This window comes from Passer domesticus, chromosome 4 (genome assembly GCF_036417665.1).
Source record: "Passer domesticus isolate bPasDom1 chromosome 4, bPasDom1.hap1, whole genome shotgun sequence".
In the NCBI taxonomy this organism is placed as follows: domain Eukaryota; kingdom Metazoa; phylum Chordata; class Aves; order Passeriformes; family Passeridae; genus Passer; species Passer domesticus.
In genome coordinates, this window is record NC_087477.1 from 17,842,957 (window position 1) to 17,964,852 (window position 121,896).

The 121,896-nt window shown below is 40.8% G+C and overlaps 2 long non-coding RNA genes across 2 annotated transcripts; one reads left to right on the forward strand and one right to left on the reverse strand.

Annotated features, from left to right (window-relative positions):
• Positions 1–8,053: 8,053 nt before the first annotated feature.
• Positions 8,054–12,698, reverse strand: LOC135298645 (uncharacterized). Its single transcript, XR_010360681.1, has 3 exons — positions 10,202–12,698; positions 8,250–8,310; positions 8,054–8,165 (listed from the first exon to the last, which is right to left on the reverse strand). It is a non-coding gene; the product is annotated as an uncharacterized LOC135298645 (long non-coding RNA).
• Positions 12,699–44,238: 31,540 nt separating this feature from the next.
• Positions 44,239–121,657, forward strand: LOC135298644 (uncharacterized). Its single transcript, XR_010360680.1, has 2 exons — positions 44,239–44,361; positions 118,917–121,657. It is a non-coding gene; the product is annotated as an uncharacterized LOC135298644 (long non-coding RNA).
• Positions 121,658–121,896: the final 239 nt, after the last annotated feature.

A 121,896-nucleotide genomic window follows, 5' to 3' on the forward strand; every position in this document is an offset into this window, starting at 1 on the left:
GAGTTGGGTTTGTCCTTTGAGATCATCTGTGCAAAACAAGAAGCTGTGAAGGAAGGAACATGTCCTGTTGTTCACTGTAACAATAAACATGGAAAATGATTCAATGATCTGTGAAGCTCAGTGAAATTTATGAGAACACAGCAGCTGTCACACTAGATTAGATCAAAGATTATTGTGAGTAAGTATCCTGCCTCCAGCAGAGGTTGGTGAGAGTGGGATGGGGAAAGGGCCTCAGAAAATAGATGTATATTTAGAATTATCTTTCCCTGCTCTATCTTGTCAGCTTCTAACAAAGAGTTGTGTAGCAGCTTCTGAGGCTGACATGTGTTTGGTAGCTTCTCTTGGATGTATTTGTTGTTCATTCCTCTGATCTCCATTTGAACCTGTGTGCTGCTTTGCCTCGACCAGGCCCTGTGGGCACTGAGTTCCACACTGTAATTGTTTTATGAAAAAGCATTTCCTTTTGTTTCTAAATTGCTGCCAGTTTAAAACAGGCTTCCCGACTTCCTTTATTACATACAGTAAATAATTCCCTTTTTTACCACATCATTCCATTTCATTATTTTTCAGATGTTGATTCTGTCCCCTCTTAGCCAGCTGGCATGTTCTAATTTATTTAGTTTCTTCTTGTCCGGAATTTGTCCTTTATTTGTTATTTTCCATGGTGCCTTCTCCCTTAATCTTTCCTGGTTTTTCTGCGTGCTCTGTGAGATGGTGTGGAGGTGAATGCAGCACTGTAATCAAAGGGCCCTAATGAGTAACCTCCTGAGGGTGCTTGGATGAGCAAAACGCCTGTGGACTTGAGCCAAAGGTTGCACTGATTAGCCTGGGAGGACCGGTGCTGTCAGGCTCTGTCTGTGTGGTGTCAGAACAAGATAAAGGTGTACAAGTGCTCCTTGTTACCTGCCTCGAGTTCAGCATCTCTCCCTTCTGAAGTCACAGCTGTGATGCCAAGGCTTTGGGTGAGGCATACTTCAGGCTCCAGGACCTGAAACAGTGGGTGCCAAAAGAAGAAGATGAGACCGGCCATGGTGGGGTGATGAAGGTTTGTGTCACACTGGGGAATGAGGGCAGAAGTTCCTAAGGCATTCAACAAATGCTCCCCACCAAACCCCAGAATCCATAAATGGGTACTTTTTTGGAGTTTTTCACAACCCCTTTGGGTTATTTGCATACATGGATTTTTGCCCTTAAAAAGTGATTTTGTAATGGAAAGTGGGCATGACTTTGAGACTGCTCTCAGATCTTGGCCTCATGGGGCACTGCAAGCCCTGACAATTCAGTAACAGCCCTTTGCACAAGCCTTGCAGTGCAGCAAAAATTCAAATGGTTCCTTTTGTGGTGAGGTTACAAGTCAATAACTTGAGCTCGGATTGTGTCCATATCCGGTGAGGAGTGAGGATTACATCCCCCCCCCTCTTTCTCCTCGCAGTCCTGCCTAACAAATCCAGACCCATTCCCCGCAGGGAGCCCAGGCGAAAGGAAGGGAGTGTCGTCCCCTTGGGAGCTGTTACTGCATCCGCTCCCCCCCGGAAAGAGGAGGGAGGAATTCCGACAATTCCTTGCCAAGCTGTTCCAAGGGTAGAGCACTTACACCCCACCAGCTAATCAGGGCTGTTCCTTAAGGCTTTATTTTAGCATCTGGACTTCAGTAACTTTTTTTAAGCCTAGTTTTGTACTGAGGATTACTGTGAATTTAGATCTAAACCACTGCTTGAGTTGCACATCCAAAATAAGCATTGTTAACAAAAGCCAAGTGCCTTATGCATTTTATTCAGTGCTAAGAGCAGCTTGACTGCTAATATTTCATGTTCTGGAAGAAATGGAGCTGCAGTGTTTTGAGCTAATTCTGGGATTTTGAAGCACATCCTGCTTGGCAAACTGTAATGCCCATGGTTGTGCCAATGGTGTTTAGTTTGAGGCCAGTGAGATGCGGGTGCAGAGAGATACAGGAGAGAATCCTTATAAGAAGGCAAATGTGCCCTTTTCCATGTTTGTTTAATATTGCACTCTTAGTTTTTTGAAGTGCCTTTGTGTATAATGTCTGCCCATGTTACCTTTTAACATTTTTTTCCAGGTCTGCTACCGTTCAAATAAATCATATGGCTGAGGAAGAACTTGTCCTGCCTCCTCCTAAGGCATGTAGGCTTAATCCTTTTGCTGCCTAAATCACAGTCATGGTGTTAGGAAGGTTTAAACAAAACTCTGCTGTACTATATCCCAGCAGTTACTTGGGAGAAATATGTGGAGAAAAGGGGAGAAAGGTGAGAAAGGGAAAGAGAAGATCACTTACCTCTCTTCTCTCGCTGTGCAAGTCCAGCCTGAGTGTGTGCACAGAGGAGCTTGGAGTTTTTCCCTTCGCAGGAATCCATGAGCACAACTGGGGAGAAGCAAGCAGGACTGAACTAGCCCGGAAAGTGGATTGCTTTGTGTGCCACAGTCGTGTGTCTCTCCAGCTCCGGCCGGGCGTTCTGGCTTTGTGTGACAGATAGCTACATAAACAGACGGAAAGCTCAGTTTTCCTTGCATTTCTTTTGCCCTTTCTGCTCTAGGCTTCACAAGGAACACTATTTTTTTTGTATGTTGAACCAAAGGACTCCTAAGTGAAGGAGCAGATTATTTGTTCCGCAGCATGGATGTGGGTGAAAAATGCAGAGTCCTGGGTGTAGCCCGGTTCAGAGCTGTGCAGTGCATGGGCGTCGCGACAGCTTCCACTTGCATGGGTGCCTTTTTGGCAAATACAGGGCTAGAGAAAGAAATGGAACAACTCTCCCACTGTGTTGGAAGACAAGGTCCAGATAAGTAGTGTTAGTAGCCAGTTGGGAGGGCATTTAATGAGCAGGTGGAGAGCATCCTTTCCGGGTGCCGGATCTGAGTATTGCAACAGCACTGACCTAGGGCATACTGACTTTTACAGTAGAGTAATTAATAGGAATGGGATATGCAGATAAATGGAACCTAACTTAGTGATATCTGGCTGTAATCCCTTTGTCATCACCTCCTTTATTGTCTAACACACAAAGGTGTGGATGTCAAAACATAGGTGCAAAATTATTCTGAATCGCCTTTCTCATTTGTTTACCCTTCTAGGGAGAAAGTGGTGCTGATGGATGTAGAGTTCTGTAGAGCAGTAAAATCATAATTTGATTATGTGTATAATGTGATATATTGTTGTTGCTTGAAAGGTAGAAAAATGGCCATCAGGAATCAAAGCTTTTGATTGCAAATTACTATTCTCAAAGCTTTTAATTGTAAATTAGGATTCTAGGTGTAAGTTCTGTAGGGTGTTGATTAGATCTGCTGTCCCCTCAGCAGCCTGGGATATTGATTAGTTCACAATCCCCAGCTCTCTCTAATAATGGAATCAATCTATTAGCTGTATGGTTCTGCTAAAATTATTTGCAATAAAAGGAATGTTTAGAGTTGCATTTGCACGGTTATGGCTGTTAAGGGGGGATGAACAGATCAGATTGCAGTGTTGCTTACAGAGTCAGAAACATGGGGTAGTGTTGGCTTATAGCTTGTTCTTTTGGAGATTGTTGTAATGTGCATAGTGAAGCATTAGGGAAGCTAAAGAGATAATACAGTGATCTGGTGTCTAGGACACTGAGCTGTCTGGAGGGGGACACCAGCTCCTTGCTCTAGTGAACATTTGGAATATTAATTTCTCACCTCATCTTTCTTCTCTTGTCATGCTGTATGCACTTTTCTTCCCCTATCACCAGTCTTCAGGGATATGGAAACTGTAGGAAAACAGCTGTTGGCTATGCTGGGGATGTCTGCTTTCCCTACCTGCTGCCAAGAAGTCTTTTTGAAAGATTTCTTACCCTGTGATCACACCCAGCATGTTTTCTTGGAGCAAGGCTTGCAAGTGCAGTAGGCAGAAGAAAAGTTAGCCTGAAAATCCCACCAAAATAAATTTTAAAAAAGGAGCTGAGAAAAGCAGTGTCCTAGGAATCAAATTCTGAATTTATCTGCTGATGAAAATCTAGAGCCCTGCAGGATTAGGATTAGCTAGGTCAGGGTGTGAAAGCAGATGGTGCTACCAGTGAGAGATCCCCAAATCCATCCTTTGGAGTTAACTTTGTAGGTTAACTCCTAGAAAGATGCAATGTGCTAACCACACAGTTAAGGTCAGAGCATCCCTTTCCTATTTCCCTTGGCAGCCAGTTTGTTTAACTGTACGTCATGCCAGCAATGAAAAAACTGAAACAAATCAAAGCTGCTCTGCATTTCCCAGTCTGACTCTCTCACCTGCTGCATCGTGGAGTGTCACCGTGGGAAGCTCTCACTCTGCCACATGCTGTGGGATGTGATATGGCACAGCCTGACCTACCCAGGCTGTGTCAGCCACAGGAAGTCTGAAAATATGATTTCCTGAAAAACAAGTGAAAGGAGGGGAAGTGCGCAGTTTATGTTTTGAGGATGGCATTATTGGAAACTCCATGAGCTCTTTCTGTCAAAATACCTACAAAGTAACTATTTAGTCATATGAATAGTTGCCATTTATTTACAAGGCATCTGTGTGTGAATTAGGAAAAATCCTTTAACATCTATCAGACCTCACAGAGATGAGTAATTCTGTGGAAACAGTGTGCGTGTCAGACGTGACTGATCGCTTGTTACCCTGTATTCTGTCCTTTGTTTTTGACTAAGGCTCCAATGTATGTGCTAGCAGTGATTCAGTATGAACCAGGGGGTGTCTGGTAGAATCTGCTTGTCTCTTGCATTTCAACAGAAAATGCAAGATTTTCTTACAGACAATTTTCTTGACAGAATCAAATGGTGAGGCAGTTTCCCAGTTGGTGTCAGCTGGAAAGCATTGGTTTGCATCAGGCTAGGACCTGATCTCTCTACTTATAGGACAGCTGTCCTAAAAGTTCATTTCCCAAAATGTAAAAGCAGTTGTTGGTGAAACCACACTGTGCCATGCTGGGGTGGTTGTGATTGTTATCTTTCCTCAATCTTTTAACACTGTATGTAGAACAGAAACTCCTGGTTTCAGCACCTGTGGTCTAAGGTAGGAGTGGGATCTAGGAACTGGACTCAAACTTGGGGCCTCTCTCTTTAGGCTCCATATGTTAACTTTAATTACTTTTCTATGTGATTTCCTTGAAATGTTTCATGGTTTTCCCAGTACTTAAATACTGAATCTCTTATTTCCTGGACAAGTCCCTGAGCAACTTGATCTAACTGGACCTGCTCAGAGCTGGGAGTTGGATTAGATGGCCTCCCAGGAGTCCTTTCCAATATAAACTATTCTGTGAAAAGCAAAAGATGCTTTTGGGACTGATAGACGAGGTATAACAGAGCAAGCTGTGGAGCTGGGGAAGCCACAAGCACTCCATTTTACCCAAAGATATGAAGCTCTGTTATTTTCCTGTATTTGTCATTTCCATCTTGCAGTAAATTCAATTACCAGCGAGCAGGACTTTTTCACAAGGGGCTGGCTAGGAAATTATCTGCAGAGGACTGGAGATAGAATTTCTAGCTGGCAAGTTGTGTTAAGTTGGCCTTTCCTAACAGCAGTTCCAATTCAATGGATGTAACTTCTGTAGCTGAGTGCATTTAGTTTAATTGCAGGCAGAAAGCAAATCTTTGGCATGCAAATTGATGCACATCTGCAGAGAGCTTTAGCATGAACTGATGCAACTTTCCTGAGCAAAGAAACATCTGGAGATGCCAGCAATAAGAAATCAGAGTAGAGATGTATTTTTTAAGCAGACAGAAGGGACAGGGAAGATTAAATACATCGGATATCTTGTCCCGATGGAAGAGAGTGGGAGAGAGAGGGACCACAGCAGACCTTGCTTGCCCCACGGGTTTCTGCAGAGGTTTCAGTCCTTCCAGGCCACCAATACTCCTGCATGACTGAAGAGAAAGAAGGCAGAGAGTGCAGTCCTGTCTGCAGTGAGAGAATTTGATTTGTTCCTCCTCTGGCCAAGTAGCTGCAGCCTACAAGGCAGTTGTGGCTCAGCTTTGTCTACAGTTCTTCCCTGGATTTATGGGGTTGGGAATTGGTCAGCCAATTGTAGAACATATTTTTTTTGGGTCTTGCTTAAATCTCTTTGCTTGGAGCTCCCTGCTAACACAGGTGGCATATGTTGGACATGTCATTTTGATCCTTCAGTGTTGTGCATAGTTTATGCACAGGGATGATTTGAGTTTTTTGTGAAATCTGTGTTGCAGATACTTGAAATGGTGCATTTTAATAAAAATGAGTGCAAGGATTGTTGATATAATATAAGCACTCTTGTGTGCTCATGAGTTGCATAATTGTGCTAGAAGTGTGTCTGTGCCTAAAGGAATACAGATGATAACAGAAGGATAGATGTGCAAGGAGAGCTGTTTAATTCCTGAACTACCAGGCTTCTGAAGTAAATGTGTGGCATCTCTTTTGTTTCACAGTTCACTTGTGGTGTGAATATCATGACTGGTACCTTGCTGTTTGCCAAAATGTCCAAATCCTCCCTCGTTCTTTGGACAAAGACCTTGTGGAAGCTCAGCATTTAAACTTTTTACCTACAGAAAAGCTTCCTGTTCAGGCTTTGTCAACAGATGCATGAAGCGCAAGAATTACTGTTGACAGTGAACACTTTATTATGGGGCAAAAGATCCTCTTAAGAATGTAAGGTCAGCAGTCTGTGAGTGAAGAATTTCTTATGCACATCAACACACAAATGCTTGATACCTAATCCTTTAATATGATTTTTATGGATTGATTTCAACAGGAATCCAAGGACAAATCTTCAGTAGCTGAACAACCTTCTAGCAACAAGCTGGCTTTGTTGGAATTCATGCTCAAAAATGATCCTACTCTAGTGACTTTTTAATATTGTGATTGCCAGGGCCCAGTCCTGTAGCTTGTCTTCCAGTTTTGAGTGGTTCCTTACTGAAGCAAACTTCTATTGGCCTTTTTTGAGTATTTTGCTAAAGAAAGTATTCCTGTTTATAGGGGGATGTCTTAGGGCAGGCTGTAACAACATGTGGATGACTGTCACATGGGTTAGTCTGAACTGACAATGGGTTTGTCAGTCATGGAAAGGTACTCCTGGTTCAGAAGATAATTTCCATTTCATGTGTGCTTTCAGCCTGACTAGGTGACTTCCTTTGCATGGCAGATCGCAATTGGCTTGAGAGTAAACTCTTGGCCCTTCAGTAATTTCTCTGTGAGAGTCTGTCCTCAATGTGTCTGGAGCTCTGGCTTGTTATCCTGAGACTTGCTTAGCCCCTTCCTTCCAAAAATAACCTAATAGCTGTAAGTCTGTTCTCTAAGCTGTCACTGCTTTTCTGTTCTGTCTTAAAATATCTTTCTGCTGTATCTCATTTTTATGTGGAACACAGCCCTTCTCTGAACTGTCCTGCAGTTTGTAGTGAGCTCAGGAAGAAGAGGCATCTGAAAGCTACTAAAAACATCGTGTTTCAAACCCAGCAGTTGTCAGAAATAAAGATACCTTTTGGTTTAAGCGATGGCTAAACTTTTTCCAGCTGTTGCTCTTGTTAAAGAATTTAAATCTGGGAGGAAGTGAAGGCTTTTCACTGCACTACTCCTCCACCTGAGGTACTGCTTTAGTTCACTGCACTCGAGATATTCACTAATCTTTCTGAGCAGAGGAGCTGGACACGGGTTTGTTTAGTTTAGTGTGCTGGTTCTGCCTGATCCACCCTGTTTCCTGTGATCTGTGTATTCAAGGACAGTGAAACCCCTTAGACCACGCCTGATTACTTGACCCAGGAGGTCTTCCCAATTCCTGGACTAGGTGAGTGTGCCAGATGTACCCTGAATCTATATCAGGGTGAGATTCTGGCCTCAAAGTGGCTTCCACTTTACCCTTGTTTCTCCTTAGAGGCAATCCAGGTGAATAGACTGGATGTGAGCTTTAACACACTCTGACAGGTCCCAGATCTGGATGGTTTGAGGGCAAAGAGGGAATGTCAAGATTGGAAAGCATGCCAGGCTATCTCCAGCAGGGATCTGGGCAAGACCTTAGAAGACCTGCTGCCTGCAAAGTATCTGGAGAGATTTCATCTGCTTAATTTCTCATGTTTCTTGAGTGTTTCATTGCAAACCTTTTGGTCATTCAACATAATGTTACAAAGACTGTGACCTGGATTCTTCACGGTATCCATGGAAGATGTGGGCAATTCCTAGGAGAGGAGAGAGTCTTAAATTTATTTCAGTAGCTTAAAATCAGGCAGCTTTCTTTATAGGGGCATGTTTACCACTGTAAATCCTGAACATTATCTACCTTCTGCTAGTGCCTGGGGCTTTGCTGTCATTGCTGATACTGTGTTTCTGGCAGTGAAGACCTATGCCCAAAATTAATATGTATTCAGTTTGCTGATTGTTTCCCCAGAAAATGCTTGTGCTGAATTAACATCCCAGTCTGTTTGAAAATCTGAGTTTTATACAAAAATTACTCCAGGTTTTCTATTTTCTTCTGTAGGTGACAATATTTAATGCTATGGGGAAAATATAGAAAATAAGATTTTTTTTAACTTATATTTTAAAAAATGAGCGGATAATCAGAAATAAAAAATTAAGAAGCACAAGTAAGTATATGCAGTGCTATGAATTAAATGGATTAAAAGGTCCATTTACTGTGAGGGTGGTGAGGCACTGGCACAGGTTTCCCAGAGAAGCTGTGGCTGCCCCATCCTTGGCAGTGTCCAAGGCCAGGCTGGATGGGGTTTGGAGCAACCTGGGATAGTGAAGGTGCCCCTGCCCCTGGCAGAGGGGTTGGAACTAAATGATCTTTAAGACCACTTCCAACTCCAATTATTCTGATTTTATACTCAGCTTCCCTTACACTTATTTGGGACCTAGTAGGCCTGTGATAAAAGTATTTTTATTCTATAATCTGAGGGCAGAAAATAACACCAGTAAAGCTTTCAGGTTGCCTCCTTTTAGCAGCAGCTGCCTCAATCCGAGGCATTGAGTGCCTTTCCTGCAAGGAAAGGGTTATCTCTCCTCTCAAATGTGAGAGCACACCCTGCTCTAGCCTGCAGGCACACAGATAATAATAACATGGAAGGATGGCAGCCTGTGCTCTGGAACGGTTTATGAGGAGGAAGTCCGCAATTACATATTTCTGGGCAAACATTAACCAAGGCTGAAGCCTAGCTTCGAAGAAAAACAACAGGCTGGAACCTCCAGTAATATAGCTGTTATGTGGACTGGAAAGAGCAGTCATGCATTCATGGAGCATTAGAAGCTAAGTAAGAATAGCACGACAACAAAGCAAAAGGCTTGATAATATTAGCACATCCTGGTGTGCGCCTGCAGAAAGCATCTCTGCCCCTGCCCAGCCCTCCAGTGATATTGGAAAGACCAAGGAGGTTTTTTTTTAAGTACTCTCTAGCTCTCTTAAAACAGACCTAAGCCAAAGTAATGGGACTATTGTTTGCTGTGCTCACAGCCTAATCCATTTATATCGGTGGTTTCAGAGCTTGCCACCACACACTGAAGTTTCCCCCTTAAAAAACAAGTTACTTTGGGCATCTCTCAATCACTGCGGTTACCACGCTAGAAACAATTGCCATTCTGTGCTGTGGTTTTGTAAAGCAGCAGTCTTATTTAGAGCTTTGTGTGCTAAACTCGGATATGCCCATTCTATTATGGACTCTCTGTACCTAAAAATGGAATTGTTACACTAAAATTAAGGAGACAGCCAAATGATACATACTTCCTCTGCTTTGTTTTTTCTGACAGACCACAATTGCTGCAGAGAAGCTGTCCACTCATTACTGCAAGCTCTGGGGAAAAGGAGTGACAGAATTTAGACCTGTATGGGAGAGGAGCGTTAGTCTAAAGAGACACTTGCTGTGGCAAGCATAATATGTAGATTCCAAAGTTAAGCACTTTGGAAAAAGTCCAGAAGATGAAGATACATACATTACTGCTGCTGGGGAGAAGGAAGGGAATCTTAAATGTCTCCATAGAGAATATTTACTTGGCTTTTCTTCCTCTCCTTTTTTTAAAGGGCGAGACAGCTGTGGCTGAGAAGCCTTACACTTGGAATAGGCTATTTCGTTCAGGTTTAAAGTTAATTTATTCTGTTGTTAGCTGGGCTAAAATAAAAAATTAGGATTACACTCCTAACATCCTTCACTGCCAGGGCAGGGACTTACCTACCCACTCCTGTTAGTGACCTGAAATCACTAACATCCAAAGCCCTTAAGGAAGCTAAAATGAACTTACTGGTTCGCTGGGGACAGTTGTTCCTGCCCCAGTGCTGTCCTCACAATTAGCAGTGATTAACAGTCCTGCTGCAACCAATACTCCACGGCGAGACTGGAATGGAAAATGCAGCCTTGGGGACTATGTGAGGTCTCTCACAACAACAAATCTTCAAAAAGCAGCTGATCCCGCTTTGCCTGGTTCTGATAATGGAAAACTGTGTTCTTTGGTTTTGCCTCTTCCCTTCTATTCTGTATCCAATGCTGCTCGTTTTTTAATGCCAAAGCAGCTTTTAAAGGCACCCCCTCCGCTCCCAAGTGTTTTAGCAGGTTAATGTTCTGGAATATTTTAACAAAACACAAACTATGACATTCAGTCACAGAATGATTTCTGACATGTTTATGCTTGATTTTTGAAAACCCAGAATATTTCTAGATAAGTACCAGTAGATTATTTCAGGTACAACAGAAGAGATCTGGTTTTGGCATTTTGGAAAGGTCCCAGTTCGGAGGGATAGAAAGAACTGGCCTGTTCTGATGAGTATGGCTGGATTGTGTCATAATTAAGGAATAAAGAATTCTGACTCCTAAATAGGTATCCTTCAGTATATTTTAGTTTAACCTGAATAAAACCACATCTGTGTTTAAAAAAGGAAGATGATTAATGGGATAATGGGAGGGAACAGCATTTCACTTCTTGTAAAAGGAGTGCAAGCATAAACTTGACAAAAAACTGCTTTTTGAGTTTGTTTTGAGGATGGACAAATCACAGATAGCTTAAAGAGCTGCACAGGTCCTTGGTCTGTCTTTTCATAGTTCACTGCATCTTTCAAACTAAGGTTTCAGAGGCTGAACGTGGATTTGGGTTAATCTTTCAGTGATGCATCTATATAAGCTTTTATATATTGATATGGGAGTAAACTTGGTTCCTGCTTGTCCTCTAGTGATGTGTCCTCCTTTTGGGAAACTTAGCACATATCAGTGAACTAGCAAAGGATGAGAATCTAAGCAGAATATTCAAGTCAGATTTTTTTTTTGCCTGTTTAAGAAGTTACTCATTGCATTGTCATTCATAATCGTCTTCCCGTGTGACAGGATGGGCTCGTCAGATCCCAGGGAGATAAAGCGGAATTTGTCAGCTCCTAGGGGGCCAAAGTAAGCATCCTTCTGACTAACAGCAGTCTTTGAGCACTGTGTCAGGAGTTATGGGAATTTGGAGTTATGTGCTGCTGTTGAGTGGCACAGCAAAATATGGTTGTGTAAGTGTGGTTAGTGGTTAATGATTTCTTTTTTTGTCTTTCCTTCACTGCCTTCTGTGCTCCTTGCTCTGTACACAAGAGCAGGAAGGAGGCTTTGGATGGAGCAATGCAGCCTGTTCATCTTTTCCTAAGTGAGTCAATATTGTTGCTATTTCTAGAAAGTCATCTTTGGTCTTCTCTAAAGGACCATCAAGAGACGAGAGACATCGTTGACATGGCCGTGTGGAAGGTGGGAGTTCTCTGGCACACCAGGAGCTCTGCCTGCTGGCTCTTCTGATTGCAAGCATAGCATGTATTTTACATTCTCCCAGAGCCTCGCTTTGCCTCCCTGCTGCACTGCTTCAGAGCACGAGCCTCTGCAGCACTGGGTGTGAGAGAGAGAGTGTCTTGTGTAGGCAGCGCTGTGTTGACAAGTGCCTTGTACCATCTGCTTCCTTCCTCCACAAATCCATCAGCATCCATGCAGCAGCTTGTACTTGCTAAGAGCACTGCAAGGAGATGTGATTTGGATTTAATCATTAGCAAATGTCCCTTGACTGTTTCTCGGCTGCCCCATCTGAGTTTAATTCCAGGAGAAGGAAACTGATGTATTCCTGCTTTCAGGTGTAATTACTTCAAGACAGATTGACCGTTTAAGCACACACGACGCTGCTTAGCTTTAATTAGAGTAAATTGCCAGAATTTATATGACCGGTAGTTTTGGGGACTGTCAGATGCATGAAAGTATATTTTGCATATCATTTCCTGCTGAGGCTGAGACCAAGGTACTAGCTGAAAGGCTTGTAATTAGGACAAAAACACTTTGTAAATTTAACCCTATCTCCATTAGGAGCAGAGTGGAACTGGCTGGGGAAGGGGGTGGTGCTCCAGGGAGACAAAAACATTTGAAAGAGAACAAGAAGCAAGAAGTACCTGGAGACTGAGCAATAACAGAGACAAGTGTTATTGCCAAACTGGAGTCTTTGTGATTTGTAAGTGTGTAAGTAAGATTTATAAACCCCAAAGATAATTTTTTTCTGGAAGGCTGTTCTAGTATATTGTATAACCCCAGTGTTGATATAACTGAAGCTGAAAAAGAGGTTTGGCTAGGTGTTCTGTCACAACAGTTCTTAGTGCACCAATTCAGAGTGCCCTGGAATAACGTCAGCCTTTGCTGGATCCGTTCCTGACTTGACCCTCAGCTGCAACAGCAGTGCAAGCAATGAGGTTTCAGTACATAAAGAGGCCTCAAATCATTGACTGAGCAGCAAGGGAAGCACTGTTGAGCCCCTTCTGTACTGAGCCACTTGGAGGGAAGGGCCTCCCATTGCTCTAGAGCTCTTTCCTGGTTGGAGAAACTCTTTCCCAAACCAGGAGCAGGGAGCTGCCTTGTGCCAAGCACCTGTTGGTAGATCTTTTCAGTGTAGTTTGTATGCAGTTTGCAGTATGTCTCTGTCTGGCAGCTGGGGAACCTCCATTAAAAAAACTGTGGAAGGTGAAGGGTCTTCAGTTTTCCCAAAGAAGGAATAGCTGACCACAGGTTCAAATTCAATTAAATTATTGGCACAGGGTTTGCTAACTGATCTCTGCTTAATGATGGGAGCTCTTACTGATGGTATTCTGTAAGGATAGAGTTGGAAACAGCATGGGCTTTTCTTTCTGGAATAGCCCAAATTGTATTAGGTTCTGTTTTATTGCTTGGCACATAAAAAGTGGCTGTATCACCTTGCTGATTTGAAGTTTGGTGAAGAGGCTTAGTGGAAGTGGTCTCAAACATCTGTAATGAGGTCAGGATGGAATAGCAATCCATTTGCCTGAGGATGCTGCAAATGTGGTGGGTCCAACATACTTCACTATTCTACTTTTTATTATCTGCATAGTTTGTCCTGGGCCTGAGACCTGTGAAGAAAGTGGAGGGAAAGCTGTGGTCTTTCACACTTGGGTACTGATATTTAAGTTGCTAAAGAGTTCAGCTCAGTTCTGACAGAAGTTTTTATTTCTGTGTCAGCTGCACCTGCCTAGGCACATCTTTGCTTTAATTTGGTGCAAGTGCACCACTCTCCAAACATGATATATCTGGGTCCAATAGTCCCCAGAAAACTCTGTTTTCTCTAGTCAAAGCACTGGAGTCTGTAGAGGTGGTTATCTTGTGTTAGTTATGATAGAGGCCAGTCTGGCTGCTCCTTGTTTCTTGCTGCTTTTGTGGGGTTTTTGCTTCTGTGACTGACTTTAAATACAGTCAACAAGACCTGCATTTGCTGATGAGTTAAGAGCTTGCTGTCAGCACCCATTCTCCCAGCACAGTATCAGTACTTCAGATTTCAGTCACCCTAATCTCTCTGCTTTCAGAAATGGAGTCCTGCATCCCTGAAAATGAGACGCAGCGGAAATTCTGTTGTTCTTTCTTCCCAAGATCATGCATTAACAGCATTCTGGCAGGACTAAGGTAAGAAAGTTTGAGGAAAATCTCTGAGTTCCATGCTGTTCATAGTTTTCCTTCTGTTAATACAAACATTGTGATAGCAATTTCTGAAAAGAAGCAGTTTTTCTGAAGTCCACGTGTTCCAGCCTTAAGCGAAATGACAAAAATAAGGGCTCAAGATGAATAACAAGTATATAGTGCAGCAGAGGAATGGTGATGATCGTAGTGTGATGTGCATTTGTTTCTAAGCCCAGCACAGATATTTTTTCCTGTCACTTATTTTTAGCAGGATGCTGGGGATGCAAAACAAATATGAAATGTTTAGGGCAGCAGTTTATGCTGTGACTAATCTGTCCTCTGTGAAGCTAATAATCCCCCCTAAATTCTTCTACAGGGGAAGTCACAGATTTGTACTTTTCACTGCGTGGCACATCACAAACCAGAAACGTGGTTAATGGCTGCTAATAAGTCCCTGAATTCTCCTCTTCAGGGAGCCTTCCCTCGGGAGAGCCGTTATCGTTAATCTGGTTAAATCTGGATGTTTCCCCTTCTTTTCTTATATTGCTTGTTCTCCTTTGAGGTAGTTACAGTTCATTTATGTCTAGTGAAGGGACAAGTGGTGTTTGCCAGAGCCGGCTGCAGGGGCCGATGGGCGCCCGTTTGCATGGGCCTCGTTACAAAGGCAGACCACATCCTGGCCAGGACAAAGTGCTGTCTGATCCACAGCCGGCACACACCAGTGCCTGCCTGGAGCCCTGCCAGCCTGTGGGCAGCCTTTGTGAGGAGGCACTGTGTCAGTCTGCGTGGAAGTCGAAGGAAGGGATAAACCAACTAAATTAATCTTTCTTTCCATTCTCTGGCAGAGCTTCCACCAGTCAAAATATGCATGTGATTCACTACAGTATAAGTTTTTTCCTGTGCTTTTTGTTTGCTGTCATCTAGGAGAAAAGTGGTGTGTCATTCACTCAGCTGCTTTCTTGGGAGCAGAACACAGAGAAAATTAAAATACCCTATCTTGGGCATCTTCTTGCAAAGATATTCTTGCTTCATGTGTAAGAGGTATCTTTGCAACCAACTGATAAATGCAACATATTCATCATCTTCCATCTAACAAGTTTTAAACCCCCCATGCAGCTCAGGTTCCAGGATTTAAACTTGCAGCTCTTGCTGAAATGGGTGGGTAAGCAGCTATGTCTAGCTCATATAACAGAAAACCTGAGCTTTTGGGGAAGAGGGCAAAGGTGCTATTGTAAGACAAATACAAATCATTATTTTCTGCCAGTTAAGGACAGCAAAAGGAATCCACAAAGTGGGTTTGGTGACAGAGTTGGGGATATTACCCCATACTTCCTTGATTTTGGGTGTGTTAAAAAAAATCAGAGGAACAACTGTTTCTTTTCATTTAAACAGCACAATAAAATATGAACTCTGTGGAATGCTATGCAACTTAAGGTGATTTTTAAAATGAGTGCAGCTGAATAGGTTTGTGTTTTTTGAGCCTTGCATCGTATTTCTCAGTTGAGAAAATTATCATGTTGCCACAGGGTTTTAATAAACCTTTTTGCAGCTAAAATAAAATGTTGAGGTTTGATGGGAAAGCAGATTGAAGTGGAACATTGGTTACATCAGTAAATGTGCCTTATTCTCAGTTGGCAGTGGTGAGTGTGAGTCAGTTTGTTTCAGCCTCTAAAAATACCATATGTCTTTATAATTCCAAACAAGTCCTTAAGATGGACAGAAGGAGTGTGCTTTTTTTTTTTTTTTCTTAAATATGGCTGCTGAATATCTCTGAAAACACAGCAGCCCACATCCTGGTTGCCCACTGCTGTCCACCTCATCAAACAGAGTGACCTCACAAAGGTATGAAGCTTCAGTTTGCTGTGGGGATGCTGCTCCTCTGCCTCATGTTTGCAGGTGCTGGAGAACAAAGTCAGTCCTGGCATAAACAGGTGAGTTTTCCATTCTAGCTGATGGGAGTTGTCCCTATCTGTGCCAAGAATAAACTCTTTTAAAATGCACTTGTGGGTGAATTCCTCACAGATTTTGTTTATCCAATTTTGTGTAAACAAGTTGTCCTAAAAACTACAGTGTGAGCCCAGCTTTACCACATGATTCAGCACCAAACTATGTGAAATTAGCCCTTTTTCTTTGGATCTCATGGGTTTGACCTGAGAATAATTCTGAGGTTTTTAGTTTACTTGAATGTCAAAGTTGAGCAAAATTAACGATTTTGTTTAAACCAACAAAAGTGCTTGGAGAAAATACCTATTTCTTAGAATAATTGTTGAGATGCTCATTGGTTTCAGACCTTCCAATGTAGACAAATAGACTGAATGGGACACCTTTTCTCCACTGACTGTATTCCTGGTCAAACTCTGAAGGGAGGGAGGTTTGTGGTTTTTTTGGAACCAGCTATTCACTGTTGCGACTCAAATCCATTTGTCTTGCAATCTTGGACACCATTTGCTGTTATATATTCTGGTAGCCATCATGTATGTATTTGTCTGCTTCACTGATCTTCTCTGAAGCTGTGAAACCTCTTTTACAGTAAGAAGTCTTTTTTGAGTCCTAGAAGGAAAAAGCCCATCAAATCCCAAAACACACACCTTTTGGTCTAGAGCTGACTTCATTTCTTTCACACCTTTACAAAACACATTTTATATATTTTGTCCAAAATCTATTAATAACTTCAGCTTTATGTATTCCAGCCGTAGTATTTAAATTTTTGCCCTTAATTTTCTTTTCTGCTTTTATGACTGTAAGAGGATAACTGGAAATATTTGATACACCTGTTCAATTACACAGAGGGACAGTCAGAGGCATGACAGAGAGAGAATTCCCTATCCATCTGTAGAGAATTATGGAACTTTGCACCCACTTTTGTCAGTACAGCTATATTTGAGCACAAAACATTCAGACAAGAGCTGAACAAGGGCTATTTCTAGTGAGTAAGAACTGTAAAAATAAGAATTTAGAGTTCATTTACGATACTCCCCATGTTAAATACATTTCTTCCTAGAGTTGTTGAACTTCATTTTCTGTCCTGGATCATCCCAAATCATGCTGGCCATGTTTACTTTGAGATGTGTGGTATTGATAATCAGGTGCATAAAATTTGATTTTCCTCTCACAATGTAAACTTCCCGAACAGTCTCAGAGAAATTTGATAATGGCTTTACTTTTACCCTAACCACAAACCTTTTTGTGGGTGTTCTGTTCGGCTTAGATAGAGGGTGTGGGAACATCTGGAAGAAAAAGTGCCAATAATATTTCTGTGAATATGTTGCAGCTCAATTATGCCATTTCCAGTCCTTCAGAATGCTCAGGTAGCACCACTGTTTTTCTGGTGGTGTAGCACCAGTAAGACCAGGTGCCATGGAGAGGGTTGTGGTGCTCTGTGCCAGCTCTTTTCTATTCTCTAATTGCATGCTATTTGTCCCATGCAACCTGCAACATTATTATTGCCTTTTTTTCACTGTTCTACTGAAATTTCAGTACTTGGATATTGTCATGGGGTGTCAGATACTTATCAGATACTTGAGACCAGATAAGACTCATGAGGGGGTTACAGCACTGAAAATTATTCTCTTCCCCCCCAGTCCTGTAGTTTGGCCTTTTCAGGATGCTGTTGGCTTTTTTGGTTGTGGTAGGGTTGGTTTTGTTTTGTTTTAATTAGTCAGGAACATGGATACAGGAAGTACTAAAGCTTTACTGGAGTTGTATGTGAGGGAACAAGCTATTGTCACTGTTTGTGGGAGGAATCTGCTCAATAAGCCAATACACAGGTCCCTGTGTCAGCTGTTAGTGCCCTCGTTAAAGCCCGTTACTATAGGCCTGTCTTTCCTCCTGCTCTTGTCACTTGAAAAGCTCTAAAGCCATCACTCTTTATTTATCTGGGTTTAGAGAGAATGGGAAGAGCTGTTTCAAATCCCCAGGAAACGAGCTGAACAAAGGGTGTGATTTGCTAGGTCAGTCCAATGGCTTATCTCCTCTCCTGGCCACTCCCAGCCTTTGGCCTTTATCAGTGCTTCAGGCAGCAGTGGGATCACTTGCCCAGGTATCTTCCCAGCTGGGGGATGCAATGAGGGGGTGTGTGTTTCTTTGCCCAAAAACCCCTGTTGCTTTATACCTTGAGGCATGATTGTTTTTTTGTAGCATTGGCTTTGTTTATTTAGCAACAAATGTGGCTTGCACCCAAGGCTTTATTCCAAATGTTTGCCTTGATGTGCTGGATGCCTGACAGCAAACATGCAAAAGGAGCCCTGAAGATGTGACTTGGAAACAGAATTAACTTCCCTGCAGTAGTTGCCTGAAGGAAGTGACAGCTAACAGCACAGGATCTGCTTGGAGTACAGCTTATCCTTGGGAGCAGCAAGGAACATGGAACTTTTTTGTGATTTAGGTAGACCTAGTTCTCAGTGCTGGACACATAAGCTCTCATTTTGCCTTTAAAAAACAAATTTACATTATCTTCTCTGCATATTTCAGATTTGATTCATAGTGTGCCTTGTAACTGGCAGGCTCCTCAGCACTTCCAGTGATAGAAACTAATATTTGGTGGTGAGATGTGCTTGCAGGCATAAGGATTTCTATTTTTAGAGAGTGTGAATATCTGCATGTAGAAGGCTTGTCCATGGCTTTTGGAGGCATGGTAGGGGATAGTATTCCTGAAGTACATGCTCTAGGAATCCTTTACAGTGCTTGGGTTGGCTCAGACAGGATTCCAGAGACTCCACTCCTTCCAGGAGTCTCTGGAGAGTATAAATCAGAGACAGCAAAAGCATCCTTAGCAAGAATGAAGTGTGTGCACTGGTGCAGAGCAAGGGTGAGATCATGACCTTTCCCTCTCTGTCCTTTTGCAGTTTTTGCAGGCTGCAAAAGCATTCTCTGCCTGTGTTCCAGGCGAGAGACTGAAGATGCTAGGCAATTTTCCATGGTTTTATTCTCAGGAGATTCTTGTTAAGTGTCTGTGAAGTGGTTTTTTGTTGATATATTTTTTTTTTTAGCAATGTATTTGTTCTGGGACCTGGTTGGTGCATTTCTGGTTTACACTCAAAGTTGCTCAATGCAGAATGAATAAAATAGAGGCCTTCAAGAATCTGTCCTCCTGTGGGCTTCCCTTCAGAGATCTTCCAAGCTTTTTTTAAAAAGAGTCTTCAAGTTCCACCTTCTTCTTGTGTTAATTTTGAATCTGTTTAACAGGGATAGAGACTCTTTGTGATCAGAGGTTTCACCATGGAAAAAGCCTCCAGAGGGAAAGGTGCTTTGCTCAGCTGCTGCACACAGTAACAGACGATGATCCATTGAGCAGATGCTGAGCACAGATGGCAGAATTCCCTCCCGTCCAAGGGGTCTGCATGGTTGCTTTGCTTCACTTCAATGTCACTTAAAGGCTGTTTTCAGTGCTCAAGTAGGACTTAAGTACTGCAGTTCTTGCTGGCCCACCAGGGAGGAAGGGTTATGGATGAATATTTCAGTAGTGCCAAGAGACAGTAACTTTTGCTTTGATGGTTCTGGTGGGTTTATTTTTGTCTTATGAGATCTTTCTTGCTGTGATGAGAATTGATGGAACTTTGGCTTCAAAGTCATGGTAGCGTGTCTGAAGTGTTTCTATACTGCTTCATTTCTTTCCCTGTCTTCATTTAATGTGTCATCACAACAGGCTTTTAGTGAAGCACTAATTAAAGATTGCTATTTGATGACTTCAGTCACTGGTTTCTTCCTTGTGGATTTGGAGCTAAGGAATGAATTTCTCCATGTTATCCTCTGATGCATCTTGCAGAGGCACCTTTATAGTGCTTTAAATAGGAATGCTCCTGCAAACTCCTGCTTGCTTTAAGATACTTCAGAGGCTAAGTTCAGCCATCAGAAAACGCCCTTGAATGCTGAATTGTTTCCCAGCTTCTAATTGTCCCTACAAACCTGGTAGCACTGAGACGTCCAGCTTTATCCCACCTCACTGATTCCATCACGTAGCCTGCGTGGTGGAGTGGGGGGGGGCAGTTCTGGGGAAATCACGAGCTGTGTTAAGCAGGCAGCCTTGCAAAAGCTCTTGGTTTGTAGTTTCCTCCCTTCAGTAGCAGTAAAATGCTGCTGCCTCACATACCAGGGATACCTGTCTATCCACTTAGAGCAACCAGATAGTGTGCTTTATGGGTACAAAGGTCAACTGGACAGGTTCATGAAAGAGAAATTAATTGAGGGTGACTAAATAGATAAAAAGGAGTCTGGCACAGGAAGTCTCTGATCCTCAAATGGTTGGCTGCTGGGAGACTGCCAGGAGGTATCGTGTGTGCTCACCCAGTTCTTCTGCTCCTTCTGAGAGATCTGCTCTCTACCACTACTGGGGGACAGGCTGTTGGAATGGGTGATTTCTTCTGAGACACTCTTAGGTTTTCATACATAACCTGTTTCTCCACAAGGGAAAATATTATAGCATGGGTACCTGTTTTAAACAGCTGGGACCTTGTTACTGGAAGGATTGAGATGTAAATCTGAAGGACCTGATCCTGACATGCACTATATCTTGGTAGCTTGCTCTCTCTAAAACATAACAGTATTAAAAGCTTCACCTGCCTTTGGGCCTCCTGGTGTGGTGAAATGATGAAATTTACATAGGTAAACTGGGAAAATGGCTAATTTGAGAGTAAAAAATATTTGTCCTTAATTCTTACTGTGATTGCCAGGATCAGTACTAGCCTAACTAATCCAGGCCTAGCTCCTGGCTGGACAGATCCTGTAGGAAGCTGCTGGTGTCATCTTCCAAGAGTGCCACGGTTGTGTGTTGAACCCATAGGTGCAGCCTGAAGCCGGGGAGCTTGTGTAGGTTTCCACAGGCTCACCAAGGCACTGCAGTGGCCCCAGGGCCCTGGTTAAATGTTAACAGCCTGCTGCCAGCAGTGTGTCTGCAGGGCAGTGAGCAGGTACTAGTGGCTGCAAGTTCAGCGTGCTGTAATTGGCAGCACTAACCTGCCTTGGCATGCTCTCAGGTGTCTGTTTCACCTCGTTGCAGCTTGCTTCAGGACTGCTGCATGTTCCCTGTAGTTTTGTTGTCTGATGTATATTGGGGGTAATTTTGTAGGCTTAACTCTCTCCGTCTGTGAAGTCTCTTTTATTGTTTTAAAATATTCTGAGGAGGATATGTTGTTTGCTTTTGCCCTTAAAATTCAGTCTGTCTTACATGAGCCTTACATTTGGAGGCATTTATAGCTGGTTTAATTATTGCTGTGACTCGGAAGTGGAAATGCCCAGTGAGCTCATACTAACTTTTGAAATCCTGACACGTTAATGCACTACCTACTTAGGTGCATAATTAGCATAGTAACTAAGTAACTGGGCTGCGAGTAAACTGTGCCTGAGCTGGCACCGGGCCGGGGGCAGGAGCGGGCACTGCTAGCGGCTGCTCGATGGGCGGCGAGCGAGGCATTTCTGACAGAGACAGGGTTTTCTCTCCAAGGTAAAGCAGACTGCAACACGGCCAGCAAATGTGGCTGCTGGGCTGGCAGCTCCCAGGGAGGAGCAGGAGCTGTAGGACACCCGAGGGTTCACTCCATCTGCCTCCCTACCTACCAGCTGTGCGACGAGCACGGGGACACACAGGCAGTGTGCTGGTGTTGGGCTCTTCACTTCTTGGGACTCTGTGCCAGGTTCCCTCGCTGCTGCTGCTTCTGCACCATTCAGGGTTCCATGTTAGATCAGGGACTATCCCATTGGGCCATTGGATTTAATGGAGCTGAACTTCACTGTGACAGTTGTCCTTGTGGTGTGTTGCTACCTTGCTGTCGTGTCTTGTTATTGCTGACTTTAGGGCTGGGAGCCACACAGCATTGCACCAGCGCCCTGGTGAGGAGTTCCCAGTGGGAACTGGGCTGAATTTGTGTAGACAAGAGTGTCTGCACGAAACTGCCTTGAAGGTGGCAGAACAATTTGTTTCTCATCTGTTTCTACCTAAACTGGGCACTTCATAAAGGCCTCATGTATGTGTTTGAAAGGGATAGTGTGTCAGAATTAAATGATCTTGAGGGAAATTTATCCAGCTACAGTGCCTTACACACCCCTCAAATCCTGTTTAACCTCCTAAATAGTTGTGTAATGCCTTGGCCTTGTGTGAAGGGGAGAGTTTCACCCGGTGTGAACAGGTCTAAAGAACGTGTGTGATCCTGTGAAGTAGGTAACACATAGGGGTGACTTAATCCCCTGCTGAAATACAGCCACAGCAAACACCTTTTCCCTTCCAAGAGGAAATGAAGAGCAATATCCAAATATCCACTTGAAGACTGAAGACACGCTTTTAGCAAGGGATCTATAATGACAGAAATAGCTTTCCAGCCAGGATACCTGCTGCTGTAGAGTAGTGTCTCTGTTCCTGGGTTTCCTCCTCAGCAGGACATGTTACATTTCTCTGGCTTGCGTGAGGAGCCCGGGATCGCTTCAAGATGGTGGAGTCGCTCAGCAGAAGAGTTATGTGCCACTACATTTCCTGCTCAAATGTGGTGCCTCCTGTTACTGACTGACAAGGAGGAGGAAGGGAATTTTTCAGAAAGGCTGGAAATGAGCCTTAGACAGCTGCTTTCCAGATTGTAGAGAAAACAACTGATTTTTTTTTTTTTTTTAAATCTTCTCAAAAACATGCGTTTGCCCACTGACACCACACTGTGTAATGCCCTAATGTGCCAGAGGTTTCTGAGGGGCAAGTGAAGAATGCAACTTGGTGTGGGAGCTGCCTCAGCAGGAACTCTTGCAACAAGCAAGGGTTAAAAATTGCTCAGGGAAAGCTGAAGGCGACATGAATAAGCTCATGTGGTTATGCCACAAGGAAACTTCCAGCCCTTATGGTTGGACTGAAACAAAAAACATTTTTGTCACTTTTCTCTCTGGCTCCCTGTGGGACTGTGGGGCTGTGGAAGGGCTGAATAAGGCGAGAGAGATGATTTTGTTAAGTGTTCTAGCTCATTGGGTTGTGTCTTTAGTGTGGTGTTGTATCACCATGAGTTTTTTTGGGGGAGGGAGTTTGTTTTTTTGGTTACTTGCAAAGGCCCTGTCTTGAAAACAGCTGTCTGCTGGACAATGGAGTACTAAGTGTGGAGTCTTTTGAACCAAAAAGTGGAAGTCCTGAGATCTATGCTAGTGGACGGGAGAAATGTGGAAATGGTAGGAGGTCAGATCAGTCTCTGACACAGTCCTGAATCAAATGTATTATTTTTTATTTTAGTTTTTTTTTTCCTTTTTAATTTAAAAAGATTTAAAACTTTAATAGTTGCTGAAGTGAGTTTGCTGTTGTGGTTTTGAATTTTTTTCTTTTTTTTTTCTTTTTTCATAGGCAGTAGAAGAAGAAATGAAAAGCATTAACAGCCTTGCAAGGTCACTGGGACCTGAGCAGAATTATTAACTGGTTCTCTCTCTGTCAGGCACTCTGTATTCACTGTATCACAAGCTTGAAGCCAGACCTTATTTTACTAAGCAAAAAATGGTCCTTTTGTTGCTGTTTTTCCCCTAGTGTCATCTCTCATGGTTGCCAGGGAAACCAGTGTGTATCCTTTCAGCATAGGTTATTGGGCCTCAGGAAGGAAGTGCTCCAGTGCTGGCCTGCTATTTTTATAGAACCGTTACATAATACAATCTATTAAAGCTTCCTCTCGGTGTTTTATGGCACAAAGGGGAAATTAAGTTTGATGACTCCTAAATGTTTGATGGAGGATGTCAGGTGACTTCTGGATTGTTTTGTGCTCGCCGCATAGCAACAATATTTCTGTGTGCAATTCAAGAAGAACAAATATACATTAGTGCCCTGGGCAATATTTGCCTGCATGCAGATCACCAGAGGAAATTGAATTCTAAGCAGAGCAAGTACAAACAGTGTAAAAGTGCAGGGTGCTATCAGCTAGGGAGGGTGAGACAGCAGAGTAGTTCATGTTTTGACAGCATAAGGAAAAGAGGCTTAGAGGAAAATATTATTTTCTTTTCCATATTCTATAGTACTGCACAGAAATTGGGAGGTGCCACAGCCCATTGGCAATCACCATATACATCTGCAACATGTATATTGTAGTAGCTCTTTACTGACACTCATTTCCTAGGATTTAGTGCTGGGAGAGAACGGGGATTGAAGCTTTGTTATCACAAACCTTGATTATTTTCAAGTAAGAGGAAACTGTGTGGAGTCAGTGGTGTTGGCTTTACGTGAAACTTGAACAGCTCTCATGTATATTCCCCTCCTAGGTGTGTTTCACATGCACACTGATTGTTCAGAGATATGCATAAAAATGAACATTCCTGGATTTAATACCTGGCCAGGGAGAAATCTCTGCTCAGAGACTGAGGGCTCACAATTCCTTCAGGTCCTTCTTGTCAAGGTCAGGTCGACACTGTGCGTTGCCTGAGCCATAGCTCCAAGTGAAAAGGTTTAGTATGCAGATGAGTTGCTGTGAAACAACATTTTACTGCACAGCACTTGCTGCAGGGGAACTGTCCACGTGCTTGCACTTGGCCTGTACCAAATATGAGATAATTCAAGCCAGATTAGCCATCAGTGTCTGTTCTTTGTCTGTTGCACGTAGAAATGTATGATTTTCATAAGTTTTTTAGTTGCCAATATGACAACTGTGTTGTACCTCAGCCCGAATTTAACTTGGATCTGCAGTTTCTAATATGGATGACACTCAATCAGAGGTACCTTTGTGCTGAGTCCCCAGTGCTGTCCTTTGAAAGAAGGAAATAATGGGACTGTGAGTGGCAAGGTTGCAGGCTTTTTGGAAAGAACAGAAGAAAATCTTTCCAAAAACCCTGAAGTGTGGGGGGCTAAACTGCCTCCTGATCTTTACTGCTCATGAAAGAAAGATGTCATTTCCTCTTGAAACTGAAAGCTGCCAAGAGAATATAACTTAATTTCTGTGCAAGCAGAAATCCTACTAAAGCTGAGAATTACAATTCAAACACTTGCATTTACAAAGGCAGCTTCCATGATATTGTGCCCTGCACTAGAGGGAGATTCATCACTGTTTTCAGCTGTCCCTGCTTATTTTGAGGATGGCATTTCTCTTCCAAAACAGCAGGGAGCAAGGGAAGAATCTTCAGCTGCTTGCAGCCCTTTGCAAGTAACAGAAAACCTTCTGTGCCTGTAAAGTCTGTGCCACACCATTCAGGAAGGACATCTGAGATGATCCCTGCTGGGGGAATTGCTTGGTGTGACTAGGTGAAAACAAAAGGGAAAGTTACCAAAAATTCAGGTCTTGATGCTTTGCTCCTGAGAAATAACAGGAGTTTGATTAATAACAAAAAAAGAACAGGAAAAAGTACTGCATTTTTGACCAGGATGTTATATAGGACCCAGAGGATGCAAGATTTTATATGTCCCAAAGGAGGGCTGGAGGAGGAACCAGAGCTCAGTACAGTTTTACTAGGCTCCAGTCAGCATGTGTGCAGCACACTGCTGTAAATCCATGGCCATGATTTAACATGAAGATTAGAGCTTGCTAGGAATTTTCCAAGAAAACATTTTTTTCATCAAAACTTTTAATGGAAACTTGTCGCTTTGGATGAAACTTTCACGTGGAAAAATTTCTGTGATCTGGCACCGAGTTCCTGTAGAAAGCCAGAGCAGAGAGCTCAGAATAGCCAATACCCCTGAGGGTAAAGCTTTTCCTGGGAATGTGGGAGATGTGCCTGCCAAACATGAGGTCTTGATTCTTAGGTTCCTGTTCCTTCACTGTTACAAGCTCTGACTACTGGGCTTTTGGCTGTCCTGTATGGATGCCTCTTTTTCAGAGGAGGGGTTGGAGTGTACGTCTCCCACTCTGTCTCCTCTTTTGTGTCCTGGTGCAGAAGAATTTGTTATTGTAATCCTAAAAATGTTAGCAGGACAATAAACACGCTTCCCACCCTGTCCTAGCGATGCATTTTCACATGTTCCCACCATATGCAGCTTCTACTGTCCTGTGGCATGTTTGTAGGCTGTGGGTCAGGCAGGATTCAATCTGCCCAGTCCTGATCACTCAGACTGGTGGCCTGGCTGGAGAAGGTGAGTGGTTATCCTTCTACATCACTGCTTGGACTGCCTCTGCACTGGGAACTGGGCTCTATCAGGACCAGACACTTAAAATAGGTCCCTAGACACTCACCTAATCTCAGCTTTGACAGCTTTTCTATTTTATTGTCATTTTTGATGTAAGTTGTAACTCCTCAAAGGAGCAGAGCCTGAGCTGGGTGACTAGCTTAACACTACAAGGCGATAGTTTGTCTTGGTCCTTTTAATTAATCCTTAATTTAAATAAAGTGGAACAACTTTAGGAGAAGGTGCTGAAGTACCTTTCTAGCCTCACAGCTATGACCTTCCTTGGGCAGACAGGAGACCAATTTGAATCCTCTCTGAGCTGGACAGAGAGGATATAACAAATAATGTTCTCTTCAGTTAATTGCTCTTTTCCCACTCCTTCGCCCAGAGTCATAGCTCTGATTTGAGACTTGTTAAAACTACAACTAACTTGCAAAACTTTTGGTATTGATGAAGAAGTAATTTCTGAAGGAAACTGAACTAATGAGCATATCTATCTTAATACTCTTGGTTTTGTGCTGTCCAGAATGCAAGTGCGCAGTGAAGAGGGAGTGAAGCAGCAAAGGAGACTGGAGAAGATACTTCCTGTGTTTGCTTTGAAAGCAGTGATGTATAAAAATCCTTGTTTGTTTTCAGAAGGAGCCTCTGGAGGAAAACAACTGTGGGCAAGAACGTGCAAAATGTAGAGCTAGAATTATCTGACTTTGTCCTGTCAAATGTTAAGCCAAACAGGAAGGTTTATTTTTCTCCCTTCTTTTTTTTTTTTTTTCTTTTTTTTTCTTTTTTTTTCCTTTTGGCAACTACTTCCCCAAGCTTCCTATGGGGTGGAAATGGGCAATAAATAGCAGGGTATCTAATGGCATCATTCCAGGCCTCCCAGCTACTGGTGTTGGCAAGGAAATGGCTCTCCTTTTGCTTCCTTCTTATTTTTAGAGCACTGAGTTTTCAGGGGGTGGAGGGAGGGTCGGCTATTATCAGTGAGAGTCAAACCACAGTGGCTGCTCTCACCACTCTGCCAAACTGGAGGAAGTTGGGCTCGTATAATTCACACCGCCAGCGGTTTTGCCTTGTAAGCGAGACTTCCTTTAAATCTAAAATACATTCGCATGCACGCAAAGCTGAACCCTCTCGTTCCTGTAGGAACCCTGCTTTAAACATTTTTGTCTTCTGGCCTCTTGTTTCCCCACCCCCCCTCCCCACTGCCACTTCTTCAAGTTTAAAAATGCTCACTGGAGAGACGAATTGCAAACAGAACCAATGTTGCTCTTGGAAAAGCTGCTCAAAGAGCAAGCCCTGGAGAACAACAGGCTGCAAAAACAGTCTTCTATGTGATTTGATGACTTCCATATAAAAATGATCTTCTCCAAAATTCTATTTTGAGCTTGGTGTATTTGAAGTTGATTTTTTTTCTTTTTAAAGAATTGTCAGTCATGCAAACTGTGGAAAATACAACTGGGTTTATTAAAAATCAAAGGGATTTGTTTGTCATGAAGTGATAAAAAAGAACCAAAAATACCAAAGGCTGTTTCCAAGTTTCCGGAAGTAAAGCTTTTTCTCCTGTGAAACTTTAGATGCTATTCTTAGTTTTTGCACAGGGGTGATTGATTTTTATTTTAAATTTGTAAGCCAGCTTAATTAATTCAGAATTCATTCACACATGATATGCTTATATTTCTATTTGGCTGTGGAGAAGAACTTTAAACTAGAGAAGCTCAGCTTGGTTTTGATTTTGACATGAACATTTCAAACACCCCTATTTCTACAGACTTCATATAAGAACACTTTTCGTGCACTTTGTTGCATATCTTGGACTTAGAGCAATCATGGCTGGAAGCTTTGACCTGCAGCAAGTGACCTGGGCTGCTGCTTCTCCAAAAAGGACTCGGGTATACCAGATTCCTTCTGACAGCTTTTCCAAGGTTGTCTCCTGACTGTTGGTCTCAGGGAAGGATCTAGCATACATCACATAGTAGGGGATGCTGTGGAGATACCCTGGTCTGGACTGTATCCTACCAGGTTGTATGCAAATACAGGCTCTGAATTTTCTCCTAGCAGAGGAAGGACTGATTCCCAGGCTAGATTTGAAACTTTACTTGAAGCCTTGAGGCACAAAGCAAGGCATGATACTCGATACCTGAGGAATAGGTAAGGGAAAACCAGAGCAGAATTCTCTGCTTAGACATGTTCAAATTCTGTTGGTCCAGGTTGTACCATGGAGTTTAATCACGGTAGGGATCTTTCAAATGTGGCCTTGGTGGTTTCTGAAGAAAAAATTCATAGTCATGAAGATGTCTCCAGGTGGTTTGCTAAGTCTGTGCTAACTGATCTAGCCCCTTGGGCATGTGTCAATCTGGGATTTGGCAAGACCTTAGCTGAAGCACAGTATTTTCCAATCACATGGTTCTAGGATAATGGTTCTGTAATCCACAGTACCTTGTTGTTTCCTATAGTTCCTGATGCAAGGACTGAGGAGGACCCCAGCCTTGGAAAGTTGTGGTGCTGAATTGATAGTGCAAGTTTGTTTTCACTTGTGCTTTGTGTAGTAATGTGGGAATGTAGACCTTAACCAATGTATTTTACATAATTTGCACTTGACCTCCCACAGAGGTTCAGTTTGAACCCGAGCACAGAGACATTTCTGCTTTTGTGTTGTGATACTTTATACAAGCCTATACATTCTACTCAATGTGAGGTTATTTTAGTTTTTTTGCCAGATAAAACATCCTCTGCCATGAGCAAGTAGGAATATCGCCACAAAACAGTGATTTATTACTATTATTTTTATTTTGATGATGAAACAAAGACTCCTCAAACAGATTAAAGAACCTTGGTTAGCATGTTTATCCTGAGGCCACTGAGTATATGCTGTAAAAAAAAAATTCTCTGTTGCCCAAGTGCCACTATGATTTCTGGAAGAATGCAATGCAATTACTCTGTCCTTTCACTAAAATACTTCTATGTGTGCAGTTTTCTTGGTTGATCTGGGTTCCAAGAGGACTTCTTCTCCAAGCAGTTTGATGCTGTGAGTAGTTAAGTAGTTATTGGATGATAAATCCATTATGCACTTGCTTTACACTCAACTTACGACATTCTGCTCTTTAGAATGTATTAGAGACAGGATTTCATAGTCTGCTGTCCTTAATTCTCATTCATGTCCACTCTATAGTAATCTTTTGGAAAGTCAAAATTGATTCTTATTACAGAGTTTGCAAGTATCTATAGTGAAATATTGCTTCTATCAAAGGCTCATTTGCGATGCCATGTTTCTTATAATAATGAGATTTATTTACCATATCTTTAAAGGTTTAAGGGCTCTTCCCTCCTTCCTTTTGTCCCCGAGAGTCCTGGTTTACTGGTATAAGGCATGATATTTCCTGAGTGATAACATTAAATGTATTATCCTCCTGGTGTGTTTGATTAGGATTTGTGATAGAGAAACCCTTTTGGAAGTACCTAATAAATCATTGCTGAGACAAGGAGACTTGGGCTAAACCATGTTTAGAGATAAAGTGTATTTGTGATATCTGTGACCATTCTGAAATATGGTGCAATTTGTTAAGTGATTACCTGGCTAATTTTTTGCCAAACATGAAGTGCATATTTTCCAGCACAGGTTAATAAAATGTCATCTTACATAGGAACGTGCAACTTTCTCTAGAGGATTGATAAATACAAGGATAAAGTACAATATATATGTGCCTTAACTATGGCTGCTGAAATAAGTAATCTATATATAGTGAGCACTTTAATGACTTTCAGGGTGAAAATATTTATTGTTTCAAAACAAAGCAAGGAAAACTAGTTATGATTTTTCTCCCCATTGGGATGACCTGAGCATATTCCATAAAACAGTATTTTACAGAACATATAACTTGGCATGGCGCTGTTAAATCTCTTTTAAATATATAATTTTTTGCCTTCTATAAAAACTGCATAAACTGCTTTATGTGTATCCATCACAGGCAACAGTTAAGTTCAGATATTTACCACAGGTGTCATTTGGACTTTTAATGGGCACAGTGGGACTTTGAGGGAAGTACTGCAGAAAATGATTTATTTTCACACCATTTAACGCCACAGTCCTTATCTTTCCTTAGAAACAGGGCCTGGATTTTCTCCAAGTAGAAATTTTCTACCAAAAGGTGAGACTTAAACTGTGGTTAAGGAAGCAACAGAGGAAAGAACATAAAAATAACGTGGCCAAATCCTTAGTGATGTAGCTCCATTAGGGATGGTGGGATTTGACCACTGAGGATTTGTTCCATTAACAGTAAGTCCCAGCCCAGCGTGTGCTTGCTCTGAAGATCCCATCCTGCTGTGAAGTTGCTGGGCCAAAACATTTGGCTACCTCCAACACTCAGCTGCAGTTTGGGGTGTCTGGGACATGAATTTATGGAAAAAGAATAGGGATCCATGAAATTGGGATCCATGTCAGGGAGTAGACACAGAACAGTTTCTTGCTCTGACTTTTATTATCTTACTCCATTTTCATTTTGTAGGCTGGGGTTGTGAGCAAAATGGAGGTAAAAGTTGCAGTGAGGGGATCAGACAAATCTTATTTTAATCTGTTAAAACTTGTAGATTCTGCTTTGCACAGTTTTTGACAGTTATGTTTGAAAACTACCAGGTACTAAAGGACATTTCTGTCCCCTGAAGGAGGAACACAAATATCTTCTGATAGACAAGTCCAACTGGCAATTACTGTGTTTGCATCCTAAATAAATAAATATATACGTGTGTGTGTGTGTGTATATATATGTATATATATATATATTCACCTTCTTTAAAAGTGGAACTACTCTAAGACTCTAAGATCTGGAAACTCCTGTATTAAGCACCTTTGTGTGAATTTTTCTTTCCCTATAATAAAAAAACAAAGACAATGCTTGGGTGTGTCCAGAGATATCAGTGACCTGAAAACAGAACAGATTTATGCTGCTGTAATTTATTTGAAGCCTTGTCATCTGCTTTTAGTTTTGCAGTGAGATGCTAATCTCCTCAGATTTTGTGTACTGTTAGTACATGTAAAAAGCTGTCCAAAATGTTGGTATCTGCATTGTTCCATGACATTTACAATGAAAGTTTCAAAACATATTTGCACTAGTTTAGAATAAGTTGCACAAATTGATTTCAACCTTTTCAAGTAATACTATATAAAAAAGCCCAGGATAAATATTTAGGGTTTTGATTCTTGGATGTGAGCAGTAGAATGTGAACCGACTATGTAATAATAAGTAAGAAGGCAGAAGTCCTGTGTGCTGAAAGGGACTTTTCCTGTGAGGCTGGTTGGTTAATTTGGTCAAAAATCTGTGGGATGGGAGAAATAAAACTTTCTGATGAAATGAAATACTTAAATGAAAACTTTCCACTTGGGTTGAATTTCTAGCCTGTCTTCAAAAAACACTAAAACTTACTGAACTGAGGAAAGGGCTTAGTTGCCAAAACCAAACAAAATTTAACTCTGCATGTAAACTGGAAACTCCGATTAAATTGGAAATTGTTCATTTTCCTAAAATGCTTTTGTGTGGGTTGGGAAGTGGGGGTATAATTTCCTGACCAGCTCTAACACAGACTTGCAGTGCTGCTGCTTTTTATACTTGCAGGCAGCCGGAACTGGTGACTAAGGTTTCGCTAATAGTGCAAATTCTATGAGCTGGTTGTTTGTGAGCATGTAATTGACCTTTGCTGGCAAAGTGATGTGGAGATAAGGAAAGGGAAAGGATAGATTTCAAGTCACTTCTCCAGCTCGGAGGAACACACACGGGTGCTGTCTCTTGTTTTAGAAATCCTTTAAGCACCGTTTGTAGTAATTATTTCACTAGCCCATAAGGCAATTGCATGTCCAGCAGTGCCTGCTTCATTGCACAGGTACCAACACAAAGTCATTCAGCAAACATCTTCAGTACTGAGGAGGCTCCTTATCTGCAGTGATAGTAGTAACCATACAGTTTTATATGGACAAGCTGTGTCCCTAATTCCTTACTATCCATGGACTCAAAGCAGACTTTTCCTGAGCAGTCTTTGGGAGATGAATCAAAGAAAAATATGGAGCAAGCCAAATTTCTCACTGCCCGCCACATTATTTGTGGTTCCTTAAGAAGTGGGATTTCTTCCCAAGTAGAAACTATGAATTTATCAATGACAAATGGGGGGAAAAGATTGAGACAGTTCTTTCAGTCCAATTAGGGATATGGGTGTATGCACTTTAGATTCCTAAGCCTAAATTTCCACCTTAATTTGCACCGCCCTAAATTTGGTAATATCAAATTTGTGAGGGGAGGAAAAATCTTACTTGAATGTTAGCAATCACTGGCAATTTCCATGTAATTCCTGACTTTGTCCAGTGACTTGATGTAGCTCAATGACAGCAGAGTTAAGTGTAAAGCTGCCAAGCACAGCAGTAGCAACTGTGCTTTGAAGAGTGGTGGCTTCCAGTTTGGGAGATGTCACTGCGGCTGAGAAATGCTGATGTTTACAAAGGGGAGGAGAAATAAAGCTTAGCCAGGGGAGGGGAGGAAAGCTTCTGCTGCAGCCATTTGTTATCATAAATACTCCAAATCTTTCTCCACTGTGGAGCAGCCAAAGATCCAATTCTGCCTTCCCATACACTTCCTTGTAAATGCTCCATCCATGGCAGCATCCACAGTGGCTCTAGGGGCTGAGGGAAGTGTGTGTGTGTTACTGCCACGTGGCAGCGTTGGTATTGTTTCACATCCCAATCTGGCTCTTTTATGTTCAGTTCTGGTCTGGATTTTTTTGGTAATAGGTCCTGAAGCCAGTGTGTATTGTACAAGAGCAGGGCTGGTTTTCCTTCCATAGCAGGAATGATCCAAGCATCTCTTTGGAGTGAGAAGAAGGAAGGGCAGTTCTGAGGTCCTGAATGTCCTTTGCCTGTGTTGAAGTCAGCAGTGGCAGTGCCTACCTTGTGCTCGTAGGGCTGTGCCCAGAGAGTGTTTTCATTTCAGCAGGCAAAGGTAGGAAGTGAGAACAGGCTGTTTTTCTCATTGTGTTTATTCAGCCGTCTCTCGTTTCTGAGGACGGGGCTCAGGAGCAAGGTACCGCGCAGTCAGCTTCTCAACTTGCTGATGCTTGCACTCGCCTTCCCCTGTGACTCATTCCAAACACATCTCGTTCATTCAGGAGAGTAATTTTCTATTTCCACTTTGGTGCACTTCTCCTCCTCCTCCTCTGCCCCCTCCTTCCAGATCTAAAATGTCCTGTCAGCTGCTGTTTATCTGACGGTTCAAATGTCCATGCTTGGTTTCTTTTTCCCCGTCGCTACGGTTTCTCCTTCTGTTCCAAAGGCTGTTTTAGTTGTCATTTCTATTCCCCTGTCAGCAGCATTCTACATCGTCTCTGGCTCGGGCAGTCTGTCTACATCGTTTTCTTTAGAGGTGTTTTTGTGCTAAATGAGTGCCTCCTAGGAAGCCCAATGTAGCATAGCATAATTAAGTGACAATATATGAGGTGCCAGTCCTTTACCAGGCAGTTAATGACTGGCTGGAAGATTTACAGGCATGAGGTAGAGTCAGAGCAAATTTAGCACTCCAGCCTGCAGTTAAATGATAGGTAGAGGGCATTTGAATGCTCCAATTTTCCAAAGAAATACTAATTTAAACTTTGCTAGTGGTCAACATGTTTATTTCTATATTAAATTGAACAAATCCAAATATGTTCAATTTAAATTCTAAGCTTGTCAGGTTTGGAAGATGTCAGACGAGAACATTGCCCTTTGGAAAGGGTGTCCTCAGTTGTCTTGATGAGGTGGAGAGTGGCAGAAGGCTTGATTTTAAATTCCATATCTTCCACTAATTATGTGGCTACATCTGGGAAGATTTTACTTGGGGTTCTTGCTGTTTCCCCTCTTCATTACTTTAATTGTCATGTAGTGTACACTCATGATCTTCCCAAAATAGCCACAGTGTTCTTTATCCCTTGTGCCTACAAGCTCTGCCTTAGCACTGTGCTCTGGAGGCCATGCCTCCTGCTTCATGACCCGTATACTGATGCCCAGGCAGGACAAGGAAAAGTGTTCCTTTACCCCTGCCTCTGTCATCTTCAGATTCCACCTTTTTCTGGCCACAAGTCATTGCTCCAGCTCCCTGGCAACCTTTCACAGCTTGCAGAAGTGAAGCACAGGGATAGAAAAAATATGCTTTGTTATTTTTAAGTGTCTAGATACACTGTAAATGGATAGATGTATCCCATTCCCCATTTACCCCTTCCCTAGCCCACATGGAAAGAAATACAAAGTTTTTTTACCTTGGTTTGGATCTCACTTTACATATCTGAAATGTTTCCAGTGGGTTTTATACTTTTAAGCATATTTAATATGAGTTTTCAAGGCCAGGGTGTTTTGTTAGTAGGGCTTCTGGAAAGCGCAGGCATGTGGCACACAGAACACTGGCTGAGTGATATCTGTTCACGTACATCTCTTTAAAGATGAAGGGGAAAAGCCACTATCTTTGGATCAATGTCTGCAAGATTATTCTGGGATAGGGTACCAAATCATTCTACTTTTTGTTGTTGTTGTTTCCTCTAGCTCCCTTATGTTTCCACTCATGACTTGCTTTTCTTCTTTTTGTTGTTGGCTTTTTTTTTTTTTTCCCTTCCTCCCTCTTTTTGGTAGCGGATTGCTGTGGCCACTAAGAGGTACTGTTGATACAGCTCTAGTTACCACAGTTTAGTTCCTGAAATAGAGATCTTTCTGTGTACTCTTTGCATATTTGAGCTGCTCTTTCATTGTATCCTTTTACTGGTAGTTGTTTTTGGTTTTTGTTTTACTGTATTTTTGTTTTAAATGAGTAGGCTGTTAACATTAGCTTAAACATTCACTTAGCTTTATGCCATTCAGCTTCGTGGCCATGTACAAGGCAGGTGAACATCAACACAGCTCCAGTTTTCCTTCCTTTACTTCTGAGCAGCAGTTTTTGGAGTTGTGCAGAACATGTTTGCCTCAAGGGCTGCATTTGTTCTAGCAGTGAGGTGAGCATTCCTGGTGATGGGTTTTCCTGCCTCCCCCAGCTTGGAAACTTCACCCCTAACAAGGTTTTGTGGGATGTGCCGGGCTTCTCAGTGCACCTGTGAGGGTTCCCCTATAAACTGGCTGAGTAAAAATTTGTTGTTAAACTAATTTGTTATTAAATTTTCCATAAGGTGTGTATTAAATATATCTTGGTAGTGCTTGTACTAAGCACACTAGAGGTGCCTGGAGAGCGTTTCCTTGGTTTTAGCTCATCTTGGCTCCTTTCTATTTGTGAAGTAGTCCACTTGAAATCATGCTTGTTAAATTTCTGGCATTTTATATTGAGGTGTATTATTTTTGTCTTCAAGTTTTCTCTGTGAGTTCCATGTAAAAAGGAAAAAAAAGCCATAATCCACAGGAACGTCTTCAGGAAATAATTCTGCTATGGGAAGAAATTGGGATATTTTCCAAAAATAAAAGCAAAGGTGTTCATAAAAGTTTAGTAAACAGAGTTTTAGGAGGAAGTATTTTCAGGTTTTTCAAGTGTCACTAACTTCCTATTGAAACATACTCCAGCTCTGAATACGTGCTGGTGTTTAGATGTCAAGGTGCTACAGTATCCAATGACAAAGTGTCTTGCAGATTTCAGCTTTGGATGCTTTAGGAACATCCTTTTTCCACCTGCCCCCCCTCCGTCTCCCATCTAATGTTTGTGGGTGCCTATATTTAAATAAAATTTTGTGCTGTCAGCTCTTAAAGAAAAGGTAAATTGCTGTGGATCTCTCCTAAGCTCAACCTCTTTCTCCCACCAGCATATCCTGTGCCTTTTGCAGTTGCTTTTCCACCTCACACTTTTGATTCCTTATCAATCTACCTGCGTTAATTTTGAGGTTGTCAGATGCCATAATGGAAATTTTTCCTTAAGTGCGTGACCCTGAGCAGCATCTGAAGCTCCAGGGGAGTCAGACACTCAAAAGAAGTGTGTCCAAATGTTTGTCAGTTTATTTGCCAAGCGTGCACACGTGTATATCGCTGCCCTCTCCTGCATGGAACAGGTACTGCTCCAAGATGTGCCTCAGGCCATTTTCTGGGGAGAATAAGAGCTGTCTCAGCCTCCTGCTGAAGGAAAAGGGTCTTGTGACTTAAGCCTGGGAGATGATCCTGCGAAGCTCGGGTGAGCACTTTAGAGACAGCATGGCCAGATCTGAAATCCAGAGGAGTTCAATGCATGTTTCCACAAAATTAAGAGTCTCTTGAACAGCCCTCATTTCCAGCTGCAGCTGAAAAGGGCATTCGGGAATCTGGGTGCTCTTTGTTACTTTCTGGAAAATTTGCTATTTATTGCCATATGTCTATAGGGCATTGTTGAAACTGACTGAGTCATGGTGCCTGGAAATGTCAGGAGGCATATTGAGTAGCAACAGAAAGTTAGGGGTAATCACAGCAGAAGCAGCAATTCTGTTTAGTTCTGAGGCTATGAACACAACAGCTGTGTGAGAGCCACAGGGCTGGGAGCTCCTAGAAGGCAGTGCCAAGCGGGGGCCAGATGGTGTGCGGGGTTGGTAAAGCGTGTGAAGTCATCTGCCTGCAGGTTATGAATTCAAGTGCAGCTCAGGATGTTAAGCTCGCTAAAATTTATGGTTGTCTGCAGCCCCTTTGGTACAGAGTGCTTTGCATATTGGTTTGCTTGTTTAGGGAGTGAAGGTGGACTCTGACAAAAGCAAACAAAAAAAAAAAAAAGAAAAAAGGCCGGGGAAAGAGGTCATCCTGATTTACTAGCACCAACTAGCATCTAGCATCCTTTGATTCCTGTGTCAAAAGCTTCATTCAAGAGTGAAATGTATGAGCTGGGACATTTTTAGCACAGAGTGTGCTCTTCCCCTTCTTTAAGGCTGGAATGTAGGAAATGTCTCCTAAAATTGAGACAAGCTCTTGATCAGAGAATGAATCACAGAATGGTTTGGGTTGGAAGGGACCTTAAGGATCATCTGGTTCCAACCCTCTGCCATGGGCAAGGACACCTTCTGCTAGACCAGGTTGTTTAATGCCCCATCCAACCTTGCCTTGATCTGTTTTATACTGTGTGAAATTAAACTTTTTCTTGCCTAGAAACAGATGTATATTCATAAATGAAAGGAGGGTTGAGACTGGAAGAACGTTGTGGTGCTAACAACTGACTTTTGAGTGCAGGGGCTGTCTCTCCAAAGGCTGTATTCCCAGAACAAGGAGGGAAAGAGAACATTAATATACTAACACCAACAGGATGAGATGGGAAATGTCACATTGAGTGGTTTATATCCTGGGTGTGGATTCATTGGGATGGGAACAGAGAAGAGGTTATTGACACCCTTCTTCTTCTTAGCTAAGCTTTAGTAGCTTCCGATTTTGTAGGTTCTGGATGGTGTTAAGGTGTGCTGGAGGAATGTACCACTCTTCTGGGGTCACTCTGCAGAGCTTGAGGCAGCCACCAGGGCAAAATGGGAGGGAAAAATGCCATGTGGAGGTTCAATCTCCATGGTCGCATCTGGGCTGAGCCTACATGGGCAGAATATATGAGGTGGCTTTGGCTGTAATCTGTGACCTCTGAATTGGAACTGGAGAATGGATGGAAGGATCAGGAATTTGGGATGATGAGGGCACATTTGAAGTAGGTTTAATTGAGTTAGCCATTGCCAAATGGCTTGTCCTGTCCAAGACTGACAGATAAGAGGCAGGAGGGTGATAGTTCAAAATGGAAGGGTGACAGAAATGTGGCAAAATGAACAACTTGCCTTAATCACTTTTAACTGCAAAAACAGTCCTCTGTGATTCTTGCAAACATCTGCCATCAAATTTGCATCTACTCTGAGTGCCAGATGTTAAGGTTTGCAATCACAAACAGTGAGGTCGAGCAGCATGTTCTGTATCCTAAGTACCCTGCTAACCAAGCCTGACTTGTGTGCTATCAATTGTCTATTTCTTTTTAAAATTTAAATTTTTTTTAGTTGTTGTTATTATTTTAATTTCTTACTTTGTGGGATTATTCACATTCTTGAACTCAGTATGTCTAAACCAAACTTTTTTTTCATCTGACAGATTTCTACATCTAAAGTTTTGACACAGTGATGAGCACAAATTTAAGAAGCAAAAATTAATTGTTGATTCTTTTGACACATTGTAAACGCCAAGCTTTTTTATTTTTCAGCTCAGACTTTTCAGTTGATGTAAGAGGATGGCTTTGAAATGTTTTTAGCTTGGCCCCACAGATTAATCCAGGCATTTCAATGGTGCTTTTGTACATATTATTAATATGGTCAGCTAATGGAAGTGAAGCAACTTAGATGAGTAAGTTCTGATCTCCGGAAGGTCATGGTGATTAAGCATGACCAACTTGTAAATGAATAAGATGACATGAAATCTGATAAACAATATGTTTGGTGTCACAATATTTTGGGAAATTTTACTATGGAGATAATATAAAGTAGTTCTTAGTTATACTTGTCTACTGTGTGAATTCAGCATTGGTATGGAAAAATAATGTGTTTGATTGTCTTTCACTTCATGTTGCTGTTTTCCGCTTCATCTTGCTGTTTTCGTGGCTATCACTTGGAAAATACTTTTGCAAGGTGGGTAATTCTGTGTGGGGGACAGCTGCAGAGAATCTAGGTGTGCCAAGCAAAGTATGAAGAGTTCCTTGATGAGACATGAGGGAGGAGGAGAGAAGAGATAAACAGAAACAATTTTTCATGCCAGTTGACACAAATCTTTGTGCTGATCAGAACCACAGAATAGCAAATAACCCTGACATACTTAAAAGCAAGATTCCAGCTTCTCATGTTGCTGCCACTTACACATGTGCCTGTATACTGAATTAGTCAGTATTTCCAAGTATTCTGATTTGGTTTTTAAGAGGTAACTTTCCCAGTCTTTGGAGGCTTCATGTTTGGTTCTACAGAAATATAACATGATTTCTGTCATTGAGAAAGCGTGTACAATAAGGCTTGTATGACCAAAGGTAGTTGCATTTCTTACTTGGGAGAATAATAACAATTTCCTCCCAATGATGGGGTTTCAATTTCTGACGCATCAGCGAGTCACATCAAAAATGCTGAACTACAAATAATCTTAAGAGAACTGAACAACTTGTCTAAGGTTCTGAATGTAGAAATAGCAGACAGAGGCGTAACCCTTCCTATTATGCTTGGGCCTTTGGAAACAGAACATGCCAGAAATATTGCCTGCCTTTGTTTTTTGGCATGGCTAATAAATCGCTCCAGTCAACTGGATGTTCCTTTGGAAGGTTACAGTAAATCATGGGCCTGGACATAAGCCAATGTTTTCTTCTGTGAGGCAAATCTTAAAAGGTACACAAAGACTGTGTTGGACTACTCTCAGTTTCCTTGTGGACATAGTCTGCTCCCAAGTGGGGGAGCCACAAGAGGGCAATGGGTCTTTTATACAAGTGGGATGTAGCACACCCCCACCCCCCAGGCTAATTCAGTTAATTCCCTCAGACAACGGTAGAAAGTAATAAAAAAATAACAGTTGGGTGAAAGCAGAGAGGTATAACCTGCAAGAGCTGTGCTCAGTTCTGTAGACTTGCTCATAGAACTATGTGCTTGTTATTTACTTAGTGGTTTTAGGAAAGTTCTTAGTGCTTACAGTCCACTTCTTGAGGGAAGAAGTCTTAGTTCTTGTATTAGCTCTTGTGCTTCTGTGCTAGATTTATTACCAAGCTTACTGCATAATTGGCACTTGGAGTATCTGGATATACTCAGATCCAGAGGAGAACAACTTACCCAGCTGCTCAATTCCATTGGTATATCCTTCTTCTTCTCCTCCTTCTTTCCTCCCCATCCCTTTTGTTTTATCCCTTTTTGCTTTAAGGTGTGAACAAAGTGTTTTGAAAAAGTTTGAGACACAGATTCTGAAGTTTGGTTTATAACTATTCAAGAAAAATTACTCAAGTACTCAAGAAATGTACAGGCATTTCATGTTTCAAAATATTACTCCCTACCAAAGTTATATTTTCCCTTATTACATCTCGACTTTATTAGATGAATAGAGGCAAATACAACGAGATACATTGCTGGGCAAGAGTAGAAGTTTGAATTCTGACTAAATTATATTAATTTCCTTTGGCTATGAAGGTTGAACAGCTTATTTTTGCCAGAAATAGAGACAGTGTGAACATTTAAAGGAGATGTGAGGATGGGATAGCCCTGGTGTTCTTACTCTGTTTATCTCCTTGTCTATAGTAAGTGCTGGTATGGCCCAATGACTTTTTGACATGTGCATGTACGTACAACAACAAAAAGGAAGATAAATTCCTCCCTCACCCTCAGAAGTTCTAGAAGTAGGTTCTAGTTCAAAGTAGGTTCTAGAAATGACAGGGTGGCAACACATCTGTGGTACCGCTGACAGGGCAGTAACTGAGCAGCACTGTTGTGGAAGCACAATCTTCAGAGAATCTTTATCAAGTCTTAGGACTCATGAGAGTTGCAAATTTTGGAGAACTTTCAGTGGAGCACTTAACAGCTCCCCTGAATTTTGGTTTCAGCTATTAGTAATCACTTCCAGAAGTTAGCTAGAGTGAGAAAATAAAACCTTGCAGTCTCCTGACCACAACTGTGGCAATGTGAGAAAGGGCTCTGCTCTACTGGCTGGTGCAAAGTGAATGTGCTGGAAAACTGCAGTCACTGCAAGAGCTGCATGTCCATTTTGATAAAAAACATGTTTGTTAGAAAGATGGAGCCTGCTCTGGTGGGTTCCAACCTTGCTGTGTTTACAGATGTGTAAAAAAATCATTAAAAGACGTGAAAGCATGCATAGGAGTCTCTTGGTTATTGAGGTGGAAAGAAATATTTCTGTAGCTTTCAATGACCTTGTGAGTCAAGCCTCACTCTATCATTCAAAAAAAAAAAAAAGTAGGAAGGAAGTGAGCTTTCTTGAATTTCAGGTTCTTTTTTAAATGAGTCAGCACAGTCTAATCTATACTGTGATTAAGTGCCTCTAGCCAGGAGATTCAGAGAAGAAACAAACACAGTTTTGTTAGTGCCCTTCCTCCATGCCGTGGTGCCTTTCCTGTGCTGCTGGCCTGGCTGATGTGTGCCCATGCACAGCGAGAGGCACACGCACACCCAGCCTGTGCCCTCCGTGTGCAACAGAGCCTGGCCTTGCCAGAACTTGAGAGCTCCCTAAAGATCGTGTTCTTTGTGGTCATAACACTGGGGGAATACTAGGGGATACTGCATTTAAATGTAGCTGAAGCCTTGGGGAATAGCAGCATTTCTAAAGGGCCTGAAGAGATGGCAGAGCATAATTCTCATAAATGAATGGGGACACAATTACTAAACGCTGACTGGGTTTCTGCCTGCTGTGGCACTCCAACTTACTAGACAATTATTATACAAAGGGGTTATCTTTTAACAGAGCACAGTTATCTTTTCTGATTGTTTTTCTCATTTTGCTATTCACATAAGCCAAGGGAAAAGCAAAGTGTTCTAATTGGTCATGGGTCTTTCTACTGAATAAGCTCTAGCTTTATTTAGAAGGGTTTTGTGCAGTACATTCAGTTTACAGCTGGAAGAAGGTTGAAGGTGAGGAGAGAATTTGACAGGTCTGTTTTACAAAGCCACCGCAGTGAGGATGTGAAATGGGGAAACAGACAGATAAACGTCATGTTGAACTGAGTTATGAATGACAGTCCCATAGAAATCTATAAAAGAAATCAGGCTCCCTCTGTTTCTATCAAAATAAAGAGCATTGACCTTTTACCTCTGCCTCACCTGTTTCAGCTTGCAAATCTGACTGCTGCAAATGTTATTAAATGTACCCACAGAGTAGTCATGTAGTGATTAAAAATAAAATACTACTTTGTCATGTTTCCTGTCTTTTACAAGACCTCCATTTGCTTTATATGCTTTGCAAGAGTTAAATAACTGCCAGTGTTACGTGGTCTAAATTCCAAAATAGTGTAAAAAAGAAGACTGTATATACTAAAAAAATATCTAAAGTTATTCAAGATGAGTAACAGATGGCAAGAGAGCTCAAAAGGGATAGGCAAGGGAAGAAATTATATTGCTGGAAAATAATTGGAGAATGGTCAAGGCAGAGGGAATTATAGAGATAATTTTATCTCTGACAGTTGGGCAGAAAATAGACCAAGAGAAATGAGAAAAGGCAGAGTTAGGGGAGGAAGATGCACGCGCGCGACTGCTTTTATTCAATGAAGAAGAAGGACTGGTAAAGTAGAAGAGATGAATGAGGAATGCATTTTTTGTTCCTTAGAGTTTGTTTCTCTATAGAAGTATGTTTATTCACCATTTTGTGCGAGATTGAAGAGAAACATGCAAACTGTGGAACAAAGATAGTGACAAAACTCATGTGCTAACTACCTTGTCATATAACCTGCCTAAATCCAAGGCTGATGACTTGCTAAGCTCCCATTATAAATTTCAATTGGAAAATATTCCTCTTATTTTTCAAAACCCCAGAGACAATAATATTCATTGCAGGTGGAATGATCCCTACTCAAGCTCTTATTATTTCTAGGTCTTGTCTCAATTCTATTGGCTCAGTATGAGTAAATCACCAGTCAAGGACCACACTGACTTTGATGTGATCTTATAAAATCAGGGCTATTTCTTATGAGACATTCAGGATCAGGATACTGCTGAAAGGTGAAAAGTAGCAGGGAGTGTAGATTCATAGTCTGGCATTTTAAAGGATGTCCAGCTCAGCCATGCTCAGTCAGACCTTGAACTCCTTCAAGCACAGCGTTTCCACAGCCTCCCAGAACAAACTGTGCTAGTGTTGGATTTATGGGAATGATGTTTCAATAGCTAGTGTGCCCTGTGCATGGCTGCATTGTGTGGTACAGCCCTGACCTTTCAATTTTCTGTCATCTAAATGCCAGTCACCTCTTAAGAGCTTCTGTAGAGTGAGGCTGTGGGGAAGGGTAGGGTGCTGAAAAGAAAGAGTAGAGAGATTCATTGTTCTACACCACAAAATATGAGGAATATAATTCTGATAAGAGGTCTCTGAGGAATTGCAATGAGGGTGGGCTGAGGCAGGCTGAAGGTCAGCAGCTCGCTGCCTGGGGTCTTTTGGAGACCTTCTGTGCAGAACAGTGTGGTTCCATAAAATAAGTAGGAAAGAAGGTGCTTGCTTTTGTAGGCACACAGTTTGTGTTAATTGGGAGTGGGGCTGCAGCTGAGCTTCATCCCCAATGGGCCACAGCTGTGCAGAGCAGGTGAGCAGCACTGGGGGTAACGAGTGCCCAGGGCACTGACCAACCACCAAAGGGACAGAGGGCACACAGGGGCAGTGCATCAGCATCAGGGGATAAAAGGCTGGGCTGGGGGACAAGGTGAGCAGATGCTGGCAGCCTCCTGAAGTGACAGGGTGTTGCTATGTGTGGATCGAAGCCTTCTGAAATTCTGTGGTGACACCCTGTGTGTTGTGGCCATCTCAACTGTGCCGTGTGCCACCACTGACCAGCTGGGAATACTGGGAAGCCAAATCACCCTTTCCACCCTTGGCTGCTGTGGTTACCAGACATGTAAGTCAGAAGTGCCTTGATTTGTTTCAGGGGCCACTTGTGGGGAAAGGAATGCAGAAGGGCTTGTGTTTCTAAAATTGTTACTTTATAATTGATAAAGTAATAGGTAATTCAAAACACTGCTTTGGGACTTGTGTTTTAGGCATGCATGTATACCGTGACTATGGGATTTTTAAAATTGCTGTGTATTTCTGTGAAAGTAACTAATGTTCTGCATTTTGTGACAAGTGCCTTTCACCAAGTTTTGTGTTTCTATTCTGACCAATTCTACCCTAAGTGCACAAGAGGCTTTCTCTACCATGTCTACATTACAGTCTTAATTGTAAAATAGAGTTTTGGGGTTTTTTTCTCCCATTCAGATTAGATAAATAAGACAAAAGGAAGAAATGTTCTGACTGCACTATAGATTCCTCGCACTCCCCACGTAGATGTATCTATGTCATAGTTTAGTAAGAGACATGGTAGTTTTCATGTGGATCATGATCTAGATGGTTTTATCTGGTCTTGAAGACACCTGTTGGACTTTGTCAGCTGTGTGCTACAATTACTTGCTGTTTTATTTCTGTCAGCTGTTTTAAGGTATAGATATTGCTCAGATGCTGTCTCTGGCTGGACCTTGGTGCAGGCACAGTTTGTGGTAACTGGGGGTGAGGCTGCAGCTGAGCCTCATCCCCAATGGGCTACAGCTGTGAGGAGCAGGTGAGCAGCATTGAAGGTGATGGGATGTGGAGTGCCCAGGGCACTGACCAACCACCAAAGGGACAGAGGGCACACAGGGGCCGTGCATCAGCATCAGGGGATAAAAGTCTGGGCTGAAGGACAAGAAGGGCAGATGCTGGCAGTCTTCTGAAGTGGCAGGATGTTGCTCTGTATGGGTTGAAGCCTTCTGATGTGGTATGGTGATACTGTGTGTATTGTGGCTGCCTCAACTGTGATGTACGCTGCGACACACCTTCAGCAGAGAAGGTGAGACTGTGGTCCTCAGGTGCTGAGAGCTGTTGGTGGGATGAAAAAGTGTTCTGTACCTGCCCTGCCTGATGTCTCTGGTCTGTTTGGATTAGAAAGTTTTCAGGGGACTTTTCCACCTTTCTTGCTGGGTGCTCAGTAAAACAGATTTACCATGGTCTTTGGCTGTTACAGTAATAGAGAAAGATGATAATATTTGCTCATAAAGAGTAGGCTGGTTTTGTTGGGGTTTGGGACCTTATGATTTTCCCTCAAAGTTCCTGTTAGTGAACTCTAAAGAAAGCTTGTACGTTAGGTAGGAGAGCAAGTTCACCTGAGCACTGAAACATCTCTTCCAGCCTTGTCTCATCCTGTCTCCTCACCTAATGCTGTCTAGTTATCATGAAGTTATCATTTGCTTTGGTAATCCTTGAGTTCCTCCTGTCCTGTAAAACCTATTTATTAACATGGTGTAAGGATAAGTGAAGCAGTAACTGTGTGGGAAAATTTGAGTTTTTATGTTTATGTGACTAATAAGTGGTAAAGCACTAAATCCCATTAAGGATCTCTACTTTCAGGAAAACTGGCTATTTTCTTTTCTTGCTTGCTCAGTTTCTCTGACTTCAGGTAGCTTGCTTCATCTCTGTATATCAGTTTTCCAAACTGTAAAGACGGGTTAATAATCTATAGCAAACTGTAGTTTGTTACCTTGATAAACGTATAGAGGAAGTCATGTTGTAGTTGCATTGTTTTAATTTGTTTGAAAGTGATAGAAGTCAGAGAATAAATTAAGTATAGCATCAATCTGTTTTTCTGTAAGTCTGTATTCTTGTTCCCAAACAGTATTTAAGAACATTTGAATGCTTTACTTTGCAACAATTTACGAAATGCCAAAACTGTTAGGCTGTACTTGTCCCCTAGAAATTCCTTAATTCCAACATCATTGAGAATATCAGTACTTGCTGAATTGTATATTGTGTTTGCTATGTTTTTGTCCTCAACATGGCCTGTGACTCATTTGCTGTGTGTTTTTCAAGCCCTGCTTTGGATACTAACTTGTGAATTTACTTCTTGTTCTGTTTGGTGGTTTTTTTTTTTTTTTTTTTTTTTTTTTTTTTTTTTTTTTTTCCATGGCATTTATTACTGCAGGAATTGTGCTGGGAATCAGTGTCTGAATTTTCAGTTTGGAAATTGAAAAATGTTTCTGTTTTAAGTCACCATTTTCTATAGAACAAAATTCCGAATTTATGTTTTGGATGAACTAGAGGAGATGTGTGTCTATGTGTTTATCCACGTACATACATTATATTATAATTTTATTATATTAAGATTTCTAACTGCCTTTCATCCTTACACTTACTCCTGACTGTCTACTTTTGCTGAGGAGACACTTGAAGATATACAGGCTTTATTAATATATGCTCTTTTTTTTGTTCTGGTATTACTTCAGTTCCTTTGACTCTGGCCATAAATCCACAACTATTCTTTCCTAAATCTAAAAGAGTCTTCCAGAATAAGAAGTTATTCCTTCAAAAAATACAGCATTTTGGCACATAATCCTTAGCAAATAGTCTGCCTGTGAGAGTGGAACTCATTAAAATCAAAGTTGACTATATTAAAATGGAGCGTTCTATGAGTTCCAGCAGTATGGGAGTTTCTTACGGATCCTGTGACAAGTTTGATTCCTCTTGGAAAAACACATTCCAGTAGGTGTTAGCTCCAGTTCTAGGGAAGGACACACAGTCTGTCTGAAAGGCAAGCATAACGAAGGCCTGCATATTTCATGATACATCATGTGCTGCTCAGGTGCAGAGGCAAAAATTCAATCCTTTACAAGCGCGTCTGCCCAAACTGGAGCAGAGGTAGCTATTTTGCATCCCGCCAAAGTGTGTTTGATCTTGGAAGTTATAGAATATTTGTTTTATGACTATGAGAGTGCCAAGAAATTCTTTGAAGCAAAGTCTGTAACCTCCGAGGCTGAGATGGAATAGGATGAAACAGGAAAGTTACTGGAAGATGACATTGTTTAAAAAAAACCAAAACCCCCTAAACTCAAAACCAACAACCTTCCCCTCCAACTCTTTTTAAGCCTGCTTCTTTTAATTATATTGCCTGTCATGACTCTAATTCTTTAAATTAATTATGGTGACTGATATGAAGTCTAAAATGCCTTTTCCAATGTACATATAATATGATGGATTGTGATTAATTGAAATATGGAGGTCTGAAGTTTGATAGCTTATGAAGTACAGTTTGTGATACAGCCTCATCTTCCATTTTTTTATTGAACTCTCTTTCTGAATGTCACTAGAGTATTAGAGCCAGAGGGAGACCGTATAAATGACAGATCACTGCTGAATGAAATTCTAAGTTTTCCTTTCTTCCTTCCAGACTGAGGTAGCATATTGCACTGCTACCTTGCCTGTTTTTACAGGCAGAAGGATGCAAAAATTTTTGCTTTAAAATGAAATCTCTTCTTGCATTGTAAAGTCTTTGCTGTCCTGTCCCTTTGTGGACCTTCCTGGGTAGCACAGTATGTAAGTGGGGGCTGAAGTTATTTAATAGGAATATGTACTTCAGTTCCTGTGAGGGTTTCTGGTATTGTTCCTTGTTTTTGGCTATGGAATCCATCCCCCTGCAGTCAGCTGTGTGACACCATGCTGGAAAGGCTTTATAGAGGGGGATGCTTGGTGACCAGGAACACCTTCAAGTCCCTTTCCTCCCAGGTTGTCTGGGCAGTTGTGTGAGAGACCTTTATAACTTCAGCAATTTGATTAAATCTTGATTAACCCTACTTCCAAATGAGCCTATAATGAGAGTATGGGATTTTTTGGTCAGGTGTGGTGTCTTTTTTTTTTTTTTTTTTCCCCGATTGCCTGCAGTGGGAGCAGTATCTATAATTGTGCTTTGTACAGAACCTAGAACAGTCATTCCCAAATGCTGAAACTATTTTCACTAAGATAGCAATAAGATATTTAGAACCTGCAACTGAAGTCTTGAAACTGATTTGGCTGCTGCTCTTAAGCCAATCTGAGGCCCCTTTTGTACCACTGCAATTATTGCAGGTATTATAGATCTCTCCTGTGTATGAAAATGTAATGGTTACTGTCTTTTATTCCTTTTCTGTACCACTACAGGCAACTAGTCAGGTTTACTGTGGATACTGAACATAGCTCTGCTTCTTTGTAAAGACCAGAGATGGTGAAAGGGGCTGTCTGAAAGCAACTCGATGGGCAGAGCTGTTAAGAACTTCCCTCGAGTTGCTGATGAGCACTCAGGGCTTTAAACCTCGAGAAAGAAACAGAAATGTGCCAGGGCTTGACAGAAACATCCCTGATGGTAAAAGTACAGATACAGAAGAACTGATACCTTGTAAAACTACAGTGTGCAGGACAGCCCATGGAACCGTGCCAGCTCTGATAATCTAGGCAAGATGATGCCTGATATTTGGAGAAAAAGATAAATGAACAGCAATATTATATTGCAAGAATTTGTAGAATGTGTGTGGCCAGGAGAAGAGATTTGACAATCCAGCTATTAGCCCCAAGGGATTCCTTATGGGAATAACACCCTAGGACAATATAAACAGTGTTGCCCAGATAGCAAAAGAGACATTTATTAACTTGAGCTGAGGATGCTGACACTTAGTTATTCTCATTATGAAATAATGGAATCAGCACTAAAGGGGAAAAGAAACCCAGTGGTCAGCTGGAACAAAAAAAGCTAAAAAATTGTTCTCGGGAGGAGGGTTTGTGAAGTAATGGGTAACGGTAGTCTATCTTTAAACAAATAAAAAAGCATTCTGTCTTTTTTTGAGGAACTTTTTTCTCCACTGACTGTACAGGAAATGCAGGCTCCTGAATTAAAGTATAAAGGAGGTTGTCATACAATTGCCCTGTAAACCTCTGGTTGTTCATTTTTGCCTATTTAATCACATTTTCAGGGTAAAAGTACTCATGATAGGTTTTAAACCCACCAAGTCCTCAAAATCTTTGGTTAAGTGTACACCAAGACAGATTTGAGAAGATCTTCAAACCCCTTTTTGAGCAATGAAATGCCAAATAAAATGAGCTTGACATTATTCAGCTGTGACACAGTTTGTGATTCAGATAAATATTTCTAAAAGTAGAAATTAAAATTAACAGTACATTTTTGATCTGAAAGCAAGTAAAAAAGTTACATGTTAGTCAGTTTTATAACTGGTTCCTACCAAATGTTGGTCTCAGCAAACAAACAAAAAACTGGGATAATTGTGTGCAGACCCCCACATAACCAGGTTAAGTGAATTAATGCACACCAGTTACCATGAGAATGCTGGATGATATAAATGCATTTTCTAGAACTAAAAATTTCTGTCAAGTGGTTTGGAAACACAAGACTATATGGGACATATTGGAGGTTTTTTGAACATTTGCTGGGTTTAGTAAACAGAGGAAAATACAGCCATATGAAACAAGTGGCGTGTGAATTATCCCTGTAAACAACAGTCTAAAAATGGACATTTATAACCCAGGCACTGAATGAAGCACCACAGTAACCATCTCAGTGACATAATGAGCTCAGTATTTCTTGTATCTGAGCTGTAATTTCAAAGCCTCTGCAGGCACTGCAGATCTTTTTAGATCTTCCTAATTCACCATGCAAAAGAGGAATTTCCTGTCTAATCCTATCCCTATTTAAATTTTTACATAGGATCATTAGTAGGGTTAGCTGTAAGGTGTTTGCCTCATTAGTGTGGTGCTGAAAGAACTTAACCTCAAGAGTTGCAGTTTTACTCTACATTAAAATGTTATGCAAATTCCCCATCTCACTCAGGGTATCAGAGGGAAACGCAGATGCTGTTTTATTATTCTCAGCTCACTTTTGACTTGTTTTACTAGGCTTTGGGCTCAACAGGCCCAGAAGTAATTAAATGCTTCCTTTGTGCTATTTGGAAAATCCTTCATTAGCAGTGTTAGCTTCCTTCAAAATTAATGCTGTGCATGCCAAATTGACCTGCACAGGAAAAAACCCCATAAAATTTCTTCTTTAAAGCTAAAAGTGAGTAAGAATTCTGCTTCACGGCCCTATATTAAGCTTAACCTGTTAATATTTTTCTCATCCATTAGAGAGGGGACTATTAGACACCTTTTGTTCAGGGTTAGTCTGGGGTCTTCACTGATTTATTATGAAGAAAATCAAAGCAGTGCTTGAAGAAGTCAGGAGGCTGGGTGAGGATTTAGGAAAGGAGATATAATAAAGTACCAGTGATAATGCTAAACCAAGCTGCTGCTGTTATCAGGGCAGTTGGGTTCCTTGAGCAATCAAAATCTTTCACCTGAAGGATTTTGAACCTGTCCCCCCTCCCCACCACTAAACTATCAATATGTGACTGTTGTCTTCCAGGTATTTTGTTGTAATTAACAAATCAATATACCCATTACTTGATTGTTGATCCTCCTTCCTTCTGTGACTGTATTGGCTTTAGGAAGAAGACTAGTTAGAGACAAGGTATCTGGAAATTGCTTGAAAAACACAATGAGGTGCTTGGCTTTTAGTATGTTGCTTCCTCTTGACCTTGCAGTAGGTCCTGGAACAAAGCTGAACAAAAGAACTTTAGGAGATGTATTTTTTGAAGACGTGGTCCTTCAAATCAGTGGGACTGATTAGGCTGCAGAATTTCTAAAGTCTTTCTGGAGAGATTTCCTATGGGCTTGAGTTCCACCAACTCATGGAAAAATTGACATTGACCAATGATTCTGAGTGGCCTGGCTTATAGGACATAAATATGTTAAAATAATACAGGAAAAAGTAGCGAGAATATTTCATTTGAGATCAGTGAGAGATATAAAACTTTAAAACTAGATTTACAGCTGTTTGGCTACATCTAGCTAATGTACGGTGAGCTGTAGCTGGTAGTTTGTCTTTGTGTGCCAGTGAAAATGTGAAAAGATTATTTTCCAGTGCAATTCAACCAGATTTATGGCAATTACAGGCTCTAGTAGCAGAGCATAGTAAAGAGCTAAAGAAAAGTTGGATGAATGCTTGTTTTCAATCTCCTTAAATAGGAACACATGAAATGATTTATATAAAATAAAAGCCAGAGTGAAGATGGTGGCAAAACCCCCTACTAAATAATCCTGTAATGTAAAGCCCTCCTATGAGCTCTTGCCTGTGATGACATTCACATCTGCTTGTGAAGATAGGTTTGTCCAAACAATAGGAAGATTTTCTGCCAAAAGATTTCCAAATATTTTGGAAACTGTAAAATAACTCCTCAATCCCATAAAGTTTCTATTAGGTAGTCTTCTTTTTTAGATTAATAAATTATAAAATTTGAATATACAATGAGGGCTAATAAGCCTTGGTAAGATCAGCATGACTTTTCCTCTTGAATGAGTTTATGGTCAAGTAACAGCACTATAATATTGTTATGACAACATAGCACATTGAAATAATGCCTGAAAGAGCCTGTTAAATTGAAAAGCTATTTGGGTACTTGACTATTTGATCTGTGGAGCAAACTTTTCAGCGCTGTTTATTGAGGATTATTTATTGGGGAATCAGAAATTTCTAATAAAACCAGTAACAGAACAGTGCTGTGAGAAACTAAATTTTCTGCTAGAAGCATAAGATTGCTGCTATTGGAAAACAGTGACTATTTTTCTTAGTGATTTAGTCTTATTTATTATTGAGTTTTGAATTAACTGCAGTAACATAAAACTTAGGTATGAGAGCCCCCTTAGTGCACACATCTGACTGAGGTACAGTGGCAATCATAGTAGAAAAGAAAAATGTTGGCCTGGGTAAAAGAAAAGAATAAAGGACATATTATGCTATGGAAAACACAGATGAGATTAGCACCACTTCAATATTAATTTCTCCTCAGATATGGAGGGTTTTGATACAGAATTTTGTTCCCAAAGTCGAAGTCAGGACAAAGTCTGAACTCTTGGCCCTTGCAGTTGCTCTAGCACTCACATTGACCTTCCATGCTAAAATCTCAGCAACTGCAGTTGTATCTTTGCATCCCAATCTTTTGGGGCTGCATAGGTATTAGTAAGCTGGAACTTTGGTAGGTTGGAAAACTTTAAGGTGCAAAATCTAATAGTATGTGTTTTCATGATATTGCCAGATAATGGTTATGAATCATACTTCCCTTGAGGCAGAGATTATTTGAGTTCATGTGCATCAAACAAGGAAGGTTTTGTTTTATTCCTTTTGAACTGCCCATGGTTTGGTCCTTAATTGGGTTAAATTTTAGTGTTCTCATTCATCTAAGTAACAATGATGCACTTTAATTTACTGTCATCTAGACTCAAAGGCCTGTGAATGTCTGAAGAGGAATAACTAAAATCAAATTTAGGACAGAAACAAAAAGCATATTGACATATCCTATCAGTCTATGAGTTAAAGTCAAAAGCTGTTTTTTATTTTTAGTAGGAGATTAGGGGAAATAACTTATTGTTTAGTCTTAGTGTTACTGGAAAATGGATAAATATTTGTGTTTTTCTTCTGCAGTCACCCTTTGCATCCTACTCAAAGCTTTTGTCTCTGGTTTTAGCAGAGAGGTTCTTCAGTTTGCCTTATTTTGATACTCATCATAGAATCATAGATTTCCAGGTTGGAAGGAACCTCAAGGATTATCTGGTCCAACTTCTCCTTACAAAAACATGATACAGACAAGATGACCCAGCACCCAGCCCAGCTGTATCTTATAAGTGTCACATGTTGGGGAATCCACCACTTGCCTGTGGAAAATATTCCAACAGTTGATTATTCTCACTGGGAAAATCTTCTCTTGTGTCCAATCAGAATTTCCCTAGGAACAACTTGTAACCATTACCCCATTTTTTCCACATGATTCCCCATAAAAAGGGAATCACCATCTTCTTTTTCATCTTCATTACTTCATAATCTTTGTAGCTGCCCATTTAAAGACTGAAACTCCCTTAAGCCTTTTTTTTTTTAAATTCAGACTTAACTTCTCAGTTCCCTCAGCCTTTCCTGGCATGGCAAGCTTCCCAATCCTTTGATCATCTTTGTGGCGCTTCCCTGGACCCTCTCCAGCCCATCCATGTCTTTTTAGCTTACTGGAGCCCAAAACTGAGCATGGCATTCCAGGTTTAGCCTGAGAAGTGCTGAATGGAGTAAGGATTTTATCTTGCTGGTGATGCAGCTCATGTACACTGGGATGCCCAAGTCTCTTCCCAGAGCACCACTCCCAGCTGGGCAGGTTTCAGGTTGGAAGGTTTAAAAATGTTTTGCAAACACTTTGCTTGGTTGTTACCAGGTGCTTCAGCCCAGTAAACACCTGTTTGAAAAATATGAAATCCTGGGGGTAAGAAATTGTGGGATTTAATAATGATTTGATGGTTTTGCTAAGAGCTGCTGGAATACTTGTATGTTGATTTGGCAAACAAAAGGAATTTAAACGAATTTCTTTACCTGCACTGTATATTACAGAAGTACCAAACCTTGCTATTTGCTGTGAATTCTTTATGAACTAGTGCAATTTCTGTGGTTCCCCTACACTTTGCTTTTCTTAGTTTCTTTTAAAATTTATCTTTAGTCTTTGTGTACTCCTGCAGTGTCACTCAGCTGAAACTTTTGAAAAGGTGGAGGGCTGGCACCGTTACTGCACTTCAACTAGTTGGGATCTTTTTTGTCACCCTAAGTACAGTTTGATATGGGAATTTTGGTTTTATTTATTGTCAAATCCTAAAGATGTTAGTGTATCGTGCCCACACCTTTAAATAATAAAACTCCTATATTTGTTTGCAGATACTCTAATCTGTTGTTAATAAACTTGAAAGAATACAGTCTTGTCTAATAAACACATCAAACTAATGGGTACCAAAGCAGTTCAGAAGAGTGTTTGTTGTTTGGTGTTTAGATTTCAGTCAAAATTAATCAACAATGGATGGGGCCTGCTGTATTTATTAGCAACACAAATCCCTGTGATTCAGTGCCAGGTCCCTTTGACTCGTTCCAATGTATGCTGGCAGGGGTACAGGACTGATAAATACTTACATCCTTGTGACTGGGAAAGAAAGAGGGGAGTGGGATAGAGCTGAGAAAACAGACCTCACAGTTGGCCCGGGTTCCTTGAGAGCCATTTTGAATGTCTTTCAGAGTGAGCTCGCTTGTAAATGGGAAGTCATTGATTCAGGAATAGTAGAGGCTTTTTTTCTCTTTGAAACCTTCAGCTTTGCAGATGGCTGGCTGCATAAGCCTGCAAGGTTTTGTTCTCGCTTCCCCTCCCAGGACACTTGCTTTCTCCAATTTTAATTTTCATTCTCCTTTGCTTTTCATTAAATTTCTTTAAGAGAGGCAGTTATTGACAGGAGAAATGCTGTTGCAGACATGCTCCTTCTTGGGAACATCTGTAATGGTCTAAACTGTCTCTTGGCAGAGAAAGTGAAGGTGCTTGAACTTTGGATGTTGAGTTTTTAAGTTCCATTTGTGAATTCAAGGCAAATTATGGCTCATTTTGTGGAGGGTAGAAATGAATGGCTATCACCAGAAATGTTTCTGTCAAATCAATTGAAAATCCTTGCTGTTTCTCTTTGCTCCAGCCACTTGTGAAACTGGAAATACAGAGTTTCCACTCGTGGAGATTTTCTGTCCTGCAAAATTGGGGAAGTTTATTTTCCCTGCAGATGTTGGCTTGCACTTTTGCTTCTGGAACCCTAAATTCTGAGTCTGTGAAGTAAAAACACTCCAATTCTGAACAGAAGCATGTTGAATTTCTTGTAAGAAATACTTAGTGATAAACTGTGTGAGGAAGCAAGTTTCAGCATGTTGTTCACGAACTGCTGGAATTTCAATAATGTTATCTCCAGGACTAGTGGTTGCACTTGATACTGATAAGCAAACCAGTCAGGTCACAGTACCTGCTACAAATTCTTGTTCTTGACATGACACTTGCTGTTTTACTTGCTTTGAACCCAATTTTCTTTTTTCTACTGGCTGAATGACTCCTGAAAGTTCAGGACACTTTCTGAGGAGAGCAGCTTACAGTAAAAGGGACTTCTGAAAAAGCTATTTGAACACAGAGAATTCAGCTATTGATTATGGGAGAAACAATAATGCAGGGAGAAAATTATTGTGGCAGTATTGCTATATGTCAGCTTAATGACAGACTCTGCTGCTATCCACTCTTGGGTCTAGTTCCTTGTGTATTGTTGACATATGAAGAGAAGGTGCAGTGGTTCTCCCTGGTAGATAGGAATGGTCTGGGACAGTGCAGATTTATCCTCCATGGGGCTCTGTGTGTGTGACTTTCTCCCAGGAGAGCCTTGCCAATAACTGCTCTGCATCAGCGGCTGTGCTTTTGTTGTGGGTTTTCTCTCCTCGGAGAAAACCTGCACTAAAAAGGGAATAAATCAGCTCTTGTCACTTGAGAGACACATTGAACAATGGTGGTGATTTTCTGTCTTACAGAATATTGATGTGGAACATGTGCGGTTTACCCGTGTGATTACAACAAATCCCGCTCTTACTAGTTATCATTTCTAGGAAAATACAGAAAACACAGACTTCCTTCAGAAACGGGCAGGCTGCCTGTGCGGGAGTTGAGTGGGTGGAATTACTCACAAAGGTAGTTCAGTACCTTGCGTAGCTGCCTTGGGTATACTTTGGAATCTTCTAATTTGAGAATATTTGTCTTGCGTTCCTCTCCCTCTTTATTGACATTTCAATTGGTGTTCTCTTAGGTATTGAGTGAAAGTCATGTTTGGTGAACAAGTAGTTCAGGAGAGGACAATTATGATTCAGAATATGAGCTATGTAAGAATTATGGCTCTCACATTTATTTTTCAAAGCTATTTAGAAAATGATCTAGGAGAATCATCTTTATGATGTATGTTCAAGAAATCTTCAATGTCTTCTCAGGCTGAAATATCTGTTCCAAGTTTTTGAGGCTATGAAATTTACAGCTCTGTGGTATTATATCCTTGTGTTGATTATCTGAGTGCAACTGAATGATTAAAGTCCTGAGTTTGAGGTGAATGCTTTAGTTCAATTTTAGCTAACATATAAGAAATACTTGTATAAAAGTTTCCTTTCCTACCACCATGCCTTTGAATAAACTCATTTGCTAAAGCAATTGTGGCAAGCGGTTGTATAGAGATCATTTGGTCTTTGCCCCAAGCATTTGCCATCTTTTCCCTTCCCACTGGTTCTCCTGTTTAGCTGATGCCTACAGAATGACCACAGAGTTTCATTACATGCACAGCAGCTCTAAAGGACTGTGTTCCCACAATGGGCAGGAGCAAGCTTGCCAGAACATTCAGCAAACAATTTCCCTCAGGTCCTGCTGTTACTGACAGATGGCATTACAACTTAGAAATACAGTTTACGTGCTCTTTTTCACTTGTTTTCCCTTAAGATCATTTGGGTTCTCACAGAAAATTCCGTTTTGGTGAAACAGGGGTGGGTTATGAAACTGTTTCCACTGAAGTGTTCAGCAGATACAGAGGAAGTGCCTTTTTATCACTAGGAGGCAAAACAATTTCAGAATATTTTTGAAGTGTGGAGTCCTTGTGGTGTTTAGGCAGTAGGAAAAAGAAAACTCATAATATGTTTTGAGTTAAGCTTTTGTCCCTAGAATCTATTTTTATGGACTTTTTCCTTTGTAAATTAGAATGAAATTGAACTTCAAGATTTTAAGAAAAATTGATTTTTTTTTTTTTGTTTGCTATCTGTTGCTCTGAGCATTTACTGTATAATGTTGAAGACTGGCTGGCCCTTGATCTTTCTAGTAACACTGTTGATGAGGTTGCTGTTTGTGCCAATTGAAGTGGTGATTTTTCATTATGTAGAAGTATCCAAATGTGACTAGTCTATCACTTGCCTTATTTTGTACCAGTTATCAAAATCATAACTTTTGATCTCCTTTAAATTAGCTTGTGTCACATGCAAGACAAAAGTGTGGGGAAAAAAAAAAGTAGGACTGTTACATCCTCAAATCACTTCCCTGTTTGTGTCTCACAGGCTTTGCCATTGTCCTTCACTGTTTACTTGGTTATTGGAACATCACTCTTCCTTACTTACCTTTTCTCAAGTACTTCCTTTGGAAAAAATGAAACAACAGGAAGTTCCACTGGTGTGGAAGTTGCCAATGGCACCTGCTAGCAGTGCACCCTGGCCAAAAGCCTGACTTTACCAGTTACTTTTAAGTGCCTATCTCCCAGTCCCCATGATTGCACTGGAAATGAACCTGATGAGGAAAAATGTAATTTGGCTGGTAACATCTCTTGGAAGTGTCAGCCTTGTGATGCATGGAGGTAGAATGGAAGTCTCTGATGTTGGTTTAATGATTAAATTACAGGAATGAAGAACACAGAGGGGTTATGTGAATAGAGAAGGAAAATATCTTTGGGGAGGCCACCTGTGCCCCACCCAGGTGTTGGTGCCATTCTTTCTGGATGCCATTCAGGGAAGCCCCCTTCACTACACATAGCCAGCATAAAGCTCCTCCTAAAACAATGTCAGAACATGTGTTAAGGCATTCTTTATTTCATTTTAATAATACTGTTTTTTTTTTTTTCCAGCAAGATTGAAAGCTGTCTGGTATTTGTGAAAGGAAGTGTTGGGCACTCCAACTATATACTAGTTACTGAAATACTTCTTTTGCTTTTATGGGACTGCAGTTAACAAAAAAGTAAATTTTGACCATTAATTTCATCTAAGATCTTCCTGGACTTTTATCATAGGTCTTTCTCTGCTAGAAAGGGAGGGGTGAGCGCAGCAGGAAGGAAATGAAGCTATGGAACAGGCAGACAGAAGAAGTTAAAGAGCCCAGGCTTTGGATGTCCTGCTGCCCATAGAATCTGCAGTTCTGTGTCAGGTATCTAGGCTTCTAATCAGCTTGAGGCTGGGATCTGGGTGGATGCAGCTGCAAGGAAAGCAACGTGCTGACAAAAGAGGTAGAGATGTCCAGGGTAAAGATATGGGCTTAGGCCAAAGGGAGGGAGTGAGAGAGACACCATGAAGGTATTCATGTGGTATCTGGGTGTCCACTGAATGATGGCATATTTGTACAGAGCAGAACCATCAGAGGACAAGAAATAGATTTTAGAATCAGACAGAGATGATTATCTAGATATGTAGGTTCAAATCCTGGCTCAGAACTGGGTAAGAGATACAGAAAAAAGCTTTTCCAAATGTCATGGATAGCCAGATTAGTTGATCTTATTTAACTCCCCATTTGGGGAGTGCAGTTTTTCGGGACTATATGGCATTTAGCCTGCTGGGGTTTGCATGAGGAGCCAGACTTACTGGGGAAAAAAAGGGTTTGCAAGCTTCTTGTTGAAAGCAAAAACCTCTGGTTGTTTCAGGGCCATCTAGTAGTATGTGAAACAAGAATTTATGCTATCTCAGATCTTTATTGAGGAAAATAACAGCTACAAAACCAAAGCTTGATGGGAAACGTTGTGTAGGAGACAAGAGCAGTATCTGTAGCAAGGGAGTGATGCAGAGTGTGCTGGTTAAGTGCTGAGCTGAGCCACTCTGGCAAAATGAATCTTTGCAATTAGCCGGGCTTTGTTGTGTGCACCATTGGACAGCTGGGCTGGGAGGAGCTGAGAGCAGTGTGTGAGTCAAGGGTGGAACCAATGTGTATGTCCATACACAAATGGAGAAGGCTTTTTTCTCTCACCAGTGGGAGGAATGGAGTGCAAGCTTGGAGGTAAGAGTGTATCTGACTCATGCTAAAGAAGTCACCCATCAGTTGGCTAGATTCTGTCACATTTCCTTTGTGAGTGTTCAGTGCAATAATGCATGACCTGCCCACAGTTTTTTCCAAAAAAGTGATGCTGCATGACACATATTGGAACAATACAAGGACTTTGAAGTAAGGCTGTTTTGGTACCTTTTGGTCATAAAGGTAAAAATATTTCCAGAATAATTGCTTAACAAAATGAAAGTCGAAGTTTTGCTTTTGCTGTAAAGGCTCCAATACTTAAGTATGTATTTTTCTCTCTTTAAACCATGCAAGTTCCTAAACATGCAGGCATCTAAACCACTTTAGTGAGGTTACATAAATCATGATTGTCAATGACAGTAATTATTGGGTTTGAAGGGCGATGACTTTAAAATAAACCCTTATTTTTCCCAGCATGAGAGCTTGAAATATGTACATCTTTCCATGCCAATAGCAAGTATGTTAGCACCCTGATTCATTCTCCTCCACAAAAGTCTTTGCCTTTTTGTGTTTCACAGGCTAGGGTCAGTGGAAATTGGCAAGCTGGAATATTGCCCTAAGGAATTTTCCATCCACCACGTGCTATTTGAATTTGTGTCTGAACTTTTATTAAAATAGAAACGTGTTTCTATATAATGAGAGATCCTAGCTGAGCTTCTTAACCCAGGTGCATGTGTTTCTACCTCTGCTCCAGACGAATGAAAGGGAATGTCCCCTCCAGTTATTAAAATGATGAAAGATACGAAGTTCTAGGGTATCATCAGGGTTTACTGCTGTTGTATGTTGAGCTCAGAGACATATTGCAATTCAGAGGCTGCCATAGCACCTGTACACTCCTGTACACTCTATGACTAGGTTACCACTGGCTGCTTGTCCTGCAGCAGATGTGCTTTTTACTTTTGTAAATGTGCTCATTACCTTTGTGGAGGTCCTTTTGCCAGCTGAGACCTGCTGGCTTCAGCTGAATGTGTTGTCTCCCCGTTTAAGTTGTGTCAGACTTGCAATACCCAGAGGCTGTAGTGTCTTTTTTGGAGGTGAGGGTGTTTTTTTTTTTTTTTCCTGTGGGTGATAAGCAGCACAGGAATTATGAGCTCAGGCAACAGCTGGAACTCATGATGTGGCAGTCAATTGGATGAGGCTGCTGAGGAGGGGATGTAACTAAACAGAACTGATAGATTTAACTGAGTAAGGAAATGCTTAACTTCCAGATGTTTAAACTGTAATCCCTCTGATGAAAACTCCTATCCTCCTGGGTTTGGAATGGATAGATGAATGGAATGTGCTGTGCCTGTCTGGCTGCCCGTGTGCCACTGCAACATGCTGAGGAACAGCAGTGGTTGTGCTGTTGTTTCTCTCTGGAAGGGAACTAAAAAATATTTCCTACAAGTGAGTGTGTGCCTAGAAGATGCCAGAGCTATGTCTTTTGCATTTTAAATTAAATTAAAAAGTGTCAATATTAGATAACTCTGAGGTAAAACTGAAAATATCTGTAATGAACCCACAAATCCTAATTCATCGTTAAAACGCGTCTGTGCAAGCTGCAAACAGCCAGGCATAAATCTCTCCCGTGTCCAGAGAGGAATTCCCCCAGCACAGAAAATCCCTACGCATGGTAAAGGACTGCTTCTGCCAAATTTAAGAGAGCAAAAAGTGTTGGCATGGGGAACATGGGGTTCTCTCAAGTAGCAAGAGCTGGGCAGTGCCGTAGCAGCGCTTTGTTCCTGCCCCAGCACTAAGCCAGAACTGGAGGCAGACCTGCACTTGGGTGTTTCTACCCCACCAGGAGTTCTTGCTGTAGGCATTATTTTCCTTCTTGCTGCCTCCTGTGAGGACTTTTCTTCCTCCTCCCACCAGCTGCTGCCTTTCCATGGTCCTGGCCATGGCCTCCTGTCCCAGAGGAAGGGAGGCTGCCTGTTGGTCTGATTCTTTTGACTGTTTCCTTGGGATTCCATCTAACTCCTGCAGCCTTTCCAACTGCAGCTTGTCTTTGTTTACCTGGTGACAGGCGAGTGTTGTCATGGCTTCCTTGTGAGATCCTCTGAGGATCTCACCCACCTCTGTTCTTCCAAACGGCCTGAGGTGCTTTGCTCTTTTGTAGCAGAGCCATTCCCTCTGCTGCTTGTGCAGCTGTTGTTCCTTTGCCAAGTGGAGCATGTTACCCCGTGGGGGAATGAACGGTTGTGGCTTCCAACTTCCCATTCTTCAGGATTTTGTCTGGCTTTTTGAGGATGTGTAATGGAATGGCCCAAAAAATCCGGCTGGGGATTTCCTCATGTTCCTTCTTCAGCGGCCCCACCAGCAGCATGATCTCTGTGACTTCAGGCAATCTCAGAGGCTTCATAGGGTTTAGCTCTAATTTCAGCCTGCATTTGCCTGTTTCATTTGATTCTTTCTTATTTTGAAGGGTTTCCAGCCATGTATTGCTGTACTTGCACTATGCATATGCAATACCTGCTTTTGTCCTGCACTATTTCTTTGCCAAAAATGAGCAGAACTGCCACATATAGTTTTTCTGCTTTTTTGGAAGATACGTATATAAAGTATATCATGCGCATCAGCTAATTTAGTGCAGAGACTTTTGGTGAGATTTAAGTTGATAATAACTGTGAGGAGAAAAGTGAAAGTCTTCTGGGCTCTGTACTTTCACTTCCCAATATTTAAAGGCTCCCACATATCACACCTGAGAGCTTTCCTTTCTCCAAGAAAAGCAAGTACCAAAGGAAGATAACACACAGACTATTTTCTTATTAGCAGCTAAGTTTACCTATCCCAAATTTGAGTGAATAAATTGGTTGCATAATTTTTTATAAAAATCACATTAATTTATAACAGAAGTACTGAAAAAGAGCAAAGGTCTAGTTGTTTCTTGACTGCATACATAGGAAGTTAATATTAAAACTGAAAGAGATCGAAAAGTGATTTCGATCTTATTGGGACTTTTTCAATCTTATTGTTATCTTTTTATTGTGAAAAGTATTGTGTTACTTTTCACAATAACAGCAGCAATAAATGATGAGATTTAATGGACCCTAGATTTTTTGATCCCAAATAAAACCTCAAAGCACCTTGTGCTTCAAAACATGTTTTCTGGCTGTAGAACCCATGCTTCAGATAATTTTCAGAAATTTCTTCTACATTATCACTGGATGATGTAGAATTTCCTCCAACTAAAACCATACCAGATCTTGGTCAGTGTGTACACACTGTTATTTCCTGCCCACTGCAGTTTCATGTTTTCTTTTAGTATGTTTGCATCAGGGCAGGCAGGCTCAAAGCTATCCTAATTCTACCACTATAAAAGTCTTCATACTGTGTGATTTGAAGGCTTAGGACTCACTCTTCAACAGAGAGGAAAGGGCTGGCTTCTCAAAGTTGTGAGCTCTTCTCTAATGCACCTTTGTGAGCAAAGCAGTGACATTGCACATGTGATATTAGCGGGGCATTGTCCCAAGGCTGTGCAGCCACCCCCCAGACAGGTGCCACATTAAGACATTTCTTCATTGTACTTCTCCAATAGCAAGCTGGGCAATCCTCACCTGCCGTGAATTGATGTTTGGGATTAGTGTGTGAGAGAGGCATGTGAACTGCAGCCCAGCTTTGTGTCAGGTTGAGGAATTCAGTGCTCCATAAACCCCAGAATTGTGATCCTTGTGGGACTGGGCTGTAGCCAGTTCAAACATCCTATCAATCAGGAGGACCCCTGCGTGGTGTGGCATTAACTTTTACAATTCAGACCAGTGTGGGACTCTGCTGTACTCCACCCATCAGTCAAGTCTGCCTGCACAGTCCCTCTGCAGGGGATACCTCTGTCTTGATGATGCTGGTCATTGACAAACTGAGCTGTGATCAATCAGTCTCCTATCAGGCTGCACAATGGCTGCAGGATAACACAAGCTAGACTGCCCTGTCCTAAAAAAAACCCCAATTCACCCCTGAAAAAAGTTAAATAAAATGGCCTTAAAATAATCCACCTATTGACAGAAGTGATGTTCCCAACACTTTTCTGACAATTATTTTCTATTTTTATTTTTTTAAAGATAATTTTGATTAATGTTTTTAATTATGATTCTTTTTTCTCCCTGAATTTTGTATGTATCTGTGTGTGATTACCTAATCTCTTGGCACAAGGAAGTACCTCTGATCAGGCCCAGGCCTAGAATAACACAAATATGGTAGGTCAGGATGGAAGGAGGTGGATTGGCACAGCAAATGTGTTTACATCATCCCTGGCTCTAGCTTGATTTATCAGTAGATTTGGCCCTATTTACTGTTTCTTTGTAGCTAGTGGTGAAGTATATAACATAAACCAAGAATGGTTTACAGGGTAATAATTTTTCAGAGTGAATGCAGCTAATGCACAGATCTGGTAGTTCTTGGGCATTCATCTGGTTCCTGATTTCTGCACATTCCCACCCCAACAATTCAGTCAGACATGAGTAGATTTGAATTTTTTTATCAACATAAAAATTACAGGTTTGTGCGTGCATAGATAGATAGATATATATATATACACACACTTGTTTTTGCTGCAGTGTCTTGCTTCTCTGTAATTTCTATCAACAACTTTTAAAGTGTTTTTTTTTTTGGCAACACTTTTGTATCTTGAAAAATACTGTCAATACTGTCAATACTTTCATTCCATAGTGGTGGAGTGAGTTAGGCAGCTCTTTGGAAGAATGGAGGTGCTCTGTGGCACTGGTCCTTTATTGTCCAGGTCAAGTCTAGAGCAAGCTGGGACATATTCCTGGCCTGGATTGAAGATTTTCCTTTCTGTTGCTGTCTCAGCTGTTGTATGCCCGGTGACCTTGGCCAAATTTCTGCCTGGCGATAGGAATGCTCCTCTCTGCTATGCCCCACTCTGAGTTCTGCAAGTGAAAAGGTGGTAGACAAGAACTGGGCAGAAATTATCATGTTTGGGGAAGAGATGAGAGAGTAGGAAACAGCTTGTGGTCCCAGCCCTACACATGATTAAATACCGGGGAAGAAATTTGCTAAGTGTTCATCTGACTTGGCAGGGCTGGAAAGCTCTGAAATGTCTGTCCAGGAAAGCAAGGAGTGCTAATAGGAAAAGGCAGGTAGATTTGTGTGAGGCCTGAGGCATACTAAGGCAAGGATGCAGTGGACTTTCGGATCTCACCATGATAGGAAAAGGAATCAATGCCCAGATAGAGTATGAGGAGGCAACTAGAGGAGAAAAAAGAAGCCTTACCTTACCCACCTAAAGATTTCTCTATAAAATACAGGCCTCTGTGGCATCATGGAAAAAAGTCCAGAAAAACAGATGAGGTTGTACTGGATTCACTAGCTCTTTTTCCCTCCTCTGCATCCTGCCAAAAAAGCAATTTTACTTTAATTTTGGTTTTGTGTTGTTTTTCATGATGCTAAAATGTTGCTTGAACACAGATGTAAACCATCAGTAGAGTACTGTAAGGCATGGACCACACAGACATGCAGTTCCTTTCAAAATGCAAACCAGAGGAAACAATCTGCCTTTAAAATTAAACTTCCTCATTAATTCCATTAAAAACGTGTGCAGCTTCTAGGGAATGGCAGAGGGCGACTTAAAACATGGCATTGTCCCTTGAAAACTGGCAGGCAGTGAATGTGCTCTGGTGGAAGAAAAGAAAAAAAATAGGGGACCTGAAAGAAAGGTTTGGAAAGGGAAGGGGATCTCCTGCAGTGGTTGCCATTTTTCTACTCCTGTCTGCTTTGCTGCGCTCTGTAGACACACAATAATAACCCCAGTGGGCCTGGGGATCAAATGACGTGTTGCTGAAGGATTAGGAGCAATTCTATCCCCCTGGCATGGGTTTAGGAATTTTCATTAAAATGACCTTGGGTGTGGTGAGAAAGGAATTTGGACTGCATGGATGGAGAGTTAACATCCTACCTGGGGAACAACAAAAGGTCTCTGCAAGGCTTGCCTCCCCAGGCCCCAAGGAGGGCTGTCGTGCTTTTCCCCTGCTGGAGTGCAGTTGTTCATGGAGATAGGTGGAAGGGCAGAATTAAAAGGCATCTTTCCAGGGGATTGAGGGGGGAGGTGGGAGAATGGAGTGGAGGAACAGGCAAGAGGGCTTGTTTCCTGGAATTGCTTAAAAACAAATACATAGAAGCAAATATGTGTTTGGTGTGGAGCGGAATTGTGTTTAATTAACAAGGCAGCCTTGTGACCAAGTGCTGCACCAGGAGATAATGGAAAATTATTGTTAGGTTGTGCAACTCCATCCTGTTCATCTGCACAAGCAGCCCTTGCACAGTTTGGTGACTTTCTTGTGTATGGTCCTGCTTAAGCAAAAATTTCCAGTCCTACTTGATGTCTTCTCACATTTTATTCAGACAGGCAGCATCTTGCAGCTTACAGTAGCATTTCCAATTCCTGCTGGCTGAACCCGATTGTTTTTGAGGAAGCAGTGTATTGATAATTGTAATGCCTGTGATACACACCATCACATCTTCTAATGGTAGCATTCCAGATGAAGTGGATTAATCAGGCTAAAAAGAAAGCATGATGTTGTTAGCAACATAGAAAAAGCATTAAAGAAAGCAGAAAATAAAACCTCTCTTAAGTTTATAGGGCATGTGGTTGAAAGGTTTGTACACAAAGTCTTGACAAATTTCAGACCAGCACCTGCTAGTGAAATGTCCCTCCCTACCTCACATTCAAGGTAAAATAAATGTACTACACTGTAGCAGGTATTCTTGGTGACGATAGTTGTCCTGGAGAACTTGAATGTAACACAAGGTATTAAGAAGTAAACTCATGTTTTTCAGTGCTATTTGTAGTTCACTGCACTTTCCAACTCATTCTGGAAGATGTCAAGGAACTACTTATGTAATGAACAGTTAAGAGCTTGTCAGTCCTCTGTCCTTTGATAGCCGCCCTTAAGACATCAGTCTGGACTTGGCCTGGCCAAGTGCTGTCTTTTGGGAGTAGAAGACACAGCCCAGGGATGAACTTCCCTGGAGCAGAGGAAATGCTGAACATTGTGCAGCAGGTGCTGTGGCTGACCACCCAGCGTTTGTAAACCAGGAGTTGATGGAGAGTGAAGCCCTGTCACATTCCCAGAGGGTGCCCTGGGTGGGATTGCTGTGATAGCAACAAAAGATTATCTGTCCCAGGTCTCTCCTTCCTAAGCCTGCAGAAACCCAATCCATTACTTCAGATGGAAAGAGTTTATTTCAGCCTGATTGCATTACAAGATCCTGGAGTGGGTTCACACACGAGCAACAGAAACCTGTCACGTTTGAGAAACTGTGTGTCAGTGTGACTGGCCTGCTCCCCTCAGCTCAGTACCTGCAGGCAGAAGGCACCGTGGTTAATGAGGGGAGGCCTTGAATATTAATCAAACCTGTAATCTCCTACAAAAACATCTGTAGGCACTGCTGCTGAAGACTGTTGTTTTAGACACCTTTTATTCTCATCTCTTTACTCGGCCTTCTGTGGCCTTGAAGAAGGGAGGAATGTAAATGTACCCAGCTTATTAATGGCTTTCATGAAAATAGGCTGAGAGTGATTTTCCTCTTGCAGAAGATCCATGTAAAACTGCATGGCTTTGCTGTATATCTCTGGAGGCTGCTCTTTAAGAGACCAATTAATAGAGCTAAGGATAGTAGGACCTGTTTTGCATTTTCATCCTTTACATACAGACAATTTGGTACAAGTAAGGAGGGATGTTTTCTTACTGTTCTTCATTGCAGATGTCTGACTCCCCACCTTTCTGTTGTAGGGGGACTTCTCAGTATCCTGGGAAAGATTTGTGGTCATTTGAATTTTAAGAGAAATTTCAGTCCACTTGTCATGGAGATCAAAGAAGTAGGAAACCTAACTTCCCATTTGGAAACAGATCTAAGGTGTCTGAAAGCAAAGGGAGCTATTTTATTTGTGCTGAGCCTGCCTGTCCTCTCTGCTCCATGAAGGTGAAAAACAACAAGAACCTCTGAAATATTTGTATTCCCACTGAGTGAGGAAAAGCAGACTATGATACTTTCTAGTGCCAATCTGTCAACAGTCATTATTGGCTAAAGTTTTTCCTTGAGGCGTGCAGGTTGGTGTACTTATTTTCATTTACAGGAAGGGTGATCCGGAGCAGAGAGAGGTTAATCTCTCACATTAGCCAAGTCATATTAGCACTGGCCAAAATGTTCAATAGAGTCTGTTTGCTTGCTGTCACTGTGCACAGCTAAATGCACTGCTTCTGCCTGCCTGTTATGGGTTATCTTGGGTGGCCTGTCCAACCCATTGATAAGGCCTGGTGGTGACGCTGCTGTGACAATGAAATTGCCAGGGAAGGGGTCGTTAGCTGAGCTTCTGGGTCCAGAAATGTGCCTAGGTTTTCCTAGGCTAACAAATTTGTTCCCTGTGGCCAGGGAGGACAGCAGAGGTGGCTAGCTGAGCAGTTTGGCAATCCTCAATTTCCTCATCGTGGGGAGACCCATTTCCTCTTGTACCAGTTCATTGGCCCCAAAGAAACTGGTTTCCTAGCCTCTAGTCCAAACCAGGCAATAGTTTTGGTGGCTATTATTTTTTCTTGTTTGTTCTTAATTTCCCCCATATTTAGAGGCATTGCTCTCATGTCAGATACAATTGTGTTGTGTTCTCACAGGTTTCTCTCAGGAGGAATGGAAGAGGATGTCCACTAAATATTTACTGTAAGGGAATTGTATGAATGCCAGTGAGGGGAGTATTAAGTGCTAGTGGAAGGATGTTTGTAAAAGACACAGTGCTATTTGCCAGCATTTTGGTAGTTTTGCCAACATGAGAATGTCCTGAGTCTGAGAAAGTTGTCTGCTAAACATGAAGGTGTTCTGGCCATTGAGACCCATTCATCGTTCTTCTCCACTGGTCCAGAATGTGTGAAGTCAACGTTAGAAATATTCCCATTCAGGATTAGAAACTGGACAGAGCACTAAAAGTGTCTAAACAGAACAACTAAAATCTTGTAAGAGGATGTGAGAGTTTATGCAGATCTGGGCATCTTTCCCACTTTACATTGTGAGTTTTGTACATCTGAAGACTTTTATGTTGTACTAATGCATGGAGATGAAGGTTGTGTTTCAAGTCATGACTCTTTTTTTAATTTTTAACCCTTTTGTCCACCTTTGTGGTATTTTTCAACCTTGACATAAGGGTTGACTTTTCTTCCCTTGGAATGTGTACAATGTGGCCAGCAGGTTTAAAAACAAAGAGAAGAGCTTTATTAATGCAGCTTGAACAGAAGAGTTAAAAAAAAAAAAGTCTTGAATTGGACCTTCAGTTGCTGCAGAGGTCTGTTGTCCCTGGAATACCTTTGCAGTGTGTGCTAAATAGTCACTCAAAGTCAGCATGAAAAAATGATTTCCGAAGCTGTTGGACAAATAAGGAGACTCATTCTGAGCAGGGACTAAATTGGTTTGGAACATATGCCTGTGCTGAGCAGCCAAAGTACATAATCAGGTTTAGCAAAACAAAGGCTGATACCAAACTTGCCAGGAAAAATTGTTTTGTCATTTTGAAATCTGCTTGGTTTTTAAGCAAACCTTCCCAGAACAGAAAACAATGTGTTTCATGCCCCACTTCATCTGCCATTGCTGTATTTTTCCTCTGAAGACTTGTAAGGAAGGGGAAGAATATATAATCCCTTTGTTAAGATACTTAAATTAAAAGCTTGCTCGTGTTGAACTGCCCTTTCAGTCAGGATTAACATTTGTTACCGAAGTCTATATACCCTGTAAAACAACGACTAATCCAGACATTAATCACAGGAAATATTCTGGGCCTTTTAAAAATAAACCATGACATTCTATGAAGAATACATAATTGAGAATATCCTGGACAGGTTGAAAATTAGCCCAGTTGATTGGTTACATAATGATCAGCTGGGTAAGCCAAGGGGAAAGAAAAGAGCACATGGGGCGAACAATGCAGCAGCTTTGTGCTATTGTCTGCCTTTTCCTGTCCTCGAGTTCAGCTCGGTACAAACATTGTCATTCCAAAACAAATGACATTAACAGGAGGTGTCTGTACCCCTGGTCAACCTCGCTCTTCTGCTTTCCGATTTTTCCAACCACAGTTTATATTTTTTCCCCCCTGGTCCCTTTGCCATTTCCAGCCAGTGTTTCCCAGCCCTGATGTGTTGCCCAGAGCAACTTGTGCAGCAGTTGGGTTGTGACTGATCCCTTTCTTCAGGCAGTATCTGTCAATGTCCCCCCTCTCTGCCAAAGGCCAGTTACTCATGTCAAGGTCAAATTGTGGACAGTCATTCTGTGTCTGCCCAAGTTAATCCAAACCAAACATACCATGTATAAGTAGCTTATCTCCCAAAATAAATAGATGATAATTAGCATAAGCCACCGCACCCACTCCTTTTCCATTCCTCTCTGGAAAAGTCCTTCCACCTGAGTAAATCAGGATGCTTTGTCTGACCCATTCTTATTATGTTAAAAAGCAAGCAAGTGAGCTCTGGCTCCCAGTGTGATGGCATTCACTACCTGGCTTTCCCAGACCAAGCCACTTAGTGGCACAGGAAGAGATGCACGCAGACATGCTTGTAATGGAGGTGAGATTATGCCAGGAAACCCTCAAAATTATAATTTACAGCAGATCTCTGCAGCTCTGGGTCAATCATTGTCAGTTGTGCTGTTGTCTAAATGAGCATCACTTCTTGGGCACAAATGTGTCCCGCCTCTGTTTTTTCAGAGACAGCAAGCTAAAGCAGACTTAGCTGTGCAAGGAGGCTGAGGGACTTGGAGTTAAAGTATGGGTACGAGTCAGAGGTGGATCAAAATTCCACGTTTTGTCTGTGGGACTTTCACTGGGGAACTACCCCATAGTGGGCTTCTTTGGTTGGCTGAACATCTGTGCTGTTTCATTGTGGGACTCTGTAGTGAAAAAAGTGTCCCCCCTTGGTGTCACAGAAGATGTAGGCACCGATCCTGAGGGAGAAGAGAGAGAGAGAGATGAGTGCTGATGCTGTCAGGAGGGTGAGTGAACAAGTGATGTTGAAGGAAGGGCACAGACAGACAAAGGTAAAGGAAGTGATGGGTCTGAGCTGCTCTTCCTGCTCAAAGTGTGAAGTGGTGATTGATGGTCAATTCTTTCCTTCTGTAAAATCAATTACTGGCGTAAATAAAAGAAAAAAAAAAGTGGATTGAGAAAAATCCCAGCTTTACTCTTAGAGAAGGAATCTGCCTGACTTGGGTTGCTGAAGCTCAGCTGGCAATGAATTAGGCAGGTGGGAATTTTAGTGCTGAAGAACAAGTTTTCAAATTTCCTACACTTCTTTCTTTTCTGTTTAAATATCCTGTAATCAGACAGACATAAACTAATCCCCGTGCTTACGTTCAATGTTACAGAAATAACATATATGTAACACTAATTATTTAATAAATGACAAATAACATGAGAAAATTCTGTTCACTACACAGGGTTTCCTCTCTTATTTAGACTTGTGTAGCTCCTTTGCCCTTCCCAGGACATGTGTTTTTTTCTGAAAGAGCAAGAAGTGAGCTGAGCACCCACACCTTGGCTATGGTTATCATTGAAGGTATAATTTCTGTTTAGATAATTCCCTTTTTAATCTGGGTTTGTGACTTTTGTCACTTAATGCCTACAAAAACAAAACATGAATAATAAAGAAAAAAGTAAAAGAACAAATACTTTAGGTTAAGCAGGATCTATAGGTTCCAGTCAAGTGTTAGAGGATGCAGTCAGTGTTCTGTGATGGAATCAGACAGAAAATGAAAGGATTAGGCCCAGGGCACATGGGCTGTGCTGTGCGCCTCCAGTGCAGGGGTTTCCAGAAAAAGTGAGGCACAAGATATTATGACCTGCTCTTGTGCTTAACACAATAAATTACAATTTAATGACACAATTTGCAAATAGAGGAATACCAGGTGTGTTTTGGATGCATTTGTAGCTAGCAGTGAAAGTGGCCGAAAATGCAGTTTTGAGAGCAACATTTGTGCAATCTGGGAAGTTATATTGCTTATATTTGCTTTAGTAGCCTAGGAACACATCAGAGGCGGCGTGAAACCTCTTGGGGGGGTTTGGTGTTTGCTTTGCATAATTTCCATCAACGTCTTCACATCCTTCCTCAGCTTTTGAGGCTCAACCCAGGTGTGCTCAAATGCTCCCGAAACTTGGCAAAAGCTTCCGCAAGGCTGCCTGGGGGAAGGGAGGGAAGGAGGCAACGCGGAGGTTTCACCTGGTTTCAAGTTTCAGGACAAAAACCTTTGCATGAGTAACAGTTCCCAGCTTCAGGAGCCCCTTGACAACATCGGGAATCCAAAATTCCCGGGTTTGTGTACAGGACAGGCGCTGCCAGGCGGAAGAATGGGATTTCAGGCAGCACTGAGGCACAGGATGCTGTACTTGTCAGCGCACAGGATGTGCTTACTGGAAGCCTGTGGGAAACACTCACCCAGGCTCGGCCGCCTTTTCCTCTCGGGCCGGGGAGGGGGGGAGAGCAAGGCGTTCGAGGCAGCGGCGGGACACTTGTTGGAGGGAAGGGAATCATCTGGCACGTCGCTGGCAGTCGGGGCTCCTTTCCCCGGAGCGCAGCTGGCCGCAGCTGGCCGCCGGCAGCCCGGGAAGCGCCCGCCCGCTGCCCAAGGCGCTCCCGAGCGCCGCGCCGGTGGCAGGGGGCGAGCCTTGTGAAGAATTGCATTGATCCTTGGGCGCAGCGCAAATGCGCCCTCGGTTGAAAAGTCGTGCATTAATTAAGTTGATGGCCTGTTTAGCTTGTCACCTCAGCAGCTGAGCCTCAACCGCTCTGTGGTCAAATAGATTTACCTAATGTAATGAAAGGCCATACCCTTTCCATTTCCTTCTTTCAAAGCCCTCTCACCACAAACTCTTCTGGTAAGGCCACTTATCAGTGACAGCACATTTTTCATTACTAGTGGAGTATGTGTTAAAATGAAATTCTGAAATAGTTTTTCAAATGTCGCCCTATGTATCGACTGGTCAGTGATCAATCCATCAATCACTTACTTTTTTTTTTTTTTAAAGAGGTTTGCCTGTTTGTCTCCTTGAATTGAATTTATTTCTGACAACACTGCTCATCTCATTCCAGGCAAGGAATGTAGGAAAAAAGGCAGAGAACTGCTTTTTGTCACAAGCTGGAACAATAATACTTGCATCGGTTTGTCTAAAAGTAAAGAAAAAAGTAATTTTACACATCTTAAGTGATTAACTTAGTTCTGCAATTTTTCCTGAGTTTTCAAAAGCTATATATATTCATACACACATATATATAAACAAAACAGTTCTGTTCTTGTAATATAGTTCTATGTGCTAATAGAGTGAGATACTGTATGACAGTGAGGTCTTGATTTCATATGTGCCATGTTTGTTAGTAAGTAAAGTAGGAATTTCGCTCATGTGCGTGTTCAAAATGATTCAGCAAAGCTCTCTGATTATGTAGGAGATAATTCTTCATGTTAAGACGAAAGATTTAATTTTGCATTTGATTTCATACTATTGTGGACTGATGGGTAAAATTCACGTGCTTTGTTTTCTATAACAAGGAGGAAGTGTCAAACAGAAAACATAAAGATGTCAGAATAGGAGTTTGTAGGGAAAAGAGAAGAAATCCCAGGAAAGGCTTAAAAGAAGAAAAATTGTGGAAAGCATCTACGAAGATGGAATCATGTAACTCAACACTGTGTTCTATATATAACATGTTCTGTTACATATTCCATTTATTTTACCCTGCAAGGCATCCTGTTGAATTGGAGTCTTGAGTACATTCAATGACCAAGACAAAGATCTTTCTGAATCAATGCAGACTGCTCTCTAAAACATCTGTAATTTCAGGGCTATTGCCCTGGAAAAACTCAGCTATTGCTCTTACTGTTCACTTACTTGGAATTGATTTAATGGAATGACCTGAGTGTCCATCTATTGAAGATATTACTATTTCAAATTCTGTTAAAACCTTAACAGAATAATTGCTGGAGTCGTTTAGATCTCATGCCTTTTTAGCCCAGAATGCAGGTGTTTCTTTGTAGCTGCTTCCAGGAGTTTCCAATAGGACAAAGGTGTAGTGATATATTCTGGGTTTGGCTTGTACCTTTTCGTTTCATGGTTTTGAATGAGTTTTACATTCTTTTTTAAGATGTCCATACTGCTTAAATGTTTATAATTTATCTTGACAGCTTTTCTAAGTTAGATAGATCTTCTGTGAGTCTTAGCACAAGCTGAGTTCTTCTCAGCTCTCAAAGTCCTTGGGCTTTAAGGTCTCTGAAGTCCAGAGGAGTCTGTCCTAATTCTTAGTATTTCAGAGATTTGGAGCTTGATTAGGTTATGTTTTTGAAGATGATCAGTGATTAAACTGACACCAGAAGCAGTGTTCAGTGGCAGGATTTAAAGCAGACAGTGGAGAAGACCGCCAGCCACAGGATGTAGCAGCTGGAATGTCTCACTGTCTGCACAACAGCCGGGCTCCCTGCTGCATGAGAATTGCCTAGATCAGTGCCACCTCACAGGGGAGGAAAGGATAAAGCAAACTGTGATAAAGCTCGCTTACATGCTGATGTGGCCTGGCCATTCACACTTCATGAGGAGTCAAATTGGGCCTGAAGCCTTTGCATTACTTTAATTCACTGACACCTTCAGCTGTCAGCAAAAGAAGAAAGGCACAGAATCAGTGATCTAGCCAAACAGATATTTTATTTTTTGGTCATGAAGATATCCACATAAGCGTGAAACCAAGATTTATTTTAAAAGCATTTTTTGTTAGTTCTGAGGGAAGAATTAAACTTTCCTGAGTAGTTAGTCAATCCTCTGGCTAGGGCACTGTCCTGAAGGAGAACCTGGCTCCAAAGAGATTTCTTTTGTATTGGAGAATGTGGAGATGACATGTGCTGTCTCAGGAGTGTGCTCTGAATACTGTGCTGAGGGTTTCCTAGATTGCCTCTCTTTCCTGCCAAAGCATCTACACTATGGAAGCCACTCCATGCTGGGCATCTAATTTATTCCATCCCAACCAAAGTTCTTTGTTGAAATAAGTTCCAGAAAGTTTTGGCAAATTTCTGGTAGAAAAACTATGTCACTGGAAACTCGTCCGTTACCTCTTTCTAGAGCAAACCTAGGGATGGCCTTACCAGGCTTCTATGGTTTTTTTGGCCACCCTGGAGCCATTTTCATTCTCAGATTTGTTTTGTATTGGTAGCGGGCTGGTGTTTCTAATGCTCAACACGTACAATTACTGCTCTGTTAAAAACTAAAGCATGCCATGGAAGTTGAAACCGGAGGCTGGAGCCCAGGAGTGAAAACAGCTGAAAGCAGCAGGGAAGGGGAAGTAAGTGGCAGAGCAGGCTCTGGTGCTGAGATGCAGGGTGTTCCTTGCTTGTCATCATTCCCTGGGAGCTGAATAGAAGGAAAAGCCATCTCTTGTTTTGTAAGTCACTACAAGTATCTTAAAAAACAGAGACAATGAAAAAGAATGGAAACCAGTCCAGAATGTCTTTCTGCTTGGTTTTGGACCGTCCCCACTCTTGAAAATGGCCTGAAGCAGAATATCCTATCAGTTTCTCTTTATTGTAGAGCAGGACTTGCAGAGGCAGGATGACTTTCAGCAAGATGCCAGGTGTTTTGTGCATTACCCAAATTCTCAATCAGTGTTCTCCCAAGCAACTAGTGACAGGACGAGAGGATGTGGCCTCAGCTGGTGCTGAAGGAGGTTCAGGTCGGCCAGCAGGAAAAGGTCATTAAGCATTGGAATGAACTTCCCAGGGAGGTGGTGGAGTGCCCATCCCTGGAGGTGTCCAGGAAATGACTGGATGTGGCACTCAGTGCCATGGTTTAGTTGCTAAGATGGTGATCAAAGGTTGGACTCAATGATCTCTGAGGTCTTTTTAAACCGAAATGGTTCTGTGAATCTGCACATCAGCCTAAGTAGGGGGTTCAACAAAGCAAAAAGGTGCTGGAAGGTTTTAAGCTCTTGGAGTTCCTAAAGGAGGTTTTGTTAAGTGGAAGATGAAGGTAGAGCACCCATGTAGAAAGGGCAGCTGTGGAAATACAAGCAAGGAATTGCATTTCCTTCCAGAGAGGAGAAGGAAACAATGGGGATGATGCTATGACTGGCTTTCTAGATAAAGTCATGTACATAAACCAAATATATATTTTTTCCTTTTTAAACAATAACCCCAGGAAATGTTCTGAGGGAGCAACAGAGGGTGCCCTCTATTTTGCTTATGCTATTCACCATTAGCTGCAAAATCTGTATGCTTCTGTGTCTTGTTTAATCACACGTGATGGGGCCATTTATGTATAAACCTACTTTGGGGGAAGACATGGGCCATGTGAAGTGCCTGTGGTGTCCCTCAGAGAGCCAGACTAAAATGGGGCAGATCCTTCCTCTCTCACAGAATTTTCATGTTTAAAGTAGAATAATAATAATAGCAAGAGTCTAGACGCAAGATTAGCTATATTGCAAAAACTCTTCTTGTAGCATTGAAAAAATGAACTTAGTCCTGCAGCCATTGCAAAGAAGGGTTACATCCTATTTATGAAAGTATTTAGTTCAAACCAGATTTGATGGGTTTTAAACTTGGCTGTGCTAAGGGTTGAACACTGTGTTCTTCTGCTGGCCTCTAATGCAGTGTGAAGGCATTAAGTATCATGGGCTGAAATGCTAAAAGTGCCTGTGCAGCCTGTAACTCTCCAAAGCAACATTCCAGCTCCTGAGAATCCAGTCCCAGTGCAACTGTGGAAGCAGCAGCCAGGGAGGGATGATTTCCATCTTATGTCTTAATGTGAATAAAATGCATTTTTACTCAAGGAATCAGAGTTGTCGTAAAGGGGAGGATATACTAGAATCTGTATCAGCAAGAGGGTTACATTCCTGCCCTTTGTGCAAATCCCTTTGTAATTATTTAGCAGTAGCCAGTACCTGAGCAATGGGAGATAAACAGAATTGTTGACAGTATAAGGTAGACTCTTATGTAAGTTTCGTCATCCTGGGGCTGAGTGGCAGCAGATGTTCCTGGTCATGCAAGCTGGGTTTCCCACTGGATGAGAAATTGGTGATGTGGAGTCTGGGTATGTTCTCAGTTTACTTAAGACTGCACTCACCAGTTGTGTGACAGGAATGGTCAAAGAGCTTGCAAGATGTTCTCCCTCATCCTTGTTTTCTTTCCTAGACTGCTAGAACAGCAATGCCAACGGAATGACTTTATTCCAGGAATTAATTCTTGTTAGAGGTACTAAAGCAGAGAACAAATTGTCTTGTTTACTTGTGCCACCTCCCACAAGTAGAACAAACTTATGACTGAAAATATTAGCTTTTCTTGAAAGATTGAGCAGGGCTTGCTAGCTAAATAAAAGAAGATGTAAAGCAACGTGCAATGGCATCTCTTGACTCTCCACGTAATGATAGTGAAATTGAGGAAGTAAATTACAACAAAAAGGATGCAAGATAGAGCATGCAGCCCTGGGAGTACAGTGCCAAAATAGCTGATGAATTCATCTGGTTTTAATGGTACAGTCACTCCTCCTTTTAATCAGTTTGTCTCTTCTGAGTAATGACACAGTCTGGTTATTGTTCTAATGTAAGCAATAACAAATCATCAAAACCAATTTCTGTACCTGCTTTTGCTCTCTTTCTAAACATAGGAGATTTTGAACTATAATTTACGTTGATAAGCAGGTCCTAGAAAAATCTTGACATTTATTTAATGGCTGAAGTTGTAAATATACATCAAACATTGCTGATTTTCTATTTCTCTAGCATGTGAAAAAATGAATTTGGGATTTTTACGCTGAAACACTTTGCATAAAGAGATCCTAATCTCCAAGCAGAAGTTAAGTTTACTGCAGTGCAGGAAATTGTATTTGATTTGCTCTCTTGCCTCTTCTCCAAGTCTTGCATTTCTGGGGGGCTTTTATAGTTTTTTTTCCCCGGTAGCTAAAAATTAAAGTTTCTAGTAATATTTTCCAGCAGCACTGTTGTTTCAGGGAATTTTTTTTAGAGTGGAACTTCAATAAATTCACCTGGTAAGGTCCAGTTGTCTTCTGCAGAACCAGAGCTTCACTTCAGTTTTCATGCAAGCCAGGATCACATGCTTCTTCCAAAGTCCAATTGCAGTTAGTATTGGAAGCCCTATTTCTCATTGCTCTGAGGATAACTTGGGGAATCCTGTGTGAGGTAGCTGCATCCTTGAAAGATACAAGCTGCTACCTGATTTGGTGTTGCAGCATTGAACCTCTCTGAGCTGTGGGTCCCATGGGTTTTTTGTCCTTCTGCTGGGACTACTGTGTGAGGCAGAGTTGGTAACATGGTGCACCCCTCTGATGGACACAAAAACCCCACCTGGGCTGGTCTAGTCTGTCAAAATAGCTTGCAGTGCAGACAACTAAGTGACAGCACATGAGCACATGTTCACACAAACATAAAATGTACTCAGTCATAAAGCTTTTTCAATTATAAAAAATAATAGTCTGGAAAAATTGCTCTTGATTTTAAAATACCAACCAAAAAAACCCCTGGCATATGAAAAATGTCATGGCAGTGTCATCTTTTTGGAAAGTTGGTGATGCAGAACAGCTGTGTTTCTCAACATCAGGCAGGAGATCAGCTGGTTGAGTGATGACTTTTCATGTGTTGGAATATGGTGTTCCCTCTGCAAATGGCAAAAAGCAAATCCCTGCCTTCAATCTTAGCCCCTATTTTCCTTAGTTGTTACAAATTTTTCTCATTTATTTTCACTTTTTCTCTTGGTGTTTGGCTGCCTCTTCACTTTCTGAAATGCTAAACAGAAATAAGAAGCACTGACAAGAGTGATAGAGTATGTCAGCTCAGCAGAAACTCATACTTTTATAGGGAATAGCAGCTCTGGAGGTAACTGAGAAATAGGGAGAGAGCAAATGCCCATTCCTGTAGAAGACTCAGTTTCTGTAATTAATTACCAAAAGAGCTGGTGCCCAACACTGTGCCTAGATTAAGATAATGTATTTGTAGTATTTACATTACAGCTGAAGAATCAAAATGATCAGTTTTCTTGTTTTCCTAAGCTGAATAATATTTTTTTTTCCTGATATATGTGTGAGTGGGATCAATTTTGGCACTCCTTCTTTAGTGTTTAATGATGTGGGGGGGTCTTATTTAATGTTTTCCCATTCAGATTTTTTAATGAAGAATTTTTCTATTGATTTTTTTCTAGAATTTGAAACTACTTAAGCAGGTTGGCTAGTATATTGAGGTGTGCTGGTAGCTGGCCTGAGACATTCAATGTCTTTTATTTCCAAAGGTGATATTGATGGAAACTTTGTTTTGAGCAGAGTCCAAGCCTCTCATATCCTTGGCCATAGGTAAAATTTGTCCTTCAATTTCTTAATGAAAAACTAAGGTTCACACACAAAGAAAAACAAATTAATATTTTTCCAAGTCTGCATTTTGTATAAGCTTTCAGAAGGTTTTAGTGCTGCTCCTATGAGTGTCAGCTGATAAAATCCTCAAAGCTGGTGCCTAATTGGAACCTCTGGTTGTCTGTAGTGAGGCTCATAACCAGCGGTCCCCCAGCTCAGGGAAAGACCTGTGTGTTGAATTAACAGCAGCTTTCTTGTATTATGTGCTTCCTACTCAAGGGCAGTGTATCCAATTATCATCTGTTCCCCAAAGCCAGGAAACCAGCAGGGTAGTCTGGCAAAAAGGCTGTATCCACAAACCATATTGATCCCTGAACAAATTTGTCTGGAGTCCTCAAGCACACACACGCACACATGTGTGCACACACACACAGAGATTCCTGTGGCTTTGCCAGTGCTGCTCTCTGTCTGCTTTGCTCTGTGCCTCCCCCAGAGCTTCGTGTCTTTGCCCAAGAGTTTTTCTTGAGACTGTCAGTGCAGGTGTTCCAGAAAATGCCTGCAGTATGTGAATGGGGATTAGAACCTGGCTCTCCAGAGAGATGATGGATTGTTCTTTCATTACCAAAAGTTTGAAAAAGCATAAAGATCGTGCAGTGGGATGGCTCAGAGTCAAAGGAACCCAAACAAAGCTGAAAATTGAGTGTATACATTGCAGCTCAATTATTTTGAAGGTTGAGGTTTCTGCTTCAATCCCTCATAAGGAAATAGGCTGTCTTTATTGAAGCACTCTCTTTTATCATTCTCTGGGATCTTTATGCTTTGCTTTTGTGTCTTCTATGGAAAAAAGAAGTCAGTACAACTATTAACAATTTTACTGCTATTTAACTTTAGTAACCCTGAACAATCCCAAAGTCTTCTGACTGAAGTACAGCTTTTCAATAAGGGGGACATCAGGAAAGGTGTTTGTTTGCTGGTAGCTAATGGCCAGAAGTGGTCCCAGTTTGAAGTGATTGCATTCTGGCTTTCAATGTTGTCCCCAAAATTTTGTTAAAACAGGGGTTAGGATGGTTTGTGCCAGGGAAATTAAATGAAGAATGGACAGCATAGCATTTGCAGGTCATGGGAATGAAGGTGTCTAATTAAAAAAAAAAAAGACTTTCCTAAGAAACTGTCCTCTTTTTTTTCTTGTCTTGCATTTTTCCTCTGTGGGCAGGTTTTGATGAGGTATTTGATTCCAATGGGTCACTTGCAATGATGTATGTGATGCAAATTGGTTAGTGGGTAAACATGATGTCTTGGTTGGTTTTCTGTTGTTCTTCCAATTTCCTTCCTATTAGAATAAAAAAAAAGCACTCAATACCCATATGCACTATTCTGGCAGTGCTGTTGCCATGTGGTTTACACAAAGCCAAGACTTTGGTTCAAAGCTGTGCTGGTTTTTGGGTAATCCCCAAAATCTGCAATGGTGGGACTGTGGAATTTAATTGACAGGCTATTGCCTGCAGGACAGTTCTGCTTAACAAGTCTGTGTACGAGTATGACTGATATTAATTGTGTAAGAGAGTCAGCAAAACCTTCTGGCCTTCTCAGCTTCTCTAGTTAAACTGCAGTTTATATTTCTTGATATTAAATTATTTTAATCTCTCCTGCATACTCGAATGCATAGGTAGGATGCAGCAGGAGGATGCATTTCTTCCCTTCTTTTTGCAGTGTGGCTTCTCTGCAGATATGCAGAGAAGTGTCTGTCACTAAGCAAAAAAAAAAAAAAAATTATCCTAATGCAATCCTACAATGTAAGCACAAATCAGCAAGAGTAGAATCTAAGCTTTTACGAATTTCTAGATTTTATGTTTTCAAAATAATATCCTGCCTGTTGACAATTCACAAAATCAAAGCTCTCTGGATTTTTCTTTCCCCGTGTTCATTAAGAAATCTCATTGTAAATAAGGATTTGGATTTACAATAAGTCATTTTGTGCATGGCTGTTCACATAAAGCTATGTAACATAATCTGAAATGAATGTTATAAAGTCAGGCTTTCCTATTGCATCACATTTGCACATAATTTTCTGGACAGAAAGGAGAATCTGACTTTTGAAAAGTTGCATTCCCTAATTCTGTAGCTCTGTGGAATTGTTAAATTTTGAGTGATGCCTTTCACAAAGGAGCTGGCATCTGGCTGATGTGGTGCTTGGATTCTGGTGCAGTGCACTTGGGAAGGGAAACTGCTCTGATGAAAGCTGTTTCATTCAGTTCCTCTTTCAAGTCCTACCTTAAGAATTTCTTTTGACCTGATACTGCTAAAATTTGGGAGGGTGAGAGGAAAGAGATGTATCACTGAGTAAAGGATTCCTGCATCCTGCTGGCACTGATCCATATGCTTGGTTTGATTAACATGCAGTGTCAATTCTTTGAGTCTCAGTGAGTTTTGCCTAGAAAGATTGCTGTGCAGTGCAGATGTGAAATGTAAGTGTAATACAGTGCAAGTAAGAAATAAATCTGAACCCCTTAGACCTCACCTCTCATTATTTTGGGAGGTAGATGAGTTTATTTTTAGAACATGCATGTTGTAGTGACTATAAGAACAGAATTTTGTTCACTTGTCTAAGACCTCATTTTAGGATCACAGAGGTATTGTGAATGTGATTGTTGCAGCAGCTGGTCCTCTGTGGTTACAGCCTGTGGCTTCTCACATCTGAGCCTGTTACTCCTTGATCTGGGGTCTGGAGGCCTTGAGAAGGTGGGGAAAAGCCCAAGGTTTGCACTCTGCCTATGGAGTTCATTGTCTAGGCATTTGAATAGTTTATAATTTCTCTAGCTGGGCAGGGTATGAGTGCTCGAGGGCAGCTGTGCCCCTCCAGTTCTCTGCCATAGTCCGTGGTTATGGTTTTTTGCTTGTGTTTTTTCCCTAACGCCTTCTTGGTGGTTGAAATGCATTTTAATTGTTCTTTGATCAGCATTTTTATTATTAGATAAATATGCAGGGTAAAAATGTGGCACAGATAATTTGTTTCATCTGGTCATGACTTTTGCTGTTCTCCTTACAAGACCCAGAAAAGGAAAGATCAGACAGAAGTGCTGCTCTAGAGGTTGTGGTTGTTGTGTATTTTTGTTTGTATTTGGTTGGGGTTTGTTTGTTTTGAATTAAGACTGAAAAGCAAAGCATATCAGAAGACAACAGTGACCTTGCCCAAGAGGGAACTGCAGACCAGACTTGCTGTTCCTTATGATGTGCTCTTTTCAGCATCCTTGCCCTTCTAACGTGAAACTGTTTTGGATATATCAAGGTAGCTGTAGTTTGAATCTTTTCAAGCACTGTGTGATGGTTTGCTTTTCTGGGAGACTTTAGGCAGAGCATGCTGGAGGATCTTGAGGAAAAAAGGATTATTTTTATCCTGTTTCTACTTAGGCCCAGCTGAACTCCTTTGGAATTTCATCATGTGATTCTGAGATATTTAATGTCTCTCAGTCTCAAACTGGATACATCTGAGTTTGTTGAGGTCTGATCCTGTTTGGTCCTTGTTAAGAGGAGTGTAGTAGTTTATTTCACCTGTTGCTAGACTGCATAAAAACATGGAATTAATATTTTTACTGTTGAAATTATGAGGGGTTTATGATTAAAGAATAGCAACATTGCTGGGAAAAAAAAAGGCACCTTAGGAAGATTTTTGTTAGCTAGGGTTTCCATGTTTCTGTGTCTGTGTTTTCACAATATTTGATCTGAGCTTTCAGTGTGCCACAAGGGAGAGAAGGAAATGAATAAACTAAATTTCAGTTGAGATTTCAGTAACTCTGATAAGTAAAAGATGCATCATGTATGCTAGTGACTTTCTATTATGCTATCAAGAATGTAAGAAGAATTCACCCAGCCTGATGTCGGGAGGATGATTTTTCCTTCATATTCCACATTAGTTCCTAGGGAACAAGCCCAAAGAGCTTGGTAGGTTCCCAGCTAGTGCAAACTAAAATAGCCATGAAATACACCCCAGCCTTAGAGAGACTTCTGTTTTGAGCTCAGTGCACCAGTTCCTGGGACAGGATTACATTATAGAGAGGGTTAGTAGGGAACAGTATTTATGCTGTACATAGAGAATCACTATGGCAAGATGAAAATTTTTAAGTCTGTTTTGGTGGGGTGTGGATTTTCACTAATCCACTGAAGACTTTGGTTTATAGCTTGTCTTGGCCTTGTTAAAGCTTCTGTGGCTCCTGGGGTTTATTGCTTCACGGTGCTCAGAAGGACATAAATTAGTACACATCAAAATTGTTCTTGTTTATCTCCCCTGCATGTGGAGGAGGCCCAAAAGGCACAATTGAATTTAAAATAGTGCACATGAGAATTCCAGCCAGCCAATGAAGCTTTGTGGACAATGTGATTTTGCTGATACAGATTTGTTGGAAATGTTGTATTTCTTTCTAAGAGGGGAATGATTATAAAAGCAGATCTCAAGAGAGCAACTTACTGGAAACCCAAGCCATGCTGAATAGTTACTACTTTTACCTAAGGAAGTTTGCTTTTTACAAATTGCAGGCAATTTGCAGACCTTGCTGCTGTGCTTATTTTGGGATTGCAGTGGATGTTCTATTGTGGCTATTGTGGATTTTTGTGTTTTCCAGGCCACATCTTTTAAATATTCTCCAATTTAAGTGATACTCTAATAATTTTCATCCCTGGATATTGTGTTTGTTAATAGGAGTGCATGCAATGAATGCCATGTCATTCAAATTTTACTCACTTTGTATATCTCCTATTGAAAAAAGAGATAATGTGAAGAAAGTTGACAAGTCAGGTGTATAGCTAGGTCAGAGGAGATGAGAAAGTCTATATATTGTTGGTCCTGCCTAGTTTTGAGAAAAACCCAGTTCAATGAGACAAATCCATAACTAGAATTTGTCTCAGTCTTCACTCACTTCACAAATGAAAATGTCAGAATTTACACCCTTGGAAGCCTGGTGCCATGAGAAGCTGGATTCTGCGTGAGGAGATCCTGCTCAGGATGTGCCTCTTGGCCTGGCACCATGCTCCAGTCTTACTCTTTGTGTCATCCCACAGGTGACCTGAGATACAGGCTTGATGTATTTTGCCTCTACAACAGCAGTACACACCTTGTTTTGGTTATATATCAAGGCTTACCAAGCAAGGCAAATTTGGAACAATGAAATGAAAGACTACTTTTAAAATATTTGGGTAATTCATGTGGTGCTAACTCAGTCAGGTGATGTGGGAGGAGAGAGACCCTTATATTTGATTCCTTTATTTTAGTTAAATGTGCCTAATGGGAAAAATCCTGCCATGTTATTCTGGCTGCCCAGTGGAAGTGAGTGTGAAGAGAGGCATCTGATGAGGTATTTCCAGGATTTTGGGGAGATTGCTCACACTTACTCCTTTATGGGTTTGAGTGGGGTTGATGGGGGATTTCTCTTTAGGGTCAACTCATCAATTTCAAATCCCTTACTGAGCCTTGCCTGCTTGATGTAGGGAGGTGAAATAATTAATCAGAAGATGCAGTTCTCAGCCTGTGAGGAGGAAATAAAGTGGGAATGCCTGTGCTGGCAGGTTGCTCTAGAGCTGTTCTCAGGTACGTGACCATCCCATGACCTGGCAGAACAAGTAGAGGTTTGGAGAAACTGATTAAAAGTGGTACCTGTCATGCTGTGAGAAGACCTCAAAGATTTATATGTCACACTTCCCAGCACTTTTTCCACTAGCTTGCTGTTTTGTTTATATATCATATGGCAGTGTCACTTTTAGATACCAAATGGAAAGCATATGTAACAAAACAGAAATGTTCTTCCACTCTGTGCAACCAAGGGTGACGTCCAATATGAAAAATGGATTTTCCTGAGGTGGAACACGCTACTTTAATTATTACGTGCAGTTTGGAATCACGACTATTTGTATAATTAGAAGTTTGGAAAGGCTTCTACAAATTCTTTCTCCTTAGTCATTAAAGAGGGTTTTTTTTTTAATTTGTGTCTAAATGCAAATTGGAAGATGAATATCTGAATATCAAAAACAGCTTGGAAGGCATTCTGGCAGATGAAATGTTTTAGATATTGGTATTGCCTGAATTTCAGTAAGCATTTCTCAGCTGAATAATAAATAATTTTTTTGCCTTTAAAAATCTGTTTAGACCGTGCCTGGAAAATAATCTTGTTGAAAGGCAAATGGTTGCTTATGGTCAAAACACTTTAGAACTTCCCTGGCATTAGGGTTAAAACTGTATTTCCATATAAGCCTTATAGAATTTTAAATAGATTTTTTCTGGCTTTTTTTTTTTTTGTCTTTATTATGTAATGGTGTGCAGACTGAATTCTGCTCCTCATTATTTGAAAAAGCTGAAGGTAGTGGCATCTATTATTTGACATTTCTTGGGAGTGAGTGCTCTGAAATTGTGCTATTATCACATTGCAAAATGACCTAATCTAAACAATGGGCCAAATTCCCATCTTCTTGACAATGGTGTAAATCTAGGTGAAATCCCCTGAGACCAAGTAAAATACATGGATTTCCTCTACATTTCTACTGTTGTTTTAAAGTGCTGAATCTGCCCTAGTGATATAATTGAAAGAGCTACTGATCACACACAAAAAAAATCCTCTGCTATTTGATAAGGTTCCACAAAGAAAGTTTATCCTCATGAATTCTGTGTATTTTTAATGCAACTTTTTTTTTTTCTGAATTGATTAAGCTCTGTTGAAAATTCTTGAGTGTGGAAGAAAGTCAGCTGTGACTGTGGGAGGGATTGGCTGATAATTCAGTAAGAAAAAAACCCAGCATGTCTGTAGACTTCTGGAAAAAAAGAGATTTCTCCAGTAGCTGTAATTTTGAAAATAAGCTGGTTTTGAAGTTTGATAGTATGTTCTGAGTGGAGCTCTTCCCTTGCTTTTAGGCTCTTTGTGCACTTTAGCAGGGGTCAGGAAGTTTGCATAAAAGCAGGGCAGTAGGTAAAATCCCTCTGAAATCACAAGTAAAACTCCTAATTAAGCAGAGTCAGGATTACAAACCATGTCGAATGCAGTAGACAGACTAATATTACCTGTGAAGAATTTGTCTATCAATCAGGTGTAGTTAGTTTTCTATGCTGAAAACAGAGTTGTGCTTGGTTTTGTGTACTGCCATTCCCTTTTTCTTAAAAACAGGGTGCTACCATAGCCTGCATTGATGTCACCAACCACTGCAGTAGTGTTACTGGGATGGTTTGTTTCTTTGGCTTTTAAATATTTTATAAGGATTCTATATAAAGGGCTCCCTCTCGGTTGGGGAAAAACTGGTCTGTTCATACATATTTCCAGGAAAACTGAGAAAAGTGGATAGAACTTCAAATGACTGGTGCTGTACCAGCTCTGCATACATCTCTCTGGGTTTCTTTCTCCTGTGGTAATGATTGGAAGCCTTCTGTATCCACAGGCATAACAAATGAACAATTAGTCTTTGGGTTTTAAGATTACATCAGCTCTGAAGCATTGCTGCTCAGGATAACCAAGTCAGTGTGGTCAATTCATGTCAATTATAGCAATTGCAAAGTGAATCCTTATCCCTGATGTTCCCCTGGCAGAGGACTTAGACCTCTTGATCACTGAATGAAGGGAATTATTTTATTCAGTGACCTATGATTGTTACATCTTTTATGTGAGTTTAGAACCACTCACTCTTCTTTCTTTCCAGAGAGAATTCCATCTGTTTGAGTGGTAGGGTCCTCGCCTCTTGATGATCTAGTCCATTTTCTGTGCACAGTCAAAAGAAGAATATCTGTGAATAAACTGAAAAAATGCTGTCTATCTGTGGCTCTCTGACTAAGCATTTGCTGGAAAAAAATCAATATGTAAGCAATTTGTACATGAAAATGTCTCCTCGTACAAGAAGTAGAAGCTGACAATAGAAACTCCAGTGTACACCTAGGATTTGCAAAATCTGGAAGGGAAGGCTTATCTACTGTAAAGGAGCATGCAGTTTATAACAATGCCAGTGGGCCAAACAGCATTGTACCATGTTAATTTTTTGCATGCTTAAATAGAACAACATGTCTGTGTTTACCAGCACTGCATTTTGCATGAAAATTTACATTTTACATAAAAATTTACTGCATTAGAGTTAAAAGGTGTTAAGGCAGTTTGGTGTGGGGCTCAGGGATTAGCCAAGTTGGCCTGGGGTAGAGAACAGGCACCTCCACCTGAGGAAGGCAGATTAATAAATAATGGAAAACGCAGCAGAGTCTCCTTCCACCCATACTGAGCACAAACCCAGTATCGCACTAGAAAGTGGAGCTGTTTAAGGTGGTATTTGATATTGTGAGCAGTATAAAAATTAGGATAATTACAGCCTCCATGCTTCCATGGAGTGTGAACAGATTAAGTTTTAGGTATTGGTTTTGAGCCCCTAAATAGAGGGATTGAAATATTTCGCAGAATCAAATACAATGCTGTTGTTCAGTGGGTAATAATTCCAATGTCCTTCATTCAAAATGCATCTTGTGTAGATGTAGGTAAGTGTATGCTTGTTAGACATATGGCAGAACAAAGCAGCCCCAGCTCACTAATTCAGCATCTGCATTCTGAAGGAGATGAAAATCTATTTTTCAGAAATCTTTCTGTTTAAATAAGTCCTTTCAACTGTCTTTACTTGAAACCAGCCATGAAATTGTTTTTCCTCCCTGTCCTATGAAAATCTGGGACAAATTATAATCTTTCTAGCCTTTCTCCCTTTGGCAGCAAAATGGAAAAAGTTTTCAATATATTTTGATTTTGCCGAAGACCATTATCTCTCTTGGCCAGACTTTGGCTAACAAGTTTAGCCTTGCTGTGTTTTTCAGCTGCTTGTAAGAAGCTATGAGTGTGCTGTCTTTAATCTTTGTAAATAATATACTTCTAATCTCCCAATTCCTCTTCCCTCTGTGCTGCAGCTTGTGTGTGACAGCCCCACACAATTTTTGAGTCCTGCTTTCAAGTTCTCTAACCAGTTCTTTTTTTGCTTCTTTTGGAAACAAAAGCCCTTTTTTGGAGTCTGGGAGAAGTATTTGCTCCAAGTCTCTCACCATCAGGTGCATTGTATCCAGATATTGCTGAATCCATTCCTTCATTTCATTTTATACTGGTGGTAATAACAATTTGTAATGGCTATTATTGCACATAAAGCAGGTTTGTTGCTATTTTCAGGGTAAAAGATGGACACAGTCTATATGCAGGTGGCTCCATGGCTGTGTGTGTGATACAATAAAAGTTTATGAAACACTGTGTGCAATACTGTGGTTATTGGAAGAAGCCCCTTGTGCTGGGAGCTCTTTCACACTGTTGAAGTGGTTCAGGAATAGTTGCAAGATTGTGTTAGTCTGGGTTGTCAGCTCCAGATTGGAAAAGCTATGTATAGAGGAGGTATCTCTCCCAGACTGTTGTTCTGATCCTTCCATGCCTCGTGTCTTGGTAATTTATGCACATGGCAAGCGGAGTTTCCCACACATACTGCAGACCTTGGATCTGAGGGCCAGACTAGAGAAGTTGAGACTATAAAGTCCTTGGAAAACACAAGACTCTGAAGAGGATTAAACAGGCTAGCTGGTGTTGAACTTTTTTGCTTAAGAAAACAGATGTGTAGGAGACCATGATCATTTGATTGAAAAGAAGGATATGGGGTGGGGACAGTCTTTTGCATGACCTGAATTCTGGAGAACAGGTAACAAGAGAATTCACGTAGGATTCCTTCCCTCTTTGGGCATCCAGACACATCAAACAGCAATTCACTGCTTAGTTTCTCACTTCTTTGTTCCCTATTGATTTTATTAAAAAACGTGGGAGCTACTCAGTTCTCAGACCTGTTCTCAGGCCTTTTGGGAATCCATCTCTTTATCCCTCTTTTCATTTGCGTGCCTGTGTGGAGGTGCACACGCCTGCACATCTGTATTTCTGCCTGCTGGCCACGACACTCAGTCATAAAGAATGCGTGACAGCCGTGACCGTGGAGCTGTGACATGGCTGTGTGGTGTGAAATGGGGCTGGGAAGGGAGGGGAGAGACCCATGGTACACATCGAATGTACAGTCATTCCCTCCTTTCCCTGTCTGAAAGGCTTCCAAATCTCATATATTCACAGGCAGACCCCAGCCAAAGCCCGCAGCTGTCATGCATTTTCAACAGATTCCACAGGGCCTAGATGAGGTTTGAAGACATTCCTTAGCTCTTACACATTAGCTAAAAGGAATTACCGTAACATCTGATATTGTGGAAGTGGGAAATTTGCCATCCTGACCTTGCCCAAAGCATTCCGGAACTGGGGGTCCGAGGATTTATTATCTCAGATGGCCTCTAAAGGTCGTCAAGGGCCCGTCTAGCGCTGCTGCAGCCCGGCTCAGACAACCAATGTGCTATTCATTTGGAGGGACTGTGCTGGGGTTTTTTTCTTTTTTTTTTTTTTTTTTCTGTAAGGCTGAAATAATGGGCAGACACATGTTACTGCTGCTCTCTGGATCTTTGTCATAGGAAAAGCATGTTCCATTGGAGCAATTCCCAGCTGTCAGTAATGTGCTGAAACACCACAGCCAATCATCAGAGAAGAGGCCAAATAAACAGGATGTTCACAATGTGTATGATTGCATGAGTGTGTAACAAACTTTCTGCACATTTCACAGTCTCCTAATGAGATTGACATGCATTGCTTAATCTGCATCTGTCTGTTTGGGGAAGAAACACATCAACACCATGGAGACCATGTGCAAGAAAGCTCCACTTCTTGGCTCTGTGGCTGTTGATGTGATAGGACAGAATCTGGTACTGAGCTGGAAGCGAGCAGTGCTTCAGAGATACTCATTTAGCTGCTGGGAAGTGCCCTACAGCCAGCCAAGTGCAGTTTGGTGAGTGTTCATGTAATCAGAGCTGTTATTATAGCAACAGATGACCGAAGTGCCTGAGGATGATGCACAGAGCTAATTTTTAAGGGAATATCTGAGAAGCCATTTGTTTTCTCCTTGTTTTGATTTCAGAATTTATTTTGATTGTTTTGTGCGATTTAAAAAAAATCCGCGCACGGCACAAACCAACAAAGGAAAGAATGTTTACTGAAATCTATAATTACATAATGGAAAAGCAAAAGCCATTGTGTCTTTAATTTGAAATCAGGACAGTATAATTAGAATAGCAAATATAAAAAGGAAGTCGATGTCCTCACCCTCCAAAGCATGCATTTTTCCAGCAGTCAATGTTCTCATACCCAAAAGCACGCAATTTTTTGAGCAGAGTGGATGTGAATACGCATTAACTATCTAGCTGCACAATCACTGAGGTGCAAGACACAGAATTTACCCCACAGCTGGACAATGCCAATTTCTTCTGTAATCCCTCTTCTCCCTTCTGTTAGGTCTTTTCATGGTTCATGCATTATAACATCCTGAAAATTCTGTTTTTGAGCGATTTTTATGGGTGACATCCCATGGCAGTTTCCTGAAAAAATATATCTTAAAAGAGATAAAGGCAAAGCAGAAATGTTAGTCTGATAACCTCCGTTATATGTGAAAGCATGTCTGGAATAGCTATGATCTGCCCTATCACAGTATTCAAACCATTGTTAGCTCTTCAGTCTTATGGGTCAAATGTGTCAGGTACACTTATGAGAAATACATCCACCACAATTTCACTCAGCCTCTTTGCTCACATATGCTCCAGGAGAAAGCTAATGCTTGAATGTCTTTGCAGCGAGCTGCTGTGTTTCAAAAGCTGCCAGCGTTGGATGATGATAGTGGTGAATTAATTTACTGAAATGGGGTAGACCACAATGTAAGAATAAATATATGCAGAAGTTGTCCTCACTGACTGTATCTAGTCAAACTCTGGAGAACTGGCCACCTTGTCTTGCATGAGAGTGCAAAAAGTGGTCAAGAAATTGAAATTACACTTTTCAAGATAATGGCATTCTAGACATGACTTTATCTTAATGGCCCTACCATTATCTTTCAGTTTATCTTGGCATTTAGGACATGCAAAATCATACCCCCATTTCTCTCAGAAAATCTTCAAAAAATGGCCAGGTGATAGTACAAAAACTGAATAGATTGTTTTCAGACTGTGTATTTAGCATTTCTGCTGTACAGGAATGCTGCTTCCCAGGGATGTTTCTGAGGAAGAACCCTTTTACTAACAAGAAATATTATAGGATATCAAACAATTTGGGGAAGATAGGAGGGAGTGAGTTATTGGCAGTTCTAGCCCAAGCCTCTGGGAAGACATAGGAAAAGGCGACTTCTGCACAGATTCTTAGGTTATGACTATTCTGGAAATGCAAGTATTGCAGCAAAAGTTTAGGCAATATGAGTCAACAAACAATATGAGAAGCATCACAGATATTTTTTTCTGTTCTATCTATCAAGAGGCCAAAATTGCAAGTAAGCATAAAGTCAGAAGTAATTCCTGGTTCATGGGGTTGGAGGAGAGGCTGGGAAGAGGTGTTTTGCCAACTCTGAATATGCTTGAAACAGATCTGATGTAATTTATTTGAAGAAGGCTCTTTGCCGTAGTGACTATGGTTTCCCAGCACAATCTAGAGCCTTTGTGGGTTTCACAGGAATGGAACTTATGGGAATTCCTTGTTGTGACTGACTTGTTTGTAAAAGGTGGGAAATGGAGGGTTATGGTTATATTCCAGGACAGGTCTTGTGTGATGGGGCATCTCGAACTTGGAAATGGAAACTGAAGAGATTGTGTGGCAATTAGCATTAATCCCTTTCTGTTGGACCTAAACATGACATAAACTATTATTTTTTAAACTTCCTTGTGGTTCTACTTCTTAATTTTATAACCCAGTCACATCTTTCATATTTAGAAAGCTATCCTAGCTCCCAAACACTAAGAATATTAAGAATTTCTCTTCACGTTTTTATCCCATTCCATTATGGACAATTAATTTTGGGATTTTTTTCCCCTGTGAGTTAAGAGTAGGGGCCTAGAGAATGCCTCATATCTTTTCAGGTGCCCTGGAAAGGGAAGTATTTAGAAACTCTGGCTGAACTTACTCCTAAGCTGTATAATGAATACTAATGTAGCATGCAGGGTTTTGTTTTCCCAGCTTGATTAAATTGTGAGATGGTAAATGTATGGACCTTGGTACAGACATAAATAAATCAGAATAAATCTACTACAGTGCTCTACGTTTATATGCAGATTATAAAATTAAGTCATTACAGTGCTGTCACTCTGATTTATTTAATCTGACCTGAGACATTTATTAGCCACGACATTCTAGACCTCTTATAAAGCTACACTCATGAGAATTAAATGTTTCCACTAAGTTAAGCTACTTCAATATTGACATTCTTCCCTAGAATCAAAAAAAGAGCATGGCTAGGATTTCCATAGAAAAACAATTATTTCAGGAGGTATTTTTCTTTGTTTTGTTTATTGCCATTATTGCAAACTAGATCAGCCTCTATTTGATCTCTTTAGCTTCTGAAACTATATTTGGTTGTACTTCCCAAGAGCTTACTCAGCAATGCCAATGCATTATAGAATCAATGGGGAACAGGAAGAAGACAAGCAGGAAGCTTTAAGTGTCTGATACAAATGCATTTCTATGACTTTATAATGGCTTGAGCAGATGTGATGTTGTTTTTTCATCTAGGTGTATGCAATTATTAATATTTTAAGACATTTCCTGAGCAGAGTCACTGCTGCTGTTGCCCTTTGTTTATTGCACATTTTTCAAAATGTGTAGTGATCCTCATCCATGTAACAAACAGATTATTTCTCTTTCAAAATGAACTGTACTTTTAAAAAAATTTCTTAGCCTTTCTGTTTGACTGTGTAGCCACATGTATTTAGATAGATACCAATAATAAGGTCTTGGGAGTGAAGGCATTAATTTGCTTTAGTTTTATACCTAAATAAAAATGATGAGAGTATGAGATTTAGAAGTTTTAAGTTGCTTATCTCCTGTTGCTCAGAAGTGGAGCAGAGACAAAGTCTGATGATTTATGAGGGAGATGAGAAGCAGGGAGGAGTTTCTGTAGAGGAAAATACAACTCTGATTCTTGTTGCCAGTCTGGTCCCTGTATATTTGTTCAGCATCTCTTCCTCACGAGTGGAGAGGTTTGGGAAAGACTTTTATCAGCACAAATTCAGAAAGAATAGCCTCCCCAGAAAACTCTGCTTGAGAGGATAACCTGGGCACCTCTAATCAATTCTCTGCCACTGCAGGAGCCTCAGGAAATGCTGGTGTATTGATGTCTCCCTGATTTAAGGCCTGTGGCTCAGTGTTTGGCCTCCAGAGATCTTGATGGAGGATTCTGGAGTGAAATTCAATGTCAGGAAATCTCACGAGGTGATCTAATGGAAGAAATCATCAATAAATGAATTACTCATTCTTGCTAGGTCTAAGAAGATGCTGTGGCTTTTGCAGTGAGGTTATAGGTGAACAGTAAGGGGAAAAAAAACCCAACTGGATAAGAAATTTAGAAAAGGAGGTGGAATAAAAATACCAGGAAAGGAGAGGGAAAATTGTCATGGTTTCTGTTACACAGGCAAGTGTGAGGATAAGTAAGGCAACCCCCAATCTGGGTTTTTTGTGCTTATTTTCTGAATGGAATGTTTGTACAATGTAAAGATACAGAGATGTCAGTGAGGGAAAGTAGAGAAAATATGAGGAAACAACAAGGCTGCCACAGGTAAAGAGATAAACAGAATTAAGCCCATTTATTAGGCAGATTTCTTCTTACCCCTGATCGCTTTTGTTTTTAGAATTTACTGCTGAACACAGCACAGGTGACAATTTATTCTCTTTTATTTTTAATTTATTCTTTTGTGTGTGTGAATGAAGACTTGAGCAAGGCCAGTTTGGGAGAAATTTCAGGTAGTAGTGTTTATGGGAAGCTTCTCTTCAGAAAAAAATTAAATTAAGTAAAATTTACCCTGTTAGTGCGGACACTAGAAGACTCAATCAAAGATTAAGGAAATGAGAAAATGGGCAGATTTTGAAATGCTTTTGCAATGCCTCCCAGAGGATCAAATGGTGTAGCCTTACAATTTGGAGATATTTTGCTACTATGAATTTTTATCCTTTAGTTGTCTTTTGTACCTAATTATTTACTCATTTGTTTAATAAAATGAGTAAAGAATCTTAGGCAAAATCCATTATTTAAAATGCAAATTATCTTCTGTACTGACTTTATTTAGGGAGTTAACAAACTTTATGAATAGAAAGGCCAGACAAACCACTGTAAAATTTCTATTCCATTCCTTTGGAAAATCCTCCCCTTTGCCCTGCCATTCCTAACCACAACCACACATATATCTGCTATTTTGAGGAATGCCAACATTGTTCTCAGTTGTATTTTCCTTGCAATTTTGGTGGTTATAAATTGAATTCTTCATCCTCTGCTCTGGTTCATGTTTTTTGACCTAAATCAAACTCATATGTCAATCTCCAATTGACTAATGTGTGCCATAGAAACTTAAGCAACAAGATTGTGAACCATATACTGAGAATGACATAATACTTGATAAAATACCAAGTATTTACCAAGCTAAAGCCAGTGAAAATCAGTGTCAGTGGCAGCAGCAGAACTGAGAAAGGCAGTAAACATCAGCTAATTTCTCTCATTTTGACAGAGAAATAACCTTTTCAGTCTAAAAATCTTTAGTGCTGTAAATATACAAAGTGTGTTATTTGTTGACGATAAGTTGTCAGTTAATGACAAACAGGCCTAAAGCTGCCAGCAATCATAAGCTGCCATATCTCCACTGGAATTCATATAGCTCCTTTGATTTTCATCAATTAAACATCTGTTCCCAAACCTAACAATGAGCAATAGTGCTGGTGTGAGCCAACTGTTTTTTTTTTATTTTTTAAATCCACATGGAACTGCGGGGTCTACTTTTATGTGACCCTGACTGTTGGGACATCCACTACTTCAGCATTCCCAAAACAAGCAGAACCCTTCCCAGTCAATATGAAATGCATCTGCTGGAGTCTTTTGTTCCTCATCAGCTCGATCACGTCCCCTCCCTCTTTCATGTGTCCCTGCAGGCTCCTCACCTGGTGCTGCATCAGGTGTGAGCAGCTTGCCACCACTTCCACAGCCTTGTGTGTAAGAACGGCTTGCCCTCTTAGCTGTCCTCCCACAGCAGACTTCCTGTTCCCAGTCCTCCCCATCTGCTCCTCCAGTATTCCCAAATCCATCTGCTTCTCATATTATCAACATTTTTTAATGCTGTCTCTGCTGAAGAGAGCAGGCTGCCTGAGTTAGTTTGTAAGACTCTTGCTTTATGTGTTTATGCTTGAGCCTCCTGAGGTTTCTGTTTCATTTACACTTTAAAATAACTTTTTATTTTTTTAAATTCCATTTTGTCCATCCCACCTGAAAAAGGTAGGCCCATAAGGCAGGAATGCTGCCTTCCTGAAAGTTAAAAAACGTCTGTCACCTGACAATGATAGGGAAAATATCTTCATGGTGGTAAGAAGAAAAGGCTGGAAATATCCTCATAAATGAACTGTGAGATGGTGCTGCAATGATCTTAAGAATTTTTTAATTCAAAGCTCTTTTATCCTTATTTAGTCATTAAAGACATGATCTTTTGTGCAGCTAGCCCTCTTGTGAAGGTGGTGTTTGGATATTGCTGTGGTACTAACCTGCTCGACAGTGTGTCCTGCAGGTCCTCTGGGAACTGGTGTGGTCTGTGGTGAGAACTAGCAGAGCCATTTGTCCAACTAAGAAATTCTCTTTATGGAAGAGAACACCAGAACTGCCTTAAAAAGGGATCTTTTGGAAGAAAAGAGGCCAGACCTTAACAAGAGACAATCAACCCCTATGTAAAAAGCCTTTTTTAAATTAAAAAAAAAAAAAATGAAGAGAAAATTGAATCTAAACATTACATAGATGTTGGATCTTAAAAACTACTTCTTTGCTAAAATTAAGTATTGTTTAGTGTCTGTATTTTCTCTTCATGAAGGTATTTGCACACCATCATACTTTTCTAGTATTTTCACTTAAAAGGAACAAAAAGATCTTCAAATGTATCTCATCTCATAATAAGGATTTTTGCAAGCTCTCATTTTTATAGCTTCTTTCACCATAGATATTTCAGTTTTCCAATCTTAGAAAGTGAACATCTGTTTATAGATCAAATGTTCCTCAGAGGTTTAATCAGCTTCAGTCTAGAGGTTAAAACACATTTCTGCTCAATACTCCTCTCTTTATGTATTTTAGGTTTCTTAAGAGAAATGAAAGATGGAGATGAAACTCCATTTAAATTACCTACACACTCTGACACATAAATCCAGTCCCATTGCTGTTTTTAGGCTCCATCTCTAACTGTATTGGTCTATAGTGATATCTTTGTGTTTCTGTGCAAGCCCCAGGGTGCTGTCAGTGGAAATTAATAATCACAGATCACCCATGAAAATGCTGAATTGCATTGGAGTTGATACCAGTTTGTCAGGGTCCCTGCTAGTGAAGTTCCATTCAGTGATTATTCCTCATTTTAAGGTTGATCTTACTCCACTGATACAAATCTCACTGATACTGGGTAGTGGTAAACAAACCAGAAATGCATGTCTTATAGAGGTCTCAGATTATTGCATCAGTGCAGTTGCTTCCATTAGTATGATCTCAAAAGGCTGAATGGGATATCTGATAAGATCTTCTCTCCATAAAAACATGCTGACTGGCAGTAATGATCTTCCTATCTCTGAGTTCTTTATCAACTCAGTCCCCCTTTTGGTGTTCCAATGTTTTACCAAAAATAGATGTCACTAACCAGCCTGCAATTACCTGTGTCATCCACCTTGCCCTTTGTGGGCACTGGCAAACTATTAGCATTCTTCCAAGCTTCTTGAATTTCCTCATTATTAAAATATATATTAGAAATCCACCTCATCAGGCTGGATATGTATTCAGCAGCTTTTCAAGGAATCTGTGCCTCTTACTTTGGCCAGTTGTTTTTAAAGTGTTTATAGCTAGCTGGTACCAGTTAGTGCCTTCCATGACCATAAACTTCATCCAGTATGGATTTTTATGGATCACAGTCTGATATTGTTCCAGGAGTTGTGTATTGCAATCTTTCTCTTTGTTTTTTTTTTTTCTTAATTTTGACCCAGCTGGCTGTTTAATGAAGTTACTGTCTTTCTTTTGATACAGTTTTTTTCAAATGATAAACATCTTCCCAAGTAGTTTGATTCATTTACTTTTTGCTTTGTAGTTTTTCTTTCCAATCACTTTAGCTTAGTTTTTTCCTCCGGGAAAGGAGATGGCAATTTGAAGCAATATGTCTGGAAAACCAAGTGTGTCACTCTAAACAACAATTTTTTTTACCAATTTTAAACTTATTCAGACCATTGGAGTGGTGACAGTACTCACTGAGAAGAAAATACATCTATTTTTAAAAATAGATGTAAGTCAGTGTTAATCTGGAGCTGGTGGAAGTGGGGATAGTGGTTTAAGCGTGAAATAAGAGGATCAAGAAATTTTCAACAGCAGTCTTAAAATGGGATTATTGTAACATTTTCCATGACTTTCAAAAGGCAGAAAATATTGTTTTCAGGAGTGCTTTGTGCAGTAGCCCACATTTTGTATCTGGCTTATTTTAGTGGGGTTGTTTTCAGAGATGAATGCCCGTCATGGCATTAATGAGTTTTTATAATAACAATAACTCTTGTTTGTAGTGCTATTGCATGTCTGTGGGTGACAGTAAATCCTTATGTCTTCACCTGCCTTCAACATTAATATGAGATACAAACAAATGATTGTTTGTAATAAAAATAAATAACCCATTAGATAGCTTCCAGAGGATGTGCAGCTCATTTTGGTTACTGGCTTTGGTTAATGAAATAAAATTGACAAAGGAAAACCCAGGAAGGATTTATTGTTACATAAATCTTAGGTATATTTTGTACATCCTTGGAACAACAGATCTTTAGACATTAGCTTTAAATAGATTTACAGAAGTCAAAGGTCATAGTTCCTGAAAACAGAGGAAACTATGCATAGAGATTGTGTTTATTTTCAGTCTCTTAAAAAATCAAATGGAACCATTCAGTGTATAAAGCAGAAGCACTTTGTTATGAGTAGCAGAACCAAGGACTGCGGATATTTTCATCTCCCTGGTTACCATGTGTAACAAAAACAGATGTAGAAAAACTTGTGGCCTTTTTTTTTTTTTTTGGTCATCATTACCATTACTTGCTGTAACAGTTTTTTTATATATTATATATATATAAATATATATATGTATGAGTATATATATATATTGCAGTTTGTTTAAACAAATGCAGTAATTCTCTGGGGACATCTGCCCACAGAGCAGACACCAGAGCACCCCATAGCAGTTTGGCAGAGGAAGCAATATGCAGTGGCCTCTGAGGAGGGAATCTGGTAATAGATCTGTACCACCTTCCTGAATGAGTGACATATTTAATTACATGGTTTTACTGCAGGATAGACAAAGATAGATTTACAGGAGAGAAGAAAACCCAGCAGTAAGATGTTTTTCCACAGACTGAATGCCAACAATTTAATTGCAAATAACCCATTTTTAAATTATAAACTGTTTTAAATGAAGATTCTTTTCCTGAATTGTTGAGTACCAAATGTCATCCTTATTTAAAGCTGAAGCAGGGAATGATTCAGATCCCCTTTCTGACTAGTCTGTTCATAGCTGTGGCCTTCTCTGGATGGGGTGCACAGCAGAGCCTGGGTCACTGCTACTTGCACAGTGATTTCAGTTTTTTTCCACACAGCACTATACAGGATCACATTTGTCCTTTCCGTTTGTTTTAATCTAAATGGTGATCTCTACACCAAGTACCATTTTTAGGGCTTTTCCAGCTTTGTTTTTTGGTTTAACTAGTTAGTGGTCCTGCATTTACTGTGGAAGAAAATTTTGGTGCCTCTTAGGGATGAATTCTTCATGGTGAATTATAAAGCTGTTGTTCATCACACTCATGAATCAAACTGAGCATTCCCTTCTTTTCCCCTCTACACAACAGTGGCTGGTTGTGTCACTAACCAGCTATGGGATTGTCTGTGGGCTTTGATCTTAGCTTCCATGGGGATCTTTGAAGAGTCTAACTTTTTTATCTGACAGACTGAGAAACTTGGTCACGTGGCTCCCATTTTGGTGTCAATTCCTGTATCTATGGGTCACAAACTTGTAAAGTAATGAGTCCCTCTCACCAAAAAGTTGCTTTTGGGAGTGTATTGGTGCATAACCTAGGGTTCTAATGTATTTATTTGTTTGCGGGGCTCTTATCAGAGTAAGGACAAGGTGCTTAGTTATACTGTAAAGCTAAATCACATTGAGTCAGCAGCACTGGCGTTGCTGCAGCTGCTCAGCTTGGTTTGGAATACACTGGTGAGTGGAAGTGTCCAGTTCCACTGAATACACTGATTATTATGGACTTAAAGGAGGCTGAAATACCTGGAGTTGGTAACAGGCAGAGGGGAAAACACAAACAAAAGGAGCACAAATAGAAAGAGAAATAATCAGAGCGTTCATGATTTGTGTTCCAATAATAGTAGAAACACTCAAATCTTTCTGGTTTTAGATTGGGGATCACAGAAAATGTCTGGGTCTGGAAAACAAGCCTTCTGAAAGGCTTATGCTTGGAAATTCCGCTGCTTAGGCATTAGGAATCATGCAATTTTCTTTCATGGACACTCCAGATAATGGCTGGAGCTCATACCAAAATAATCACACATAATACAACTTCAAGGGAAGAGTTCACAGGTTCTCTGCATGGCCTAATTTTCATCATCCAAGTCAACTGCTGGCTTAGAAACTTCATTTTCCAGGCTTCCTGGCTGTCCAACAGAAAGAAAAAGGCTAACATCACTAACAGAAATGCCCTGTGCTTTCCTGCATTCATGTCTTTCCATCTTTTTGCCAGTGTCTCCTTCCAGCTTCAATTAGGAGAGGTTTTGCACAGTATATCACACATAATGTGCTGTTGATCTTGAGGAACAAAATCTTTCAGTGCAATTAGGCTTTTAAAATAATGTATTCTGAAGCTTCTTGTTGTTAGTTTTCCTTTTATTTTACTCTGTTATGCTTCCTGAAGTAATTTACTAGATCCCTGCCCCAAAAGCTGGCTGCAGAGTCCTTTTGGACAGTAGGCTTCCTTAGAGGCACAAGTCAGTGCTGTATGTGCACAGCCAGCAATGTCACACTGTTATCTGTGTGAGGCCTCTGAGTTTATTGTCAAAGTTATTTTACTGGCAATGTTAATCTCTGGATCAGTCATGAGCCAGCACTGCTGTCCTGTAAGCAGGAGGTCTCACAGCAGCTGGCAATGGTGGCAATTGTGTTTTGTGATGAAGAACAACCTTTGCTTTTGTAACATGCCCACTAGTTCCCAGCTCCTACCAGTTCCTAGCAGCGAGGTCTCTCAGTGCTGGAGCAAAGTGATGGCAGAAGGCAGCTGCTGGGCATTGTGGAGAGCGTTTAAAGCACTGTACAAAGCCAGATTTAGCTGCACTCTGTCAGTCTAAGCTGACCTTATAGGTATATGCAGGGCACATTCATACAGAACAAAAGGTCAAAGAGTCAAAGACTCAGAATAATCAGGCAACTAAATGAATGGAAAAGAAAAAATACTGCTTCCTTTTTTCCCCTTCAGTTGAGGATTGGATATTTGCCACCAAGCTTCAGACTTAATTAAAGCAGGGGCCTTGTTCACAGCAGGTACAGCAGAATACCTTCTTTCACAGCTGCTCCACTACAATAACACTGTTTTTCTTGCATCAGAATGATTATTTTGTTCAAATGCTTCTCTGGGGCATAGCTCTTCCTACACTTTGTGGAGAACTCCATGATTCCTCTCCTTCCTCTCCTTCCTCTCCTTCCTCTCCTTCCTCTCCTTCCTCTCCTTCCTCTCCTTCCTCTCCTTCCTCTCCTTCCTCTCCTTCCTCTCCTTCCTCTCCTTCCTCTCCTTCCTCTCCTTCCTCTCCTTCCTCTCCTTCCTCTCCTTCCTCTCCTTCCTCTCCTTCCTCTCCTTCCTCTCCTTCCTCTCCTTCCTCTCCTTCCTCTCCTTCCTCTCCTTCCTCTCCTTCCTCTCCTTCCTCTCCTTCCTCTCCTTCCTCTCCTTCCTCTCCTTCCTCTCCTTCCTCTCCTTCCTCTCCTTCCTCTCCTTCCTCTCCTTCCTCTCCTTCCTCTCCTTCCTCTCCTTCCTCTCCTTCCTCTCCTTCCTCTCCTTCCTCTCCTTCCTCTCCTTCCTCTCCTTCCTCTCCTTCCTCTCCTTCCTCTCCTTCCTCTCCTTCCTCTCCTTCCTCTCCTTCCTCTCCTTCCTCTCCTTCCTCTCCTTCCTCTCCTTCCTCTCCTTCCTCTCCTTCCTCTCCTTCCTCTCCTTCCTCTCCTTCCTCTCCTTCCTCTCCTTCCTCTCCTTCCTCTCCTTCCTCTCCTTCCTCTCCTTCCTCTCCTTCCTCTCCTTCCTCTCCTTCCTCTCCTTCCTCTCCTTCCTCTCCTTCCTCTCCTTCCTCTCCTTCCTCTCCTTCCTCTCCTTCCTCTCCTTCCTCTCCTTCCTCTCCTTCCTCTCCTTCCTCTCCTTCCTCTCCTTCCTCTCCTTCCTCTCCTTCCTCTCCTTCCTCTCCTTCCTCTCCTTCCTCTCCTTCCTCTCCTTCCTCTCCTTCCTCTCCTTCCTCTCCTTCCTCTCCTTCCTCTCCTTCCTCTCCTTCCTCTCCTTCCTCTCCTTCCTCTCCTTCCTCTCCTTCCTCTCCTTCCTCTCCTTCCTCTCCTTCCTCTCCTTCCTCTCCTTCCTCTCCTTCCTCTCCTTCCTCTCCTTCCTCTCCTTCCTCTCCTTCCTCTCCTTCCTCTCCTTCCTCTCCTTCCTCTCCTTCCTCTCCTTCCTCTCCTTCCTCTCCTTCCTCTCCTTCCTCTCCTTCCTCTCCTTCCTCTCCTTCCTCTCCTTCCTCTCCTTCCTCTCCTTCCTCTCCTTCCTCTCCTTCCTCTCCTTCCTCTCCTTCCTCTCCTTCCTCTCCTTCCTCTCCTTCCTCTCCTTCCTCTCCTTCCTCTCCTTCCTCTCCTTCCTCTCCTTCCTCTCCTTCCTCTCCTTCCTCTCCTTCCTCTCCTTCCTCTCCTTCCTCTCCTTCCTCTCCTTCCTCTCCTTCCTCTCCTTCCTCTCCTTCCTCTCCTTCCTCTCCTTCCTCTCCTTCCTCTCCTTCCTCTCCTTCCTCTCCTTCCTCTCCTTCCTCTCCTTCCTCTCCTTCCTCTCCTTCCTCTCCTTCCTCTCCTTCCTCTCCTTCCTCTCCTTCCTCTCCTTCCTCTCCTTCCTCTCCTTCCTCTCCTTCCTCTCCTTCCTCTCCTTCCTCTCCTTCCTCTCCTTCCTCTCCTTCCTCTCCTTCCTCTCCTTCCTCTCCTTCCTCTCCTTCCTCTCCTTCCTCTCCTTCCTCTCCTTCCTCTCCTTCCTCTCCTTCCTCTCCTTCCTCTCCTTCCTCTCCTTCCTCTCCTTCCTCTCCTTCCTCTCCTTCCTCTCCTTCCTCTCCTTCCTCTCCTTCCTCTCCTTCCTCTCCTTCCTCTCCTTCCTCTCCTTCCTCTCTTTCCTCTCCTTCCTCTCCTTCCTCTCCTTCCAAAGGGTGGAGTAGAATCTCCAAGATGAACAAGAAAGCTCTGGAAAGCTGTGGTTTCACAAACAAAGCAAATGGGAATGATGTCAAGGGCTGAGTTAATCAGGCTACAGTTTTGCTTCTGGAAGACAGGGAAAAGTCAGTGATGTAGAGAGGGATGATACCTGCCATGTGCCCAAACATGCCCTGTATCATGAGAACAATGAGAATGAGAGTAGCTGCTTCTCTGCAGACAGATTTAATCACTCCCTGTATATAATGTAGCTATTGGATGTCACATTTCCACTTGAATCTGTCTTGCAGAAGACCTCCAAATACAGTGAAGTAATGAAATAAGTAAAATACATAGATGAATATCATAAAATCAGTCACTCCAAATGTTTTTTTCCCCCTCTAGTGCAGTTTTTCTGTGCCTTATATGGGAGAGAGATGCCACCCTGAAAAGGCCTTGAGGATTTCCTACAGAAATTTTCAGAAAATTGTATTTCAGATAGAAAAGTAAGTCTGTGTAGATGGTGATGGAAAGGTTACATTTGTGCTTCTATTTTATGCAGAGACCTTGGGGTCCATTTCCTTAAAAAGCTACCTTACAATGCTGTTCTTTTGTGAAAATCCCAGCTAAATTTTAAGGAATCCACTCTGAACTGGCTTAGTTGAGCATAGTAGACTGAAGTGTATTTTACTGTTTATAAATCCAGCTGGTTTCCAAATGTTCTGGGGTCTAGTTTAGCCTTCTAATACAATTATGAAAAAAAGGTCAGGCTAAATGTCAGGTGTTGACAAAGTACTGATTGTTTCCACTTTGCAGGCTTCATAAATGTCAAGAGAAAAGAACTCTGCTGTCTTGCCTTATTAGAAAAGAATTTGGTGAATGTAATGCGTCTGAAGAGCATTAGTGTGGCAGCACAGCAAACAAGTCTGAGTCTCCTTTCATATCAGGTAGCCCATGGAGGCATGGATGGATACACATTTCTCCATTTTGACTTTCTGCTGTCACTCAGAGAAGCTGGGTGTGCAACTCAATCTCTTTCGTTCTCATTTTTCATTTCAAATTTTAGCCTTTCTGCAGAAGTTACCTGCTGTTTTTGTTTTCTCTCATTATTATGTTTTTTCTTGAATTTTCTTTAATTCCTTGAAAGGTCATCTCCAGAACTCCTTTCCCATGTGATTAGAATCACCACCATCCTGCACTCCACCTTTTCTCTTTCTACTAATTCACACCCATAGTGACAAGATAGCAGTTCCTGGTAAGAATATCCCTGATCATTCTCCTCAGTCATTAGAATGTATCCACCAAGTAAATACTTGGAGATTCAGAACTCTTGACTGATGGTCCTGACAGGTAGTAAGAAGAATTTTGAAGAAAGTGGAGTGTGGTACAGTAACTGTTCTGGAAAATTTCAGTATGTGGTAACGGTGTGATACTTTTGAATTTAACTGAATTTTGGAGCATTATTTAATCATTCATGGCCCAAGGGAGGGATAAGAGGGCATTTCTTCAGAGTTGTAGGTGAGGCTCAGAAGGCTCCAACAGTCCCATTGCAACCAAATATTATCTCCTGAATGTTCAGAAAACTCCAGTGGTAAAAAGGACAATAAACCAAAGAAGTGTACAAAGAGTTGGAGTGACATATTTTGGGCTCTACCCAATTCCCAAGTGGTGTTGTGTGAGACTTTTTGCCTCCAAGATATTCCTATTGGATTGAAATGTGGGAGTTCTGTGGTCTTCTGGAGAGTAAGTTGGAAGCCAGGAGGGGATATCAAGTGGCTTTAAAAGGTTATGTTTATACAACAGAATGGAATATAATTCTCAGGATTAGCTGAGGATATTTGTAGGTGAGAAGCTACTAAGTAATGGCTGTGACCTATGAGTGTCACGTTCTTTCCTGTCCTGCTTGAAGACAACTGGAAATTAAAATTACTGCTGAGAATAGTTCTGTGAATATTTGTGAAATTCTAGTTTTGACATGAAGTAGCAGCACACGCAGACTGGAGCTGTCCCCTTCAGGTCAGTGGAGACTTTGAGGTGACAGTATTTATAAATAAACTTGAGATAATGACAGTATTTATAAAAACTCAGTATTTATACACATGCAGGTTTATTCTGAAAACTATAAAAGACAATTTTATAACAAGTTTATTTAAAACCAAAATAGTATTGGGATGAAACAGAATGGTTATGCCATTTTATCAATTAACAAAAAATACCTCATTTGCCTTCTGATGTATTCTGCTTAAATTTTGGGCAGAAGAAGAGTAGGCAAAATGCCTTTTTTTTTTTTTTTTCTGGTAGAAAGCTGTCTCTGCAGCTTATTTAAGGCAGCTACCAGGGATTGCTCATCCTGTGTCTGTAATAATGTGTTAATCTTTTGTGTGACATCTTTGTGGAGTATGGCACAACGAGGGATGGATAACACAGAGTGCTCTCCATCTGGGAAACTGGTGGCTGCCTAGAACATTGGAATTTATTTTCAGTGCCACTTGGGAGACTACAAAAGGCATTCATTTTAAAAGTAGACCAGGGCAATTACCACTACATTTATGTTAGAGGTTAACATTAGTGTTATTTCCTCTATTGCCTGGTTTTACAGAATGTTATGCCCCACTGCTTTTATTAGATTCAAGCAATGGATGAAATAAGTGTTATTAACCTCTAACACTTGCAGAAATTAGTGTTAAGGAAAACAGAGACAAAGCTAGGCAGCTCTTTTTCCCTGATGGTTGAGGTGCCGTAAAACTTTGAAGATTTAATAGTTATTTCATCATGTATCTGTGAAATAAAAATGATGGGAAGCAAAATAAGAAAACAAAAGTCAGTAAAATACTTGCAGATTTTCTTAAGTAATTGAATTTACATAAAATAGAACAATAGTGGATTTTTACTGAGTATGAGGTCACTTGAATTAAAGAAACACTAATGTGAGCCTCAGCAGAAAATATTCACCAACTATATTTCATTGACATCATATTTGGGAGCTGAAAACATTTTAGATGCTTTGCTTTGTGGTTGCATAGAGAGCCTCAAACAATGTCAGTTTAAACAATTCCGAGCCTCATGTGCTTGGTATGGTCAGTGAATGGCTGCAGCATCACCAGAAATAGGAGCTGAAGAGGTTCCCACGCTGTTCAGATTTAGCAGGAGTGCATATCCTGTCATCCTCAGGCAGAGAAATCACCAGAGGGTGAAGAAATACTCCTGGATGTCCCAGGATATGGATTCCTAAAGGCACTTCCTAGGCTGCTCAAAAACCTCATATATTCCTGGCCATGCATGCACAGCACTCTCTTTCTGCTCCTCACCTGAATAGTTTAGATGATCAATGAGTTTGTTACCACACTGTTATGGAGTTAATTTGATGAATAATGGAAATGAGGGAAATTGAAGCTGATATACAGAGGTTGTAAAATTGCCTCTAACTGTGGATTTTTCTGAGCCCAGTTGTCCTATGATTTAAAATAGATTATAAAGTTATGAATAGAGTGGTGGTGGATTGGCAAACTGTCCTGAATTTAAACTTAAGTTCTTCAATTCGCAGTCCTTTCAACTGCTGATAAAACTATATAAAATATTTGTCTGTTTTTAATGACTTTATTTCTAATGTGTCTTTTTCATGTGGCAGCACAGCCTTTGCCCTCCATCTTTCCCCTACCCCTCCAGTCAGGACTGTTGATTAGGATGTAACTTTTAAACTTTTACCTATATTCCACTTCCTTCCACCTGAGTTAAATGTATACCGTAGAGCTCTTTGACTATACCATGTTTGATCAATATACTTAATTTCTTGATAAGGTTTTTGTACAATGATCTGTGAAACAGTGAAGAGGAATGAAATGTTTTTGAGGGGAGAAAAAGAAAGTGTTGTTTTAAAGGAGCAAGCATTGTCAGGAAGAAATAGAAATAAGTGAACAGATGTAGTGGAGAATTGGTGTTTTTTTCTAAAAGCTGATATAATCTGCCTTACATAGATATCCCAGTACTCAAAAATGTTGGAAATGGAACTGGTGATGTCATTGATCTTTCCTATCTCTCATTACTACAATATTATTATATTTTGTTCTATATTGGGACTTATTAAATAGTTGTAACTATTTGCTGGTGATAAAGATAGGTGTCGTTGCTTGAGATTTAACATCTACATTACATCCGTATGATTAAAAAAAAGAAAAAGAAAATAATGCTTTTAAAGATGACATTAAAGGGCTCTGTAAGTCTCTTGTAGTATAATTTCTGTAGGAGAGAGCAGGTCCTTGAAACATCACTTCCGTAAACACTCCTTTAATATTGCTGAAGCTCAGACAGTAAATACTGCCATTTTCTAAACATCTAAGATATTCAGTGACCCAGCTAATTTACTTTCAGAACATTCAGGCTTTTCTCACTTTTAAAACTATCTCTTCAATAGCTTAATTGAGTATTTTAAGCCAATAAATAACCCTTCAACATTTCTGTCTGGAAGCTCAGTCAGTATCCAAAACAAGCTTGTCATTAATGAACACTTTCTCAAACAAAAGAGAGGAAGGCAGGAGATCTGAATTGTGGCCGTTGTTTGGTTCCCTTATTCTAAACACATTAGTACACTGTATTTCCCCACTTATATAGGCTTTTGTACGGTGAGCATGTGACTGTTTAAATGTCCCAGCGGGGCACCCAGAGACTGCAAAAAGGAAAAAGAAAAAAAGAGAAGAAATAAGAAAGAGAAAGAAAATTGTTTGGAACAATTTGCATTAGTTCAAGGGCAATGTTAAGCATTTTACAGCTGGTTTATTGCTATTCTTGTGCTGTTTAAACTGTCTTTCATGTCAAAAGTCCTTTCCTGCTTACAAATCATGGGGAAGAATTGTGGCCACCACGCTGTTCGCCTAAGCTCCTCCAGGGGTTCTGGCTCTTTGATCACAGATATCGTTTGCAATTGAGTTAAAAATAGGGAGCTGCTGAGATAAGCTGAGGCTCTGACAGGAGAGCAGCTTTCCTTTTTCTTCTGGACTTTGTTGGCTCTGGCTGCGCTCTGGGAACACGTAATCTTGGCACAGAGGGAGCGGTGTGGTGGCCTCAGGAGATGCGTTTGAAGGAGTCGGGGAGGTCATTAAAGAGCTCAGCCCCTTGAGGGGTCCCTGGGTTCAAAAGCTGCCTTGTAAACTGGAGCCTCACTGCACAAAACGAACAAATGGAAGCCTGCATCCCTCTTTGGGGCAGACTCAACTCAATGCCAAGGTTTTGTCAGCTCTCCTGAGTGAGGAGGAAAACTGAAGTTGACTTCCTCCATAATTCCATTAAAATTGTCCAGGAACCCTATGCTTATTAAAATTGATCAAAAATTCTGGTTGACCTTAGATCAAGTTTGAAGTAAGAGACTCTTTTGTGGGGACAAATCTCAAGAGCAGTGCATGTGCTTTTCTGCTGTAGGTGAAGACAATTTTCTTAAATAGTCTGTATGTGCAACCTGAAGAAGAAAGGGCTGCACTGCAAGCAAGGTTCATACAACCTCCCTAAAGGAAAGCAATTTTATTTTTGTGTCATTGCCTTTTAAAGTTTGTTCCTCCTTTTGGAAGCATCCAGGATTCAGATAAAAGAGGTCTTTAAACAGATGGGATATTTTGTCCTTAAAAAATATTCAAATCATAGAAGACGTAGTCCATGTGGGGACTCCACAGCTCACACACAGACTACCTTTATTAATATTATTTATTTGTTTGATTATTTAGCTTAGGAACCTAGGTCATGAACCAGAGGCCTGTTGGGCCAGATGTGAAACCAGAAAAAAGAATAATGAGAAGACAATTTCTTCAGGATTTTTGTAACCAACAGTTGAGATACAGGGAGGGGCAGAGCAGCTGTCACAGCACATCAGCAATCTTTGTTTTTAGCAGTCCTCGTGGCAAAAGAGATGTTTCAGAAGGGATTTGAATGTGGGTGCAGGAGTAGCTTTACAACCATTTTTTTTTTTTTTGCAGATCTGAGGCTTATATTTCATTTCATAAAGAAGAGGGAGACAAGATGTATAGAAAAGCAAAGTGTTGTTACAGCTATGGTGTTTAAGGGAAATTGGGGGGGGGGGGGGAGATTGGAAGGGAGAAGCAGATTTTATTAGTTTGGATAGGTTTTTTTTGGGGAAAAAAAATTCTCACAAGATCTTAAGGGCTTTTGTGTCTGGAAGGTTTTTTTCTTTTCCAAAACAGCAATTGGTGTAGTGGATGATGTTACTCTTCCCATAAACTGTTTCTTGTTTATAGGGAGGACTTACATAGCCTATCAAATCAGCTAGAGATATAATTGTACTTAATTTTGGGCTCACTTATATACTGATCAGTAATGTTCTCTGATTAGAAGTAACAATTGTATGTTCTTATTCTCCAAAATAGATGGGGCTGGTGGTAGTTGGATCTGTGTTTTCTGTGGTACACAGTCATGTGGCAGCTGTGATCTGACTTAATTAAATAATTTTGTAAGAATGTGATATTTTATAAATCCAGGAAGTGGTGAAGTTGGAGAGGAAAATAAATCAGGCTTGAGTTTTATATGCAGTAGTTCAGCTCTTACATGGCTGTGTCAGTGTACATAAGATTAACAGGCCAGAACTTTTCCTGCAAGTTTTGCATTTGGGAGTAATTTAATCATATAAATACTATTGGTAGCAAAGAAAATAACTGGAATCTTTGTGCAAAAAAGTTGGAGTTGCTTTTTTGCTTGTCTCCCCATTACGAAAAAAATGGCAGGGAATATCACTGATAATATCTCAGATTCATAGCCAGTATGAAGCACAATTCTAGATCTCTGCCTTATTTGTGCTTTATTGCCTCACATAACTGTTGAATGGACAGAAACTCTTTACAAAACTCATTTTCTCTATCACTTTTTTGTCTTTTTGTCTGACTACCATTGACCCCCAAACACACCACAAGCCTGCCATTTCTTAAGATAGTGCATTCCGAAAAAAAAATGCAAGTCTGTGGTAATGATTTCTAATAATTGTTAGAAGGAAGAAATTCCACATTTCCATACAAAATTTTCCAATGAAATGAACAGAATGTGATCTATGTGCAAAGGTCCCTGGTGAAACTCGGGTGGGAAACTAGTCTGAGAGTCCTGAGAGCAGAGCTGAGACAATATGTCACCATTGTAAAGGTGACATGAAACATGAAACTATAATGTATATATAGAGAACAATATTTACTGTTCTTTAACATAAAACATAATATTGTAAGTGCTCATAACAAGTCACCACAATTGCATATTGTTGGCAATGTTAGAGCATTCATTAGGCTGAGTTATCATATGGCTGATGCTAATTATACAGCTCATTTACTAATTAGATGTGAGTCCTTCTGGAACTTAAAATGGGGCTAGTGCAATTTGCATTAGGAGGCTGCTTAACTGCATGATGTGAGTCGTGGTTGCTTTTTCCAAAGACAAATGTAAGCATAATTTCTCCTCTCCCACTTTTAAAAGCTTTTCTTGAAGTTGGCCTTGCTTATAATATACTGGTTAGTACCACCACCTCCAGTGGAATGACTTTAACATGATTAAATACAACTTTCTTTCACATCTGCATTGTTTGCCTTGTTCACTGTTTGTCTTAACTCTGTTTCTAGTACAGTGCAAAGTTATAGGTAGTGACATCTGTGGCAGAAATGACATTATCTCTCTGTAGAAGGGATGGCATAAAAACAATGTCCAGAAGTGTTCTAAATTTCTTCCTGATGATCTGTGCCTCGGGGAGGGAAGATAGGGGAGGGATAGGAAAAAACCTTTGAAGAGAATGGAAAATCCATTTGCACAGATGTCTGGAAAATCAGTTTCCTCACAAGCTGTCTCAAGACTTTTGAAGAAATCATTATATTACCTTTTAATCCCTAGTGCCAGTTGCCTATGTGACCAGACGCTGCCAGCGATGGTCTGTGTGTGTCTGTCAGTCTTCCCTCAGTGTCCACATGTTAATTAGATTTGTTCCCGTGGAAAGGCACATTCATGTGCACATAGGCATGTGCATTTTTTTGCTTTTCAAAATTTGAGAGACATCACGGATTGCAGAACCTGTCGAACAGTATGGGACACGATTTACTTCCTTTTTGGCACCCAGTGTATCCTATTCCTATAGTGAGGAAATACTACTGCATAAATATTGGCATCTGCATCGCTTGCAATTGTCCATTCACCAAGAAGCTGGGATACTCAGCTTTCCCATCTTCTTGTTGAAATGAGAGTTGAAAATGAATGTTAATCCAGTATTTTTTGTATTCATAGTACTGGAGTATGAAGGACTGGACTAGAAGGGGGTATTCTGGGTGCACAAGGATAATCCTTGTGTTTTGCATGCATATTTATATATTAATTTGCTGTCAGCTAAAGGATTGATAAGGTATTTCATGCTTTCACTACTACTATCAATTATTTACAGCTAAATCTTTATCCCTTATTCACTCAGGTAACTGTACAAAAGTTGAGAGGTTACCCACCTAAATAACATAAAAAACCATTTTCCTCATGTTGTATAAATGATTTATTATTAAACCAGTAAGTTACTAATGTAAGGGTGATACTATGTAATTAATCTGATAACCCATGTAGACAATACTGTCTTTGTAGCCTTAATGCTGAGTACACAAATCCATGCAACTCTTTCAGTAACAAGGCTTTGCTTTAATTGCTAACAAAATCTGGAAAAGTCCTTGTTGAGGATGTGTCTTCATATAAAATGTTTTATTGGGCACCTTTGGGTAGGAAGTGGTGAGCCAGACTGATTGCTTAAGCCTCAGCCACTGAAATCATAATTGTGTGTGTTGGTGACCCTGGGATTAGGATAAGACAAAGAAAGTCCCTCTGTTTTTAAGGTCACGTTGGTGTTAAGATTTGTTGGAGGAGAGACTATTTTCCCATTGCAAAAACGACATTCCCTCCCCACTTTTTTCTACCCTCCTTAATGGTCCCTGTGTAAGAGCAATGCAGATTCTCCCTGAGTTTTGTTTCCCCTGCCACAGACAAAGATGATGTGCCCCAAGCCAACCGCGTCCCCTCTCAAAGCCACCTAAATGTGCACTGTCTCAAAGACGAGAGCAGACGTGGCATAATTGGCTTTCTCCTGGTAGTAAGTGGAGCTGTGTTAAATGTGGGCCTGAGGGGAACCCCTGTTTTGGGTTGTAGTTTATTATTAGGTGAGGAAATTACTGGACACCTCCAGCTGCCATTAATCAGCCGTGGAGTCTGACTGGAGCCGAGCGAGAGGCCTGTGGGTGGATGCCGCTGAATGGCAGGGAAATACAACGAGACAGAGACAAATGTTTTCCAGCTTAGCAGCACTAAACTCTGCCCTTTCACAGTCCTTAACATGCATGTTCAAATTGATTTAGTCTGTTTACCCCCTCAGCCTAACCATCCATTTCCATTGAAGACTGACAGTTTTATGTGTCGCTACCATGTTATTATGTGTTGCTGTGCTGCCAGTAGCGATAGTGTTTCAGAGGGACTCACTTCCAGACATAAAGGGAGAAGGGGGGCAGGGAGCCCGAGTCACTTAATTCCTTTTTACAGGGTGCAAAACATGTTGAGCATGACACCCGTTCTCTCCCTTTCTCTATTTCTTTTCTCCCTTCCTTTCTTCCCCCACCCCTTCCTTTATTTACTTTTTCATTTATTTTTTGATTTGAGTCAACACATGCCATAGAAAATCCTTAAATGAACTTGCATGCTTGAGAAAGACATCTGTCAGGTGATGTAAGTGTCTGGCTTATTCCTCTTTCCTGTTTAGTTTACAAACATGCCATTCCTTCAGGGCTCTGGTATGCTGGCCAGGAGGCTGCCAGAGGTGGGTGCTGCTCAGGCAAGGAGAAGCTCAGGTAGGAAACCCAGCAGCTTCACCTGGCTCCTGGACATGCTTGAGGTCCATCACCATTGCTTTGCTGGCAGGTCAAAGTTCTCACATTGCAAGAAAAGCTGAAATTGCTTACTGTACACATTATCAAAATGGGCATGTAGGGAGACAGAAGGGAGGAGTTGTCTTTCTGTTTTGCAGGGTTTTTTTTTTGAGACAGAAAACATCAGCTCATTATCTAAAAGCTTAATTTCAGGGTTTGATTCCACTAATACTTCTTGCGCTTGCTCATGCCTTGTTCCACTGTTTGAGGACTGAGAGTCCAGTGAGCAATGATAAAGGCACAGAGGGAGAGCCAAGATGTGGCTCTGTCTGTATTTTGCCAGTTTTATATTGAAATAAAGGAAAAAAATTAAGAAAGACGCTTATTGTTTGACTCAAAGGCAGGAAACAATAAAAATTTCCAAAGAGAGAAAAGTGGCTGACAGTGAATTTTGAGCATGTCAATGATGACAAGGGCATGTAGTGACAGGACAAGGGGGAATGGCTTCAAACTGAAAAAGAGTGGGTTTATATTAGATGTTAGAAAGAAATTCTTCCATGTTGAGGGTGGTGAGACACTGATACAGGTTGCCCAGAGAAGTTGTGCGTGTCCCATCCCTGGAAGAGAGGCAGCCTGGGACAGTGGAAGGTGTCCCTGCCTATGGCAGGGGGTGGAATGAGATGGGCTTTAAGGTCCCTTCCAACCCACATGGTTCTGTTGTCAGGCTTGTCCTCTGGGCTCACTTAGGTCAGTCTTATGAATTCCTGAGTTCAGAGTTTCAGTGCATTCAGGTGGGTCTTCCTTCTTCTACTTTTAATGATTTCTTGCTGCTTTTCCAAGATTTTCTTTCCAGATGACGCCTGTTTACTGTTTTTATCTTGGTATGTGAGCATATATAAAATACGTGATATTTCTGTGGAGTAATAGCATCAAAGGTAGCCTGCAACCTCCTCTGATCAAAGGTTGCCAGACAATAAAGAGGATTATTTGGGCTTCTCTTGCATTGCCTGACTTTGTAAATTGCTTCAGTAATCATAATCCACAGTGCTATGTGTATAGATTGAAACAAAATGGTTTTATTTACAGAAATCTCCTTTTGGGGGGCTAGGGGAGAAATGAAGGCAGGTGCTATAAAAAAGATTTTTTGTTTCAATGCATACAGACCTTGTCTACCCCACACTTCTGTACTCTTTTCAAAAATGACATTTTTACTCTGCTCACCACTTGCATTATTGCAGGACCTCTGGTTTAAAGTGGGTTTCCCTGAATACTCTTTGCCTGAGGTCATATTCTGTGCACAGATAATGGAGTCACCAAACTGGCTGTGTGGCTCTGGAGAAGAACACTGAGCAAGATGGGGATATAGCCTGTGAAATTTAAAGCCCTAATTCCATAAACACTGGTGGGTAAGGTGAGGAAAAGCTCAGAGCTCCAGGGTTTGCCAGCTCTTCTCCCTGTCCTGAACCCCCATTGTTCTCCTCCTTAATGGCTACTTTGGTGATATTTTTTTTGTATGCCAGGACAGTCATCAGTCCCTAATCCCTGCTTAAACTGGGCAGGCACAGTCACCAGTCTCTCCCATCTTTTTGGGGGTCTCCGCCAAGTAAAGTGGGAGCCTCTGTCCTGTCTCTGCTTCCACTGGAATATTGCCATGATATGCATTGAAAATAATTATAATATTTGTTTATGATGGACATACCTAACACTTGGACTAATTGTTCATATAATTGCCAAACATAATTTTTGTTTCATTGTTAAATTAAAAAGAAATTACGTGTATATATACATACATATATATATACACACTTCTTTTTTGAAAAAAAAACCCATGCCTGTCTAGTAATATATGAAGAGATCCAGCACTATTTAAAGATATAAATTGTTCCTGTAAACAAAGCTAAGGATTTATTTTCTGTTGGTTTCCAGTCAAAAAGATACGATAATGCTTAATATCCCAGCTGTGGAGTCTATGAAAATTTTCCCACATGCTGAGATTTAAGTACAATGAGCTGATGAAATGGTGCTATAGGAACAGTTTCGTCAAATTTAATTTAAAAGTTGCCTCTTCTGAAGTGAAAAAGTCAAGTCAAGTGTCACCAATATTTTCCAGCATAACAGCAGAAATGAATATATCAAAGCCAGTAATTATCATTGTATTGCTAGATGCTCAATGCCCAGGAAATTTAAATCAGGGCCTTTCCTTAACTTTCCTATACCTTGAGCTTCTTCCTGCAAGCACACAGGTAACTGCATGCTATCATGTTAGAAATAAGTATCTCTTCATCCAGTGTGAACCTAATTTTTGGTGACTTACACATAAAATTGCCTTACCCAGTGAATTTTAAACAGCTGGCCTATACATCCTTTTCATTCATTTGTTTTTCCTTCTGGAGGTACTTAAATAATATCTTGAGGGTGTTTCCTCTTAATGAGGTAATAATACCCATATCCTGGGCTAAATAAACTTGAGGCCAAAGGCCTAGGTGTTTATTAGCAGAGGATGTGGTTATTAAGAAATTTAACAGGAAGCACCCTCGAGTTATTATTTTACTGACATTTCTAATGATTATGCGCTTGAGAAATAATTGGTTGAAAAATAATACTTATACTTTTAAGAGGGCAGGTGAAGGAGAAGATAATTTATAGGTCTGCTCTTGGCAAACAAAGATTCTGTCAGTCTGGTACCTTCCCAAGTGGGTAGTGATACCAGAGGGAGGAGGATCTGTTGTTGCCTTGGGCACCTGAGGTCAGCATTAATGCAAGAAAGCCGTGCAAGTTCTGCTTTTCAATTCAAGGAGCTGGACTGTGCATCCTTTAAGGTTATTTGTCAACAACAGAAGTAGCACAAGCACATGAATTTGTGGAGTTTGTGTGTTGTTAGCTCTAATAAGTGACAATTGGCATCCTAATCCTCTGTAGTAAGGGAGTTTTGCCCCCAAAGGAACAAAAATAATGAGCTCAGCACTTAGAAAAACTGGTTCTCATCTCTGGATCTTAACTGGTTTTGCAGAGATGGACTGGGGAATGGAGACAAAGGCAACTTAAAGAACATGCCAAGATCCTGTCATGAGTAAACAGCAGTTTGGAGAAGACTCTGGACTCTGGGTCTGGTGTTCCACTTGTGTTGCTTCCTCTGCCTCGAAATACCTCCGTGCTGCAAATATTTGTGCTGCATGAGTAGATTCAGAGGCCTTGGCTGCACTTGCCAGGCTCCTACCACCGTGGATAGTGTTTCATTTACAGAGCTTTCCACTTTGTGTGATGCAAATGCTGACAGGGTACAACCGTTCTGATGAGAATGTGGGAGCAGTTTGCACCCAAGCTCAGAGCTGAGCACAGATGTAGGTGTTTGAGGCTGGCAGCTCAGACAGATCAAATTATGCTGTTTAGCTTCACTCTTATGAAATCAACTCCCGTATAAAATCCCACCAGCTTACCCTTTATTGCTACAGAACAGGAACTTAGTGGATTTAAACTTACCAAAAAAAAAAGGTGATTCAGGGAGCTGACAAGTCTCCACTTTTCTTTGTAGCAAAGTATTTTCAGGGTAAGGAGCATCTGTGGACCAAAAATTTTACCAAGTTTGACACACCCTATGAAAAATACAGTGGTGACTAAGAGCTGTGCTGGCAGCTTGTTTAAGTTGAATATAGGATGCAAAGTTCCCCATGTAGAACAAAAACAAAACCACAAAACTTATGTTTTGCCTACAATTAACAGAACAAACACCTTAATAGGCAAAGAAGACACAAACAGATGTTCTAGCTGCACATCTGTGTGAAACTGATATTTGCTAGTGCCACTGTAGCTTGACCTCTGCACCTTGGGAAGTTGGAGTCCCACAGGATTGGAATGATTTATTGATCTGGATGCAATGAATATTGCAGAAACAAGCTGCATTTCTAAGAAGTTAAATACATCCTCATTCTGTGTAGCACTAATTCATGTTTGCAGGGAATTCACGCTCTGCTTTAATCAGAGTGGAGATATCAATGTTGACCATTGTAACCTTGAATAAGAAGGAGGAAAGATGAAATATGCAGAGAATATTATTTTGGGCAACAGGATAAATGTGGAAATAAGAAACTTGGTTCCAGTAGCTAAATATTTCTCTTTAGGCTTCTGAAAAGGATTTTGTGAGATGGATCCAAGAATAGCCAATGGCAATCCCCCTTTTTTTTAGCAGTCTGAAAAGCTCCTCTTGCTCTACACTGAAGATTAATTTTGTTTCACAGTTCACTATGCAGTAACTAGAAAAAAACCCTTTCAAAATACACATGAAGCTTTTTCAAAAATAAAGATTAGTAATGACAGGTTTTCATGATGTTTCAGAAATCGCAAATAATGAGTATCAAGTGACTTTAGGACCACCTGTAACACAGAAGACTGCAAAATAATATCCTTACCTCTATACTGGGAAACTGGACATAATAGGCTTGTATTAAATTTTAAAAAATACTTCTTTTAGAATATTTGATTACACTAGTTTTGGTAATTATATCTTTGGCAGAGAACTCACGGGTGTGTGGTGCTTTGAGTGTTGTAGCCGTTCCACTGAAGTCAGTATTTCCATCAGACATGTGAAGACTCCAGTCCCAAACTCAGGGCTAGTTTTTATCCTTATGTTTTCAACCAAGCTGCCTCTTGTTCCTGCCAACAACAGTTACACTGTGCTGAACTGAATTACAGCAAATCTCTGCGTTTTAAAATGCACTAATTTTTCTATCCAGCTGTCTGAAATCAGTGCAGAGGATTAAGCAAATGGCATTACAGCTTGATCTGTTCAACCTGTTTTGTGGGGTTTGTTGGTTGTATTTGTTTTGTTTTTTCATAAATGTCAAAAAAACCTGAAGATTATTTTGCTAAAGGAAAGTGAGATTGAGGAAGGCACCGAATCCATTACCATATACTGTGGTAATGTGTGTAAAATACAAAGCAAATATACAAAATCAATAACAAGACACATATTCATGCATATATAGTGTGTATAATTCTCTAAGGATGACTCCATTAATGACAGGAGCATTACATAGCACAACATTTTCTCTTTAATATTATTTTAATATAATTTTTGTACTTCCTTGTTATGACACCATGTCTTTTTTTTTTCCTGTGGCGCTTTATGGGTTCTGAAGTATTTTGTGGCACACAGAAATGCTTGAATTAAGAGGCAAATCTTTAATATGTATTCGCAGTGCTAACATCTGAATTCTAAATTTCTATTTATCTTTTATTAAGGCTGGTATGAAGGCATCATCTTCCAGATGTTTTCAGTTAACACTTTGGTGAACAGCAAACATGACGTGTGCTGTGTATTGTGTCTGTGCATTATCTAGAGCTATTGAAAGATAGTATTTACTGAGGAAATAATTTAGGAGTTCATGTATATTATTTTAAAAGGCCAATTTCCCTTTCCCTAGAGGTGATTTATATATAAAAGTCAAATTTCAAATATACGACTCCCAAAAAGACAGCCACAGAACACAAGACTGTGGTCATAACACAACTCCAGTGTTAAGGAAAGGCTGTATTTTAGGGTTCTGATGCCACTGTCATGAAATATGGCTTGATTTTGGTAAGAGCAGCTCCAGGATTACTCAAGATGATTGTACTTTTCAGTGTACAAAAGTTTAAAAGGTCAACAGCTTTTTTTTTTTTTTTTTAATGTACCATTTATATGGAGCAATGAGATGATATTTTGTCTGTAGGTGTGAGGGAAAACAAAGAGTTGTTCTGAGTTTGTGGGACAAAAATGATGCATATGCTGAATTTCACCTCATGTGGGCACTGACAGTGTGAGGAGCTTGCTGTAAATACAGTGTAAGTCTTATATTCCTCTGTATTCTTATAGATAATTTTTGCAGCCTAGCAAGGAGAAGGATACTCCCTGAAACCTGTGTTAATGAAATGATGGAAGTCAGATGCAGTGAAAATCAAACTTCTTCATTACTGTGGTCAACAAGAGTCTGTAGCTGGTCACTACTTGACAGCTCTTAAGATCCTCAAAAAATAACAGTAAGATTGATCTTGTAGTAAAAAAAATTAACATTAAAAAAAAAGTCTTCAATTTATGTTGTCTGGAAAAGGCAAAAGAGATAATGTCAATTTTAATTACTGTTTTCTTCTGAACACAGGGAATAGGCCAAAGGGCATGAATGGAAATTAAAGAAAAATGGAAAACAGATGGTAGGAAGCATGCTACAGGAACTGGAATACAGGCAGCACTGTACATAGTTTACCAAAAAGAAAAGGGACCTTATGAGTTATTTTGTCCCATTTTAAAAAACAGTGTCTTATGATCTGTTTCACAACAACATTATTACTAAATCAAGGCCTCATTGATAGTAACTGCTGTAGTGTTGCCAGGATTTAAAATTCTTCCCTCTCCAGCTTTTATAAGACATCTTTGAAATATGGGTCAAGCAAAATTGGTTGCTGAAAGATAGCTGCATAAATTAATAGCCTGACATCCAAAAGTGCTGGTCACCAGAACCACCATATATTTCAGGGGATACTGGTTGAATACTTGCCATTTTGGAAAAGGTTGACATTGATTTAAATGCTTCAGCATGGGATTAGAAGCCTAATTTTAGTAAGCGCTTTGAAATAAATCATGTCAATATTTATGATGACATATTGCAAAGTGCTGTTGCTTTGTTTTAGAGGCTTTCATCTGGATAGGAAATCTTTTAGTCCAGGCAGAATTTCTTTCACTTTACAGCAGACTTCTCAAAGCTGAAGGAGCTGATTAGGAAATGGTGCTGACATGCAGCAGGGAGGTTTCAAACTTTGAAATCAGAAAGACTTTAAGTCACACTAAACCAAAGACTCTGTGAAACACAAACACCAAGTGGTAGTCCTGGCAATTAATCCTAGAATTCATGCTTGGTTCTGAAATTAATTTTTTTCCCCTCCAGTCCTGCCCCATGAGGTTTTTGTGTTATGGAACATCATGGCAGTTCTCAGAATGGCCTTCACAGGAAAGGCTGCTACAAAGGAGAGGGAAAAAAAGGCTGAATGGTTACTTCTTGCAAGCATGTTAACATAAGCTCAGTCATCCCTAGGCTTCCAGCACCATGAGGGGAGAAGGTAATGAGGTCATGGGTTGTTTCTTTTAGGTTCTGAAGACTGACTTTGAGAACCGAGGAAAAGTAAATAAAGGATTATTTATTAAATGAAGAAAGGATTACCCATTACAGGATAAATCTTGCTTGCCTTACGTGTACAAACAGTTCTCATTGACTGTGAACAAGTCAAATACTTACATAGGGCATTTATAACTTTTATGTAACCTTATAAAACCACATATATTATTCTATGTCCTGGACTTAAACAGCGTCCAGAAATTAGCCAGTTAGGTGTATAGTGAAAAAAAGCAACCTAATTTTTATTGCAGATGTTTCCAAAGATGGAATTAAACAAGAAAACATCTGTCTATAAAAATATTCAGGCAACTAAGCAAGTTTCATTGCAGAGTCTCAATTGCAGTGAGAACAGAGTGGCTGGGAAAAGGAAAAGAGGAGGATGCAAAGCATGAAAGCATTCATAAGGTATTTAGATGGAAAGTTTCTCCTCCTCCTGCACATTCCTGAGAGTCTCTCAGAGCACTGGGCAGGGCTAGCCCTGGGACACTCCTTGCTGGATAACAGAAACCTTTATTATGAGATGCTGCAGATTAATTTCAGAGTCATTTTCTTCTGGACCACCAGCTGTAGCGACTCAAGGCAGATTAACCAGAAAATGATTGGTTTCAGCCCCTACTCAGCAGCATGAGCTAAATACCAAGTTACAGAAGGTGCCAGCACAGTGCTGTCTGCTAACTTGGTGACCACGTGGCATTTGGGTGTCCTGCTCCTATCTCAGCTCCCCTGGCATCTGTAGATGGCATGTTTGTATTCAGTGGCTACTTAATATGTGGCACTTGGGGACACAGCTTAGTGCTGGACTTGGCAGTGTAGGGTTAATAGTTGGACTCGATGGTCTGAGAGGTCTTTTCCAACCTAAATTATTCTATGTCTGATATTGAGTCACTTGGCAGTTTGTGCAGCCTTTAGCTGATGTTATGCTTTGTACACTAGATACAAAAACTTTTCTCATCATCTTTCATCCTCACTGATTCAGTTGGAAATCACCCCGCTGTATGTTTCCCATAGTTTATCTCGGGAATGCGTAGATAATGACCTCTCATTAAAAGAGAAGGAAACATTCAGCCTCCTATTTTAGTTTTTTTTCAGAGGAACAGCTGAATCCAAAGGGAAGATTTGGATGTTTTCCCCTCTTTGAAAAGTCAGCTACAGAAATTGAGGAGAGCAGACTTGAATCACCATTGGACAAGTGCTTTCAGTGCTTCTCTGGAGTAATTCACAGACATTCTTCTCCCTGTGGTGAAATATTTTGAAATCCCTTCTTTTTTCATCTGAATGGCAAATGCCAAAACCTCAGTGTTTTTCGTGAGGAATTCTTGTCTTCTGGCCAGCTCAGTTAGCTTCACAGCAAGAACTGGGAAGTTAAGTCTATGGCAAAGGGAGGATTTCCACATTCATGGGGAAGCAGGCAGCAGCTGCTTTCAGTCATTTGACCTCCTGTAGCACTGAGATATCAGACATTATAATCATGACACTATACAGAAAGTTATCAAATCAATTAATTCCTCAGGGATTTGACCATTATCTCTAATTTTTCTCTGAAAATGATTTAGTAAGGCTTAGACATTCATCTTGCAACTGAAGTTTATGCCAGGAAATTTTCACAGCAGCTATCAAGTACTCCATGCTAACATAAAAAAAAAAAAAAGGCCAAATCCAAATGATGCATTCTCTCAATTCCATGCTGAAGAGTATTTCCTTTCTTAATCAGAGTACATATTGCTATGGTCTAACCTGTCAGCCATAATCTGAGCTCTGTCTTCAGCTTGACCTATGCCTGTGTTGTACCTTTTGCTGGTTCTGTTTCACATTAACTCAACGACAGGGCAGTTTTTATCCAGCTGGAATATTTGACTGGGTTTTTCCTTGTGTCTTGTGCAGGACAGCTACAGTTCTCTCTTGAGCAGCTGCTGCAGAGTGTGGTTGCCGAGACTGCACTCCTAGATCATAGTTTTGAGTACCTCTCCTTTCCCTCAATGTCCTTCTTGACCTCAGTCTGAAGGCCCTTCCTTCCCCCTCTACTGGTCAGCCTTGTGACTCCTCCATCCAGTCTGCCAATCCCTATTGACAATCTTGTTTTTCCCAACAAGCTCCTTTCAGCTATCCAGGGGGAATGGCAATCCCATATTCTCCTTCAGTGCTGTCCTTCAAACTCCTCTTCATCAGTGTGTTACCAGTCCCTCTGCTGGGGAAGGATGATGATGTGCATGTGACTTCAGGATGATTTCACCATTTTTTTGGTTATTTTCTCTGTCCAGATATTGCTTTTCTCCCACAGCTTTTCTTCCTGTGCATAAGTTGGGAGTGAGTTAACAGTTTTGCCATACCCACACCAACTGAATGTGAATTCAGCCATGACTCAGGATTAGGGGTCTCTTATCAGGAAGCTTTCCTGGAGTCCTGAAATATTCCATGGAAACAAGAAAAGCGTTTTTTACTCTTCAGCTCATTACAGACTGCAAGGACTGAATATTCAGTTTGGTACTGAAGGCTATGCAGGTCTGGATCCCAAGCAGTGTGGATTATTTGACACAGTTTGAGGCCATAACTTATCTGCAATTCAGAACACGAAAACTACTTTCTACTGGGTTCCTAGATTTTTGACTTCATAACCTGAATTACAATGATTTCTTGTTGTGCCTGAGCAGAGTCCACAAACTCTGCAATTTACTGCTTCCTGCAACAGTCTGACACAGTCCCCTGTGGGAGAAAAATAAGTTAAATGGAGAACTTTTTCCTCTTAAAGAATTATATTGATCTTGCAGATGCTGAGTTGACTCACAGTGTTTCCTTAGAGCACTTGGCTGCAGTTTCACTTAAGAGTAAATATAAGAGTCCTATCATCTTCTTTCCCTTTAATCCTAAGCATTATAATCTCTGTCAGTGTAATGCAGTTTTTCTTTTGTAGATGAGATTAAACAATATGAAACAGCTCTTCAATGTTCACTAAATTCTGTGATTTCCCAACTATAACTATCTAATTTCTCTCCAAAACCTGTGGTTTATATGCAGCCTGAATTTCAAGTGCAATATATAGAAAATATAAATCTTTAATTTTGAGATATGGTTTACACTGATCTTTCCTGGTGTGTGTTTTTTTTTTTTCAAAAACCACAAGAGTGAAGCTCAAGTAGCCTACTTGAGAGAGAAAATTCATCATGTCTCTACTCCAAGGCTCTTGTGTTGTTTAAGGGCTAGATAGACTGTGGTAAATAATCCACAGACCGTCACAGGAGGCAATGCTGGCTCACATTCCTTCTGGAAGAGCACAGGCTTGCATCTTTTGGTATCCTCCTCCTTCTTTTACCTCTTTTCTCTGAACGGGAATGAAGAGGTTCTTTTGTCTCTGGAGATTTCTGTGATGTTTATTTGACACAGACCTTTGTAGTGTGATTTCAGTTTGACCGGGCCCCTCGAGGTTGGTTTCCACATTCTGCTACAATATGTCCTTCCCTGCAGACTGTAACCTGAGTTTCCAAAATGAGGAGGGCTTTTGGCATGTGAAGAGTGAATCTGCCTCCTTTTCATCAGGATATACAAAGATACCTATAGAGATGTATGTAGAGATATGTAAATGATATGCAACGAGTATGTGCCCAGCTGCTGGAACTCAGCTAGGGAGCAGGCAGTGATTTTTCTCCCTGGGGACAACCTTGTGGACATCATCAGATGTGCATACCAGTGATTTTATACTATTGGCTGCTTTGCCAAAGCACACCAAATCCAAGCAACCTTTGCTTTCATTCTGCAGAGTTCCTGTGACTGACGATGACTCTGACAGGCAGCTGGTGTTTCCACAGAAACTATGTTTAGAGCAAATTCTTTTAGCTCCCCTTAGTAAATAAAAAAAAGAAAAAAAAATTAGTTTCTGACACTGCATTTTACAGGTAATTGATTTTTAAAAATGACTTTGCTTTCTCATTTATGGTCAGGAAGCAATAAAACCACCCCCACAGTTCAGTTCAGAAATTCACCACAGAGATGTTGCAAGTAGAGAGAGCCAGGAAAAGAGCGAGTGTACAATACTTTTAAAACCAGGCAGCACATTTCTCTATAAT